Raw genomic sequence first — 133,222 nt, 5'->3', positions numbered from 1 at the left:
GTGGACGGAGCAAGCTCTTGTTCCATCTCCCTGTTCCAAAAATCAATTTAATATTCGGTCCACAGATAGGGGACGTATCAGATATTAAACTGATAAGAACAGAAACTACACTGGATCTGAGCAAAAAGGCCGAGAAGCGATAACTTCCTGAATGGATGTTTCCCATTTCACTGTCTGCGAAAAGTCTCTCAAAGTGGAAATGGCAACTCAAGCCCTCTGCTGGTGCCACTGCTGCTACTGTAGGGAGCCATGTGTTCAGCCTTATGTATATGTTTCCAGGGGATTGATGGTAACTCCCCTGGTGGTCTGGTGGTTAGGATGCAATATTTAAAACTCATTTGTCGTCCTGGGTTTGAACCCAGTCAGGGGATGATTTTCTGGTGCAGATTAATTGGCACCATCACTGACTGTGAAAAGACTGTCAAAGTGGAAATGGCACAGCTTCCAATGTGGCCATTCACAGTGCACTCTCTCCAAACACACACACTGTCGGCTTGCTTTTTTAAAGTCAGCAACGTGAGGATATTTCGCCTCTCACTTGTGGCAGTTTAAACATTGCCAACCTTTAACATTGTGTCTCTCTCGCGCTCTCTGTTTCGGGAAATGTCTGACTTGGAAACAATTAATTCTGGAACTGCCAGTTTAAAACTGCAGTAATTTTTCACACAATAACTGGAGTTAAATGTTTCAGGTGAGGAGACCAAGTCAATGGAGCGCGGAATCAGTCCTGCAGCTGCCAAGTAAAGTCTGGGGTTTCCTAAGGCTGGTTCCCGGCAATAAGTCATAGAAGACAGGCAGGGTGGCATGGGAATAGACTGCAGCAGGCGTGGCGGGCAGGGCGGGGTGCATGTGCCCAACACCACCAACCCCCACCCACCCACCCATCCTTTTCCAATAGAGGCGGCCGTTGCACAGAAATCCAACAGGGGGCAACCTCCAGCTTAGCTGTCGAGCAGGAAACGTGGTCAGGCCTCACCCTGAAATATCGGCCAAGTCCCCATGGACAGATACGGGAAGAAAAACACAATGGTGGCTGCTTACCTTGCTGAGCAGGAGTGAAAGTGGCGTCAGCGGCGTTGGCAACATGGCGCACCGGCCGGGTGAGAAACAACGCGTAGCGAGCAACAACCTACGAAGGAAAGGAGAGCATGGTCAAGCAGCTGTAAAAAGTTTTCCGTCTTTTCCAACAATATTGACTACAGTAATAACATATGGTCCAAAAAAGAAACAAAATCTGCTTTTTGTTTTTTGAATCTCCCCGAAGGGAGCTGCACCGATCCTGGAAGCACTGCAATACCAGGTCGATGCGCGGAGTGGACGGAGCAAGCTCTTGTTCCATCTCCCTGTTCCAAAAAGCAATTTAATATTCGGTCCCCAGATAGGGGACGTATCAGACATTAAACTGATAAGAACAGAAACTACACTTGATCTGAGCCAAAAGGCCGAGAAGCGATAACCGGTAAACTCCCGCTCCTGCTCCATTCTTCCTCGGACTCTCTCTCCTTCTTCAAAATGGTGTTGGGTGACTGAGCTTAGGTGTGAAGAGTGGCCGGCAGACTTTGAGCAAGAGAACATTTTTTGCCAGGACATCTAACCAAGATGAAAAGCCATCTGCGTAACACCCCCCTTCCCTTTGGCTGAGGTAACACGATCACAGCTTTTGCATTTTCGGGTGCTTAATCAACGGGCGCGCAGGATCTCAATGGAGCGCAGAATCGGTCCTGCAGCTGCCAAGTAAAGTCTGGGGTTTCCTAAGGCTGGTTCCCGGCAATAAATCGTAGGAGACAGGCAGGGTGGCATGGGCAATAGACTGCAGCAGGCGTGGCGGGCAGGGCGGGGTGCATGTGCCCAACACAACCAACCCCCACCCACCCACCCATCCTTTTCCAATAGAGGCGCCCGTGCCTGCAGTCGCACGGAAATCCAACAGGGGGCAACCTCCAGCTTAGCTGTCGAGCGGGAAACGTGGTCAGGCCTCACCCTGAAATATAGGCCAAGTCCCCATGGACAGATACGGGAAGAAAAACACAATGGTGGCTGCTTACCTTGCTGAGCAGGAGTGAAAGTGGCGTCAACGGCGTTGGCAACATGGCACACCGGCCGGGCGAGGAACAACGCGTAGCGAGCAACAACCTACGAAGGAAAGGAGAGCATGGTCAAGCAGCTGTAAAAAGTTTTCCTTCTTTTATAACAATATTGACTACAGTAATAACATATGGTCCAAAAAAGAAACAAAATCTGCTTTTTGTTTTTCGAATCTCCCCGAAGGGAGCTGCACCGATCCTGGAAGCACTGCTATACCAGGTCGATGCGCGGAGTGGACGGAGCAAGCTCTCGTTCCATCTCTCTGTTCCAAAAATCAATTTAATATTCGGTCCCCAGATAGGGGACGTATCAGATATTAAACTGATAAGAACAGAAACTACACTGGATCTGAGCAAAAAGGCCGAGAAGCGATAACTTCCTGAATGGATGTTTCCCATTTCACTGTCTGCGAAAAGTCTCTCAAAGTGGAAATGGCAACTCAAGCCCTCTGCTGGTGACACTGCTGCTACTGTAGGGAGCCATGTGTTCAGCCTCATGTATCTGTTTCCAGGGGATTGATGGTAACTCCCCTGGTGGTCTAGTGGTTAGGATGCAATATTTAAAACTCATTTGTCGTCCTGGGTTTGAACCCAGTCAGGGGATGATTTTCTGGTGCAGATTAATTGGCACCGTCAAGAAAATCTCTCATCCTGAGCGCAATGCTCCACCCAAACCAGTGCCTTTTACTCACCTTAACACTCAGTTTGGAGCACAGTTTAATCTCACTGCTTTCAATGTGGCCATTCACAGTGCACTCTCTCCAAACACACACACTGTCTGCTTGCTTTTTTAAAGTCAGCAACGTGAAGTTATTTCGCCTCTCAATTGTGGCAGTTTAAACGTTGCCAACCGTTAACATTGTGTCTCTCGCTCTCTCTGTTTCGGGAAATGTCTGATTTGGAAACAATTAATTCTGGAACTGCCAGTTTAAAACTGCAGTAATTTTTCACACAACAACTGGAGTTAAATGCTGCAGATCAGGAGACCAAGTCTGTGGAAAGTGGCACGTCCCAATACACAGGCTTGCAGCTTCCTGAAAAGTGACCTGAGACTGACGTCTTTCCCTCCAAGGTAAAACTGCAAGAGGGAAAAGGAAGAAAGGGAGTGGCACTCATCCAGACCAGGAGAAAACAAAAAACACCCCAGTTGCAATATATCAGCATTCTGAGTAATAATACAGGCTCCAAAAATCTGTTCAGCATTTTTAATATCTGGGCGCACCGTTCCCAGAGACAGTGCAAGAGCAACACAGGAGGCACGTTCAAATGCACCAGCAGCCCAAACAAATAATCCAGCAACTAATCTGTAACTCCTGCATGATCCCTTTAAATACCGCTGGTGGCGGGGGATGTGGGGGGTCTTTCATGCCCTTTAAGTTATGTTCAGCTGTGCGAGGTTGAGACAGTGCTTTGGATGGAGTGTGGAGTTCCAAAATAGAAGCAGTCCCTTTAAATCAGTGTCGGACAAATAAGTTACTGCCCCCGGGGTGCAATCGGAAAAACCGAGGCCAGTACCAATCAGAGGTGTGACGTGATGCTCGAGGAAGGGAACAGGCTTATCCTAGCTGCTAGAAAAGTGAAAACTATCCATACTGTAAAAAAGTCTGTCACAAAACTTTTGACTTGAAATACAAAATAGTGAGCTTACCTGAGCGTGTGTCACAGCCTTTGCCCTCTGACCCCTTTATCTCTCCCAGCTGGTCTCCTTTTTTTTGCCCTTTCAGTGTTACGTCCTGGTTTCTTGTGCTTACTGTAGCTTCCAGACTCCTCCTGGCAATACGCTTAGCCGGCCTCTACTTGTGAGTGCTCTGTGACAGATCAGCGCTCTGTATTCTTTCTGCCATCAGTCGTGGTTTCTAAAGGAGAAACATTTAACTCGTTCAATCATCTCTTGCCTGCGTAAAATCCAGGTAGAACCTAAAATGCTGCTGTTTCATCCGCTCCCAGCACTGTGTGTCTTGTCTTTTCCTCAGTTTGGGTGTGAGTGGGTATTGTTGTCTCCAGCCCTCCTTGCTGACACAGACAGGTTTCAGGTACAGAGATGGGCCAACACCATGACCCCTCCCCCGACTCCAGCCCATTAAACAAAAGCAGACATCAGGCCCATTAACTGAGCAGAAATAAATGGTCAGAGAACTAAATCTGGCTTCACAATGGGCCACAAAAAAATCTTAAGAAGGCAGACAGATCAGAGCAGGAGGGAGTTTACAAATTATAATTTCTTGGCTTTTGGTTAAGATCAAGTGTAACATTCTTAACAAATTACCATGTGATGTCCCCTATCTGGGGGCCAAATATTAAATTTTGCAACACAGAGATGGAATAAGGACTTGCTCCACCATTGCAGGGGCTGCAGGAAAGTTTCACTCTCCCCCCGCCCTCCTTCAGGGGAAACCTCGAAGTAACAGATCGACTATTGAATTCTTAGACCGAGATGCCTTTGAGTAGCTCACAATTATGGAGTCACTCACACCCTCTCTTCTCTCTCCAGCTCCTTCTTTGCTCGTGATCATTAATTAAGCATTTTTTCAATGTCAATTTATATTTTATTTCATAAAATTTACGGATACACACAGTTCAATGTAAAAAGAGAAATGAAATTTCAAGCAATACAGTTCAAACCAATACAACAATAACAACTTGCATTTATATTGGGCCTTTAATGGAGTGAAACTTCCCAAGGTGCTTCACAGGAGCGATTATCAAACAAAATTTGACACTGGGACACATAAGGAGATATTAGGACAGGTAACTAAAAGCTTGGTCAAAGTGGTAGGTTTTAAGGAGTGTTTTAAAGGAGGCGAGAGAGGTAGAGAGGCAGAGAGGTTTAGGGAGGGAATTCCAGAGCTTAGGGCCGAGGCAACTGAAGGCACGGTCACCAATGATGACATTTGGCCGAACGTCTTGTCGCCAGAACTGACCAACAGGGCCCGGGATGTAGCCTGAATGGCAGTGAGAATGGGAGGGGAGAGATTAAGGGAGGAAATGAGGGCAGTGAACTCAGAGGAGAGAGAGCATGATGAGTTGAGATGGACGTTGAAATCATCAAGGATGAGAAGTCGCTCGGTGCAGAGGCTGAGGGAGGAAATCAGTGAAGATATCTCAGTGAGAAACTTTGTGTGGGACTTGGGTGGGCGGTAGAGAATGAGGATTTTAAAGGAGAGGCAATTAAATGCAGATCGTACACACTACGATCCCGTTATTACAATTGAAGTCACAATCCAAATCTTCTAATACATTCTGTACAATACAAGGTGGGGTGGCCTTCCACGGTGCCTTTCCCCGTAGAGCTTTTGCGTAGGTCGCACCTCGCCTCAGTGCGTCCCGCAGCACGTACTCCTGGATCTTGGAATGTGCCACTCGGCAACACTCAATCCTGGACAGCTCCTTCAGCTGGAAGACCAGCAGGTCTCGGGTGGACCAAAGGGCCTTCTTCACCGACATGATGGTCTTCCAGCAGCAGTTGATATCTGCCTCTGTGTGCGTCCCGGGGATCAGCCCGTAGAGCACAGCGTCCTGTGTTATCGGACTGTTTGGGATGAACCGGGACATAGAGAACAGAGAAACATAGAAAATAGGAGCAAGAGTAGGCCATTCAAAATGATCATGGCTGATCGTCTAACTCAGTACCCTGTTCCCGCTTTTTCCCCATCTCCCTTGATCCCTTTAGCATGAAGAAATATATCTATCTCCTTCTTGAATACATCCAATGACTTGGCCTCCACTGCCTTCTGTGGCAGAGAATTCCACAGGTTCACCACACTCTGAGTGAAGAAATTTCTCCTCCTCTCGGTTCTAAATGGCATACCCCGTATCCTGAGACTGTGACCCCTGGTTCTGGACTCCCCAGCCATCGGGAACATCCTCCCTGCACCTAATATTTGGTCCCCAGAGAGGGGACGTATCAGATATTAAACTGATAAGAACAGAAACTACACTTGATCTGAGCCAAAAGGCCGAGAAGCGATAACCGGTAAACTCCCGCTCCTGCTCCATTCTTCCTCGGACTCTCTCTACTTCTTCAAAATGGTGTTGGGTGACTGAGCTTAGGTGTGAAGAGTGGCCGGCAGACTTTGAGCAAGAGAACATTTTTTGCCAGGACATCTAACCAAGATGAAAAGCCATCTGCGTAACACCCCCCTTCCCTTTGGCTGAGGTAACACGATCACAGCTTTTGCATTTTCGGGTGCTTAATCAACGGGCGCGCAGGATCTCAATGGAGCGCAGAATCGGTCCTGCAGCTGCCAAGTAAAGTCTGGGGTTTGCTAAGGCTGGTTCCCGGCAATAAGTCGTAGGAGACAGGCAGGGTGGCATGGGCAATAGACTGCAGCAGGCGTGGCGGGCAGGGCGGGGTGCATGTGCCCAACACCACCAACCCCCATCCACCCACCCACCCATCCTTTTCCAATGGAGGCGGCCGTGCCTGCAGTCGCACGGAAATCCAACAGGGGGCAACCTCCAGCTTAGCTGTCGAGCGGGAAACGTGGTGAGGCCTCACCCTGAAATATAGGCCAAGTCCCCATGGACAGATACGGGAAGAAAAACACAATGGTGGCTGCTTACCTTGCTGAGCAGGAGTGAAAGTGGCGTCAGCGGCGTTGGCAACATGGCGCACCGGCCGGGCGAGGAACAACGCGTAGCGAGCATCAACCTACGAAGGAAAGGAGAGCATGGTCAAGCAGCTGTAAAAAGTTTTCCGTCTTTTCCAACAATATTGACTACAGTAATAACATATGGTCCAAAAAAGAAACAAAATCTGCTTTTTGTTTTTTGAATCTCCCCGAAGGGAGCTGCACCGATCCTGGAAGCACTGCAATACCAGGTCGATGCGCGGAGTGGACGGAGCAAGCTCTTGTTCCATCTCCCTGTTCCAAAAAGCAATTTAATATTCGGTCCCCAGATAGGGGACGTATCAACATTAACTCCCCTCCCGTCTACCCCCCCCCAACCAATCATCTGAGCCCAAAAGCCGAGAAGCGATACCGGTAAACTCCCGCTCCTGCTCCATTCTTCCTCGGACTCTCTCTCCTTCTTCAAAATGGTGTTGGGTGACTGAGCTTAGGTGTGAAGAGTGGCCGGCAGACTTTGAGCAAGAGAACATTTTTTGCCAGGACATCTAACCAAGATGAAAAGCCATCTGCGTAACACCCCCCTTCCCTTTGGCTGAGGTAACACGATCACAGCTTTTGCATTTTCGGGTGCTTAATCAACGGGCGCGCAGGATCTCAATGGAGCGCAGAATCGGTCCTGCAGCTGCCAAGTAAAGTCTGGGGTTTCCTAAGGCTGGTTCCCGGCAATAAATCGTAGGAGACAGGCAGGGTGGCATGGGCAATAGACTGCAGCAGGCGTGGCGGGCAGGGCGGGGTGCATGTGCCCAACACAACCAACCCCCACCCACCCACCCATCCTTTTCCAATAGAGGCGCCCGTGCCTGCAGTCGCACGGAAATCCAACAGGGGGCAACCTCCAGCTTAGCTGTCGAGCGGGAAACGTGGTCAGGCCTCACCCTGAAATATAGGCCAAGTCCCCATGGACAGATACGGGAAGAAAAACACAATGGTGGCTGCTTACCTTGCTGAGCAGGAGTGAAAGTGGCGTCAGCGGCGTTGGCAACATGGCACACCGGCCGGGCGAGGAACAACGCGTAGCGAGCAACAACCTACGAAGGAAAGGAGAGCATGGTCAAGCAGCTGTAAAAAGTTTTCCTTCTTTTATAACAATATTGACTACAGTAATAACATATGGTCCAAAAAAGAAACAAAATCTGCTTTTTGTTTTTCGAATCTCCCCGAAGGGAGCTGCACCGATCCTGGAAGCACTGCTATACCAGGTCGATGCGCGGAGTGGACGGAGCAAGCTCTCGTTCCATCTCTCTGTTCCAAAAATCAATTTAATATTCGGTCCCCAGATAGGGGACGTATCAGATATTAAACTGATAAGAACAGAAACTACACTGGATCTGAGCAAAAAGGCCGAGAAGCGATAACTTCCTGAATGGATGTTTCCCATTTCACTGTCTGCGAAAAGTCTCTCAAAGTGGAAATGGCAACTCAAGCCCTCTGCTGGTGACACTGCTGCTACTGTAGGGAGCCATGTGTTCAGCCTCATGTATCTGTTTCCAGGGGATTGATGGTAACTCCCCTGGTGGTCTAGTGGTTAGGATGCAATATTTAAAACTCATTTGTCGTCCTGGGTTTGAACCCAGTCAGGGGATGATTTTCTGGTGCAGATTAATTGGCACCGTCAAGAAAATCTCTCATCCTGAGCGCAATGCTCCACCCAAACCAGTGCCTTTTACTCACCTTAACACTCAGTTTGGAGCACAGTTTAATCTCACTGCTTTCAATGTGGCCATTCACAGTGCACTCTCTCCAAACACACACACTGTCTGCTTGCTTTTTTAAAGTCAGCAACGTGAAGTTATTTCGCCTCTCAATTGTGGCAGTTTAAACGTTGCCAACCGTTAACATTGTGTCTCTCGCTCTCTCTGTTTCGGGAAATGTCTGATTTGGAAACAATTAATTCTGGAACTGCCAGTTTAAAACTGCAGTAATTTTTCACACAACAACTGGAGTTAAATGCTGCAGATCAGGAGACCAAGTCTGTGGAAAGTGGCACGTCCCAATACACAGGCTTGCAGCTTCCTGAAAAGTGACCTGAGACTGACGTCTTTCCCTCCAAGGTAAAACTGCAAGAGGGAAAAGGAAGAAAGGGAGTGGCACTCATCCAGACCAGGAGAAAACAAAAAACACCCCAGTTGCAATATATCAGCATTCTGAGTAATAATACAGGCTCCAAAAATCTGTTCAGCATTTTTAATATCTGGGCGCACCGTTCCCAGAGACAGTGCAAGAGCAACACAGGAGGCACGTTCAAATGCACCAGCAGCCCAAACAAATAATCCAGCAACTAATCTGTAACTCCTGCATGATCCCTTTAAATACCGCTGGTGGCGGGGGATGTGGGGGGTCTTTCATGCCCTTTAAGTTATGTTCAGCTGTGCGAGGTTGAGACAGTGCTTTGGATGGAGTGTGGAGTTCCAAAATAGAAGCAGTCCCTTTAAATCAGTGTCGGACAAATAAGTTACTGCCCCCGGGGTGCAATCGGAAAAACCGAGGCCAGTACCAATCAGAGGTGTGACGTGATGCTCGAGGAAGGGAACAGGCTTATCCTAGCTGCTAGAAAAGTGAAAACTATCCATACTGTAAAAAAGTCTGTCACAAAACTTTTGACTTGAAATACAAAATAGTGAGCTTACCTGAGCGTGTGTCACAGCCTTTGCCCTCTGACCCCTTTATCTCTCCCAGCTGGTCTCCTTTTTTTTGCCCTTTCAGTGTTACGTCCTGGTTTCTTGTGCTTACTGTAGCTTCCAGACTCCTCCTGGCAATACGCTTAGCCGGCCTCTACTTGTGAGTGCTCTGTGACAGATCAGCGCTCTGTATTCTTTCTGCCATCAGTCGTGGTTTCTAAAGGAGAAACATTTAACTCGTTCAATCATCTCTTGCCTGCGTAAAATCCAGGTAGAACCTAAAATGCTGCTGTTTCATCCGCTCCCAGCACTGTGTGTCTTGTCTTTTCCTCAGTTTGGGTGTGAGTGGGTATTGTTGTCTCCAGCCCTCCTTGCTGACACAGACAGGTTTCAGGTACAGAGATGGGCCAACACCATGACCCCTCCCCCGACTCCAGCCCATTAAACAAAAGCAGACATCAGGCCCATTAACTGAGCAGAAATAAATGGTCAGAGAACTAAATCTGGCTTCACAATGGGCCACAAAAAAATCTTAAGAAGGGGGGCAGACAGATCAGAGCAGGAGGGAGTTTACAAATTATAATTTCTTGGCTTTTGGTTAAGATCAAGTGTAACATTCTTAACAAATTACCATGTGATGTCCCCTATCTGGGGGCCAAATATTAAATTTTGCAACACAGAGATGGAATAAGGACTTGCTCCACCATTGCAGGGGCTGCAGGAAAGTTTCACTCTCCCCCCGCCCTCCTTCAGGGGAAACCTCGAAGTAACAGATCGACTATTGAATTCTTAGACCGAGATGCCTTTGAGTAGCTCACAATTATGGAGTCACTCACACCCTCTCTTCTCTCTCCAGCTCCTTCTTTGCTCGTGATCATTAATTAAGCATTTTTTCAATGTCAATTTATATTTTATTTCATAAAATTTACGGATACACACAGTTCAATGTAAAAAGAGAAATGAAATTTCAAGCAATACAGTTCAAACCAATACAACAATAACAACTTGCATTTATATTGGGCCTTTAATGGAGTGAAACTTCCCAAGGTGCTTCACAGGAGCGATTATCAAACAAAATTTGACACTGGGACACATAAGGAGATATTAGGACAGGTAACTAAAAGCTTGGTCAAAGTGGTAGGTTTTAAGGAGTGTTTTAAAGGAGGCGAGAGAGGTAGAGAGGCAGAGAGGTTTAGGGAGGGAATTCCAGAGCTTAGGGCCGAGGCAACTGAAGGCACGGTCACCAATGATGACATTTGGCCGAACGTCTTGTCGCCAGAACTGACCAACAGGGCCCGGGATGTAGCCTGAATGGCAGTGAGAATGGGAGGGGAGAGATTAAGGGAGGAAATGAGGGCAGTGAACTCAGAGGAGAGAGAGCATGATGAGTTGAGATGGACGTTGAAATCATCAAGGATGAGAAGTCGCTCGGTGCAGAGGCTGAGGGAGGAAATCAGTGAAGATATCTCAGTGAGAAACTTTGTGTGGGACTTGGGTGGGCGGTAGAGAATGAGGATTTTAAAGGAGAGGCAATTAAATGCAGATCGTACACACTACGATCCCGTTATTACAATTGAAGTCACAATCCAAATCTTCTAATACATTCTGTACAATACAAGGTGGGGTGGCCTTCCACGGTGCCTTTCCCCGTAGAGCTTTTGCGTAGGTCGCACCTCGCCTCAGTGCGTCCCGCAGCACGTACTCCTGGATCTTGGAATGTGCCACTCGGCAACACTCAATCCTGGACAGCTCCTTCAGCTGGAAGACCAGCAGGTCTCGGGTGGACCAAAGGGCCTTCTTCACCGACATGATGGTCTTCCAGCAGCAGTTGATATCTGCCTCTGTGTGCGTCCCGGGGATCAGCCCGTAGAGCACAGCGTCCTGTGTTATCGGACTGTTTGGGATGAACCGGGACATAGAGAACAGAGAAACATAGAAAATAGGAGCAAGAGTAGGCCATTCAAAATGATCATGGCTGATCGTCTAACTCAGTACCCTGTTCCCGCTTTTTCCCCATCTCCCTTGATCCCTTTAGCATGAAGAAATATATCTATCTCCTTCTTGAATACATCCAATGACTTGGCCTCCACTGCCTTCTGTGGCAGAGAATTCCACAGGTTCACCACACTCTGAGTGAAGAAATTTCTCCTCCTCTCGGTTCTAAATGGCATACCCCGTATCCTGAGACTGTGACCCCTGGTTCTGGACTCCCCAGCCATCGGGAACATCCTCCCTGCACCTAATATTTGGTCCCCAGAGAGGGGACGTATCAGATATTAAACTGATAAGAACAGAAACTACACTTGATCTGAGCCAAAAGGCCGAGAAGCGATAACCGGTAAACTCCCGCTCCTGCTCCATTCTTCCTCGGACTCTCTCTACTTCTTCAAAATGGTGTTGGGTGACTGAGCTTAGGTGTGAAGAGTGGCCGGCAGACTTTGAGCAAGAGAACATTTTTTGCCAGGACATCTAACCAAGATGAAAAGCCATCTGCGTAACACCCCCCTTCCCTTTGGCTGAGGTAACACGATCACAGCTTTTGCATTTTCGGGTGCTTAATCAACGGGCGCGCAGGATCTCAATGGAGCGCAGAATCGGTCCTGCAGCTGCCAAGTAAAGTCTGGGGTTTGCTAAGGCTGGTTCCCGGCAATAAGTCGTAGGAGACAGGCAGGGTGGCATGGGCAATAGACTGCAGCAGGCGTGGCGGGCAGGGCGGGGTGCATGTGCCCAACACCACCAACCCCCATCCACCCACCCACCCATCCTTTTCCAATGGAGGCGGCCGTGCCTGCAGTCGCACGGAAATCCAACAGGGGGCAACCTCCAGCTTAGCTGTCGAGCGGGAAACGTGGTGAGGCCTCACCCTGAAATATAGGCCAAGTCCCCATGGACAGATACGGGAAGAAAAACACAATGGTGGCTGCTTACCTTGCTGAGCAGGAGTGAAAGTGGCGTCAGCGGCGTTGGCAACATGGCGCACCGGCCGGGCGAGGAACAACGCGTAGCGAGCATCAACCTACGAAGGAAAGGAGAGCATGGTCAAGCAGCTGTAAAAAGTTTTCCTTCTTTTATAACAATATTGACTACAGTAATAACATATGGTCCAAAAAAGAAACAAAATCTGTTTTTGTTTTTCGAATCTCCCCGAAGGGAGCTGCACCGATCCTGGAAGCACTGCTATACCAGGTCGATGCGCGGAGTGGACGGAGCAAGCTCTTGTTCCATCTCCCTGTTCCAAAAATCAATTTAATATTCGGTCCACAGATAGGGGACGTATCAGATATTAAACTGATAAGAACAGAAACTACACTGGATCTGAGCAAAAAGGCCGAGAAGCGATAACTTCCTGAATGGATGTTTCCCATTTCACTGTCTGCGAAAAGTCTCTCAAAGTGGAAATGGCAACTCAAGCCCTCTGCTGGTGCCACTGCTGCTACTGTAGGGAGCCATGTGTTCAGCCTTATGTATATGTTTCCAGGGGATTGATGGTAACTCCCCTGGTGGTCTGGTGGTTAGGATGCAATATTTAAAACTCATTTGTCGTCCTGGGTTTGAACCCAGTCAGGGGATGATTTTCTGGTGCAGATTAATTGGCACCATCACTGACTGTGAAAAGACTGTCAAAGTGGAAATGGCACAGCTTCCAATGTGGCCATTCACAGTGCACTCTCTCCAAACACACACACTGTCGGCTTGCTTTTTTAAAGTCAGCAACGTGAGGATATTTCGCCTCTCACTTGTGGCAGTTTAAACATTGCCAACCTTTAACATTGTGTCTCTCTCGCGCTCTCTGTTTCGGGAAATGTCTGACTTGGAAACAATTAATTCTGGAACTGCCAGTTTAAAACTGCAGTAATTTTTCACACAATAACTGGAGTTAAATGTTTCAGGTGAGGAGACCAAGTCAATGGAGCGCGGAATCAGTCCTGCAGCTGCCAAGTAAAGTCTGGGGTTTCCTAAGGCTGGTTCCCGGCAATAAGTCATAGAAGACAGGCAGGGTGGCATGGGAATAGACTGCAGCAGGCGTGGCGGGCAGGGCGGGGTGCATGTGCCCAACACCACCAACCCCCACCCACCCACCCATCCTTTTCCAATAGAGGCGGCCGTTGCACAGAAATCCAACAGGGGGCAACCTCCAGCTTAGCTGTCGAGCAGGAAACGTGGTCAGGCCTCACCCTGAAATATCGGCCAAGTCCCCATGGACAGATACGGGAAGAAAAACACAATGGTGGCTGCTTACCTTGCTGAGCAGGAGTGAAAGTGGCGTCAGCGGCGTTGGCAACATGGCGCACCGGCCGGGTGAGAAACAACGCGTAGCGAGCAACAACCTACGAAGGAAAGGAGAGCATGGTCAAGCAGCTGTAAAAAGTTTTCCGTCTTTTCCAACAATATTGACTACAGTAATAACATATGGTCCAAAAAAGAAACAAAATCTGCTTTTTGTTTTTTGAATCTCCCCGAAGGGAGCTGCACCGATCCTGGAAGCACTGCAATACCAGGTCGATGCGCGGAGTGGACGGAGCAAGCTCTTGTTCCATCTCCCTGTTCCAAAAAGCAATTTAATATTCGGTCCCCAGATAGGGGACGTATCAGACATTAAACTGATAAGAACAGAAACTACACTTGATCTGAGCCAAAAGGCCGAGAAGCGATAACCGGTAAACTCCCGCTCCTGCTCCATTCTTCCTCGGACTCTCTCTCCTTCTTCAAAATGGTGTTGGGTGACTGAGCTTAGGTGTGAAGAGTGGCCGGCAGACTTTGAGCAAGAGAACATTTTTTGCCAGGACATCTAACCAAGATGAAAAGCCATCTGCGTAACACCCCCCTTCCCTTTGGCTGAGGTAACACGATCACAGCTTTTGCATTTTCGGGTGCTTAATCAACGGGCGCGCAGGATCTCAATGGAGCGCAGAATCGGTCCTGCAGCTGCCAAGTAAAGTCTGGGGTTTCCTAAGGCTGGTTCCCGGCAATAAATCGTAGGAGACAGGCAGGGTGGCATGGGCAATAGACTGCAGCAGGCGTGGCGGGCAGGGCGGGGTGCATGTGCCCAACACAACCAACCCCCACCCACCCACCCATCCTTTTCCAATAGAGGCGCCCGTGCCTGCAGTCGCACGGAAATCCAACAGGGGGCAACCTCCAGCTTAGCTGTCGAGCGGGAAACGTGGTCAGGCCTCACCCTGAAATATAGGCCAAGTCCCCATGGACAGATACGGGAAGAAAAACACAATGGTGGCTGCTTACCTTGCTGAGCAGGAGTGAAAGTGGCGTCAGCGGCGTTGGCAACATGGCACACCGGCCGGGCGAGGAACAACGCGTAGCGAGCAACAACCTACGAAGGAAAGGAGAGCATGGTCAAGCAGCTGTAAAAAGTTTTCCTTCTTTTATAACAATATTGACTACAGTAATAACATATGGTCCAAAAAAGAAACAAAATCTGCTTTTTGTTTTTCGAATCTCCCCGAAGGGAGCTGCACCGATCCTGGAAGCACTGCTATACCAGGTCGATGCGCGGAGTGGACGGAGCAAGCTCTCGTTCCATCTCTCTGTTCCAAAAATCAATTTAATATTCGGTCCCCAGATAGGGGACGTATCAGATATTAAACTGATAAGAACAGAAACTACACTGGATCTGAGCAAAAAGGCCGAGAAGCGATAACTTCCTGAATGGATGTTTCCCATTTCACTGTCTGCGAAAAGTCTCTCAAAGTGGAAATGGCAACTCAAGCCCTCTGCTGGTGACACTGCTGCTACTGTAGGGAGCCATGTGTTCAGCCTCATGTATCTGTTTCCAGGGGATTGATGGTAACTCCCCTGGTGGTCTAGTGGTTAGGATGCAATATTTAAAACTCATTTGTCGTCCTGGGTTTGAACCCAGTCAGGGGATGATTTTCTGGTGCAGATTAATTGGCACCGTCAAGAAAATCTCTCATCCTGAGCGCAATGCTCCACCCAAACCAGTGCCTTTTACTCACCTTAACACTCAGTTTGGAGCACAGTTTAATCTCACTGCTTTCAATGTGGCCATTCACAGTGCACTCTCTCCAAACACACACACTGTCTGCTTGCTTTTTTAAAGTCAGCAACGTGAAGTTATTTCGCCTCTCAATTGTGGCAGTTTAAACGTTGCCAACCGTTAACATTGTGTCTCTCGCTCTCTCTGTTTCGGGAAATGTCTGATTTGGAAACAATTAATTCTGGAACTGCCAGTTTAAAACTGCAGTAATTTTTCACACAACAACTGGAGTTAAATGCTGCAGATCAGGAGACCAAGTCTGTGGAAAGTGGCACGTCCCAATACACAGGCTTGCAGCTTCCTGAAAAGTGACCTGAGACTGACGTCTTTCCCTCCAAGGTAAAACTGCAAGAGGGAAAAGGAAGAAAGGGAGTGGCACTCATCCAGACCAGGAGAAAACAAAAAACACCCCAGTTGCAATATATCAGCATTCTGAGTAATAATACAGGCTCCAAAAATCTGTTCAGCATTTTTAATATCTGGGCGCACCGTTCCCAGAGACAGTGCAAGAGCAACACAGGAGGCACGTTCAAATGCACCAGCAGCCCAAACAAATAATCCAGCAACTAATCTGTAACTCCTGCATGATCCCTTTAAATACCGCTGGTGGCGGGGGATGTGGGGGGTCTTTCATGCCCTTTAAGTTATGTTCAGCTGTGCGAGGTTGAGACAGTGCTTTGGATGGAGTGTGGAGTTCCAAAATAGAAGCAGTCCCTTTAAATCAGTGTCGGACAAATAAGTTACTGCCCCCGGGGTGCAATCGGAAAAACCGAGGCCAGTACCAATCAGAGGTGTGACGTGATGCTCGAGGAAGGGAACAGGCTTATCCTAGCTGCTAGAAAAGTGAAAACTATCCATACTGTAAAAAAGTCTGTCACAAAACTTTTGACTTGAAATACAAAATAGTGAGCTTACCTGAGCGTGTGTCACAGCCTTTGCCCTCTGACCCCTTTATCTCTCCCAGCTGGTCTCCTTTTTTTTGCCCTTTCAGTGTTACGTCCTGGTTTCTTGTGCTTACTGTAGCTTCCAGACTCCTCCTGGCAATACGCTTAGCCGGCCTCTACTTGTGAGTGCTCTGTGACAGATCAGCGCTCTGTATTCTTTCTGCCATCAGTCGTGGTTTCTAAAGGAGAAACATTTAACTCGTTCAATCATCTCTTGCCTGCGTAAAATCCAGGTAGAACCTAAAATGCTGCTGTTTCATCCGCTCCCAGCACTGTGTGTCTTGTCTTTTCCTCAGTTTGGGTGTGAGTGGGTATTGTTGTCTCCAGCCCTCCTTGCTGACACAGACAGGTTTCAGGTACAGAGATGGGCCAACACCATGACCCCTCCCCCGACTCCAGCCCATTAAACAAAAGCAGACATCAGGCCCATTAACTGAGCAGAAATAAATGGTCAGAGAACTAAATCTGGCTTCACAATGGGCCACAAAAAAATCTTAAGAAGGGGGGCAGACAGATCAGAGCAGGAGGGAGTTTACAAATTATAATTTCTTGGCTTTTGGTTAAGATCAAGTGTAACATTCTTAACAAATTACCATGTGATGTCCCCTATCTGGGGGCCAAATATTAAATTTTGCAACACAGAGATGGAATAAGGACTTGCTCCACCATTGCAGGGGCTGCAGGAAAGTTTCACTCTCCCCCCGCCCTCCTTCAGGGGAAACCTCGAAGTAACAGATCGACTATTGAATTCTTAGACCGAGATGCCTTTGAGTAGCTCACAATTATGGAGTCACTCACACCCTCTCTTCTCTCTCCAGCTCCTTCTTTGCTCGTGATCATTAATTAAGCATTTTTTCAATGTCAATTTATATTTTATTTCATAAAATTTACGGATACACACAGTTCAATGTAAAAAGAGAAATGAAATTTCAAGCAATACAGTTCAAACCAATACAACAATAACAACTTGCATTTATATTGGGCCTTTAATGGAGTGAAACTTCCCAAGGTGCTTCACAGGAGCGATTATCAAACAAAATTTGACACTGGGACACATAAGGAGATATTAGGACAGGTAACTAAAAGCTTGGTCAAAGTGGTAGGTTTTAAGGAGTGTTTTAAAGGAGGCGAGAGAGGTAGAGAGGCAGAGAGGTTTAGGGAGGGAATTCCAGAGCTTAGGGCCGAGGCAACTGAAGGCACGGTCACCAATGATGACATTTGGCCGAACGTCTTGTCGCCAGAACTGACCAACAGGGCCCGGGATGTAGCCTGAATGGCAGTGAGAATGGGAGGGGAGAGATTAAGGGAGGAAATGAGGGCAGTGAACTCAGAGGAGAGAGAGCATGATGAGTTGAGATGGACGTTGAAATCATCAAGGATGAGAAGTCGCTCGGTGCAGAGGCTGAGGGAGGAAATCAGTGAAGATATCTCAGTGAGAAACTTTGTGTGGGACTTGGGTGGGCGGTAGAGAATGAGGATTTTAAAGGAGAGGCAATTAAATGCAGATCGTACACACTACGATCCCGTTATTACAATTGAAGTCACAATCCAAATCTTCTAATACATTCTGTACAATACAAGGTGGGGTGGCCTTCCACGGTGCCTTTCCCCGTAGAGCTTTTGCGTAGGTCGCACCTCGCCTCAGTGCGTCCCGCAGCACGTACTCCTGGATCTTGGAATGTGCCACTCGGCAACACTCAATCCTGGACAGCTCCTTCAGCTGGAAGACCAGCAGGTCTCGGGTGGACCAAAGGGCCTTCTTCACCGACATGATGGTCTTCCAGCAGCAGTTGATATCTGCCTCTGTGTGCGTCCCGGGGATCAGCCCGTAGAGCACAGCGTCCTGTGTTATCGGACTGTTTGGGATGAACCGGGACATAGAGAACAGAGAAACATAGAAAATAGGAGCAAGAGTAGGCCATTCAAAATGATCATGGCTGATCGTCTAACTCAGTACCCTGTTCCCGCTTTTTCCCCATCTCCCTTGATCCCTTTAGCATGAAGAAATATATCTATCTCCTTCTTGAATACATCCAATGACTTGGCCTCCACTGCCTTCTGTGGCAGAGAATTCCACAGGTTCACCACACTCTGAGTGAAGAAATTTCTCCTCCTCTCGGTTCTAAATGGCATACCCCGTATCCTGAGACTGTGACCCCTGGTTCTGGACTCCCCAGCCATCGGGAACATCCTCCCTGCACCTAATATTTGGTCCCCAGAGAGGGGACGTATCAGATATTAAACTGATAAGAACAGAAACTACACTTGATCTGAGCCAAAAGGCCGAGAAGCGATAACCGGTAAACTCCCGCTCCTGCTCCATTCTTCCTCGGACTCTCTCTACTTCTTCAAAATGGTGTTGGGTGACTGAGCTTAGGTGTGAAGAGTGGCCGGCAGACTTTGAGCAAGAGAACATTTTTTGCCAGGACATCTAACCAAGATGAAAAGCCATCTGCGTAACACCCCCCTTCCCTTTGGCTGAGGTAACACGATCACAGCTTTTGCATTTTCGGGTGCTTAATCAACGGGCGCGCAGGATCTCAATGGAGCGCAGAATCGGTCCTGCAGCTGCCAAGTAAAGTCTGGGGTTTGCTAAGGCTGGTTCCCGGCAATAAGTCGTAGGAGACAGGCAGGGTGGCATGGGCAATAGACTGCAGCAGGCGTGGCGGGCAGGGCGGGGTGCATGTGCCCAACACCACCAACCCCCATCCACCCACCCACCCATCCTTTTCCAATGGAGGCGGCCGTGCCTGCAGTCGCACGGAAATCCAACAGGGGGCAACCTCCAGCTTAGCTGTCGAGCGGGAAACGTGGTGAGGCCTCACCCTGAAATATAGGCCAAGTCCCCATGGACAGATACGGGAAGAAAAACACAATGGTGGCTGCTTACCTTGCTGAGCAGGAGTGAAAGTGGCGTCAGCGGCGTTGGCAACATGGCGCACCGGCCGGGCGAGGAACAACGCGTAGCGAGCATCAACCTACGAAGGAAAGGAGAGCATGGTCAAGCAGCTGTAAAAAGTTTTCCTTCTTTTATAACAATATTGACTACAGTAATAACATATGGTCCAAAAAAGAAACAAAATCTGTTTTTGTTTTTCGAATCTCCCCGAAGGGAGCTGCACCGATCCTGGAAGCACTGCTATACCAGGTCGATGCGCGGAGTGGACGGAGCAAGCTCTTGTTCCATCTCCCTGTTCCAAAAATCAATTTAATATTCGGTCCACAGATAGGGGACGTATCAGATATTAAACTGATAAGAACAGAAACTACACTGGATCTGAGCAAAAAGGCCGAGAAGCGATAACTTCCTGAATGGATGTTTCCCATTTCACTGTCTGCGAAAAGTCTCTCAAAGTGGAAATGGCAACTCAAGCCCTCTGCTGGTGCCACTGCTGCTACTGTAGGGAGCCATGTGTTCAGCCTTATGTATATGTTTCCAGGGGATTGATGGTAACTCCCCTGGTGGTCTGGTGGTTAGGATGCAATATTTAAAACTCATTTGTCGTCCTGGGTTTGAACCCAGTCAGGGGATGATTTTCTGGTGCAGATTAATTGGCACCATCACTGACTGTGAAAAGACTGTCAAAGTGGAAATGGCACAGCTTCCAATGTGGCCATTCACAGTGCACTCTCTCCAAACACACACACTGTCGGCTTGCTTTTTTAAAGTCAGCAACGTGAGGATATTTCGCCTCTCACTTGTGGCAGTTTAAACATTGCCAACCTTTAACATTGTGTCTCTCTCGCGCTCTCTGTTTCGGGAAATGTCTGACTTGGAAACAATTAATTCTGGAACTGCCAGTTTAAAACTGCAGTAATTTTTCACACAATAACTGGAGTTAAATGTTTCAGGTGAGGAGACCAAGTCAATGGAGCGCGGAATCAGTCCTGCAGCTGCCAAGTAAAGTCTGGGGTTTCCTAAGGCTGGTTCCCGGCAATAAGTCATAGAAGACAGGCAGGGTGGCATGGGAATAGACTGCAGCAGGCGTGGCGGGCAGGGCGGGGTGCATGTGCCCAACACCACCAACCCCCACCCACCCACCCATCCTTTTCCAATAGAGGCGGCCGTTGCACAGAAATCCAACAGGGGGCAACCTCCAGCTTAGCTGTCGAGCAGGAAACGTGGTCAGGCCTCACCCTGAAATATCGGCCAAGTCCCCATGGACAGATACGGGAAGAAAAACACAATGGTGGCTGCTTACCTTGCTGAGCAGGAGTGAAAGTGGCGTCAGCGGCGTTGGCAACATGGCGCACCGGCCGGGTGAGAAACAACGCGTAGCGAGCAACAACCTACGAAGGAAAGGAGAGCATGGTCAAGCAGCTGTAAAAAGTTTTCCGTCTTTTCCAACAATATTGACTACAGTAATAACATATGGTCCAAAAAAGAAACAAAATCTGCTTTTTGTTTTTTGAATCTCCCCGAAGGGAGCTGCACCGATCCTGGAAGCACTGCAATACCAGGTCGATGCGCGGAGTGGACGGAGCAAGCTCTTGTTCCATCTCCCTGTTCCAAAAAGCAATTTAATATTCGGTCCCCAGATAGGGGACGTATCAGACATTAAACTGATAAGAACAGAAACTACACTTGATCTGAGCCAAAAGGCCGAGAAGCGATAACCGGTAAACTCCCGCTCCTGCTCCATTCTTCCTCGGACTCTCTCTCCTTCTTCAAAATGGTGTTGGGTGACTGAGCTTAGGTGTGAAGAGTGGCCGGCAGACTTTGAGCAAGAGAACATTTTTTGCCAGGACATCTAACCAAGATGAAAAGCCATCTGCGTAACACCCCCCTTCCCTTTGGCTGAGGTAACACGATCACAGCTTTTGCATTTTCGGGTGCTTAATCAACGGGCGCGCAGGATCTCAATGGAGCGCAGAATCGGTCCTGCAGCTGCCAAGTAAAGTCTGGGGTTTCCTAAGGCTGGTTCCCGGCAATAAATCGTAGGAGACAGGCAGGGTGGCATGGGCAATAGACTGCAGCAGGCGTGGCGGGCAGGGCGGGGTGCATGTGCCCAACACAACCAACCCCCACCCACCCACCCATCCTTTTCCAATAGAGGCGCCCGTGCCTGCAGTCGCACGGAAATCCAACAGGGGGCAACCTCCAGCTTAGCTGTCGAGCGGGAAACGTGGTCAGGCCTCACCCTGAAATATAGGCCAAGTCCCCATGGACAGATACGGGAAGAAAAACACAATGGTGGCTGCTTACCTTGCTGAGCAGGAGTGAAAGTGGCGTCAGCGGCGTTGGCAACATGGCACACCGGCCGGGCGAGGAACAACGCGTAGCGAGCAACAACCTACGAAGGAAAGGAGAGCATGGTCAAGCAGCTGTAAAAAGTTTTCCTTCTTTTATAACAATATTGACTACAGTAATAACATATGGTCCAAAAAAGAAACAAAATCTGCTTTTTGTTTTTCGAATCTCCCCGAAGGGAGCTGCACCGATCCTGGAAGCACTGCTATACCAGGTCGATGCGCGGAGTGGACGGAGCTAGCTCTCGTTCCATCTCTCTGTTCCAAAAATCAATTTAATATTCGGTCCCCAGATAGGGGACGTATCAGATATTAAACTGATAAGAACAGAAACTACACTGGATCTGAGCAAAAAGGCCGAGAAGCGATAACTTCCTGAATGGATGTTTCCCATTTCACTGTCTGCGAAAAGTCTCTCAAAGTGGAAATGGCAACTCAAGCCCTCTGCTGGTGACACTGCTGCTACTGTAGGGAGCCATGTGTTCAGCCTCATGTATCTGTTTCCAGGGGATTGATGGTAACTCCCCTGGTGGTCTAGTGGTTAGGATGCAATATTTAAAACTCATTTGTCGTCCTGGGTTTGAACCCAGTCAGGGGATGATTTTCTGGTGCAGATTAATTGGCACCGTCAAGAAAATCTCTCATCCTGAGCGCAATGCTCCACCCAAACCAGTGCCTTTTACTCACCTTAACACTCAGTTTGGAGCACAGTTTAATCTCACTGCTTTCAATGTGGCCATTCACAGTGCACTCTCTCCAAACACACACACTGTCTGCTTGCTTTTTTAAAGTCAGCAACGTGAAGTTATTTCGCCTCTCAATTGTGGCAGTTTAAACGTTGCCAACCGTTAACATTGTGTCTCTCGCTCTCTCTGTTTCGGGAAATGTCTGATTTGGAAACAATTAATTCTGGAACTGCCAGTTTAAAACTGCAGTAATTTTTCACACAACAACTGGAGTTAAATGCTGCAGATCAGGAGACCAAGTCTGTGGAAAGTGGCACGTCCCAATACACAGGCTTGCAGCTTCCTGAAAAGTGACCTGAGACTGACGTCTTTCCCTCCAAGGTAAAACTGCAAGAGGGAAAAGGAAGAAAGGGAGTGGCACTCATCCAGACCAGGAGAAAACAAAAAACACCCCAGTTGCAATATATCAGCATTCTGAGTAATAATACAGGCTCCAAAAATCTGTTCAGCATTTTTAATATCTGGGCGCACCGTTCCCAGAGACAGTGCAAGAGCAACACAGGAGGCACGTTCAAATGCACCAGCAGCCCAAACAAATAATCCAGCAACTAATCTGTAACTCCTGCATGATCCCTTTAAATACCGCTGGTGGCGGGGGATGTGGGGGGTCTTTCATGCCCTTTAAGTTATGTTCAGCTGTGCGAGGTTGAGACAGTGCTTTGGATGGAGTGTGGAGTTCCAAAATAGAAGCAGTCCCTTTAAATCAGTGTCGGACAAATAAGTTACTGCCCCCGGGGTGCAATCGGAAAAACCGAGGCCAGTACCAATCAGAGGTGTGACGTGATGCTCGAGGAAGGGAACAGGCTTATCCTAGCTGCTAGAAAAGTGAAAACTATCCATACTGTAAAAAAGTCTGTCACAAAACTTTTGACTTGAAATACAAAATAGTGAGCTTACCTGAGCGTGTGTCACAGCCTTTGCCCTCTGACCCCTTTATCTCTCCCAGCTGGTCTCCTTTTTTTTGCCCTTTCAGTGTTACGTCCTGGTTTCTTGTGCTTACTGTAGCTTCCAGACTCCTCCTGGCAATACGCTTAGCCGGCCTCTACTTGTGAGTGCTCTGTGACAGATCAGCGCTCTGTATTCTTTCTGCCATCAGTCGTGGTTTCTAAAGGAGAAACATTTAACTCGTTCAATCATCTCTTGCCTGCGTAAAATCCAGGTAGAACCTAAAATGCTGCTGTTTCATCCGCTCCCAGCACTGTGTGTCTTGTCTTTTCCTCAGTTTGGGTGTGAGTGGGTATTGTTGTCTCCAGCCCTCCTTGCTGACACAGACAGGTTTCAGGTACAGAGATGGGCCAACACCATGACCCCTCCCCCGACTCCAGCCCATTAAACAAAAGCAGACATCAGGCCCATTAACTGAGCAGAAATAAATGGTCAGAGAACTAAATCTGGCTTCACAATGGGCCACAAAAAAATCTTAAGAAGGGGGGCAGACAGATCAGAGCAGGAGGGAGTTTACAAATTATAATTTCTTGGCTTTTGGTTAAGATCAAGTGTAACATTCTTAACAAATTACCATGTGATGTCCCCTATCTGGGGGCCAAATATTAAATTTTGCAACACAGAGATGGAATAAGGACTTGCTCCACCATTGCAGGGGCTGCAGGAAAGTTTCACTCTCCCCCCGCCCTCCTTCAGGGGAAACCTCGAAGTAACAGATCGACTATTGAATTCTTAGACCGAGATGCCTTTGAGTAGCTCACAATTATGGAGTCACTCACACCCTCTCTTCTCTCTCCAGCTCCTTCTTTGCTCGTGATCATTAATTAAGCATTTTTTCAATGTCAATTTATATTTTATTTCATAAAATTTACGGATACACACAGTTCAATGTAAAAAGAGAAATGAAATTTCAAGCAATACAGTTCAAACCAATACAACAATAACAACTTGCATTTATATTGGGCCTTTAATGGAGTGAAACTTCCCAAGGTGCTTCACAGGAGCGATTATCAAACAAAATTTGACACTGGGACACATAAGGAGATATTAGGACAGGTAACTAAAAGCTTGGTCAAAGTGGTAGGTTTTAAGGAGTGTTTTAAAGGAGGCGAGAGAGGTAGAGAGGCAGAGAGGTTTAGGGAGGGAATTCCAGAGCTTAGGGCCGAGGCAACTGAAGGCACGGTCACCAATGATGACATTTGGCCGAACGTCTTGTCGCCAGAACTGACCAACAGGGCCCGGGATGTAGCCTGAATGGCAGTGAGAATGGGAGGGGAGAGATTAAGGGAGGAAATGAGGGCAGTGAACTCAGAGGAGAGAGAGCATGATGAGTTGAGATGGACGTTGAAATCATCAAGGATGAGAAGTCGCTCGGTGCAGAGGCTGAGGGAGGAAATCAGTGAAGATATCTCAGTGAGAAACTTTGTGTGGGACTTGGGTGGGCGGTAGAGAATGAGGATTTTAAAGGAGAGGCAATTAAATGCAGATCGTACACACTACGATCCCGTTATTACAATTGAAGTCACAATCCAAATCTTCTAATACATTCTGTACAATACAAGGTGGGGTGGCCTTCCACGGTGCCTTTCCCCGTAGAGCTTTTGCGTAGGTCGCACCTCGCCTCAGTGCGTCCCGCAGCACGTACTCCTGGATCTTGGAATGTGCCACTCGGCAACACTCAATCCTGGACAGCTCCTTCAGCTGGAAGACCAGCAGGTTTCGGGTGGACCAAAGGGCCTTCTTCACCGACATGATGGTCTTCCAGCAGCAGTTGATATCTGCCTCTGTGTGCGTCCCGGGGATCAGCCCGTAGAGCACAGCGTCCTGTGTTATCGGACTGTTTGGGATGAACCGGGACATAGAGAACAGAGAAACATAGAAAATAGGAGCAAGAGTAGGCCATTCAAAATGATCATGGCTGATCGTCTAACTCAGTACCCTGTTCCCGCTTTTTCCCCATCTCCCTTGATCCCTTTAGCATGAAGAAATATATCTATCTCCTTCTTGAATACATCCAATGACTTGGCCTCCACTGCCTTCTGTGGCAGAGAATTCCACAGGTTCACCACACTCTGAGTGAAGAAATTTCTCCTCCTCTCGGTTCTAAATGGCATACCCCGTATCCTGAGACTGTGACCCCTGGTTCTGGACTCCCCAGCCATCGGGAACATCCTCCCTGCACCTAATATTTGGTCCCCAGAGAGGGGACGTATCAGATATTAAACTGATAAGAACAGAAACTACACTTGATCTGAGCCAAAAGGCCGAGAAGCGATAACCGGTAAACTCCCGCTCCTGCTCCATTCTTCCTCGGACTCTCTCTACTTCTTCAAAATGGTGTTGGGTGACTGAGCTTAGGTGTGAAGAGTGGCCGGCAGACTTTGAGCAAGAGAACATTTTTTGCCAGGACATCTAACCAAGATGAAAAGCCATCTGCGTAACACCCCCCTTCCCTTTGGCTGAGGTAACACGATCACAGCTTTTGCATTTTCGGGTGCTTAATCAACGGGCGCGCAGGATCTCAATGGAGCGCAGAATCGGTCCTGCAGCTGCCAAGTAAAGTCTGGGGTTTGCTAAGGCTGGTTCCCGGCAATAAGTCGTAGGAGACAGGCAGGGTGGCATGGGCAATAGACTGCAGCAGGCGTGGCGGGCAGGGCGGGGTGCATGTGCCCAACACCACCAACCCCCATCCACCCACCCACCCATCCTTTTCCAATGGAGGCGGCCGTGCCTGCAGTCGCACGGAAATCCAACAGGGGGCAACCTCCAGCTTAGCTGTCGAGCGGGAAACGTGGTGAGGCCTCACCCTGAAATATAGGCCAAGTCCCCATGGACAGATACGGGAAGAAAAACACAATGGTGGCTGCTTACCTTGCTGAGCAGGAGTGAAAGTGGCGTCAGCGGCGTTGGCAACATGGCGCACCGGCCGGGCGAGGAACAACGCGTAGCGAGCATCAACCTACGAAGGAAAGGAGAGCATGGTCAAGCAGCTGTAAAAAGTTTTCCTTCTTTTATAACAATATTGACTACAGTAATAACATATGGTCCAAAAAAGAAACAAAATCTGTTTTTGTTTTTCGAATCTCCCCGAAGGGAGCTGCACCGATCCTGGAAGCACTGCTATACCAGGTCGATGCGCGGAGTGGACGGAGCAAGCTCTTGTTCCATCTCCCTGTTCCAAAAATCAATTTAATATTCGGTCCACAGATAGGGGACGTATCAGATATTAAACTGATAAGAACAGAAACTACACTGGATCTGAGCAAAAAGGCCGAGAAGCGATAACTTCCTGAATGGATGTTTCCCATTTCACTGTCTGCGAAAAGTCTCTCAAAGTGGAAATGGCAACTCAAGCCCTCTGCTGGTGCCACTGCTGCTACTGTAGGGAGCCATGTGTTCAGCCTTATGTATATGTTTCCAGGGGATTGATGGTAACTCCCCTGGTGGTCTGGTGGTTAGGATGCAATATTTAAAACTCATTTGTCGTCCTGGGTTTGAACCCAGTCAGGGGATGATTTTCTGGTGCAGATTAATTGGCACCATCACTGACTGTGAAAAGACTGTCAAAGTGGAAATGGCACAGCTTCCAATGTGGCCATTCACAGTGCACTCTCTCCAAACACACACACTGTCGGCTTGCTTTTTTAAAGTCAGCAACGTGAGGATATTTCGCCTCTCACTTGTGGCAGTTTAAACATTGCCAACCTTTAACATTGTGTCTCTCTCGCGCTCTCTGTTTCGGGAAATGTCTGACTTGGAAACAATTAATTCTGGAACTGCCAGTTTAAAACTGCAGTAATTTTTCACACAATAACTGGAGTTAAATGTTTCAGGTGAGGAGACCAAGTCAATGGAGCGCGGAATCAGTCCTGCAGCTGCCAAGTAAAGTCTGGGGTTTCCTAAGGCTGGTTCCCGGCAATAAGTCATAGAAGACAGGCAGGGTGGCATGGGAATAGACTGCAGCAGGCGTGGCGGGCAGGGCGGGGTGCATGTGCCCAACACCACCAACCCCCACCCACCCACCCATCCTTTTCCAATAGAGGCGGCCGTTGCACAGAAATCCAACAGGGGGCAACCTCCAGCTTAGCTGTCGAGCAGGAAACGTGGTCAGGCCTCACCCTGAAATATCGGCCAAGTCCCCATGGACAGATACGGGAAGAAAAACACAATGGTGGCTGCTTACCTTGCTGAGCAGGAGTGAAAGTGGCGTCAGCGGCGTTGGCAACATGGCGCACCGGCCGGGTGAGAAACAACGCGTAGCGAGCAACAACCTACGAAGGAAAGGAGAGCATGGTCAAGCAGCTGTAAAAAGTTTTCCGTCTTTTCCAACAATATTGACTACAGTAATAACATATGGTCCAAAAAAGAAACAAAATCTGCTTTTTGTTTTTTGAATCTCCCCGAAGGGAGCTGCACCGATCCTGGAAGCACTGCAATACCAGGTCGATGCGCGGAGTGGACGGAGCAAGCTCTTGTTCCATCTCCCTGTTCCAAAAAGCAATTTAATATTCGGTCCCCAGATAGGGGACGTATCAGACATTAAACTGATAAGAACAGAAACTACACTTGATCTGAGCCAAAAGGCCGAGAAGCGATAACCGGTAAACTCCCGCTCCTGCTCCATTCTTCCTCGGACTCTCTCTCCTTCTTCAAAATGGTGTTGGGTGACTGAGCTTAGGTGTGAAGAGTGGCCGGCAGACTTTGAGCAAGAGAACATTTTTTGCCAGGACATCTAACCAAGATGAAAAGCCATCTGCGTAACACCCCCCTTCCCTTTGGCTGAGGTAACACGATCACAGCTTTTGCATTTTCGGGTGCTTAATCAACGGGCGCGCAGGATCTCAATGGAGCGCAGAATCGGTCCTGCAGCTGCCAAGTAAAGTCTGGGGTTTCCTAAGGCTGGTTCCCGGCAATAAATCGTAGGAGACAGGCAGGGTGGCATGGGCAATAGACTGCAGCAGGCGTGGCGGGCAGGGCGGGGTGCATGTGCCCAACACAACCAACCCCCACCCACCCACCCATCCTTTTCCAATAGAGGCGCCCGTGCCTGCAGTCGCACGGAAATCCAACAGGGGGCAACCTCCAGCTTAGCTGTCGAGCGGGAAACGTGGTCAGGCCTCACCCTGAAATATAGGCCAAGTCCCCATGGACAGATACGGGAAGAAAAACACAATGGTGGCTGCTTACCTTGCTGAGCAGGAGTGAAAGTGGCGTCAGCGGCGTTGGCAACATGGCACACCGGCCGGGCGAGGAACAACGCGTAGCGAGCAACAACCTACGAAGGAAAGGAGAGCATGGTCAAGCAGCTGTAAAAAGTTTTCCTTCTTTTATAACAATATTGACTACAGTAATAACATATGGTCCAAAAAAGAAACAAAATCTGCTTTTTGTTTTTCGAATCTCCCCGAAGGGAGCTGCACCGATCCTGGAAGCACTGCTATACCAGGTCGATGCGCGGAGTGGACGGAGCAAGCTCTCGTTCCATCTCTCTGTTCCAAAAATCAATTTAATATTCGGTCCCCAGATAGGGGACGTATCAGATATTAAACTGATAAGAACAGAAACTACACTGGATCTGAGCAAAAAGGCCGAGAAGCGATAACTTCCTGAATGGATGTTTCCCATTTCACTGTCTGCGAAAAGTCTCTCAAAGTGGAAATGGCAACTCAAGCCCTCTGCTGGTGACACTGCTGCTACTGTAGGGAGCCATGTGTTCAGCCTCATGTATCTGTTTCCAGGGGATTGATGGTAACTCCCCTGGTGGTCTAGTGGTTAGGATGCAATATTTAAAACTCATTTGTCGTCCTGGGTTTGAACCCAGTCAGGGGATGATTTTCTGGTGCAGATTAATTGGCACCGTCAAGAAAATCTCTCATCCTGAGCGCAATGCTCCACCCAAACCAGTGCCTTTTACTCACCTTAACACTCAGTTTGGAGCACAGTTTAATCTCACTGCTTTCAATGTGGCCATTCACAGTGCACTCTCTCCAAACACACACACTGTCTGCTTGCTTTTTTAAAGTCAGCAACGTGAAGTTATTTCGCCTCTCAATTGTGGCAGTTTAAACGTTGCCAACCGTTAACATTGTGTCTCTCGCTCTCTCTGTTTCGGGAAATGTCTGATTTGGAAACAATTAATTCTGGAACTGCCAGTTTAAAACTGCAGTAATTTTTCACACAACAACTGGAGTTAAATGCTGCAGATCAGGAGACCAAGTCTGTGGAAAGTGGCACGTCCCAATACACAGGCTTGCAGCTTCCTGAAAAGTGACCTGAGACTGACGTCTTTCCCTCCAAGGTAAAACTGCAAGAGGGAAAAGGAAGAAAGGGAGTGGCACTCATCCAGACCAGGAGAAAACAAAAAACACCCCAGTTGCAATATATCAGCATTCTGAGTAATAATACAGGCTCCAAAAATCTGTTCAGCATTTTTAATATCTGGGCGCACCGTTCCCAGAGACAGTGCAAGAGCAACACAGGAGGCACGTTCAAATGCACCAGCAGCCCAAACAAATAATCCAGCAACTAATCTGTAACTCCTGCATGATCCCTTTAAATACCGCTGGTGGCGGGGGATGTGGGGGGTCTTTCATGCCCTTTAAGTTATGTTCAGCTGTGCGAGGTTGAGACAGTGCTTTGGATGGAGTGTGGAGTTCCAAAATAGAAGCAGTCCCTTTAAATCAGTGTCGGACAAATAAGTTACTGCCCCCGGGGTGCAATCGGAAAAACCGAGGCCAGTACCAATCAGAGGTGTGACGTGATGCTCGAGGAAGGGAACAGGCTTATCCTAGCTGCTAGAAAAGTGAAAACTATCCATACTGTAAAAAAGTCTGTCACAAAACTTTTGACTTGAAATACAAAATAGTGAGCTTACCTGAGCGTGTGTCACAGCCTTTGCCCTCTGACCCCTTTATCTCTCCCAGCTGGTCTCCTTTTTTTTGCCCTTTCAGTGTTACGTCCTGGTTTCTTGTGCTTACTGTAGCTTCCAGACTCCTCCTGGCAATACGCTTAGCCGGCCTCTACTTGTGAGTGCTCTGTGACAGATCAGCGCTCTGTATTCTTTCTGCCATCAGTCGTGGTTTCTAAAGGAGAAACATTTAACTCGTTCAATCATCTCTTGCCTGCGTAAAATCCAGGTAGAACCTAAAATGCTGCTGTTTCATCCGCTCCCAGCACTGTGTGTCTTGTCTTTTCCTCAGTTTGGGTGTGAGTGGGTATTGTTGTCTCCAGCCCTCCTTGCTGACACAGACAGGTTTCAGGTACAGAGATGGGCCAACACCATGACCCCTCCCCCGACTCCAGCCCATTAAACAAAAGCAGACATCAGGCCCATTAACTGAGCAGAAATAAATGGTCAGAGAACTAAATCTGGCTTCACAATGGGCCACAAAAAAATCTTAAGAAGGGGGGCAGACAGATCAGAGCAGGAGGGAGTTTACAAATTATAATTTCTTGGCTTTTGGTTAAGATCAAGTGTAACATTCTTAACAAATTACCATGTGATGTCCCCTATCTGGGGGCCAAATATTAAATTTTGCAACACAGAGATGGAATAAGGACTTGCTCCACCATTGCAGGGGCTGCAGGAAAGTTTCACTCTCCCCCCGCCCTCCTTCAGGGGAAACCTCGAAGTAACAGATCGACTATTGAATTCTTAGACCGAGATGCCTTTGAGTAGCTCACAATTATGGAGTCACTCACACCCTCTCTTCTCTCTCCAGCTCCTTCTTTGCTCGTGATCATTAATTAAGCATTTTTTCAATGTCAATTTATATTTTATTTCATAAAATTTACGGATACACACAGTTCAATGTAAAAAGAGAAATGAAATTTCAAGCAATACAGTTCAAACCAATACAACAATAACAACTTGCATTTATATTGGGCCTTTAATGGAGTGAAACTTCCCAAGGTGCTTCACAGGAGCGATTATCAAACAAAATTTGACACTGGGACACATAAGGAGATATTAGGACAGGTAACTAAAAGCTTGGTCAAAGTGGTAGGTTTTAAGGAGTGTTTTAAAGGAGGCGAGAGAGGTAGAGAGGCAGAGAGGTTTAGGGAGGGAATTCCAGAGCTTAGGGCCGAGGCAACTGAAGGCACGGTCACCAATGATGACATTTGGCCGAACGTCTTGTCGCCAGAACTGACCAACAGGGCCCGGGATGTAGCCTGAATGGCAGTGAGAATGGGAGGGGAGAGATTAAGGGAGGAAATGAGGGCAGTGAACTCAGAGGAGAGAGAGCATGATGAGTTGAGATGGACGTTGAAATCATCAAGGATGAGAAGTCGCTCGGTGCAGAGGCTGAGGGAGGAAATCAGTGAAGATATCTCAGTGAGAAACTTTGTGTGGGACTTGGGTGGGCGGTAGAGAATGAGGATTTTAAAGGAGAGGCAATTAAATGCAGATCGTACACACTACGACCCCGTTATTACAATTGAAGTCACAATCCAAATCTTCTAATACATTCTGTACAATACAAGGTGGGGTGGCCTTCCACGGTGCCTTTCCCCGTAGAGCTTTTGCGTAGGTCGCACCTCGCCTCAGTGCGTCCCGCAGCACGTACTCCTGGATCTTGGAATGTGCCACTCGGCAACACTCAATCCTGGACAGCTCCTTCAGCTGGAAGACCAGCAGGTCTCGGGTGGACCAAAGGGCCTTCTTCACCGACATGATGGTCTTCCAGCAGCAGTTGATATCTGCCTCTGTGTGCGTCCCGGGGATCAGCCCGTAGAGCACAGCGTCCTGTGTTATCGGACTGTTTGGGATGAACCGGGACATAGAGAACAGAGAAACATAGAAAATAGGAGCAAGAGTAGGCCATTCAAAATGATCATGGCTGATCGTCTAACTCAGTACCCTGTTCCCGCTTTTTCCCCATCTCCCTTGATCCCTTTAGCATGAAGAAATATATCTATCTCCTTCTTGAATACATCCAATGACTTGGCCTCCACTGCCTTCTGTGGCAGAGAATTCCACAGGTTCACCACACTCTGAGTGAAGAAATTTCTCCTCCTCTCGGTTCTAAATGGCATACCCCGTATCCTGAGACTGTGACCCCTGGTTCTGGACTCCCCAGCCATCGGGAACATCCTCCCTGCACCTAATATTTGGTCCCCAGAGAGGGGACGTATCAGATATTAAACTGATAAGAACAGAAACTACACTTGATCTGAGCCAAAAGGCCGAGAAGCGATAACCGGTAAACTCCCGCTCCTGCTCCATTCTTCCTCGGACTCTCTCTACTTCTTCAAAATGGTGTTGGGTGACTGAGCTTAGGTGTGAAGAGTGGCCGGCAGACTTTGAGCAAGAGAACATTTTTTGCCAGGACATCTAACCAAGATGAAAAGCCATCTGCGTAACACCCCCCTTCCCTTTGGCTGAGGTAACACGATCACAGCTTTTGCATTTTCGGGTGCTTAATCAACGGGCGCGCAGGATCTCAATGGAGCGCAGAATCGGTCCTGCAGCTGCCAAGTAAAGTCTGGGGTTTGCTAAGGCTGGTTCCCGGCAATAAGTCGTAGGAGACAGGCAGGGTGGCATGGGCAATAGACTGCAGCAGGCGTGGCGGGCAGGGCGGGGTGCATGTGCCCAACACCACCAACCCCCATCCACCCACCCACCCATCCTTTTCCAATGGAGGCGGCCGTGCCTGCAGTCGCACGGAAATCCAACAGGGGGCAACCTCCAGCTTAGCTGTCGAGCGGGAAACGTGGTGAGGCCTCACCCTGAAATATAGGCCAAGTCCCCATGGACAGATACGGGAAGAAAAACACAATGGTGGCTGCTTACCTTGCTGAGCAGGAGTGAAAGTGGCGTCAGCGGCGTTGGCAACATGGCGCACCGGCCGGGCGAGGAACAACGCGTAGCGAGCATCAACCTACGAAGGAAAGGAGAGCATGGTCAAGCAGCTGTAAAAAGTTTTCCTTCTTTTATAACAATATTGACTACAGTAATAACATATGGTCCAAAAAAGAAACAAAATCTGTTTTTGTTTTTCGAATCTCCCCGAAGGGAGCTGCACCGATCCTGGAAGCACTGCTATACCAGGTCGATGCGCGGAGTGGACGGAGCAAGCTCTTGTTCCATCTCCCTGTTCCAAAAATCAATTTAATATTCGGTCCACAGATAGGGGACGTATCAGATATTAAACTGATAAGAACAGAAACTACACTGGATCTGAGCAAAAAGGCCGAGAAGCGATAACTTCCTGAATGGATGTTTCCCATTTCACTGTCTGCGAAAAGTCTCTCAAAGTGGAAATGGCAACTCAAGCCCTCTGCTGGTGACACTGCTGCTACTGTAGGGAGCCATGTGTTCAGCCTTATGTATATGTTTCCAGGGGATTGATGGTAACTCCCCTGGTGGTCTGGTGGTTAGGATGCAATATTTAAAACTCATTTGTCGTCCTGGGTTTGAACCCAGTCAGGGGATGATTTTCTGGTGCAGATTAATTGGCACCATCACTGACTGTGAAAAGACTGTCAAAGTGGAAATGGCACAGCTTCCAATGTGGCCATTCACAGTGCACTCTCTCCAAACACACACACTGTCGGCTTGCTTTTTTAAAGTCAGCAACGTGAGGATATTTCGCCTCTCACTTGTGGCAGTTTAAACATTGCCAACCTTTAACATTGTGTCTCTCTCGCGCTCTCTGTTTCGGGAAATGTCTGACTTGGAAACAATTAATTCTGGAACTGCCAGTTTAAAACTGCAGTAATTTTTCACACAATAACTGGAGTTAAATGTTTCAGGTGAGGAGACCAAGTCAATGGAGCGCGGAATCAGTCCTGCAGCTGCCAAGTAAAGTCTGGGGTTTCCTAAGGCTGGTTCCCGGCAATAAGTCATAGAAGACAGGCAGGGTGGCATGGGAATAGACTGCAGCAGGCGTGGCGGGCAGGGCGGGGTGCATGTGCCCAACACCACCAACCCCCACCCACCCACCCATCCTTTTCCAATAGAGGCGGCCGTTGCACAGAAATCCAACAGGGGGCAACCTCCAGCTTAGCTGTCGAGCAGGAAACGTGGTCAGGCCTCACCCTGAAATATCGGCCAAGTCCCCATGGACAGATACGGGAAGAAAAACACAATGGTGGCTGCTTACCTTGCTGAGCAGGAGTGAAAGTGGCGTCAGCGGCGTTGGCAACATGGCGCACCGGCCGGGTGAGAAACAACGCGTAGCGAGCAACAACCTACGAAGGAAAGGAGAGCATGGTCAAGCAGCTGTAAAAAGTTTTCCGTCTTTTCCAACAATATTGACTACAGTAATAACATATGGTCCAAAAAAGAAACAAAATCTGCTTTTTGTTTTTTGAATCTCCCCGAAGGGAGCTGCACCGATCCTGGAAGCACTGCAATACCAGGTCGATGCGCGGAGTGGACGGAGCAAGCTCTTGTTCCATCTCCCTGTTCCAAAAAGCAATTTAATATTCGGTCCCCAGATAGGGGACGTATCAGACATTAAACTGATAAGAACAGAAACTACACTTGATCTGAGCCAAAAGGCCGAGAAGCGATAACCGGTAAACTCCCGCTCCTGCTCCATTCTTCCTCGGACTCTCTCTCCTTCTTCAAAATGGTGTTGGGTGACTGAGCTTAGGTGTGAAGAGTGGCCGGCAGACTTTGAGCAAGAGAACATTTTTTGCCAGGACATCTAACCAAGATGAAAAGCCATCTGCGTAACACCCCCCTTCCCTTTGGCTGAGGTAACACGATCACAGCTTTTGCATTTTCGGGTGCTTAATCAACGGGCGCGCAGGATCTCAATGGAGCGCAGAATCGGTCCTGCAGCTGCCAAGTAAAGTCTGGGGTTTCCTAAGGCTGGTTCCCGGCAATAAATCGTAGGAGACAGGCAGGGTGGCATGGGCAATAGACTGCAGCAGGCGTGGCGGGCAGGGCGGGGTGCATGTGCCCAACACAACCAACCCCCACCCACCCACCCATCCTTTTCCAATAGAGGCGCCCGTGCCTGCAGTCGCACGGAAATCCAACAGGGGGCAACCTCCAGCTTAGCTGTCGAGCGGGAAACGTGGTCAGGCCTCACCCTGAAATATAGGCCAAGTCCCCATGGACAGATACGGGAAGAAAAACACAATGGTGGCTGCTTACCTTGCTGAGCAGGAGTGAAAGTGGCGTCAGCGGCGTTGGCAACATGGCACACCGGCCGGGCGAGGAACAACGCGTAGCGAGCAACAACCTACGAAGGAAAGGAGAGCATGGTCAAGCAGCTGTAAAAAGTTTTCCTTCTTTTATAACAATATTGACTACAGTAATAACATATGGTCCAAAAAAGAAACAAAATCTGCTTTTTGTTTTTCGAATCTCCCCGAAGGGAGCTGCACCGATCCTGGAAGCACTGCTATACCAGGTCGATGCGCGGAGTGGACGGAGCAAGCTCTCGTTCCATCTCTCTGTTCCAAAAATCAATTTAATATTCGGTCCCCAGATAGGGGACGTATCAGATATTAAACTGATAAGAACAGAAACTACACTGGATCTGAGCAAAAAGGCCGAGAAGCGATAACTTCCTGAATGGATGTTTCCCATTTCACTGTCTGCGAAAAGTCTCTCAAAGTGGAAATGGCAACTCAAGCCCTCTGCTGGTGACACTGCTGCTACTGTAGGGAGCCATGTGTTCAGCCTCATGTATCTGTTTCCAGGGGATTGATGGTAACTCCCCTGGTGGTCTAGTGGTTAGGATGCAATATTTAAAACTCATTTGTCGTCCTGGGTTTGAACCCAGTCAGGGGATGATTTTCTGGTGCAGATTAATTGGCACCGTCAAGAAAATCTCTCATCCTGAGCGCAATGCTCCACCCAAACCAGTGCCTTTTACTCACCTTAACACTCAGTTTGGAGCACAGTTTAATCTCACTGCTTTCAATGTGGCCATTCACAGTGCACTCTCTCCAAACACACACACTGTCTGCTTGCTTTTTTAAAGTCAGCAACGTGAAGTTATTTCGCCTCTCAATTGTGGCAGTTTAAACGTTGCCAACCGTTAACATTGTGTCTCTCGCTCTCTCTGTTTCGGGAAATGTCTGATTTGGAAACAATTAATTCTGGAACTGCCAGTTTAAAACTGCAGTAATTTTTCACACAACAACTGGAGTTAAATGCTGCAGATCAGGAGACCAAGTCTGTGGAAAGTGGCACGTCCCAATACACAGGCTTGCAGCTTCCTGAAAAGTGACCTGAGACTGACGTCTTTCCCTCCAAGGTAAAACTGCAAGAGGGAAAAGGAAGAAAGGGAGTGGCACTCATCCAGACCAGGAGAAAACAAAAAACACCCCAGTTGCAATATATCAGCATTCTGAGTAATAATACAGGCTCCAAAAATCTGTTCAGCATTTTTAATATCTGGGCGCACCGTTCCCAGAGACAGTGCAAGAGCAACACAGGAGGCACGTTCAAATGCACCAGCAGCCCAAACAAATAATCCAGCAACTAATCTGTAACTCCTGCATGATCCCTTTAAATACCGCTGGTGGCGGGGGATGTGGGGGGTCTTTCATGCCCTTTAAGTTATGTTCAGCTGTGCGAGGTTGAGACAGTGCTTTGGATGGAGTGTGGAGTTCCAAAATAGAAGCAGTCCCTTTAAATCAGTGTCGTACAAATGAGTTACTGCCCCCGGGGTGCAATCGGAAAAACCGAGGCCAGTACCAATCAGAGGTGTGACGTGATGCTCGAGGAAGGGAACAGGCTTATCCTAGCTGCTAGAAAAGTGAAAACTATCCATACTGTAAAAAAGTCTGTCACAAAACTTTTGACTTGAAATACAAAATAGTGAGCTTACCTGAGCGTGTGTCACAGCCTTTGCCCTCTGACCCCTTTATCTCTCCCAGCTGGTCTCCTTTTTTTTGCCCTTTCAGTGTTACGTCCTGGTTTCTTGTGCTTACTGTAGCTTCCAGACTCCTCCTGGCAATACGCTTAGCCGGCCTCTACTTGTGAGTGCTCTGTGACAGATCAGCGCTCTGTATTCTTTCTGCCATCAGTCGTGGTTTCTAAAGGAGAAACATTTAACTCGTTCAATCATCTCTTGCCTGCGTAAAATCCAGGTAGAACCTAAAATGCTGCTGTTTCATCCGCTCCCAGCACTGTGTGTCTTGTCTTTTCCTCAGTTTGGGTGTGAGTGGGTATTGTTGTCTCCAGCCCTCCTTGCTGACACAGACAGGTTTCAGGTACAGAGATGGGCCAACACCATGACCCCTCCCCCGACTCCAGCCCATTAAACAAAAGCAGACATCAGGCCCATTAACTGAGCAGAAATAAATGGTCAGAGAACTAAATCTGGCTTCACAATGGGCCACAAAAAAATCTTAAGAAGGGGGGCAGACAGATCAGAGCAGGAGGGAGTTTACAAATTATAATTTCTTGGCTTTTGGTTAAGATCAAGTGTAACATTCTTAACAAATTACCATGTGATGTCCCCTATCTGGGGGCCAAATATTAAATTTTGCAACACAGAGATGGAATAAGGACTTGCTCCACCATTGCAGGGGCTGCAGGAAAGTTTCACTCTCCCCCCGCCCTCCTTCAGGGGAAACCTCGAAGTAACAGATCGACTATTGAATTCTTAGACCGAGATGCCTTTGAGTAGCTCACAATTATGGAGTCACTCACACCCTCTCTTCTCTCTCCAGCTCCTTCTTTGCTCGTGATCATTAATTAAGCATTTTTTCAATGTCAATTTATATTTTATTTCATAAAATTTACGGATACACACAGTTCAATGTAAAAAGAGAAATGAAATTTCAAGCAATACAGTTCAAACCAATACAACAATAACAACTTGCATTTATATTGGGCCTTTAATGGAGTGAAACTTCCCAAGGTGCTTCACAGGAGCGATTATCAAACAAAATTTGACACTGGGACACATAAGGAGATATTAGGACAGGTAACTAAAAGCTTGGTCAAAGTGGTAGGTTTTAAGGAGTGTTTTAAAGGAGGCGAGAGAGGTAGAGAGGCAGAGAGGTTTAGGGAGGGAATTCCAGAGCTTAGGGCCGAGGCAACTGAAGGCACGGTCACCAATGATGACATTTGGCCGAACGTCTTGTCGCCAGAACTGACCAACAGGGCCCGGGATGTAGCCTGAATGGCAGTGAGAATGGGAGGGGAGAGATTAAGGGAGGAAATGAGGGCAGTGAACTCAGAGGAGAGAGAGCATGATGAGTTGAGATGGACGTTGAAATCATCAAGGATGAGAAGTCGCTCGGTGCAGAGGCTGAGGGAGGAAATCAGTGAAGATATCTCAGTGAGAAACTTTGTGTGGGACTTGGGTGGGCGGTAGAGAATGAGGATTTTAAAGGAGAGGCAATTAAATGCAGATCGTACACACTACGATCCCGTTATTACAATTGAAGTCACAATCCAAATCTTCTAATACATTCTGTACAATACAAGGTGGGGTGGCCTTCCACGGTGCCTTTCCCCGTAGAGCTTTTGCGTAGGTCGCACCTCGCCTCAGTGCGTCCCGCAGCACGTACTCCTGGATCTTGGAATGTGCCACTCGGCAACACTCAATCCTGGACAGCTCCTTCAGCTGGAAGACCAGCAGGTCTCGGGTGGACCAAAGGGCCTTCTTCACCGACATGATGGTCTTCCAGCAGCAGTTGATATCTGCCTCTGTGTGCGTCCCGGGGATCAGCCCGTAGAGCACAGCGTCCTGTGTTATCGGACTGTTTGGGATGAACCGGGACATAGAGAACAGAGAAACATAGAAAATAGGAGCAAGAGTAGGCCATTCAAAATGATCATGGCTGATCGTCTAACTCAGTACCCTGTTCCCGCTTTTTCCCCATCTCCCTTGATCCCTTTAGCATGAAGAAATATATCTATCTCCTTCTTGAATACATCCAATGACTTGGCCTCCACTGCCTTCTGTGGCAGAGAATTCCACAGGTTCACCACACTCTGAGTGAAGAAATTTCTCCTCCTCTCGGTTCTAAATGGCATACCCCGTATCCTGAGACTGTGACCCCTGGTTCTGGACTCCCCAGCCATCGGGAACATCCTCCCTGCACCTAATATTTGGTCCCCAGAGAGGGGACGTATCAGATATTAAACTGATAAGAACAGAAACTACACTTGATCTGAGCCAAAAGGCCGAGAAGCGATAACCGGTAAACTCCCGCTCCTGCTCCATTCTTCCTCGGACTCTCTCTACTTCTTCAAAATGGTGTTGGGTGACTGAGCTTAGGTGTGAAGAGTGGCCGGCAGACTTTGAGCAAGAGAACATTTTTTGCCAGGACATCTAACCAAGATGAAAAGCCATCTGCGTAACACCCCCCTTCCCTTTGGCTGAGGTAACACGATCACAGCTTTTGCATTTTCGGGTGCTTAATCAACGGGCGCGCAGGATCTCAATGGAGCGCAGAATCGGTCCTGCAGCTGCCAAGTAAAGTCTGGGGTTTGCTAAGGCTGGTTCCCGGCAATAAGTCGTAGGAGACAGGCAGGGTGGCATGGGCAATAGACTGCAGCAGGCGTGGCGGGCAGGGCGGGGTGCATGTGCCCAACACCACCAACCCCCATCCACCCACCCACCCATCCTTTTCCAATGGAGGCGGCCGTGCCTGCAGTCGCACGGAAATCCAACAGGGGGCAACCTCCAGCTTAGCTGTCGAGCGGGAAACGTGGTGAGGCCTCACCCTGAAATATAGGCCAAGTCCCCATGGACAGATACGGGAAGAAAAACACAATGGTGGCTGCTTACCTTGCTGAGCAGGAGTGAAAGTGGCGTCAGCGGCGTTGGCAACATGGCGCACCGGCCGGGCGAGGAACAACGCGTAGCGAGCATCAACCTACGAAGGAAAGGAGAGCATGGTCAAGCAGCTGTAAAAAGTTTTCCTTCTTTTATAACAATATTGACTACAGTAATAACATATGGTCCAAAAAAGAAACAAAATCTGTTTTTGTTTTTCGAATCTCCCCGAAGGGAGCTGCACCGATCCTGGAAGCACTGCTATACCAGGTCGATGCGCGGAGTGGACGGAGCAAGCTCTTGTTCCATCTCCCTGTTCCAAAAATCAATTTAATATTCGGTCCACAGATAGGGGACGTATCAGATATTAAACTGATAAGAACAGAAACTACACTGGATCTGAGCAAAAAGGCCGAGAAGCGATAACTTCCTGAATGGATGTTTCCCATTTCACTGTCTGCGAAAAGTCTCTCAAAGTGGAAATGGCAACTCAAGCCCTCTGCTGGTGCCACTGCTGCTACTGTAGGGAGCCATGTGTTCAGCCTTATGTATATGTTTCCAGGGGATTGATGGTAACTCCCCTGGTGGTCTGGTGGTTAGGATGCAATATTTAAAACTCATTTGTCGTCCTGGGTTTGAACCCAGTCAGGGGATGATTTTCTGGTGCAGATTAATTGGCACCATCACTGACTGTGAAAAGACTGTCAAAGTGGAAATGGCACAGCTTCCAATGTGGCCATTCACAGTGCACTCTCTCCAAACACACACACTGTCGGCTTGCTTTTTTAAAGTCAGCAACGTGAGGATATTTCGCCTCTCACTTGTGGCAGTTTAAACATTGCCAACCTTTAACATTGTGTCTCTCTCGCGCTCTCTGTTTCGGGAAATGTCTGACTTGGAAACAATTAATTCTGGAACTGCCAGTTTAAAACTGCAGTAATTTTTCACACAATAACTGGAGTTAAATGTTTCAGGTGAGGAGACCAAGTCAATGGAGCGCGGAATCAGTCCTGCAGCTGCCAAGTAAAGTCTGGGGTTTCCTAAGGCTGGTTCCCGGCAATAAGTCATAGAAGACAGGCAGGGTGGCATGGGAATAGACTGCAGCAGGCGTGGCGGGCAGGGCGGGGTGCATGTGCCCAACACCACCAACCCCCACCCACCCACCCATCCTTTTCCAATAGAGGCGGCCGTTGCACAGAAATCCAACAGGGGGCAACCTCCAGCTTAGCTGTCGAGCAGGAAACGTGGTCAGGCCTCACCCTGAAATATCGGCCAAGTCCCCATGGACAGATACGGGAAGAAAAACACAATGGTGGCTGCTTACCTTGCTGAGCAGGAGTGAAAGTGGCGTCAGCGGCGTTGGCAACATGGCGCACCGGCCGGGTGAGAAACAACGCGTAGCGAGCAACAACCTACGAAGGAAAGGAGAGCATGGTCAAGCAGCTGTAAAAAGTTTTCCGTCTTTTCCAACAATATTGACTACAGTAATAACATATGGTCCAAAAAAGAAACAAAATCTGCTTTTTGTTTTTTGAATCTCCCCGAAGGGAGCTGCACCGATCCTGGAAGCACTGCAATACCAGGTCGATGCGCGGAGTGGACGGAGCAAGCTCTTGTTCCATCTCCCTGTTCCAAAAAGCAATTTAATATTCGGTCCCCAGATAGGGGACGTATCAGACATTAAACTGATAAGAACAGAAACTACACTTGATCTGAGCCAAAAGGCCGAGAAGCGATAACCGGTAAACTCCCGCTCCTGCTCCATTCTTCCTCGGACTCTCTCTCCTTCTTCAAAATGGTGTTGGGTGACTGAGCTTAGGTGTGAAGAGTGGCCGGCAGACTTTGAGCAAGAGAACATTTTTTGCCAGGACATCTAACCAAGATGAAAAGCCATCTGCGTAACACCCCCCTTCCCTTTGGCTGAGGTAACACGATCACAGCTTTTGCATTTTCGGGTGCTTAATCAACGGGCGCGCAGGATCTCAATGGAGCGCAGAATCGGTCCTGCAGCTGCCAAGTAAAGTCTGGGGTTTCCTAAGGCTGGTTCCCGGCAATAAATCGTAGGAGACAGGCAGGGTGGCATGGGCAATAGACTGCAGCAGGCGTGGCGGGCAGGGCGGGGTGCATGTGCCCAACACAACCAACCCCCACCCACCCACCCATCCTTTTCCAATAGAGGCGCCCGTGCCTGCAGTCGCACGGAAATCCAACAGGGGGCAACCTCCAGCTTAGCTGTCGAGCGGGAAACGTGGTCAGGCCTCACCCTGAAATATAGGCCAAGTCCCCATGGACAGATACGGGAAGAAAAACACAATGGTGGCTGCTTACCTTGCTGAGCAGGAGTGAAAGTGGCGTCAGCGGCGTTGGCAACATGGCACACCGGCCGGGCGAGGAACAACGCGTAGCGAGCAACAACCTACGAAGGAAAGGAGAGCATGGTCAAGCAGCTGTAAAAAGTTTTCCTTCTTTTATAACAATATTGACTACAGTAATAACATATGGTCCAAAAAAGAAACAAAATCTGCTTTTTGTTTTTCGAATCTCCCCGAAGGGAGCTGCACCGATCCTGGAAGCACTGCTATACCAGGTCGATGCGCGGAGTGGACGGAGCAAGCTCTCGTTCCATCTCTCTGTTCCAAAAATCAATTTAATATTCGGTCCCCAGATAGGGGACGTATCAGATATTAAACTGATAAGAACAGAAACTACACTGGATCTGAGCAAAAAGGCCGAGAAGCGATAACTTCCTGAATGGATGTTTCCCATTTCACTGTCTGCGAAAAGTCTCTCAAAGTGGAAATGGCAACTCAAGCCCTCTGCTGGTGACACTGCTGCTACTGTAGGGAGCCATGTGTTCAGCCTCATGTATCTGTTTCCAGGGGATTGATGGTAACTCCCCTGGTGGTCTAGTGGTTAGGATGCAATATTTAAAACTCATTTGTCGTCCTGGGTTTGAACCCAGTCAGGGGATGATTTTCTGGTGCAGATTAATTGGCACCATCACTGACTGTGAAAAGACTGTCAAAGTGGAAATGGCACAGCTTCCAATGTGGCCATTCACAGTGCACTCTCTCCAAACACACACACTGTCGGCTTGCTTTTTTAAAGTCAGCAACGTGAGGATATTTCGCCTCTCACTTGTGGCAGTTTAAACATTGCCAACCTTTAACATTGTGTCTCTCTCGCGCTCTCTGTTTCGGGAAATGTCTGACTTGGAAACAATTAATTCTGGAACTGCCAGTTTAAAACTGCAGTAATTTTTCACACAATAACTGGAGTTAAATGTTTCAGGTGAGGAGACCAAGTCAATGGAGCGCGGAATCAGTCCTGCAGCTGCCAAGTAAAGTCTGGGGTTTCCTAAGGCTGGTTCCCGGCAATAAGTCATAGAAGACAGGCAGGGTGGCATGGGAATAGACTGCAGCAGGCGTGGCGGGCAGGGCGGGGTGCATGTGCCCAACACCACCAACCCCCACCCACCCACCCATCCTTTTCCAATAGAGGCGGCCGTTGCACAGAAATCCAACAGGGGGCAACCTCCAGCTTAGCTGTCGAGCAGGAAACGTGGTCAGGCCTCACCCTGAAATATCGGCCAAGTCCCCATGGACAGATACGGGAAGAAAAACACAATGGTGGCTGCTTACCTTGCTGAGCAGGAGTGAAAGTGGCGTCAGCGGCGTTGGCAACATGGCGCACCGGCCGGGTGAGAAACAACGCGTAGCGAGCAACAACCTACGAAGGAAAGGAGAGCATGGTCAAGCAGCTGTAAAAAGTTTTCCGTCTTTTCCAACAATATTGACTACAGTAATAACATATGGTCCAAAAAAGAAACAAAATCTGCTTTTTGTTTTTTGAATCTCCCCGAAGGGAGCTGCACCGATCCTGGAAGCACTGCAATACCAGGTCGATGCGCGGAGTGGACGGAGCAAGCTCTTGTTCCATCTCCCTGTTCCAAAAAGCAATTTAATATTCGGTCCCCAGATAGGGGACGTATCAGACATTAAACTGATAAGAACAGAAACTACACTTGATCTGAGCCAAAAGGCCGAGAAGCGATAACCGGTAAACTCCCGCTCCTGCTCCATTCTTCCTCGGACTCTCTCTCCTTCTTCAAAATGGTGTTGGGTGACTGAGCTTAGGTGTGAAGAGTGGCCGGCAGACTTTGAGCAAGAGAACATTTTTTGCCAGGACATCTAACCAAGATGAAAAGCCATCTGCGTAACACCCCCCTTCCCTTTGGCTGAGGTAACACGATCACAGCTTTTGCATTTTCGGGTGCTTAATCAACGGGCGCGCAGGATCTCAATGGAGCGCAGAATCGGTCCTGCAGCTGCCAAGTAAAGTCTGGGGTTTCCTAAGGCTGGTTCCCGGCAATAAATCGTAGGAGACAGGCAGGGTGGCATGGGCAATAGACTGCAGCAGGCGTGGCGGGCAGGGCGGGGTGCATGTGCCCAACACAACCAACCCCCACCCACCCACCCATCCTTTTCCAATAGAGGCGCCCGTGCCTGCAGTCGCACGGAAATCCAACAGGGGGCAACCTCCAGCTTAGCTGTCGAGCGGGAAACGTGGTCAGGCCTCACCCTGAAATATAGGCCAAGTCCCCATGGACAGATACGGGAAGAAAAACACAATGGTGGCTGCTTACCTTGCTGAGCAGGAGTGAAAGTGGCGTCAGCGGCGTTGGCAACATGGCACACCGGCCGGGCGAGGAACAACGCGTAGCGAGCAACAACCTACGAAGGAAAGGAGAGCATGGTCAAGCAGCTGTAAAAAGTTTTCCTTCTTTTATAACAATATTGACTACAGTAATAACATATGGTCCAAAAAAGAAACAAAATCTGCTTTTTGTTTTTCGAATCTCCCCGAAGGGAGCTGCACCGATCCTGGAAGCACTGCTATACCAGGTCGATGCGCGGAGTGGACGGAGCAAGCTCTCGTTCCATCTCTCTGTTCCAAAAATCAATTTAATATTCGGTCCCCAGATAGGGGACGTATCAGATATTAAACTGATAAGAACAGAAACTACACTGGATCTGAGCAAAAAGGCCGAGAAGCGATAACTTCCTGAATGGATGTTTCCCATTTCACTGTCTGCGAAAAGTCTCTCAAAGTGGAAATGGCAACTCAAGCCCTCTGCTGGTGACACTGCTGCTACTGTAGGGAGCCATGTGTTCAGCCTCATGTATCTGTTTCCAGGGGATTGATGGTAACTCCCCTGGTGGTCTAGTGGTTAGGATGCAATATTTAAAACTCATTTGTCGTCCTGGGTTTGAACCCAGTCAGGGGATGATTTTCTGGTGCAGATTAATTGGCACCGTCAAGAAAATCTCTCATCCTGAGCGCAATGCTCCACCCAAACCAGTGCCTTTTACTCACCTTAACACTCAGTTTGGAGCACAGTTTAATCTCACTGCTTTCAATGTGGCCATTCACAGTGCACTCTCTCCAAACACACACACTGTCTGCTTGCTTTTTTAAAGTCAGCAACGTGAAGTTATTTCGCCTCTCAATTGTGGCAGTTTAAACGTTGCCAACCGTTAACATTGTGTCTCTCGCTCTCTCTGTTTCGGGAAATGTCTGATTTGGAAACAATTAATTCTGGAACTGCCAGTTTAAAACTGCAGTAATTTTTCACACAACAACTGGAGTTAAATGCTGCAGATCAGGAGACCAAGTCTGTGGAAAGTGGCACGTCCCAATACACAGGCTTGCAGCTTCCTGAAAAGTGACCTGAGACTGACGTCTTTCCCTCCAAGGTAAAACTGCAAGAGGGAAAAGGAAGAAAGGGAGTGGCACTCATCCAGACCAGGAGAAAACAAAAAACACCCCAGTTGCAATATATCAGCATTCTGAGTAATAATACAGGCTCCAAAAATCTGTTCAGCATTTTTAATATCTGGGCGCACCGTTCCCAGAGACAGTGCAAGAGCAACACAGGAGGCACGTTCAAATGCACCAGCAGCCCAAACAAATAATCCAGCAACTAATCTGTAACTCCTGCATGATCCCTTTAAATACCGCTGGTGGCGGGGGATGTGGGGGGTCTTTCATGCCCTTTAAGTTATGTTCAGCTGTGCGAGGTTGAGACAGTGCTTTGGATGGAGTGTGGAGTTCCAAAATAGAAGCAGTCCCTTTAAATCAGTGTCGGACAAATAAGTTACTGCCCCCGGGGTGCAATCGGAAAAACCGAGGCCAGTACCAATCAGAGGTGTGACGTGATGCTCGAGGAAGGGAACAGGCTTATCCTAGCTGCTAGAAAAGTGAAAACTATCCATACTGTAAAAAAGTCTGTCACAAAACTTTTGACTTGAAATACAAAATAGTGAGCTTACCTGAGCGTGTGTCACAGCCTTTGCCCTCTGACCCCTTTATCTCTCCCAGCTGGTCTCCTTTTTTTTGCCCTTTCAGTGTTACGTCCTGGTTTCTTGTGCTTACTGTAGCTTCCAGACTCCTCCTGGCAATACGCTTAGCCGGCCTCTACTTGTGAGTGCTCTGTGACAGATCAGCGCTCTGTATTCTTTCTGCCATCAGTCGTGGTTTCTAAAGGAGAAACATTTAACTCGTTCAATCATCTCTTGCCTGCGTAAAATCCAGGTAGAACCTAAAATGCTGCTGTTTCATCCGCTCCCAGCACTGTGTGTCTTGTCTTTTCCTCAGTTTGGGTGTGAGTGGGTATTGTTGTCTCCAGCCCTCCTTGCTGACACAGACAGGTTTCAGGTACAGAGATGGGCCAACACCATGACCCCTCCCCCGACTCCAGCCCATTAAACAAAAGCAGACATCAGGCCCATTAACTGAGCAGAAATAAATGGTCAGAGAACTAAATCTGGCTTCACAATGGGCCACAAAAAAATCTTAAGAAGGGGGGCAGACAGATCAGAGCAGGAGGGAGTTTACAAATTATAATTTCTTGGCTTTTGGTTAAGATCAAGTGTAACATTCTTAACAAATTACCATGTGATGTCCCCTATCTGGGGGCCAAATATTAAATTTTGCAACACAGAGATGGAATAAGGACTTGCTCCACCATTGCAGGGGCTGCAGGAAAGTTTCACTCTCCCCCCGCCCTCCTTCAGGGGAAACCTCGAAGTAACAGATCGACTATTGAATTCTTAGACCGAGATGCCTTTGAGTAGCTCACAATTATGGAGTCACTCACACCCTCTCTTCTCTCTCCAGCTCCTTCTTTGCTCGTGATCATTAATTAAGCATTTTTTCAATGTCAATTTATATTTTATTTCATAAAATTTACGGATACACACAGTTCAATGTAAAAAGAGAAATGAAATTTCAAGCAATACAGTTCAAACCAATACAACAATAACAACTTGCATTTATATTGGGCCTTTAATGGAGTGAAACTTCCCAAGGTGCTTCACAGGAGCGATTATCAAACAAAATTTGACACTGGGACACATAAGGAGATATTAGGACAGGTAACTAAAAGCTTGGTCAAAGTGGTAGGTTTTAAGGAGTGTTTTAAAGGAGGCGAGAGAGGTAGAGAGGCAGAGAGGTTTAGGGAGGGAATTCCAGAGCTTAGGGCCGAGGCAACTGAAGGCACGGTCACCAATGATGACATTTGGCCGAACGTCTTGTCGCCAGAACTGACCAACAGGGCCCGGGATGTAGCCTGAATGGCAGTGAGAATGGGAGGGGAGAGATTAAGGGAGGAAATGAGGGCAGTGAACTCAGAGGAGAGAGAGCATGATGAGTTGAGATGGACGTTGAAATCATCAAGGATGAGAAGTCGCTCGGTGCAGAGGCTGAGGGAGGAAATCAGTGAAGATATCTCAGTGAGAAACTTTGTGTGGGACTTGGGTGGGCGGTAGAGAATGAGGATTTTAAAGGAGAGGCAATTAAATGCAGATCGTACACACTACGATCCCGTTATTACAATTGAAGTCACAATCCAAATCTTCTAATACATTCTGTACAATACAAGGTGGGGTGGCCTTCCACGGTGCCTTTCCCCGTAGAGCTTTTGCGTAGGTCGCACCTCGCCTCAGTGCGTCCCGCAGCACGTACTCCTGGATCTTGGAATGTGCCACTCGGCAACACTCAATCCTGGACAGCTCCTTCAGCTGGAAGACCAGCAGGTTTCGGGTGGACCAAAGGGCCTTCTTCACCGACATGATGGTCTTCCAGCAGCAGTTGATATCTGCCTCTGTGTGCGTCCCGGGGAACAGCCCGTAGAGCACAGCGTCCTGTGTTATCGGACTGTTTGGGATGAACCGGGACATAGAGAACAGAGAAACATAGAAAATAGGAGCAAGAGTAGGCCATTCAAAATGATCATGGCTGATCGTCTAACTCAGTACCCTGTTCCCGCTTTTTCCCCATATCCCTTGATCCCTTTAGCATGAAAAAAATTATCTATCTCCTTCTTGAATACATCCAATGACTTGGCCTCCACTGCCTTCTGTGGCAGAGAATTCCACAGGTTCACCACCCTCTGAGTGAAGAAATTTCTCCTCCTCTCGGTTCTAAATGGCATACCCCGTATCCTGAGACTGTGACCCCTGGTTCTGGACTCCCCAGCCATCGGGAACATCCTCCCTGCACCTAATATTTGGTCCCCAGAGAGGGGACGTATCAGATATTAAACTGATAAGAACAGAAACTACACTTGATCTGAGCCAAAAGGCCGAGAAGCGATAACCGGTAAACTCCCGCTCCTGCTCCATTCTTCCTCGGACTCTCTCTACTTCTTCAAAATGGTGTTGGGTGACTGAGCTTAGGTGTGAAGAGTGGCCGGCAGACTTTGAGCAAGAGAACATTTTTTGCCAGGACATCTAACCAAGATGAAAAGCCATCTCCGTAACACCCCCCTTCCCTTTGGCTGAGGTAACACGATCACAGCTTTTGCATTTTCGGGTGCTTAATCAACGGGCGCGCAGGATCTCAATGGAGCGCAGAATCGGTCCTGCAGCTGCCAAGTAAAGTCTGGGGTTTGCTAAGGCTGGTTCCCGGCAATAAGTCGTAGGAGACAGGCAGGGTGGCATGGGCAATAGACTGCAGCAGGCGTGGCGGGCAGGGCGGGGTGCATGTGCCCAACACCACCAACCCCCATCCACCCACCCACCCATCCTTTTCCAATAGAGGCGCCCGTGCCTGCAGTCGCACGGAAATCCAACAGGGGGCAACCTCCAGCTTAGCTGTCGAGCGGGAAACGTGGTGAGGCCTCACCCTGAAATATAGGCCAAGCCCCCATGGACAGATACGGGAAGAAAAACACAATGGTGGCTGCTTACCTTGCTGAGCAGGAGTGAAAGTGGCGTCAGCGGCGTTGGCAACATGGCGCACCGGCCGGGCGAGGAACAACGCGTAGCGAGCATCAACCTACGAAGGAAAGGAGAGCATGGTCAAGCAGCTGTAAAAAGTTTTCCTTCTTTTATAACAATATTGACCACAGTAATAACATATGGTCCAAAAAAGAAACAAAATCTGTTTTTGTTTTTCGAATCTCCCCGAAGGGAGCTGCACCGATCCTGGAAGCACTGCTATACCAGGTCGATGCGCGGAGTGGACGGAGCAAGCTCTCGGTCCATCTCTCTGTTCCAAAAATCAATTTATCATTCGGTCCCGAAGCCGAGAAGCGATAACCTCCTGAATAGACGTTTGCCATTTGATTGACTGTGAAAAGACTGACTGTCAAAGTGGAAATGGCAACTCAAGCCCTCTGCTGGTGACACTGCTGCTACTGTAGGGAGCCATGTGTTCAGCCTCATGTATCTGTTTCCAGGGGATTGATTGCAATGCCCCTGGTGGTCCAGTGGTTAGGATGTTACATTTATAAATTCTTGTTGAGACCCGGGTTCAAATCCCGGTCAGGGGATGATTTTCTGGTGCAGATGAATTGGCACCATCAAGAAAATCTCTCATCCTGAGCGCAATGCTCCACCCAAACCAGTGCCTTTTACTCACCTTAACACTCAGTTGGGAGCACAGTTTAATGTCACAGCTTTCAATGTGGCCATTCACAGTGCACTCTCTCCAAACACACACACTGTCTGCTTGCTTTTTTAAAGTCAGCAACGTGAAGTTATTTTGCCTCTCACTTGTGGCAGTTTAAACGTTGCCAACCGTTAACATTGTGTCTCTCGCACTCTCTGTTTCAGGAAATGTCTGATTTGGAAACAATTAATTCTGGAACTGCAATTTTAAAACTGCAGTAATTTTTCACACAACAACTGGAGTTAAATGCTTCAGGTCAGGAGACCAAGTCTGTGGAAAGTGGCATGTCCCAATACACAGGCTTGCAGCTTCCTGAAAAGTGACCTGAGACTGACGTCTTTCCCTCCAAGGTAAAACTGCAAGAGGGAAAAGGAAGAAAGGGAGTGGCACTCATCCAGACCAGGAGAAAACAAACAACACCCCAGTTGCAATATATCAGCATTCTGAGTAATAATCCAGGCTCCAAAAATCTGTTCAGCATTTTTAATATCTGGGCGCACCGTTCCCAGAGACAGTGCAAGAGCAACACAGGAGGCACGTTCAAATGCACCAGCAGCCCAAACAAATAATCCAGCAACTAATCTGTAACTCCTGCATGATCCCTTTAAATACCGCTGGTGGCGGGGGATGTGGGGGGTCTTTCATGCCCTTTAAGTTATGTTCAGCTGTGCGAGGTTGAGACAGTGCTTTGGATGGAGTGTGGAGTTCCAAAATAGAAGCAGTCCCTTTAAATCAGTGTCGGACAAATGAGTTACTGCCCCCGGGGTGCAATCGGAAAAACCGAGGCCAGTACCAATCAGAGGTGTGACGTGATGCTCGAGGAAGGGAACAGGCTTATCCTAGCTGCTAGAAAAGTGAAAACTATCCATACTGTAAAAAAGTCTGTCACAAAACTTTTGACTTGAAATACAAAATAGTGAGCTTACCTGAGCGTGTGTCACAGCCTTTGCCCTCTGACCCCTTTATCTCTCCCAGCTGGTCTCCTTTTTTTTGCCCTTTCAGTGTTACGTCCTGGTTTCTTGTGCTTACTGTAGCTTCCAGACTCCTCCTGGCAATACGCTTGGCCGGCCTCTACTTGTGAGTGCTCTGTGACAGATCAGTGCTCTGTATTCTTTCTGCCATCAGTCGTGGTTTCTCAAGGAGAACCATTTAACTCGTTCAATCATCTCTTGCCTGCGTAAAATCCAGGTAGAACCTAAAATGCTGCTGTTTCATCCGCTCCCAGCACTGTGTGTCTTGTCTTTTCCTCAGTTTGGGTGTGAGTGGGTATTGTCTCCAGCCCTCCTTGCTGACACAGACAGGTTTCAGGTACAGAGATGGGCCAACACCATGACCCCTCCCCCGACTCCAGCCCATTAAACAAAAGCAGACATCAGGCCCATTAACTGAGCAGAAATAAATGGTCAGAGAACTAAATCTGGCTTCACAATGGGCCACAAAAAAATCTTAAGAAGGGGGGCAGACAGATCAGAGCAGGAGGGAGTTTACAAATTATAATTTCTTGGCTTTTGGTTAAGATCAAGTGTAACATTCTTAACAAATTACCATGTGATGTCCCCTATCTGGGGGCCAAATATTAAATTTTGCAACACAGAGATGGAATAAGGACTTGCTCCACCATTGCAGGGGCTGCAGGAAAGTTTCACTCTCCCCCCGCCCTCCTTCAGGGGAAACCTCGAAGTAACAGATCGACTATTGAATTCTTAGACCGAGATGCCTTTGAGTAGCTCACAATTATGGAGTCACTCACACCCTCTCTTCTCTCTCCAGCTCCTTCTTTGCTCGTGATCATTAATTAAGCATTTTTTCAATGTCAATTTATATTTTATTTCATAAAATTTACGGATACACACAGTTCAATGTAAAAAGAGAAATGAAATTTCAAGCAATACAGTTCAAACCAATACAACAATAACAACTTGCATTTATATTGGGCCTTTAATGGAGTGAAACTTCCCAAGGTGCTTCACAGGAGCGATTATCAAACAAAATTTGACACTGGGACACATAAGGAGATATTAGGACAGGTGACCAAAAGCTTGGTCAAAGTGGTAGGTTTTAAGGAGTGTTTTAAAGGAGGCGAGAGAGGTAGAGAGGCAGAGAGGTTTAGGGAGGGAATTCCAGAGCTTAGGGCCGAGGCAACTGAAGGCACGGTCACCAATGATGACATTTGGCCGAACGTCTTGTCGCCAGAACTGACCAACAGGGCCCGGGATGTAGCCTGAATGGCAGTGAGAATGGGAGGGGAGAGATTAAGGGAGGAAATGAGGGCAGTGAACTCAGAGGAGAGAGAGCATGATGAGTTGAGATGGACGTTGAAATCATCAAGGATGAGAAGTCGCTCGGTGCAGAGGCTGAGGGAGGAAATCAGTGAAGATATCTCAGTGAGAAACTTTGTGTGGGACTTGGGTGGGCGGTAGAGAATGAGGATTTTAAAGGAGAGGCAATTAAATGCAGATCGTACACACTACGATCCCGTTATTACAATTGAAGTCACAATCCAAATCTTCTAATACATTCTGTACAATACAAGGTGGGGTGGCCTTCCACGGTGCCTTTCCCCGTAGAGCTTTTGCGTAGGTCGCACCTCGCCTCAGTGCGTCCCGCAGCACGTACTCCTGGATCTTGGAATGTGCCACTCGGCAACACTCAATCCTGGACAGCTCCTTCAGCTGGAAGACCAGCAGGTCTCGGGTGGACCAAAGGGCCTTCTTCACCGACATGATGGTCTTCCAGCAGCAGTTGATATCTGCCTCTGTGTGCGTCCCGGGGAACAGCCCGTAGAGCACAGCGTCCTTTGTTATCGGACTGTTTGGGATGAACCGGGACATAGAGAACAGAGAAACATAGAAAATAGGAGCAAGAGTAGGCCATTCAAAATGATCATGGCTGATCGTCTAACTCAGTACCCTGTTCCCGCTTTTTCCCCATCTCCCTTGATCCCTTTAGCATGAAGAAATATATCTATCTCCTTCTTGAATACATCCAATGACTTGGCCTCCACTGCCTTCTGTGGCAGAGAATTCCACAGGTTCACCACCCTCTGAGTGAAGAAATTTCTCCTCCTCTCGGTTCTAAATGGCATACCCCGTATCCTGAGACTGTGACCCCTGGTTCTGGACTCCCCAGCCATCGGGAACATCCTCCCTGCACCTAATATTTGGTCCCCAGAGAGGGGACGTATCAGATATTAAACTGATAAGAACAGAAACTACACTTGATCTGAGCCAAAAGGCCGAGAAGCGATAACCGGTAAACTCCCGCTCCTGCTCCATTCTTCCTCGGACTCTCTCTACTTCTTCAAAATGGTGTTGGGTGACTGAGCTTAGGTGTGAAGAGTGGCCGGCAGACTTTGAGCAAGAGAACATTTTTTGCCAGGACATCTAACCAAGATGAAAAGCCATCTCCGTAACACCCCCCTTCCCTTTGGCTGAGGTAACACGATCACAGCTTTTGCATTTTCGGGTGCTTAATCAACGGGCGCGCAGGATCTCAATGGAGCGCAGAATCGGTCCTGCAGCTGCCAAGTAAAGTCTGGGGTTTGCTAAGGCTGGTTCCCGGCAATAAGTCGTAGGAGACAGGCAGGGTGGCATGGGCAATAGACTGCAGCAGGCGTGGTGGGCAGGGCGGGGTGCATGTGCCCAACACCACCAACCCCCATCCACCCACCCACCCATCCTTTTCCAATGGAGGCGCCCGTGCCTGCAGTCGCACGGAAATCCAACAGGGGGCAACCTCCAGCTTAGCTGTCGAGCGGGAAACGTGGTGAGGCCTCACCCTGAAATATAGGCCAAGTCCCCATGGACAGATACGGGAAGAAAAACACAATGGTGGCTGCTTACCTTGCTGAGCAGGAGTGAAAGTGGCGTCAGTGGCGTTGGCAACATGGCACACTGGCCGGGCGAGGAACAACGCGTAGCGAGCAACAACCTACGAAGGAAAGGAGAGCATGGTCAAGCAGCTGTAAAAAGTTTTCCTTCTTTTATAACAATATTGACTACAGTAATAACATATGGTCCAAAAAAGAAACAAAATCTGCTTTTTGTTTTTCGAATCTCCCCGAGGGGAGCTGCACCGATCCTGGAAGCACTGCGATACCAGGTGGATGCGCGGAGTGGACAGAGCAAGCTCTCGTTCCATCTCCCTGTTCCAAAAATCAATTTAATATTTGGTCCCCAGATAGGGGACGTATCAGATATTAAACTGATAAGAACAGAAACTACACTGGATCTTAGCCAAAAGGCCGAGAAGCGATAACCGGTAAACTCCCGCTCCTGCTCCATTCTTCCTCGGACTCTCTCTTCTTCTTCAAAATGGTGTTGGGTGACTGAGCTTAGGTGTGAAGAGTGGCCGGCAAACTTTGAGCAACACAATATTTTTTACCAGAACATCTAACCAAGATGAAAAGCCATCTCCGTAACACCCCCCTTCCCTTTGGCTGAGGTAACACGATCACAGCTTTTGCATTTTCGGGTGCTTAATCAACGGGCGCGCAGGATCTCAATGGAGCGCAGAATCGGTCCTGCAGCTGCCAAGTAAAGTCTGGGGTTTGCTAAGGCTGGTTCCCGGCAATAAGTCGTAGGAGACAGGCAGGGTGGCATGGGAATAGACTGCAGCAGGCGTGGCGGGCAGGGCGGGGTGCATGTGCCCAACACCACCAACCCCCATCCACCCACCCATCCTTTTCCAATGGAGGCGCCCGTGCCTGCAGTCGCACGGAAATCCAACAGGGGGCAACCTCCAGCTTAGCTGTCGAGCGGGAAACGTGGTGAGGCCTCACCCTGAAATATAGGCCAAGTCCCCATGGACAGATACGGGAAGAAAAACACAATGGTGGCTGCTTACCTTCCTGGGCAGGAGTGAAAGTGGCGTCAGCGGCGTTGGCAACATGGCGCAACGGCCGGGCGAGGAACAACGCGGAGCGAGCAACAACCTACGAAGGAAAGGAGAGCATGGTCAAGCAGCTGTAAAAAGTTTTCCTTCTTTTATAACAATATTGACTACAGTAATAACATATGGTCCAAAAAAGAAACAAAATCTGTTTTTTGTTTTTCGAATCTCCCCGAGGGGAGCTGCACCGATCCTGGAAGCACTGCGATACCAGGTCGATGCGCGGAGTGGACGGAGCAAGCTCTCGTTCCATCTCCCTGTTCCAAAAATCAATTTAATATTTGGTCCCCAGATAGGGGACGTATCAGATATTAAACTGATAAGAACAGAAACTACACTGGATCTTAGCCAAAAGGCCGAGAAGCGATAACCGGTAAACTCCCGCTCCTGCTCCATTCTTCCTCGGACTCTCTCTTCTTCTTCAAAATGGTGTTGGGTGACTGAGCTTAGGTGTGAAGAGTGGCCGGCAAACTTTGAGCAACACAATATTTTTTACCAGAACATCTAACCAAGATGAAAAGCCATCTCCGTAACACCCCCCTTCCCTTTGGCTGAGGTAACACGATCACAGCTTTTGCATTTTCGGGTGCTTAATCAACGGGCGCGCAGGATCTCAATGGAGCGCAGAATCGGTCCTGCAGCTGCCAAGTAAAGTCTGGGGTTTGCTAAGGCTGGTTCCCGGCAATAAGTCGTAGGAGACAGGCAGGGTGGCATGGGAATAGACTGCAGCAGGCGTGGCGGGCAGGGCGGGGTGCATGTGCCCAACACCACCAACCCCCATCCACCCACCCATCCTTTTCCAATGGAGGCGCCCGTGCCTGCAGTCGCACGGAAATCCAACAGGGGGCAACCTCCAGCTTAGCTGTCGAGCGGGAAACGTGGTGAGGCCTCACCCTGAAATATAGGCCAAGTCCCCATGGACAGATACGGGAAGAAAAACACAATGGTGGCTGCTTACCTTGCTGGGCAGGAGTGAAAGTGGCGTCAGCGGAGTTGGCAACATGGCGCAACGGCCGGGCGAGGAACAACGCGGAGCGAGCAACAACCTACGAAGGAAAGGAGAGCATGGTCAAGCAGCTGTAAAAAGTTTTCCTTCTTTTATAACAATATTGACTACAGTAATAACATATGGTCCAAAAAAGGAACAAAATCTGTTTTTTGTTTTTCGAATCTCCCCGAGGGGAGCTGCACCGATCCTGGAAGCACTGCGATACCAGGTCGATGCGCGGAGCGGACGGAGCAAGCTCTCGTTCCATCTCCCTGTTCCAAAAATCAATTTAATATTTGGTCCCCAGATAGGGGACGTATCAGATATTAAACTGATAAGAACAGAAACTACACTGGATCTTAGCCAAAAGGCCGAGAAGCGATAACCGGTAAACTCCCGCTCCTGCTCCATTCTTCCTCGGACTCTCTCTTCTTCTTCAAAATGGTGTTGGGTGACTGAGCTTAGGTGTGAAGAGTGGCCGGCAAACTTTGAGCAACACAATATTTTTTACCAGAACATCTAACCAAGATGAAAAGCCATCTCCGTAACACCCCCCTTCCCTTTGGCTGAGGTAACACGATCACAGCTTTTGCATTTTCGGGTGCTTAATCAACGGGCGCGCAGGATCTCAATGGAGCGCAGAATCGGTCCTGCAGCTGCCAAGTAAAGTCTGGGGTTTGCTAAGGCTGGTTCCCGGCAATAAGTCGTAGGAGACAGGCAGGGTGGCATGGGAATAGACTGCAGCAGGCGTGGCGGGCAGGGCGGGGTGCATGTGACCAACACCACCAACCCCCATCCACCCACCCATCCTTTTCCAATGGAGGCGCCCGTGCCTGCAGTCGCACGGAAATCCAACAGGGGGCAACCTCCAGCTTAGCTGTCGAGCGGGAAACGTGGTGAGGCCTCACCCTGAAATATAGGCCAAGTCCCCATGGACAGATACGGGAAGAAAAACACAATGGTGGCTGCTTACCTTCCTGGGCAGGAGTGAAAGTGGCGTCAGCGGCGTTGGCAACATGGCGCAACGGCCGGGCGAGGAACAACGCGGAGCGAGCAACAACCTACGAAGGAAAGGAGAGCATGGTCAAGCAGCTGTAAAAAGTTTTCCTTCTTTTATAACAATATTGACTACAGTAATAACATATGGTCCAAAAAAGAAACAAAATCTGTTTTTTGTTTTTCGAATCTCCCCGAGGGGAGCTGCACCGATCCTGGAAGCACTGCGATACCAGGTCGATGCGCGGAGTGGACGGAGCAAGCTCTCGTTCCATCTCCCTGTTCCAAAAATCAATTTAATATTTGGTCCCCAGATAGGGGACGTATCAGATATTAAACTGATAAGAACAGAAACTACACTGGATCTTAGCCAAAAGGCCGAGAAGCGATAACCGGTAAACTCCCGCTCCTGCTCCATTCTTCCTCGGACTCTCTCTTCTTCTTCAAAATGGTGTTGGGTGACTGAGCTTAGGTGTGAAGAGTGGCCGGCAAACTTTGAGCAACACAATATTTTTTACCAGAACATCTAACCAAGATGAAAAGCCATCTCCGTAACACCCCCCTTCCCTTTGGCTGAGGTAACACGATCACAGCTTTTGCATTTTCGGGTGCTTAATCAACGGGCGCGCAGGATCTCAATGGAGCGCAGAATCGGTCCTGCAGCTGCCAAGTAAAGTCTGGGGTTTGCTAAGGCTGGTTCCCGGCAATAAGTCGTAGGAGACAGGCAGGGTGGCATGGGAATAGACTGCAGCAGGCGTGGCGGGCAGGGCGGGGTGCATGTGCCCAACACCACCAACCCCCATCCACCCACCCATCCTTTTCCAATGGAGGCGCCCGTGCCTGCAGTCGCACGGAAATCCAACAGGGGGCAACCTCCAGCTTAGCTGTCGAGCGGGAAACGTGGTGAGGCCTCACCCTGAAATATAGGCCAAGTCCCCATGGACAGATACGGGAAGAAAAACACAATGGTGGCTGCTTACCTTGCTGGGCAGGAGTGAAAGTGGCGTCAGCGGAGTTGGCAACATGGCGCAACGGCCGGGCGAGGAACAACGCGGAGCGAGCAACAACCTACGAAGGAAAGGAGAGCATGGTCAAGCAGCTGTAAAAAGTTTTCCTTCTTTTATAACAATATTGACTACAGTAATAACATATGGTCCAAAAAAGGAACAAAATCTGTTTTTTGTTTTTCGAATCTCCCCGAGGGGAGCTGCACCGATCCTGGAAGCACTGCGATACCAGGTCGATGCGCGGAGCGGACGGAGCAAGCTCTCGTTCCATCTCCCTGTTCCAAAAATCAATTTAATATTTGGTCCCCAGATAGGGGACGTATCAGATATTAAACTGATAAGAACAGAAACTACACTGGATCTTAGCCAAAAGGCCGAGAAGCGATAACCGGTAAACTCCCGCTCCTGCTCCATTCTTCCTCGGACTCTCTCTTCTTCTTCAAAATGGTGTTGGGTGACTGAGCTTAGGTGTGAAGAGTGGCCGGCAAACTTTGAGCAACACAATATTTTTTACCAGAACATCTAACCAAGATGAAAAGCCATCTCCGTAACACCCCCCTTCCCTTTGGCTGAGGTAACACGATCACAGCTTTTGCATTTTCGGGTGCTTAATCAACGGGCGCGCAGGATCTCAATGGAGCGCAGAATCGGTCCTGCAGCTGCCAAGTAAAGTCTGGGGTTTGCTAAGGCTGGTTCCCGGCAATAAGTCGTAGGAGACAGGCAGGGTGGCATGGGAATAGACTGCAGCAGGCGTGGCGGGCAGGGCGGGGTGCATGTGCCCAACACCACCAACCCCCATCCACCCACCCATCCTTTTCCAATGGAGGCGCCCGTGCCTGCAGTCGCACGGAAATCCAACAGGGGGCAACCTCCAGCTTAGCTGTCGAGCGGGAAACGTGGTGAGGCCTCACCCTGAAATATAGGCCAAGTCCCCATGGACAGATACGGGAAGAAAAACACAATGGTGGCTGCTAACCTTCCTGGGCAGGAGTGAAAGTGGCGTCAGCGGCGTTGGCAACATGGCGCAACGGCCGGGCGAGGAACAACGCGGAGCGAGCAACAACCTCCGAAGGAAAGGAGAGCATGGTCAAGCAGCTGTAAAAAGTTTTCCTTCTTTTATAACAATATTGACTACAGTAATAACATATGGTCCAAAAAAGGAACAAAATCTGTTTTTTGTTTTTCGAATCTCCCCGAGGGGAGCTGCACCGATCCTGGAAGCACTGCGATACCAGGTCGATGCGCGGAGCGGACGGAGCAAGCTCTCGTTCCATCTCCCTGTTCCAAAAATCAATTTAATATTTGGTCCCCAGATAGGGGACGTATCAGATATTAAACTGATAAGAACAGAAACTACACTGGATCTTAGCCAAAAGGCCGAGAAGCGATAACCGGTAAACTCCCGCTCCTGCTCCATTCTTCCTCGGACTCTCTCTTCTTCTTCAAAATGGTGTTGGGTGACTGAGCTTAGGTGTGAAGAGTGGCCGGCAAACTTTGAGCAACACAATATTTTTTACCAGAACATCTAACCAAGATGAAAAGCCATCTCCGTAACACCCCCCTTCCCTTTGGCTGAGGTAACACGATCACAGCTTTTGCATTTTCGGGTGCTTAATCAACGGGCGCGCAGGATCTCAATGGAGCGCAGAATCGGTCCTGCAGCTGCCAAGTAAAGTCTGGGGTTTGCTAAGGCTGGTTCCCGGCAATAAGTCGTAGGAGACAGGCAGGGTGGCATGGGAATAGACTGCAGCAGGCGTGGCGGGCAGGGCGGGGTGCATGTGCCCAACACCACCAACCCCCATCCACCCACCCATCCTTTTCCAATGGAGGCGCCCGTGCCTGCAGTCGCACGGAAATCCAACAGGGGGCAACCTCCAGCTTAGCTGTCGAGCGGGAAACGTGGTGAGGCCTCACCCTGAAATATAGGCCAAGTCCCCATGGACAGATACGGGAAGAAAAACACAATGGTGGCTGCTTACCTTGCTGGGCAGGAGTGAAAGTGGCGTCAGCGGAGTTGGCAACATGGCGCAACGGCCGGGCGAGGAACAACGCGGAGCGAGCAACAACCTACGAAGGAAAGGAGAGCATGGTCAAGCAGCTGTAAAAAGTTTTCCTTCTTTTATAACAATATTGACTACAGTAATAACATATGGTCCAAAAAAGGAACAAAATCTGTTTTTTGTTTTTCGAATCTCCCCGAGGGGAGCTGCACCGATCCTGGAAGCACTGCGATACCAGGTCGATGCGCGGAGCGGACGGAGCAAGCTCTCGTTCCATCTCCCTGTTCCAAAAATCAATTTAATATTTGGTCCCCAGATAGGGGACGTATCAGATATTAAACTGATAAGAACAGAAACTACACTGGATCTTAGCCAAAAGGCCGAGAAGCGATAACCGGTAAACTCCCGCTCCTGCTCCATTCTTCCTCGGACTCTCTCTTCTTCTTCAAAATGGTGTTGGGTGACTGAGCTTAGGTGTGAAGAGTGGCCGGCAAACTTTGAGCAACACAATATTTTTTACCAGAACATCTAACCAAGATGAAAAGCCATCTCCGTAACACCCCCCTTCCCTTTGGCTGAGGTAACACGATCACAGCTTTTGCATTTTCGGGTGCTTAATCAACGGGCGCGCAGGATCTCAATGGAGCGCAGAATCGGTCCTGCAGCTGCCAAGTAAAGTCTGGGGTTTGCTAAGGCTGGTTCCCGGCAATAAGTCGTAGGAGACAGGCAGGGTGGCATGGGAATAGACTGCAGCAGGCGTGGCGGGCAGGGCGGGGTGCATGTGCCCAACACCACCAACCCCCATCCACCCACCCATCCTTTTCCAATGGAGGCGCCCGTGCCTGCAGTCGCACGGAAATCCAACAGGGGGCAACCTCCAGCTTAGCTGTCGAGCGGGAAACGTGGTGAGGCCTCACCCTGAAATATAGGCCAAGTCCCCATGGACAGATACGGGAAGAAAAACACAATGGTGGCTGCTAACCTTCCTGGGCAGGAGTGAAAGTGGCGTCAGCGGCGTTGGCAACATGGCGCAACGGCCGGGCGAGGAACAACGCGGAGCGAGCAACAACCTCCGAAGGAAAGGAGAGCATGGTCAAGCAGCTGTAAAAAGTTTTCCTTCTTTTATAACAATATTGACTACAGTAATAACATATGGTCCAAAAAAGGAACAAAATCTGTTTTTTGTTTTTCGAATCTCCCCGAGGGGAGCTGCACCGATCCTGGAAGCACTGCGATACCAGGTCGATGCGCGGAGCGGACGGAGCAAGCTCTCGTTCCATCTCCCTGTTCCAAAAATCAATTTAATATTTGGTCCCCAGATAGGGGACGTATCAGATATTAAACTGATAAGAACAGAAACTACACTGGATCTTAGCCAAAAGGCCGAGAAGCGATAACCGGTAAACTCCCGCTCCTGCTCCATTCTTCCTCGGACTCTCTCTTCTTCTTCAAAATGGTGTTGGGTGACTGAGCTTAGGTGTGAAGAGTGGCCGGCAAACTTTGAGCAACACAATATTTTTTACCAGAACATCTAACCAAGATGAAAAGCCATCTCCGTAACACCCCCCTTCCCTTTGGCTGAGGTAACACGATCACAGCTTTTGCATTTTCGGGTGCTTAATCAACGGGCGCGCAGGATCTCAATGGAGCGCAGAATCGGTCCTGCAGCTGCCAAGTAAAGTCTGGGGTTTGCTAAGGCTGGTTCCCGGCAATAAGTCGTAGGAGACAGGCAGGGTGGCATGGGAATAGACTGCAGCAGGCGTGGCGGGCAGGGCGGGGTGCATGTGCCCAACACCACCAACCCCCATCCACCCACCCATCCTTTTCCAATGGAGGCGCCCGTGCCTGCAGTCGCACGGAAATCCAACAGGGGGCAACCTCCAGCTTAGCTGTCGAGCGGGAAACGTGGTGAGGCCTCACCCTGAAATATAGGCCAAGTCCCCATGGACAGATACGGGAAGAAAAACACAATGGTGGCTGCTTACCTTGCTGGGCAGGAGTGAAAGTGGCGTCAGCGGAGTTGGCAACATGGCGCAACGGCCGGGCGAGGAACAACGCGGAGCGAGCAACAACCTACGAAGGAAAGGAGAGCATGGTCAAGCAGCTGTAAAAAGTTTTCCTTCTTTTATAACAATATTGACTACAGTAATAACATATGGTCCAAAAAAGGAACAAAATCTGTTTTTTGTTTTTCGAATCTCCCCGAGGGGAGCTGCACCGATCCTGGAAGCACTGCGATACCAGGTCGATGCGCGGAGCGGACGGAGCAAGCTCTCGTTCCATCTCCCTGTTCCAAAAATCAATTTAATATTTGGTCCCCAGATAGGGGACGTATCAGATATTAAACTGATAAGAACAGAAACTACACTGGATCTTAGCCAAAAGGCCGAGAAGCGATAACCGGTAAACTCCCGCTCCTGCTCCATTCTTCCTCGGACTCTCTCTTCTTCTTCAAAATGGTGTTGGGTGACTGAGCTTAGGTGTGAAGAGTGGCCGGCAAACTTTGAGCAACACAATATTTTTTACCAGAACATCTAACCAAGATGAAAAGCCATCTCCGTAACACCCCCCTTCCCTTTGGCTGAGGTAACACGATCACAGCTTTTGCATTTTCGGGTGCTTAATCAACGGGCGCGCAGGATCTCAATGGAGCGCAGAATCGGTCCTGCAGCTGCCAAGTAAAGTCTGGGGTTTGCTAAGGCTGGTTCCCGGCAATAAGTCGTAGGAGACAGGCAGGGTGGCATGGGAATAGACTGCAGCAGGCGTGGCGGGCAGGGCGGGGTGCATGTGACCAACACCACCAACCCCCATCCACCCACCCATCCTTTTCCAATGGAGGCGCCCGTGCCTGCAGTCGCACGGAAATCCAACAGGGGGCAACCTCCAGCTTAGCTGTCGAGCGGGAAACGTGGTGAGGCCTCACCCTGAAATATAGGCCAAGTCCCCATGGACAGATACGGGAAGAAAAACACAATGGTGGCTGCTTACCTTGCTGGGCAGGAGTGAAAGTGGCGTCAGCGGAGTTGGCAACATGGCGCAACGGCCGGGCGAGGAACAACGCGGAGCGAGCAACAACCTACGAAGGAAAGGAGAGCATGGTCAAGCAGCTGTAAAAAGTTTTCCTTCTTTTATAACAATATTGACTACAGTAATAACATATGGTCCAAAAAAGGAACAAAATCTGTTTTTTGTTTTTCGAATCTCCCCGAGGGGAGCTGCACCGATCCTGGAAGCACTGCGATACCAGGTCGATGCGCGGAGCGGACGGAGCAAGCTCTCGTTCCATCTCCCTGTTCCAAAAATCAATTTAATATTTGGTCCCCAGATAGGGGACGTATCAGATATTAAACTGATAAGAACAGAAACTACACTGGATCTTAGCCAAAAGGCCGAGAAGCGATAACCGGTAAACTCCCGCTCCTGCTCCATTCTTCCTCGGACTCTCTCTTCTTCTTCAAAATGGTGTTGGGTGACTGAGCTTAGGTGTGAAGAGTGGCCGGCAAACTTTGAGCAACACAATATTTTTTACCAGAACATCTAACCAAGATGAAAAGCCATCTCCGTAACACCCCCCTTCCCTTTGGCTGAGGTAACACGATCACAGCTTTTGCATTTTCGGGTGCTTAATCAACGGGCGCGCAGGATCTCAATGGAGCGCAGAATCGGTCCTGCAGCTGCCAAGTAAAGTCTGGGGTTTGCTAAGGCTGGTTCCCGGCAATAAGTCGTAGGAGACAGGCAGGGTGGCATGGGAATAGACTGCAGCAGGCGTGGCGGGCAGGGCGGGGTGCATGTGCCCAACACCACCAACCCCCATCCACCCACCCATCCTTTTCCAATGGAGGCGCCCGTGCCTGCAGTCGCACGGAAATCCAACAGGGGGCAACCTCCAGCTTAGCTGTCGAGCGGGAAACGTGGTGAGGCCTCACCCTGAAATATAGGCCAAGTCCCCATGGACAGATACGGGAAGAAAAACACAATGGTGGCTGCTAACCTTCCTGGGCAGGAGTGAAAGTGGCGTCAGCGGCGTTGGCAACATGGCGCAACGGCCGGGCGAGGAACAACGCGGAGCGAGCAACAACCTCCGAAGGAAAGGAGAGCATGGTCAAGCAGCTGTAAAAAGTTTTCCTTCTTTTATAACAATATTGACTACAGTAATAACATATGGTCCAAAAAAGGAACAAAATCTGTTTTTTGTTTTTCGAATCTCCCCGAGGGGAGCTGCACCGATCCTGGAAGCACTGCGATACCAGGTCGATGCGCGGAGCGGACGGAGCAAGCTCTCGTTCCATCTCCCTGTTCCAAAAATCAATTTAATATTTGGTCCCCAGATAGGGGACGTATCAGATATTAAACTGATAAGAACAGAAACTACACTGGATCTTAGCCAAAAGGCCGAGAAGCGATAACCGGTAAACTCCCGCTCCTGCTCCATTCTTCCTCGGACTCTCTCTTCTTCTTCAAAATGGTGTTGGGTGACTGAGCTTAGGTGTGAAGAGTGGCCGGCAAACTTTGAGCAACACAATATTTTTTACCAGAACATCTAACCAAGATGAAAAGCCATCTCCGTAACACCCCCCTTCCCTTTGGCTGAGGTAACACGATCACAGCTTTTGCATTTTCGGGTGCTTAATCAACGGGCGCGCAGGATCTCAATGGAGCGCAGAATCGGTCCTGCAGCTGCCAAGTAAAGTCTGGGGTTTGCTAAGGCTGGTTCCCGGCAATAAGTCGTAGGAGACAGGCAGGGTGGCATGGGAATAGACTGCAGCAGGCGTGGCGGGCAGGGCGGGGTGCATGTGCCCAACACCACCAACCCCCATCCACCCACCCATCCTTTTCCAATGGAGGCGCCCGTGCCTGCAGTCGCACGGAAATCCAACAGGGGGCAACCTCCAGCTTAGCTGTCGAGCGGGAAACGTGGTGAGGCCTCACCCTGAAATATAGGCCAAGTCCCCATGGACAGATACGGGAAGAAAAACACAATGGTGGCTGCTTACCTTGCTGGGCAGGAGTGAAAGTGGCGTCAGCGGAGTTGGCAACATGGCGCAACGGCCGGGCGAGGAACAACGCGGAGCGAGCAACAACCTACGAAGGAAAGGAGAGCATGGTCAAGCAGCTGTAAAAAGTTTTCCTTCTTTTATAACAATATTGACTACAGTAATAACATATGGTCCAAAAAAGGAACAAAATCTGTTTTTTGTTTTTCGAATCTCCCCGAGGGGAGCTGCACCGATCCTGGAAGCACTGCGATACCAGGTCGATGCGCGGAGCGGACGGAGCAAGCTCTCGTTCCATCTCCCTGTTCCAAAAATCAATTTAATATTTGGTCCCCAGATAGGGGACGTATCAGATATTAAACTGATAAGAACAGAAACTACACTGGATCTTAGCCAAAAGGCCGAGAAGCGATAACCGGTAAACTCCCGCTCCTGCTCCATTCTTCCTCGGACTCTCTCTTCTTCTTCAAAATGGTGTTGGGTGACTGAGCTTAGGTGTGAAGAGTGGCCGGCAAACTTTGAGCAACACAATATTTTTTACCAGAACATCTAACCAAGATGAAAAGCCATCTCCGTAACACCCCCCTTCCCTTTGGCTGAGGTAACACGATCACAGCTTTTGCATTTTCGGGTGCTTAATCAACGGGCGCGCAGGATCTCAATGGAGCGCAGAATCGGTCCTGCAGCTGCCAAGTAAAGTCTGGGGTTTGCTAAGGCTGGTTCCCGGCAATAAGTCGTAGGAGACAGGCAGGGTGGCATGGGAATAGACTGCAGCAGGCGTGGCGGGCAGGGCGGGGTGCATGTGCCCAACACCACCAACCCCCATCCACCCACCCATCCTTTTCCAATGGAGGCGCCCGTGCCTGCAGTCGCACGGAAATCCAACAGGGGGCAACCTCCAGCTTAGCTGTCGAGCGGGAAACGTGGTGAGGCCTCACCCTGAAATATAGGCCAAGTCCCCATGGACAGATACGGGAAGAAAAACACAATGGTGGCTGCTAACCTTCCTGGGCAGGAGTGAAAGTGGCGTCAGCGGCGTTGGCAACATGGCGCAACGGCCGGGCGAGGAACAACGCGGAGCGAGCAACAACCTCCGAAGGAAAGGAGAGCATGGTCAAGCAGCTGTAAAAAGTTTTCCTTCTTTTATAACAATATTGACTACAGTAATAACATATGGTCCAAAAAAGGAACAAAATCTGTTTTTTGTTTTTCGAATCTCCCCGAGGGGAGCTGCACCGATCCTGGAAGCACTGCGATACCAGGTCGATGCGCGGAGCGGACGGAGCAAGCTCTCGTTCCATCTCCCTGTTCCAAAAATCAATTTAATATTTGGTCCCCAGATAGGGGACGTATCAGATATTAAACTGATAAGAACAGAAACTACACTGGATCTTAGCCAAAAGGCCGAGAAGCGATAACCGGTAAACTCCCGCTCCTGCTCCATTCTTCCTCGGACTCTCTCTTCTTCTTCAAAATGGTGTTGGGTGACTGAGCTTAGGTGTGAAGAGTGGCCGGCAAACTTTGAGCAACACAATATTTTTTACCAGAACATCTAACCAAGATGAAAAGCCATCTCCGTAACACCCCCCTTCCCTTTGGCTGAGGTAACACGATCACAGCTTTTGCATTTTCGGGTGCTTAATCAACGGGCGCGCAGGATCTCAATGGAGCGCAGAATCGGTCCTGCAGCTGCCAAGTAAAGTCTGGGGTTTGCTAAGGCTGGTTCCCGGCAATAAGTCGTAGGAGACAGGCAGGGTGGCATGGGAATAGACTGCAGCAGGCGTGGCGGGCAGGGCGGGGTGCATGTGCCCAACACCACCAACCCCCATCCACCCACCCATCCTTTTCCAATGGAGGCGCCCGTGCCTGCAGTCGCACGGAAATCCAACAGGGGGCAACCTCCAGCTTAGCTGTCGAGCGGGAAACGTGGTGAGGCCTCACCCTGAAATATAGGCCAAGTCCCCATGGACAGATACGGGAAGAAAAACACAATGGTGGCTGCTTACCTTGCTGGGCAGGAGTGAAAGTGGCGTCAGCGGAGTTGGCAACATGGCGCAACGGCCGGGCGAGGAACAACGCGGAGCGAGCAACAACCTACGAAGGAAAGGAGAGCATGGTCAAGCAGCTGTAAAAAGTTTTCCTTCTTTTATAACAATATTGACTACAGTAATAACATATGGTCCAAAAAAGGAACAAAATCTGTTTTTTGTTTTTCGAATCTCCCCGAGGGGAGCTGCACCGATCCTGGAAGCACTGCGATACCAGGTCGATGCGCGGAGCGGACGGAGCAAGCTCTCGTTCCATCTCCCTGTTCCAAAAATCAATTTAATATTTGGTCCCCAGATAGGGGACGTATCAGATATTAAACTGATAAGAACAGAAACTACACTGGATCTTAGCCAAAAGGCCGAGAAGCGATAACCGGTAAACTCCCGCTCCTGCTCCATTCTTCCTCGGACTCTCTCTTCTTCTTCAAAATGGTGTTGGGTGACTGAGCTTAGGTGTGAAGAGTGGCCGGCAAACTTTGAGCAACACAATATTTTTTACCAGAACATCTAACCAAGATGAAAAGCCATCTCCGTAACACCCCCCTTCCCTTTGGCTGAGGTAACACGATCACAGCTTTTGCATTTTCGGGTGCTTAATCAACGGGCGCGCAGGATCTCAATGGAGCGCAGAATCGGTCCTGCAGCTGCCAAGTAAAGTCTGGGGTTTGCTAAGGCTGGTTCCCGGCAATAAGTCGTAGGAGACAGGCAGGGTGGCATGGGAATAGACTGCAGCAGGCGTGGCGGGCAGGGCGGGGTGCATGTGACCAACACCACCAACCCCCATCCACCCACCCATCCTTTTCCAATGGAGGCGCCCGTGCCTGCAGTCGCACGGAAATCCAACAGGGGGCAACCTCCAGCTTAGCTGTCGAGCGGGAAACGTGGTGAGGCCTCACCCTGAAATATAGGCCAAGTCCCCATGGACAGATACGGGAAGAAAAACACAATGGTGGCTGCTTACCTTGCTGGGCAGGAGTGAAAGTGGCGTCAGCGGAGTTGGCAACATGGCGCAACGGCCGGGCGAGGAACAACGCGGAGCGAGCAACAACCTACGAAGGAAAGGAGAGCATGGTCAAGCAGCTGTAAAAAGTTTTCCTTCTTTTATAACAATATTGACTACAGTAATAACATATGGTCCAAAAAAGGAACAAAATCTGTTTTTTGTTTTTCGAATCTCCCCGAGGGGAGCTGCACCGATCCTGGAAGCACTGCGATACCAGGTCGATGCGCGGAGCGGACGGAGCAAGCTCTCGTTCCATCTCCCTGTTCCAAAAATCAATTTAATATTTGGTCCCCAGATAGGGGACGTATCAGATATTAAACTGATAAGAACAGAAACTACACTGGATCTTAGCCAAAAGGCCGAGAAGCGATAACCGGTAAACTCCCGCTCCTGCTCCATTCTTCCTCGGACTCTCTCTTCTTCTTCAAAATGGTGTTGGGTGACTGAGCTTAGGTGTGAAGAGTGGCCGGCAAACTTTGAGCAACACAATATTTTTTACCAGAACATCTAACCAAGATGAAAAGCCATCTCCGTAACACCCCCCTTCCCTTTGGCTGAGGTAACACGATCACAGCTTTTGCATTTTCGGGTGCTTAATCAACGGGCGCGCAGGATCTCAATGGAGCGCAGAATCGGTCCTGCAGCTGCCAAGTAAAGTCTGGGGTTTGCTAAGGCTGGTTCCCGGCAATAAGTCGTAGGAGACAGGCAGGGTGGCATGGGAATAGACTGCAGCAGGCGTGGCGGGCAGGGCGGGGTGCATGTGCCCAACACCACCAACCCCCATCCACCCACCCATCCTTTTCCAATGGAGGCGCCCGTGCCTGCAGTCGCACGGAAATCCAACAGGGGGCAACCTCCAGCTTAGCTGTCGAGCGGGAAACGTGGTGAGGCCTCACCCTGAAATATAGGCCAAGTCCCCATGGACAGATACGGGAAGAAAAACACAATGGTGGCTGCTAACCTTCCTGGGCAGGAGTGAAAGTGGCGTCAGCGGCGTTGGCAACATGGCGCAACGGCCGGGCGAGGAACAACGCGGAGCGAGCAACAACCTCCGAAGGAAAGGAGAGCATGGTCAAGCAGCTGTAAAAAGTTTTCCTTCTTTTATAACAATATTGACTACAGTAATAACATATGGTCCAAAAAAGGAACAAAATCTGTTTTTTGTTTTTCGAATCTCCCCGAGGGGAGCTGCACCGATCCTGGAAGCACTGCGATACCAGGTCGATGCGCGGAGCGGACGGAGCAAGCTCTCGTTCCATCTCCCTGTTCCAAAAATCAATTTAATATTTGGTCCCCAGATAGGGGACGTATCAGATATTAAACTGATAAGAACAGAAACTACACTGGATCTTAGCCAAAAGGCCGAGAAGCGATAACCGGTAAACTCCCGCTCCTGCTCCATTCTTCCTCGGACTCTCTCTTCTTCTTCAAAATGGTGTTGGGTGACTGAGCTTAGGTGTGAAGAGTGGCCGGCAAACTTTGAGCAACACAATATTTTTTACCAGAACATCTAACCAAGATGAAAAGCCATCTCCGTAACACCCCCCTTCCCTTTGGCTGAGGTAACACGATCACAGCTTTTGCATTTTCGGGTGCTTAATCAACGGGCGCGCAGGATCTCAATGGAGCGCAGAATCGGTCCTGCAGCTGCCAAGTAAAGTCTGGGGTTTGCTAAGGCTGGTTCCCGGCAATAAGTCGTAGGAGACAGGCAGGGTGGCATGGGAATAGACTGCAGCAGGCGTGGCGGGCAGGGCGGGGTGCATGTGCCCAACACCACCAACCCCCATCCACCCACCCATCCTTTTCCAATGGAGGCGCCCGTGCCTGCAGTCGCACGGAAATCCAACAGGGGGCAACCTCCAGCTTAGCTGTCGAGCGGGAAACGTGGTGAGGCCTCACCCTGAAATATAGGCCAAGTCCCCATGGACAGATACGGGAAGAAAAACACAATGGTGGCTGCTTACCTTGCTGGGCAGGAGTGAAAGTGGCGTCAGCGGAGTTGGCAACATGGCGCAACGGCCGGGCGAGGAACAACGCGGAGCGAGCAACAACCTACGAAGGAAAGGAGAGCATGGTCAAGCAGCTGTAAAAAGTTTTCCTTCTTTTATAACAATATTGACTACAGTAATAACATATGGTCCAAAAAAGGAACAAAATCTGTTTTTTGTTTTTCGAATCTCCCCGAGGGGAGCTGCACCGATCCTGGAAGCACTGCGATACCAGGTCGATGCGCGGAGCGGACGGAGCAAGCTCTCGTTCCATCTCCCTGTTCCAAAAATCAATTTAATATTTGGTCCCCAGATAGGGGACGTATCAGATATTAAACTGATAAGAACAGAAACTACACTGGATCTTAGCCAAAAGGCCGAGAAGCGATAACCGGTAAACTCCCGCTCCTGCTCCATTCTTCCTCGGACTCTCTCTTCTTCTTCAAAATGGTGTTGGGTGACTGAGCTTAGGTGTGAAGAGTGGCCGGCAAACTTTGAGCAACACAATATTTTTTACCAGAACATCTAACCAAGATGAAAAGCCATCTCCGTAACACCCCCCTTCCCTTTGGCTGAGGTAACACGATCACAGCTTTTGCATTTTCGGGTGCTTAATCAACGGGCGCGCAGGATCTCAATGGAGCGCAGAATCGGTCCTGCAGCTGCCAAGTAAAGTCTGGGGTTTGCTAAGGCTGGTTCCCGGCAATAAGTCGTAGGAGACAGGCAGGGTGGCATGGGAATAGACTGCAGCAGGCGTGGCGGGCAGGGCGGGGTGCATGTGCCCAACACCACCAACCCCCATCCACCCACCCATCCTTTTCCAATGGAGGCGCCCGTGCCTGCAGTCGCACGGAAATCCAACAGGGGGCAACCTCCAGCTTAGCTGTCGAGCGGGAAACGTGGTGAGGCCTCACCCTGAAATATAGGCCAAGTCCCCATGGACAGATACGGGAAGAAAAACACAATGGTGGCTGCTAACCTTCCTGGGCAGGAGTGAAAGTGGCGTCAGCGGCGTTGGCAACATGGCGCAACGGCCGGGCGAGGAACAACGCGGAGCGAGCAACAACCTCCGAAGGAAAGGAGAGCATGGTCAAGCAGCTGTAAAAAGTTTTCCTTCTTTTATAACAATATTGACTACAGTAATAACATATGGTCCAAAAAAGGAACAAAATCTGTTTTTTGTTTTTCGAATCTCCCCGAGGGGAGCTGCACCGATCCTGGAAGCACTGCGATACCAGGTCGATGCGCGGAGCGGACGGAGCAAGCTCTCGTTCCATCTCCCTGTTCCAAAAATCAATTTAATATTTGGTCCCCAGATAGGGGACGTATCAGATATTAAACTGATAAGAACAGAAACTACACTGGATCTTAGCCAAAAGGCCGAGAAGCGATAACCGGTAAACTCCCGCTCCTGCTCCATTCTTCCTCGGACTCTCTCTTCTTCTTCAAAATGGTGTTGGGTGACTGAGCTTAGGTGTGAAGAGTGGCCGGCAAACTTTGAGCAACACAATATTTTTTACCAGAACATCTAACCAAGATGAAAAGCCATCTCCGTAACACCCCCCTTCCCTTTGGCTGAGGTAACACGATCACAGCTTTTGCATTTTCGGGTGCTTAATCAACGGGCGCGCAGGATCTCAATGGAGCGCAGAATCGGTCCTGCAGCTGCCAAGTAAAGTCTGGGGTTTGCTAAGGCTGGTTCCCGGCAATAAGTCGTAGGAGACAGGCAGGGTGGCATGGGAATAGACTGCAGCAGGCGTGGCGGGCAGGGCGGGGTGCATGTGCCCAACACCACCAACCCCCATCCACCCACCCATCCTTTTCCAATGGAGGCGCCCGTGCCTGCAGTCGCACGGAAATCCAACAGGGGGCAACCTCCAGCTTAGCTGTCGAGCGGGAAACGTGGTGAGGCCTCACCCTGAAATATAGGCCAAGTCCCCATGGACAGATACGGGAAGAAAAACACAATGGTGGCTGCTTACCTTGCTGGGCAGGAGTGAAAGTGGCGTCAGCGGAGTTGGCAACATGGCGCAACGGCCGGGCGAGGAACAACGCGGAGCGAGCAACAACCTACGAAGGAAAGGAGAGCATGGTCAAGCAGCTGTAAAAAGTTTTCCTTCTTTTATAACAATATTGACTACAGTAATAACATATGGTCCAAAAAAGGAACAAAATCTGTTTTTTGTTTTTCGAATCTCCCCGAGGGGAGCTGCACCGATCCTGGAAGCACTGCGATACCAGGTCGATGCGCGGAGCGGACGGAGCAAGCTCTCGTTCCATCTCCCTGTTCCAAAAATCAATTTAATATTTGGTCCCCAGATAGGGGACGTATCAGATATTAAACTGATAAGAACAGAAACTACACTGGATCTTAGCCAAAAGGCCGAGAAGCGATAACCGGTAAACTCCCGCTCCTGCTCCATTCTTCCTCGGACTCTCTCTTCTTCTTCAAAATGGTGTTGGGTGACTGAGCTTAGGTGTGAAGAGTGGCCGGCAAACTTTGAGCAACACAATATTTTTTACCAGAACATCTAACCAAGATGAAAAGCCATCTCCGTAACACCCCCCTTCCCTTTGGCTGAGGTAACACGATCACAGCTTTTGCATTTTCGGGTGCTTAATCAACGGGCGCGCAGGATCTCAATGGAGCGCAGAATCGGTCCTGCAGCTGCCAAGTAAAGTCTGGGGTTTGCTAAGGCTGGTTCCCGGCAATAAGTCGTAGGAGACAGGCAGGGTGGCATGGGAATAGACTGCAGCAGGCGTGGCGGGCAGGGCGGGGTGCATGTGCCCAACACCACCAACCCCCATCCACCCACCCATCCTTTTCCAATGGAGGCGCCCGTGCCTGCAGTCGCACGGAAATCCAACAGGGGGCAACCTCCAGCTTAGCTGTCGAGCGGGAAACGTGGTGAGGCCTCACCCTGAAATATAGGCCAAGTCCCCATGGACAGATACGGGAAGAAAAACACAATGGTGGCTGCTTACCTTCCTGGGCAGGAGTGAAAGTGGCGTCAGCGGCGTTGGCAACATGGCGCAACGGCCGGGCGAGGAACAACGCGGAGCGAGCAACAACCTACGAAGGAAAGGAGAGCATGGTCAAGCAGCTGTAAAAAGTTTTCCTTCTTTTATAACAATATTGACTACAGTAATAACATATGGTCCAAAAAAGAAACAAAATCTGTTTTTTGTTTTTCGAATCTCCCCGAGGGGAGCTGCACCGATCCTGGAAGCACTGCGATACCAGGTCGATGCGCGGAGTGGACGGAGCAAGCTCTCGTTCCATCTCCCTGTTCCAAAAATCAATTTAATATTTGGTCCCCAGATAGGGGACGTATCAGATATTAAACTGATAAGAACAGAAACTACACTGGATCTTAGCCAAAAGGCCGAGAAGCGATAACCGGTAAACTCCCGCTCCTGCTCCATTCTTCCTCGGACTCTCTCTTCTTCTTCAAAATGGTGTTGGGTGACTGAGCTTAGGTGTGAAGAGTGGCCGGCAAACTTTGAGCAACACAATATTTTTTACCAGAACATCTAACCAAGATGAAAAGCCATCTCCGTAACACCCCCCTTCCCTTTGGCTGAGGTAACACGATCACAGCTTTTGCATTTTCGGGTGCTTAATCAACGGGCGCGCAGGATCTCAATGGAGCGCAGAATCGGTCCTGCAGCTGCCAAGTAAAGTCTGGGGTTTGCTAAGGCTGGTTCCCGGCAATAAGTCGTAGGAGACAGGCAGGGTGGCATGGGAATAGACTGCAGCAGGCGTGGCGGGCAGGGCGGGGTGCATGTGCCCAACACCACCAACCCCCATCCACCCACCCATCCTTTTCCAATGGAGGCGCCCGTGCCTGCAGTCGCACGGAAATCCAACAGGGGGCAACCTCCAGCTTAGCTGTCGAGCGGGAAACGTGGTGAGGCCTCACCCTGAAATATAGGCCAAGTCCCCATGGACAGATACGGGAAGAAAAACACAATGGTGGCTGCTTACCTTGCTGGGCAGGAGTGAAAGTGGCGTCAGCGGAGTTGGCAACATGGCGCAACGGCCGGGCGAGGAACAACGCGGAGCGAGCAACAACCTACGAAGGAAAGGAGAGCATGGTCAAGCAGCTGTAAAAAGTTTTCCTTCTTTTATAACAATATTGACTACAGTAATAACATATGGTCCAAAAAAGGAACAAAATCTGTTTTTTGTTTTTCGAATCTCCCCGAGGGGAGCTGCACCGATCCTGGAAGCACTGCGATACCAGGTCGATGCGCGGAGCGGACGGAGCAAGCTCTCGTTCCATCTCCCTGTTCCAAAAATCAATTTAATATTTGGTCCCCAGATAGGGGACGTATCAGATATTAAACTGATAAGAACAGAAACTACACTGGATCTTAGCCAAAAGGCCGAGAAGCGATAACCGGTAAACTCCCGCTCCTGCTCCATTCTTCCTCGGACTCTCTCTTCTTCTTCAAAATGGTGTTGGGTGACTGAGCTTAGGTGTGAAGAGTGGCCGGCAAACTTTGAGCAACACAATATTTTTTACCAGAACATCTAACCAAGATGAAAAGCCATCTCCGTAACACCCCCCTTCCCTTTGGCTGAGGTAACACGATCACAGCTTTTGCATTTTCGGGTGCTTAATCAACGGGCGCGCAGGATCTCAATGGAGCGCAGAATCGGTCCTGCAGCTGCCAAGTAAAGTCTGGGGTTTGCTAAGGCTGGTTCCCGGCAATAAGTCGTAGGAGACAGGCAGGGTGGCATGGGAATAGACTGCAGCAGGCGTGGCGGGCAGGGCGGGGTGCATGTGCCCAACACCACCAACCCCCATCCACCCACCCATCCTTTTCCAATGGAGGCGCCCGTGCCTGCAGTCGCACGGAAATCCAACAGGGGGCAACCTCCAGCTTAGCTGTCGAGCGGGAAACGTGGTGAGGCCTCACCCTGAAATATAGGCCAAGTCCCCATGGACAGATACGGGAAGAAAAACACAATGGTGGCTGCTAACCTTCCTGGGCAGGAGTGAAAGTGGCGTCAGCGGCGTTGGCAACATGGCGCAACGGCCGGGCGAGGAACAACGCGGAGCGAGCAACAACCTCCGAAGGAAAGGAGAGCATGGTCAAGCAGCTGTAAAAAGTTTTCCTTCTTTTATAACAATATTGACTACAGTAATAACATATGGTCCAAAAAAGGAACAAAATCTGTTTTTTGTTTTTCGAATCTCCCCGAGGGGAGCTGCACCGATCCTGGAAGCACTGCGATACCAGGTCGATGCGCGGAGCGGACGGAGCAAGCTCTCGTTCCATCTCCCTGTTCCAAAAATCAATTTAATATTTGGTCCCCAGATAGGGGACGTATCAGATATTAAACTGATAAGAACAGAAACTACACTGGATCTTAGCCAAAAGGCCGAGAAGCGATAACCGGTAAACTCCCGCTCCTGCTCCATTCTTCCTCGGACTCTCTCTTCTTCTTCAAAATGGTGTTGGGTGACTGAGCTTAGGTGTGAAGAGTGGCCGGCAAACTTTGAGCAACACAATATTTTTTACCAGAACATCTAACCAAGATGAAAAGCCATCTCCGTAACACCCCCCTTCCCTTTGGCTGAGGTAACACGATCACAGCTTTTGCATTTTCGGGTGCTTAATCAACGGGCGCGCAGGATCTCAATGGAGCGCAGAATCGGTCCTGCAGCTGCCAAGTAAAGTCTGGGGTTTGCTAAGGCTGGTTCCCGGCAATAAGTCGTAGGAGACAGGCAGGGTGGCATGGGAATAGACTGCAGCAGGCGTGGCGGGCAGGGCGGGGTGCATGTGCCCAACACCACCAACCCCCATCCACCCACCCATCCTTTTCCAATGGAGGCGCCCGTGCCTGCAGTCGCACGGAAATCCAACAGGGGGCAACCTCCAGCTTAGCTGTCGAGCGGGAAACGTGGTGAGGCCTCACCCTGAAATATAGGCCAAGTCCCCATGGACAGATACGGGAAGAAAAACACAATGGTGGCTGCTTACCTTGCTGGGCAGGAGTGAAAGTGGCGTCAGCGGAGTTGGCAACATGGCGCAACGGCCGGGCGAGGAACAACGCGGAGCGAGCAACAACCTACGAAGGAAAGGAGAGCATGGTCAAGCAGCTGTAAAAAGTTTTCCTTCTTTTATAACAATATTGACTACAGTAATAACATATGGTCCAAAAAAGGAACAAAATCTGTTTTTTGTTTTTCGAATCTCCCCGAGGGGAGCTGCACCGATCCTGGAAGCACTGCGATACCAGGTCGATGCGCGGAGCGGACGGAGCAAGCTCTCGTTCCATCTCCCTGTTCCAAAAATCAATTTAATATTTGGTCCCCAGATAGGGGACGTATCAGATATTAAACTGATAAGAACAGAAACTACACTGGATCTTAGCCAAAAGGCCGAGAAGCGATAACCGGTAAACTCCCGCTCCTGCTCCATTCTTCCTCGGACTCTCTCTTCTTCTTCAAAATGGTGTTGGGTGACTGAGCTTAGGTGTGAAGAGTGGCCGGCAAACTTTGAGCAACACAATATTTTTTACCAGAACATCTAACCAAGATGAAAAGCCATCTCCGTAACACCCCCCTTCCCTTTGGCTGAGGTAACACGATCACAGCTTTTGCATTTTCGGGTGCTTAATCAACGGGCGCGCAGGATCTCAATGGAGCGCAGAATCGGTCCTGCAGCTGCCAAGTAAAGTCTGGGGTTTGCTAAGGCTGGTTCCCGGCAATAAGTCGTAGGAGACAGGCAGGGTGGCATGGGAATAGACTGCAGCAGGCGTGGCGGGCAGGGCGGGGTGCATGTGCCCAACACCACCAACCCCCATCCACCCACCCATCCTTTTCCAATGGAGGCGCCCGTGCCTGCAGTCGCACGGAAATCCAACAGGGGGCAACCTCCAGCTTAGCTGTCGAGCGGGAAACGTGGTGAGGCCTCACCCTGAAATATAGGCCAAGTCCCCATGGACAGATACGGGAAGAAAAACACAATGGTGGCTGCTAACCTTCCTGGGCAGGAGTGAAAGTGGCGTCAGCGGCGTTGGCAACATGGCGCAACGGCCGGGCGAGGAACAACGCGGAGCGAGCAACAACCTCCGAAGGAAAGGAGAGCATGGTCAAGCAGCTGTAAAAAGTTTTCCTTCTTTTATAACAATATTGACTACAGTAATAACATATGGTCCAAAAAAGGAACAAAATCTGTTTTTTGTTTTTCGAATCTCCCCGAGGGGAGCTGCACCGATCCTGGAAGCACTGCGATACCAGGTCGATGCGCGGAGCAGACGGAGCAAGCTCTCGTTCCATCTCCCTGTTCCAAAAATCAATTTAATATTTGGTCCCCAGATAGGGGACGTATCAGATATTAAACTGATAAGAACAGAAACTACACTGGATCTTAGCCAAAAGGCCGAGAAGCGATAACCGGTAAACTCCCGCTCCTGCTCCATTCTTCCTCGGACTCTCTCTTCTTCTTCAAAATGGTGTTGGGTGACTGAGCTTAGGTGTGAAGAGTGGCCGGCAAACTTTGAGCAACACAATATTTTTTACCAGAACATCTAACCAAGATGAAAAGCCATCTCCGTAACACCCCCCTTCCCTTTGGCTGAGGTAACACGATCACAGCTTTTGCATTTTCGGGTGCTTAATCAACGGGCGCGCAGGATCTCAATGGAGCGCAGAATCGGTCCTGCAGCTGCCAAGTAAAGTCTGGGGTTTGCTAAGGCTGGTTCCCGGCAATAAGTCGTAGGAGACAGGCAGGGTGGCATGGGAATAGACTGCAGCAGGCGTGGCGGGCAGGGCGGGGTGCATGTGCCCAACACCACCAACCCCCATCCACCCACCCATCCTTTTCCAATGGAGGCGCCCGTGCCTGCAGTCGCACGGAAATCCAACAGGGGGCAACCTCCAGCTTAGCTGTCGAGCGGGAAACGTGGTGAGGCCTCACCCTGAAATATAGGCCAAGTCCCCATGGACAGATACGGGAAGAAAAACACAATGGTGGCTGCTTACCTTGCTGGGCAGGAGTGAAAGTGGCGTCAGCGGAGTTGGCAACATGGCGCAACGGCCGGGCGAGGAACAACGCGGAGCGAGCAACAACCTACGAAGGAAAGGAGAGCATGGTCAAGCAGCTGTAAAAAGTTTTCCTTCTTTTATAACAATATTGACTACAGTAATAACATATGGTCCAAAAAAGGAACAAAATCTGTTTTTTGTTTTTCGAATCTCCCCGAGGGGAGCTGCACCGATCCTGGAAGCACTGCGATACCAGGTCGATGCGCGGAGCGGACGGAGCAAGCTCTCGTTCCATCTCCCTGTTCCAAAAATCAATTTAATATTTGGTCCCCAGATAGGGGACGTATCAGATATTAAACTGATAAGAACAGAAACTACACTGGATCTTAGCCAAAAGGCCGAGAAGCGATAACCGGTAAACTCCCGCTCCTGCTCCATTCTTCCTCGGACTCTCTCTTCTTCTTCAAAATGGTGTTGGGTGACTGAGCTTAGGTGTGAAGAGTGGCCGGCAAACTTTGAGCAACACAATATTTTTTACCAGAACATCTAACCAAGATGAAAAGCCATCTCCGTAACACCCCCCTTCCCTTTGGCTGAGGTAACACGATCACAGCTTTTGCATTTTCGGGTGCTTAATCAACGGGCGCGCAGGATCTCAATGGAGCGCAGAATCGGTCCTGCAGCTGCCAAGTAAAGTCTGGGGTTTGCTAAGGCTGGTTCCCGGCAATAAGTCGTAGGAGACAGGCAGGGTGGCATGGGAATAGACTGCAGCAGGCGTGGCGGGCAGGGCGGGGTGCATGTGACCAACACCACCAACCCCCATCCACCCACCCATCCTTTTCCAATGGAGGCGCCCGTGCCTGCAGTCGCACGGAAATCCAACAGGGGGCAACCTCCAGCTTAGCTGTCGAGCGGGAAACGTGGTGAGGCCTCACCCTGAAATATAGGCCAAGTCCCCATGGACAGATACGGGAAGAAAAACACAATGGTGGCTGCTTACCTTCCTGGGCAGGAGTGAAAGTGGCGTCAGCGGCGTTGGCAACATGGCGCAACGGCCGGGCGAGGAACAACGCGGAGCGAGCAACAACCTACGAAGGAAAGGAGAGCATGGTCAAGCAGCTGTAAAAAGTTTTCCTTCTTTTATAACAATATTGACTACAGTAATAACATATGGTCCAAAAAAGAAACAAAATCTGTTTTTTGTTTTTCGAATCTCCCCGAGGGGAGCTGCACCGATCCTGGAAGCACTGCGATACCAGGTCGATGCGCGGAGCGGACGGAGCAAGCTCTCGTTCCATCTCCCTGTTCCAAAAATCAATTTAATATTTGGTCCCCAGATAGGGGACGTATCAGATATTAAACTGATAAGAACAGAAACTACACTGGATCTTAGCCAAAAGGCCGAGAAGCGATAACCGGTAAACTCCCGCTCCTGCTCCATTCTTCCTCGGACTCTCTCTTCTTCTTCAAAATGGTGTTGGGTGACTGAGCTTAGGTGTGAAGAGTGGCCGGCAAACTTTGAGCAACACAATATTTTTTACCAGAACATCTAACCAAGATGAAAAGCCATCTCCGTAACACCCCCCTTCCCTTTGGCTGAGGTAACACGATCACAGCTTTTGCATTTTCGGGTGCTTAATCAACGGGCGCGCAGGATCTCAATGGAGCGCAGAATCGGTCCTGCAGCTGCCAAGTAAAGTCTGGGGTTTGCTAAGGCTGGTTCCCGGCAATAAGTCGTAGGAGACAGGCAGGGTGGCATGGGAATAGACTGCAGCAGGCGTGGCGGGCAGGGCGGGGTGCATGTGCCCAACACCACCAACCCCCATCCACCCACCCATCCTTTTCCAATGGAGGCGCCCGTGCCTGCAGTCGCACGGAAATCCAACAGGGGGCAACCTCCAGCTTAGCTGTCGAGCGGGAAACGTGGTGAGGCCTCACCCTGAAATATAGGCCAAGTCCCCATGGACAGATACGGGAAGAAAAACACAATGGTGGCTGCTAACCTTCCTGGGCAGGAGTGAAAGTGGCGTCAGCGGCGTTGGCAACATGGCGCAACGGCCGGGCGAGGAACAACGCGGAGCGAGCAACAACCTCCGAAGGAAAGGAGAGCATGGTCAAGCAGCTGTAAAAAGTTTTCCTTCTTTTATAACAATATTGACTACAGTAATAACATATGGTCCAAAAAAGGAACAAAATCTGTTTTTTGTTTTTCGAATCTCCCCGAGGGGAGCTGCACCGATCCTGGAAGCACTGCGATACCAGGTCGATGCGCGGAGCGGACGGAGCAAGCTCTCGTTCCATCTCCCTGTTCCAAAAATCAATTTAATATTTGGTCCCCAGATAGGGGACGTATCAGATATTAAACTGATAAGAACAGAAACTACACTGGATCTTAGCCAAAAGGCCGAGAAGCGATAACCGGTAAACTCCCGCTCCTGCTCCATTCTTCCTCGGACTCTCTCTTCTTCTTCAAAATGGTGTTGGGTGACTGAGCTTAGGTGTGAAGAGTGGCCGGCAAACTTTGAGCAACACAATATTTTTTACCAGAACATCTAACCAAGATGAAAAGCCATCTCCGTAACACCCCCCTTCCCTTTGGCTGAGGTAACACGATCACAGCTTTTGCATTTTCGGGTGCTTAATCAACGGGCGCGCAGGATCTCAATGGAGCGCAGAATCGGTCCTGCAGCTGCCAAGTAAAGTCTGGGGTTTGCTAAGGCTGGTTCCCGGCAATAAGTCGTAGGAGACAGGCAGGGTGGCATGGGAATAGACTGCAGCAGGCGTGGCGGGCAGGGCGGGGTGCATGTGCCCAACACCACCAACCCCCATCCACCCACCCATCCTTTTCCAATGGAGGCGCCCGTGCCTGCAGTCGCACGGAAATCCAACAGGGGGCAACCTCCAGCTTAGCTGTCGAGCGGGAAACGTGGTGAGGCCTCACCCTGAAATATAGGCCAAGTCCCCATGGACAGATACGGGAAGAAAAACACAATGGTGGCTGCTTACCTTGCTGGGCAGGAGTGAAAGTGGCGTCAGCGGAGTTGGCAACATGGCGCAACGGCCGGGCGAGGAACAACGCGGAGCGAGCAACAACCTCCGAAGGAAAGGAGAGCATGGTCAAGCAGCTGTAAAAAGTTTTCCTTCTTTTATAACAATATTGACTACAGTAATAACATATGGTCCAAAAAAGGAACAAAATCTGTTTTTTGTTTTTCGAATCTCCCCGAGGGGAGCTGCACCGATCCTGGAAGCACTGCGATACCAGGTCGATGCGCGGAGCGGACGGAGCAAGCTCTCGTTCCATCTCCCTGTTCCAAAAATCAATTTAATATTTGGTCCCCAGATAGGGGACGTATCAGATATTAAACTGATAAGAACAGAAACTACACTGGATCTTAGCCAAAAGGCCGAGAAGCGATAACCGGTAAACTCCCGCTCCTGCTCCATTCTTCCTCGGACTCTCTCTTCTTCTTCAAAATGGTGTTGGGTGACTGAGCTTAGGTGTGAAGAGTGGCCGGCAAACTTTGAGCAACACAATATTTTTTACCAGAACATCTAACCAAGATGAAAAGCCATCTCCGTAACACCCCCCTTCCCTTTGGCTGAGGTAACACGATCACAGCTTTTGCATTTTCGGGTGCTTAATCAACGGGCGCGCAGGATCTCAATGGAGCGCAGAATCGGTCCTGCAGCTGCCAAGTAAAGTCTGGGGTTTGCTAAGGCTGGTTCCCGGCAATAAGTCGTAGGAGACAGGCAGGGTGGCATGGGAATAGACTGCAGCAGGCGTGGCGGGCAGGGCGGGGTGCATGTGCCCAACACCACCAACCCCCATCCACCCACCCATCCTTTTCCAATGGAGGCGCCCGTGCCTGCAGTCGCACGGAAATCCAACAGGGGGCAACCTCCAGCTTAGCTGTCGAGCGGGAAACGTGGTGAGGCCTCACCCTGAAATATAGGCCAAGTCCCCATGGACAGATACGGGAAGAAAAACACAATGGTGGCTGCTTACCTTGCTGGGCAGGAGTGAAAGTGGCGTCAGCGGAGTTGGCAACATGGCGCAACGGCCGGGCGAGGAACAACGCGGAGCGAGCAACAACCTACGAAGGAAAGGAGAGCATGGTCAAGCAGCTGTAAAAAGTTTTCCTTCTTTTATAACAATATTGACTACAGTAATAACATATGGTCCAAAAAAGGAACAAAATCTGTTTTTTGTTTTTCGAATCTCCCCGAGGGGAGCTGCACCGATCCTGGAAGCACTGCGATACCAGGTCGATGCGCGGAGCGGACGGAGCAAGCTCTCGTTCCATCTCCCTGTTCCAAAAATCAATTTAATATTTGGTCCCCAGATAGGGGACGTATCAGATATTAAACTGATAAGAACAGAAACTACACTGGATCTTAGCCAAAAGGCCGAGAAGCGATAACCGGTAAACTCCCGCTCCTGCTCCATTCTTCCTCGGACTCTCTCTTCTTCTTCAAAATGGTGTTGGGTGACTGAGCTTAGGTGTGAAGAGTGGCCGGCAAACTTTGAGCAACACAATATTTTTTACCAGAACATCTAACCAAGATGAAAAGCCATCTCCGTAACACCCCCCTTCCCTTTGGCTGAGGTAACACGATCACAGCTTTTGCATTTTCGGGTGCTTAATCAACGGGCGCGCAGGATCTCAATGGAGCGCAGAATCGGTCCTGCAGCTGCCAAGTAAAGTCTGGGGTTTGCTAAGGCTGGTTCCCGGCAATAAGTCGTAGGAGACAGGCAGGGTGGCATGGGAATAGACTGCAGCAGGCGTGGCGGGCAGGGCGGGGTGCATGTGCCCAACACCACCAACCCCCATCCACCCACCCATCCTTTTCCAATGGAGGCGCCCGTGCCTGCAGTCGCACGGAAATCCAACAGGGGGCAACCTCCAGCTTAGCTGTCGAGCGGGAAACGTGGTGAGGCCTCACCCTGAAATATAGGCCAAGTCCCCATGGACAGATACGGGAAGAAAAACACAATGGTGGCTGCTAACCTTCCTGGGCAGGAGTGAAAGTGGCGTCAGCGGCGTTGGCAACATGGCGCAACGGCCGGGCGAGGAACAACGCGGAGCGAGCAACAACCTCCGAAGGAAAGGAGAGCATGGTCAAGCAGCTGTAAAAAGTTTTCCTTCTTTTATAACAATATTGACTACAGTAATAACATATGGTCCAAAAAAGGAACAAAATCTGTTTTTTGTTTTTCGAATCTCCCCGAGGGGAGCTGCACCGATCCTGGAAGCACTGCGATACCAGGTCGATGCGCGGAGCGGACGGAGCAAGCTCTCGTTCCATCTCCCTGTTCCAAAAATCAATTTAATATTTGGTCCCCAGATAGGGGACGTATCAGATATTAAACTGATAAGAACAGAAACTACACTGGATCTTAGCCAAAAGGCCGAGAAGCGATAACCGGTAAACTCCCGCTCCTGCTCCATTCTTCCTCGGACTCTCTCTTCTTCTTCAAAATGGTGTTGGGTGACTGAGCTTAGGTGTGAAGAGTGGCCGGCAAACTTTGAGCAACACAATATTTTTTACCAGAACATCTAACCAAGATGAAAAGCCATCTCCGTAACACCCCCCTTCCCTTTGGCTGAGGTAACACGATCACAGCTTTTGCATTTTCGGGTGCTTAATCAACGGGCGCGCAGGATCTCAATGGAGCGCAGAATCGGTCCTGCAGCTGCCAAGTAAAGTCTGGGGTTTGCTAAGGCTGGTTCCCGGCAATAAGTCGTAGGAGACAGGCAGGGTGGCATGGGAATAGACTGCAGCAGGCGTGGCGGGCAGGGCGGGGTGCATGTGCCCAACACCACCAACCCCCATCCACCCACCCATCCTTTTCCAATGGAGGCGCCCGTGCCTGCAGTCGCACGGAAATCCAACAGGGGGCAACCTCCAGCTTAGCTGTCGAGCGGGAAACGTGGTGAGGCCTCACCCTGAAATATAGGCCAAGTCCCCATGGACAGATACGGGAAGAAAAACACAATGGTGGCTGCTTACCTTGCTGGGCAGGAGTGAAAGTGGCGTCAGCGGAGTTGGCAACATGGCGCAACGGCCGGGCGAGGAACAACGCGGAGCGAGCAACAACCTACGAAGGAAAGGAGAGCATGGTCAAGCAGCTGTAAAAAGTTTTCCTTCTTTTATAACAATATTGACTACAGTAATAACATATGGTCCAAAAAAGGAACAAAATCTGTTTTTTGTTTTTCGAATCTCCCCGAGGGGAGCTGCACCGATCCTGGAAGCACTGCGATACCAGGTCGATGCGCGGAGCGGACGGAGCAAGCTCTCGTTCCATCTCCCTGTTCCAAAAATCAATTTAATATTTGGTCCCCAGATAGGGGACGTATCAGATATTAAACTGATAAGAACAGAAACTACACTGGATCTTAGCCAAAAGGCCGAGAAGCGATAACCGGTAAACTCCCGCTCCTGCTCCATTCTTCCTCGGACTCTCTCTTCTTCTTCAAAATGGTGTTGGGTGACTGAGCTTAGGTGTGAAGAGTGGCCGGCAAACTTTGAGCAACACAATATTTTTTACCAGAACATCTAACCAAGATGAAAAGCCATCTCCGTAACACCCCCCTTCCCTTTGGCTGAGGTAACACGATCACAGCTTTTGCATTTTCGGGTGCTTAATCAACGGGCGCGCAGGATCTCAATGGAGCGCAGAATCGGTCCTGCAGCTGCCAAGTAAAGTCTGGGGTTTGCTAAGGCTGGTTCCCGGCAATAAGTCGTAGGAGACAGGCAGGGTGGCATGGGAATAGACTGCAGCAGGCGTGGCGGGCAGGGCGGGGTGCATGTGCCCAACACCACCAACCCCCATCCACCCACCCATCCTTTTCCAATGGAGGCGCCCGTGCCTGCAGTCGCACGGAAATCCAACAGGGGGCAACCTCCAGCTTAGCTGTCGAGCGGGAAACGTGGTGAGGCCTCACCCTGAAATATAGGCCAAGTCCCCATGGACAGATACGGGAAGAAAAACACAATGGTGGCTGCTAACCTTCCTGGGCAGGAGTGAAAGTGGCGTCAGCGGCGTTGGCAACATGGCGCAACGGCCGGGCGAGGAACAACGCGGAGCGAGCAACAACCTCCGAAGGAAAGGAGAGCATGGTCAAGCAGCTGTAAAAAGTTTTCCTTCTTTTATAACAATATTGACTACAGTAATAACATATGGTCCAAAAAAGGAACAAAATCTGTTTTTTGTTTTTCGAATCTCCCCGAGGGGAGCTGCACCGATCCTGGAAGCACTGCGATACCAGGTCGATGCGCGGAGCGGACGGAGCAAGCTCTCGTTCCATCTCCCTGTTCCAAAAATCAATTTAATATTTGGTCCCCAGATAGGGGACGTATCAGATATTAAACTGATAAGAACAGAAACTACACTGGATCTTAGCCAAAAGGCCGAGAAGCGATAACCGGTAAACTCCCGCTCCTGCTCCATTCTTCCTCGGACTCTCTCTTCTTCTTCAAAATGGTGTTGGGTGACTGAGCTTAGGTGTGAAGAGTGGCCGGCAAACTTTGAGCAACACAATATTTTTTACCAGAACATCTAACCAAGATGAAAAGCCATCTCCGTAACACCCCCCTTCCCTTTGGCTGAGGTAACACGATCACAGCTTTTGCATTTTCGGGTGCTTAATCAACGGGCGCGCAGGATCTCAATGGAGCGCAGAATCGGTCCTGCAGCTGCCAAGTAAAGTCTGGGGTTTGCTAAGGCTGGTTCCCGGCAATAAGTCGTAGGAGACAGGCAGGGTGGCATGGGAATAGACTGCAGCAGGCGTGGCGGGCAGGGCGGGGTGCATGTGCCCAACACCACCAACCCCCATCCACCCACCCATCCTTTTCCAATGGAGGCGCCCGTGCCTGCAGTCGCACGGAAATCCAACAGGGGGCAACCTCCAGCTTAGCTGTCGAGCGGGAAACGTGGTGAGGCCTCACCCTGAAATATAGGCCAAGTCCCCATGGACAGATACGGGAAGAAAAACACAATGGTGGCTGCTTACCTTCCTGGGCAGGAGTGAAAGTGGCGTCAGCGGCGTTGGCAACATGGCGCAACGGCCGGGCGAGGAACAACGCGGAGCGAGCAACAACCTCCGAAGGAAAGGAGAGCATGGTCAAGCAGCTGTAAAAAGTTTTCCTTCTTTTATAACAATATTGACTACAGTAATAACATATGGTCCAAAAAAGAAACAAAATCTGTTTTTTGTTTTTCGAATCTCCCCGAGGGGAGCTGCACCGATCCTGGAAGCACTGCGATACCAGGTCGATGCGCGGAGTGGACGGAGCAAGCTCTCGTTCCATCTCCCTGTTCCAAAAATCAATTTAATACTTGGTCCCCAGATAGGGGACGTATCAGATATTAAACTGATAAGAACAGAAACTACACTGGATCTTAGCCAAAAGGCCGAGAAGCGATAACCGGTAAACTCCCGCTCCTGCTCCATTCTTCCTCGGACTCTCTCTTCTTCCTCAAAATGGTGTTGGGTGACTGAGCTTAGGTGTGAAGAGTGGCCGGCAAACTTTGAGCAACACAATATTTTTTACCAGAACATCTAACCAAGATGAAAAGCCATCTCCGTAACACCCCCCTTCCCTTTGGCTGAGGTAACACGATCACAGCTTTTGCATTTTCGGGTGCTTAATCAACGGGCGCGCAGGATCTCAATGGAGCGCAGAATCGGTCCTGCAGCTGCCAAGTAAAGTCTGGGGTTTGCTAAGGCTGGTTCCCGGCAATAAGTCGTAGGAGACAGGCAGGGTGGCATGGGAATAGACTGCAGCAGGCGTGGCGGGCAGGGCGGGGTGCATGTGCCCAACACCACCAACCCCCATCCACCCACCCACCCATCCTTTTCCAATGGAGGCGCCCGTGCCTGCAGTCGCACGGAAATCCAACAGGGGGCAACCTCCAGCTTAGCTGTCGAGCGGGAAACGTGGTGAGGCCTCACCCTGAAATATAGGCCAAGTCCCCATGGACAGATACGGGAAGAAAAACACAATGGTGGCTGCTTACCTTGTTGAGCAGGAGTGAAAGTGGCGTCAGCGGCGTTGGCAACATGGCGCAACGGCCGGGCGAGGAACAACGCGGAGCGAGCAACAACCTACGAAGGAAAGGAGAGCATGGTCAAGCAGCTGTAAAAAGTTTTCCTTCTTTTATAACAATATTGACTACAGTAATAACATATGGTCCAAAAAAGGAACAAAATCTGTTTTTTGTTTTTCGAATCTCCCCGAGGGGAGCTGCACCGATCCTGGAAGCACTGCGATACCAGGTCGATGCGCGGAGTGGACGGAGCAAGCTCTCGTTCCATCTCCCTGTTCCAAAAATCAATTTAATATTTGGTCCCCAGATAGGGGACGTATCAGATATTAAACTGATAAGAACAGAAACTACACTGGATCTGAGCCAAAAGGCCGAGAAGCGATAACCGGTAAACTCCCGCTCCTGCTCCATTCTTCCTCGGACTCTCTCTTCTTCTTCAAAATGGTGTTGGGTGACTGAGCTTAGGTGTGAAGAGTGGCCGGCAAACTTTGAGCAACACAATATTTTTTACCAGAACATCCAACCAAGATGAAAAGCCATCTCCGTAACACCCCCCTTCCCTTTGGCTGAGGTAACACGATCACAGCTTTTGCATTTTCGGGTGCTTAATCAACGGGCGCGCAGGATCTCAATGGAGCGCAGAATCGGTCCTGCAGCTGCCAAGTAAAGTCTGGGGTTTGCTAAGGCTGGTTCCCGGCAATAAATCGTAGGAGACAGGCAGGGTGGCATGGGAATAGACTGCAGCAGGCGTGGCGGGCAGGGCGGGGTGCATGTGCCCAACACCACCAACCCCCATCCACCCACCCATCCTTTTCCAATGGAGGCGCCCGTGCCTGCAGTCGCACGGAAATCCAACAGGGGGCAACCTCCAGCTTAGCTGTCGAGCGGGAAACGTGGTGAGGCCTCACCCTGAAATATAGGCCAAGTCCCCATGGACAGATACGGGAAGAAAAACACAATGGTGGCTGCTTACCTTGCTGAGCAGGAGTGAAAGTGGCGTCAGCGGCATTGGCAACATGGCGCAACGGCCGGGCGAGGAACAACGCGGAGCGAGCAACAACCTACGAAGGAAAGGAGAGCATGGTCAAGCAGCTGTAAAAAGTTTTCCTTCTTTTATAACAATATTGACTACAGTAATAACATATGGTCCAAAAAAGAAACAAAATCTGTTTTTTGTTTTTCGAATCTCCCCGAGGGGAGCTGCACCGATCCTGGAAGCACTGCGATACCAGGTCGATGCGCGGAGTGGACGGAGCAAGCTCTCGTTCCATCTCCCTGTTCCAAAAATCAATTTAATATTTGGTCCCCAGATAGGGGATGTATCAGATATTAAACTGATAAGAACAGAAACTACACTGGATCTTAGCCAAAAGGCCGAGAAGCGATAACCGGTAAACTCCCGCTCCTGCTCCATTCTTCCTCGGACTCTCTCTTCTTCTTCAAAATGGTGTTGGGTGACTGAGCTTAGGTGTGAAGAGTGGCCGGCAAACTTTGAGCAACACAATATTTTTTACCAGAACATCTAACCAAGATGAAAAGCCATCTCCGTAACACCCCCCTTCCCTTTGGCTGAGGTAACACGATCACAGCTTTTGCATTTTCGGGTGCTTAATCAACGGGCGCGCAGGATCTCAATGGAGCGCAGAATCGGTCCTGCAGCTGCCAAGTAAAGTCTGGGGTTTGCTAAGGCTGGTTCCCGGCAATAAGTCGTAGGAGACAGGCAGGGTGGCATGGGAATAGACTGCAGCAGGCGTGGCGGGCAGGGCGGGGTGCATGTGCCCAACACCACCAACCCCCATCCACCCACCCATCCTTTTCCAATGGAGGCGCCCGTGCCTGCAGTCGCACGGAAATCCAACAGGGGGCAACCTCCAGCTTAGCTGTCGAGCGGGAAACGTGGTGAGGCCTCACCCTGAAATATAGGCCAAGTCCCCATGGACAGATACGGGAAGAAAAACACAATGGTGGCTGCTTACCTTGCTGGGCAGGAGTGAAAGTGGCGTCAGCGGCGTTGGCAACATGGCGCAACGGCCGGGCGAGGAACAACGCGGAGCGAGCAACAACCTACGAAGGAAAGGAGAGCATGGTCAAGCAGCTGTAAAAAGTTTTCCTTCTTTTATAACAATATTGACTACAGTAATAACATATGGTCCAAAAAAGAAACAAAATCTGTTTTTTGTTTTGCGAATCTCCCCGAGGGGAGCTGCACCGATCCTGGAAGCACTGCGATACCAGGTCGATGCGCGGAGTGGACGGAGCAAGCTCTCGTTCCATCTCCCTGTTCCAAAAATCAATTTAATATTTGGTCCCCAGATAGGGGACGTATCAGATATTAAACTGATAAGAACAGAAACTACACTGGATCTTAGCCAAAAGGCCGAGAAGCGATAACCGGTAAACTCCCGCTCCTGCTCCATTCTTCCTCGGACTCTCTCTTCTTCAAAATGGTGTTGGGTGACTGAGCTTAGGTGTGAAGAGTGGCCGGCAAACTTTGAGCAACACAATATTTTTTACCAGAACATCTAACCAAGATGAAAAGCCATCTCCGTAACACCCCCCTTCCCTTTGGCTGAGGTAACACGATCACAGCTTTTGCATTTTCGGGTGCTTAATCAACGGGCGCGCAGGATCTCAATGGAGCGCAGAATCGGTCCTGCAGCTGCCAAGTAAAGTCTGGGGTTTGCTAAGGCTGGTTCCCGGCAATAAGTCGTAGGAGACAGGCAGGGTGGCATGGGAATAGACTGCAGCAGGCGTGGCGGGCAGGGCGGGGTGCATGTGCCCAACACCACCAACCCCCATCCACCCACCCATCCTTTTCCAATGGAGGCGCCCGTGCCTGCAGTCGCACGGAAATCCAACAGGGGGCAACCTCCAGCTTAGCTGTCGAGCGGGAAACGTGGTGAGGCCTCACCCTGAAATATAGGCCAAGTCCCCATGGACAGATACGGGAAGAAAAACACAATGGTGGCTGCTTACCTTGCTGAGCAGGAGTGAAAGTGGCGTCAGCGGCATTGGCAACATGGCGCAACGGCCGGGCGAGGAACAACGCGGAGCGAGCAACAACCTACGAAGGAAAGGAGAGCATGGTCAAGCAGCTGTAAAAAGTTTTCCTTCTTTTATAACAATATTGACTACAGTAATAACATATGGTCCAAAAAAGAAACAAAATCTGTTTTTTGTTTTTCGAATCTCCCCGAGGGGAGCTGCACCGATCCTGGAAGCACTGCGATACCAGGTCGATGCGCGGAGTGGACGGAGCAAGCTCTCGTTCCATCTCCCTGTTCCAAAAATCAATTTAATATTTGGTCCCCAGATAGGGGACGTATCAGATATTAAACTGATAAGAACAGAAACTACACCGGATCTTAGCCAAAAGGCCAAAAAGCGATAACCGGTAAACTCCCGCTCCTGCTCCATTCTTCCTCGGACTCTCTCTTCTTCTTCAAAATGGTGTTGGGTGACTGAGCTTAGGTGTGAAGAGTGGCCGGCAAACTTTGAGCAACACAATATTTTTTACCAGAACATCTAACCAAGATGAAAAGCCATCTCCGTAACACCCCCCTTCCCTTTGGCTGAGGTAACACGATCACAGCTTTTGCATTTTCGGGTGCTTAATCAACGGGCGCGCAGGATCTCAATGGAGCGCAGAATTGGTCCTGCAGCTGCCAAGTAAAGTCTGGGGTTTGCTAAGGCTGGTTCCCGGCAATAAGTCGTAGGAGACAGGCAGGGTGGCATGGGAATAGACTGCAGCAGGCGTGGCGGGCAGGGCGGGGTGCATGTGCCCAACACCACCAACCCCCATCCACCCACCCATCCTTTTCCAATGGAGGCGCCCGTGCCTGCAGTCGCACGGAAATCCAACAGGGGGCAACCTCCAGCTTAGCTGTCGAGCGGGAAACGTGGTGAGGCCTCACCCTGAAATATAGGCCAAGTCCCCATGGACAGATACGGGAAGAAAAACACAATGGTGGCTGCTTACCTTGCTGGGCAGGAGTGAAAGTGGCGTCAGCGGCGTTGGCAACATGGCGCAACGGCCGGGCGAGGAACAACGCGGAGCGAGCAACAACCTACGAAGGAAAGGAGAGCATGGTCAAGCAGCTGTAAAAAGTTTTCCTTCTTTTATAACAATATTGACTACAGTAATAACATATGGTCCAAAAAAGAAACAAAATCTGTTTTTTGTTTTGCGAATCTCCCCGAGGGGAGCTGCACCGATCCTGGAAGCACTGCGATACCAGGTGGATGCGCGGAGTGGACGGAGCAAGCTCTCGTTCCATCTCCCTGTTCCAAAAATCAATTTAATATTTGGTCCCCAGATAGGGGACGTATCAGATATTAAACTGATAAGAACAGAAACTACACTGGATCTTAGCCAAAAGGCCGAGAAGCGATAACCGGTAAACTCCCGCTCCTGCTCCATTCTTCCTCGGACTCTCTCTTCTTCTTCAAAATGGTGTTGGGTGACTGAGCTTAGGTGTGAAGAGTGGCCGGCAAACTTTGAGCAACACAATATTTTTTACCAGAACATCTAACCAAGATGAAAAGCCATCTCCGTAACACCCCCCTTCCCTTTGGCTGAGGTAACACGATCACAGCTTTTGCATTTTCGGGTGCTTAATCAACGGGCGCGCAGGATCTCAATGGAGCGCAGAATCGGTCCTGCAGCTGCCAAGTAAAGTCTGGGGTTTGCTAAGGCTGGTTCCCGGCAATAAGTCGTAGGAGACAGGCAGGGTGGCATGGGAATAGACTGCAGCAGGCGTGGCGGGCAGGGCGGGGTGCATGTGCCCAACACCACCAACCCCCATCCACCCACCCATCCTTTTCCAATGGAGGCGCCCGTGCCTGCAGTCGCACGGAAATCCAACAGGGGGCAACCTCCAGCTTAGCTGTCGAGCGGGAAACGTGGTGAGGCCTCACCCTGAAATATAGGCCAAGTCCCCATGGACAGATACGGGAAGAAAAACACAATGGTGGCTGCTTACCTTGCTGAGCAGGAGTGAAAGTGGCGTAAGCGGCGTTGGCAACATGGCACAACGGCCGGGCGAGGAACAACGCGGAGCGAGCAACAACCTACGAAGGAAAGGAGAGCATGGTCAAGCAGCTGTAAAAAGTTTTCCTTCTTTTATAACAATATTGACTATAGCAATAACATATGGTCCAAAAAAGAAACAAAATCTGTTTTTTGTTTTTCGAATCTCCCCGAGGGGAGCTGCACCGATCCTGGAAGCACTGCGATACCAGGTGGATGCGCGGAGTGGACGGAGCAAGCTCTCGTTCCATCTCCCTGTTCCAAAAATCAATTTAATATTTGGTCCCCAGATAGGGGACGTATCAGATATTAAACTGATAAGAACAGAAACTACACTGGATCTTAGCCAAAAGGCCGAGAAGCGATAACCGGTAAACTCCCGCTCCTGCTCCATTCTTCCTCGGACTCTCTCTTCTTCTTCAAAATGGTGTTGGGTGACTGAGCTTAGGTGTGAAGAGTGGCCGGCAAACTTTGAGCAACACAATATTTTTTACCAGAACATCTAACCAAGATGAAAAGCCATCTCCGTAACACCCCCCTTCCCTTTGGCTGAGGTAACACGATCACAGCTTTTGCATTTTCGGGTGCTTAATCAACGGGCGCGCAGGATCTCAATGGAGCGCAGAATCGGTCCTGCAGCTGCCAAGTAACGTCTGGGGTTTGCTAAGGCTGGTTCCCGGCAATAAGTCGTAGGAGACAGGCAGGGTGGCATGGGAATAGACTGCAGCAGGCGTGGCGGGCAGGGCGGGGTGCATGTGCCCAACACCACCAACCCCCATCCACCCACCCATCCTTTTCCAATGGAGGCGCCCGTGCCTGCAGTCGCACGGAAATCCAACAGGGGGCAACCTCCAGCTTAGCTGTCGAGCGGGAAACGTGGTGAGGCCTCACCCTGAAATATAGGCCAAGTCCCCATGGACAGATACGGGAAGAAAAACACAATGGTGGCTGCTTACCTTGCTGGGCAGGAGTGAAAGTGGCGTCAGCGGCGTTGGCAACATGGCGCAACGGCCGGGCGAGGAACAACGCGGAGCGAGCAACAACCTACGAAGGAAAGGAGAGCATGGTCAAGCAGCTGTAAAAAGTTTTCCTTCTTTTATAACAATATTGACTACAGTAATAACATATGGTCCAAAAAAGAAACAAAATCTGTTTTTTGTTTTTCGAATCTCCCCGAGGGGAGCTGCACCGATCCTGGAAGCACTGCGATACCAGGTGGATGCGCGGAGTGGACGGAGCAAGCTCTCGTTCCATCTCCCTGTTCCAAAAATCAATTTAATATTTGGTCCCCAGATAGGGGACGTATCAGATATTAAACTGATAAGAACAGAAACTACACTGGATCTTAGCCAAAAGGCCGAGAAGCGATAACCGGTAAACTCCCGCTCCTGCTCCATTCTTCCTCGGACTCTCTCTTCTTCTTCAAAATGGTGTTGGGTGACTGAGCTTAGGTGTGAAGAGTGGCCGGCAAACTTTGAGCAACACAATATTTTTTACCAGAACATCTAACCAAGATGAAAAGCCATCTCCGTAACACCCCCCTTCCCTTTGGCTGAGGTAACACGATCACAGCTTTTGCATTTTCGGGTGCTTAATCAACGGGCGCGCAGGATCTCAATGGAGCGCAGAATCGGTCCTGCAGCTGCCAAGTAAAGTCTGGGGTTTGCTAAGGCTGGTTCCCGGCAATAAGTCGTAGGAGACAGGCAGGGTGGCATGGGAATAGACTGCAGCAGGCGTGGCGGGCAGGGCGGGGTGCATGTGCCCAACACCACCAACCCCCATCCACCCACCCACCCATCCTTTTCCAATGGAGGCGCCCGTGCCTGCAGTCGCACGGAAATCCAACAGGGGGCAACCTCCAGCTTAGCTGTCGAGCGGGAAACGTGGTGAGGCCTCACCCTGAAATATAGGCCAAGTCCCCATGGACAGATACGGGAAGAAAAACACAATGGTGGCTGCTTACCTTGCTGAGCAGGAGTGAAAGTGGCGTAAGCGGCGTTGGCAACATGGCACAACGGCCGGGCGAGGAACAACGCGGAGCGAGCAACAACCTACGAAGGAAAGGAGAGCATGGTCAAGCAGCTGTAAAAAGTTTTCCTTCTTTTATAACAATATTGACTATAGCAATAACATATGGTCCAAAAAAGAAACAAAATCTGTTTTTTGTTTTTCGAATCTCCCCGAGGGGAGCTGCACCGATCCTGGAAGCACTGCGATACCAGGTGGATGCGCGGAGTGGACGGAGCAAGCTCTCGTTCCATCTCCCTGTTCCAAAAATCAATTTAATATTTGGTCCCCAGATAGGGGACGTATCAGATATTAAACTGATAAGAACAGAAACTACACTGGATCTTAGCCAAAAGGCCGAGAAGCGATAACCGGTAAACTCCCGCTCCTGCTCCATTCTTCCTCGGACTCTCTCTTCTTCTTCAAAATGGTGTTGGGTGACTGAGCTTAGGTGTGAAGAGTGGCCGGCAAACTTTGAGCAACACAATATTTTTTACCAGAACATCTAACCAAGATGAAAAGCCATCTCCGTAACACCCCCCTTCCCTTTGGCTGAGGTAACACGATCACAGCTTTTGCATTTTCGGGTGCTTAATCAACGGGCGCGCAGGATCTCAATGGAGCGCAGAATCGGTCCTGCAGCTGCCAAGTAACGTCTGGGGTTTGCTAAGGCTGGTTCCCGGCAATAAGTCGTAGGAGACAGGCAGGGTGGCATGGGAATAGACTGCAGCAGGCGTGGCGGGCAGGGCGGGGTGCATGTGCCCAACACCACCAACCCCCATCCACCCACCCATCCTTTTCCAATGGAGGCGCCCGTGCCTGCAGTCGCACGGAAATCCAACAGGGGGCAACCTCCAGCTTAGCTGTCGAGCGGGAAACGTGGTGAGGCCTCACCCTGAAATATAGGCCAAGTCCCCATGGACAGATACGGGAAGAAAAACACAATGGTGGCTGCTTACCTTGCTGGGCAGGAGTGAAAGTGGCGTCAGCGGCGTTGGCAACATGGCGCAACGGCCGGGCGAGGAACAATGGGGAGCGAGCAACAACCTACGAAGGAAAGGAGAGCATGGTCAAGCAGCTGTAAAAAGTTTTCCTTCTTTTATAACAATATTGACTACAGTAATAACATATGGTCCAAAAAAGAAACAAAATCTGTTTTTTGTTTTTCGAATCTCCCCGAGGGGAGCTGCACCGATCCTGGAAGCACTGCGATACCAGGTGGATGCGCGGAGTGGACGGAGCAAGCTCTCGTTCCATCTCCCTGTTCCAAAAATCAATTTAATATTTGGTCCCCAGATAGGGGACGTATCAGATATTAAACTGATAAGAACAGAAACTACACTGGATCTTAGCCAAAAGGCCGAGAAGCGATAACCGGTAAACTCCCGCTCCTGCTCCATTCTTCCTCGGACTCTCTCTTCTTCTTCAAAATGGTGTTGGGTGACTGAGCTTAGGTGTGAAGAGTGGCCGGCAAACTTTGAGCAACACAATATTTTTTACCAGAACATCTAACCAAGATGAAAAGCCATCTCCGTAACACCCCCCTTCCCTTTGGCTGAGGTAACACGATCACAGCTTTTGCATTTTCGGGTGCTTAATCAACGGGCGCGCAGGATCTCCATGGAGCGCAGAATCGGTCCTGCAGCTGCCAAGTAAAGTCTGGGGTTTGCTAAGGCTGGTTCCCGGCAATAATTCGTAGGAGACAGGCAGGGTGGCATGGGAATAGACTGCAGCAGGCGTGGCGGGCAGGGCGGGGTGCATGTGCCCAACACCACCAACCCCCACCCACCCACCCACCCATCCTTTTCCAATGGAGGCGCCCGTGCCTGCAGTCGCACGGAAATCCAACAGGGGGCAACCTCCAGCTTAGCTGTTGAGCGGGAAACGTGGTGAGGCCTCACCCTGAAATATAGGCCAAGTCCCCATGGACAGATACGGGAAGAAAAACACAATGGTGGCTGCTTACCTTGCTGAGCAGGAGTGAAAGTGGCGTCAGCGGCGTTGGCAACATGGCGCAACGGCCGGGCGAGGAACAACGCGGAGCGAGCAACAACCTACGAAGGAAAGGAGAGCATGGTCAAGCAGCTGTAAAAAGTTTTCCTTCTTTTATAACAATATTGACTACAGTAATAACATATGGTCCAAAAAAGAAACAAAATCTGTTTTTTGTTTTTCGAATCTCCCCGAGGGGAGCTGCACCGATCCTGGAAGCACTGCAATACCAGGTCGATGCGCGGAGTGGACGGAGCAAGCTCTCGTTCCATCTCCCTGTTCCAAAAATCAATTTAATATTTGGTCCCCAGATAGGGGACGTATCAGATATTAAACTGATAAGAACAGAAACTACACTTGATCTGAGCCAAAAGGCCGAGAAGCGATAACCGGTAAACTCCCGCTCCTGCTCCATTCTTCCTCGGACTCTCTCTTCTTCTTCAAAATGGTGTTGGGTGACTGAGCTTAGGTGTGAAGAGTGGCCGGCAAACTTTGAGCAACACAATATTTTTTACCAGAACATCTAACCAAGATGAAAAGCCATCTCCGTAACACCCCCCTTCCCTTTGGCTGAGGTAACACGATCACAGCTTTTGCATTTTCGGGTGCTTAATCAACGGGCGCGCAGGATCTCAATGGAGCGCAGAATCGGTCCTGCAGCTGCCAAGTAAAGTCTGGGGTTTGCTAAGGCTGGTTCCCGGCAATAAGTCGTAGGAGACAGGCAGGGTGGCATGGGCAATAGACTGCAGCAGGCGTGGCGGGCAGGGCGGGGTGCATGTGCCCAACACCACCAACCCCCATCCACCCACCCATCCTTTTCCAATGGAGGCGCCCGTGCCTGCAGTCGCACGGAAATCCAACAGGGGGCAACCTCCAGCTTAGCTGTCGAGCGGGAAACGTGGTGAGGCCTCACCCTGAAATATAGGCCAAGTCCCCATGGACAGATACGGGAAGAAAAACACAATGGTGGCTGCTTACCTTGCTGGGCAGGAGTGAAAGTGGCGTCAGCGGCGTTGGCAACATGGCGCAACGGCCGGGCGAGGAACAACGCGGAGCGAGCAACAACCTACGAAGGAAAGGAGAGCATGGTCAAGCAGCTGTAAAAAGTTTTCCTTCATTTCGGGTGCTTAACCAACGGGCGCGCAGGATCTCAATGGAGCGCAGAATCAGTCCTGCAGCTGCCAAGTAAAGTCTGCGGTTTGCTGAGGCTGGTTCCTGGCAATAAGTCGTAGGAGACAGGCAGGGTGGCATGGGCAATAGACTACAGCAGGCGTGGCGGGCAGGGCGGGGTGCATGTGCCCAACATGTTTAAAACTCGTTGAGACCCGGGTTCGAATCCCGGTCAGGGGATGATTTTCTTGTGCAGATTAATTGGCACCGTCAAGAAAATCCCCCATCCTGAGTGCAATGCTCCACCCAAACCAGTGCCTTTTACTCACCTTAACACTCAGTTAGGAGCACAGTTTAATATCACAGCTTCCAATGTGGCCATTCACAGTGCACTCTCTCCAAACACACACACACTGTCTGCTTGTTTTTTAAAGTCAGCAACGTTAAGTTATTTCGCCTCTCACTTGTGGCAGTTTAAACGTTGCCAACCGTTAACATTGTGTCTCTCGCGCTCTCTGTTTCGGGAAATGTCTGATTTGGAAATAATTAATTCTGGAACTGCCAGTTTAAAACTGCAGTAATTTTTCCCACAACTACTGGAGTTAAATGTTTCAAGTCAGGAGACCAAGTCTGTGGAAGGTGGCACGTCCCAATACACAGGCTTGCAGCTTCCTGAAAAGTGACCTGAGACTGACGTCTTTCCCTCCAAGGTAAAACTGCAAGAGGGAAAAGGAAGAAAGGGAATGGCACTCATCCATCCCAGGAGTAAACAAAACAACCACAGTTGCAATATCTCAGCATTCTGAGTAATAATACAGGCTTCAAAAATCTGTTCAGCATTTTTAATATCTCCCCACAGGGAGGCGCACCGTTCCCAGAGACAGTGCAAGAGCAACACAGGAGGCACGTCAAATGCACCAGAAGCCCAAACAAATAATCCAGCAACTCATCTGTAACTCCTGCATGATCCCTTTAAATACCGCTGGTGGCAGGGGAGGGGAGGGGGTCTTTCATGCCATTTAAGTTATGTTCAGCTGTGCGAGTGTGGAAAACCATAAAGAAATGCCTCACCATATTAACTTTCCAATACACCTAAACCATAAATGTGGACTTGACCATATTAATTTTCTAATAACCTTAAACCATAAAAAGAAGAAATGCATGATGGATAAGTTGACCATGTTAACTGACCAGCTGAATATAATAGAAAGCTCATGTTTTAGTTTCTCACCAAAGACACACAGAAGCACAATTGTCGAATTACTTCAAGTTCTCTCATGCTGATAACTGTCTGACTAAAAGAAATGAATGACCATATAGCCTTGAGACTGAGTACAGAACTGACAATAAAGACAGTTTCTTAGGGGAAAGGCACTTTCCCAGGCCTGTGTTCAAAAATCATGAGGCAGTCATGAGGAACCAGAGGGTGGGTTCCCTATTTTGATTGACTAACCACTTGAACCAATAAAGAATGTACATGTACGCCCACATTCTACACAGGTAGGCGTTAGTGATTAAACTGTATAAATGTGAACTGTTTCCTTTGTTCAGTGAAGAGGTTGTTCTGACCATTGTTCAGAACACAGCTTCCCTTGTATACAAGTTTCTTTTAATAAACTCTTCCTTGTCTGAAAATAAGTGTTTGGAGTTAATGCATTGTATAGAATAGGTAATTAAGTTTTCGACAATTCTTGGAGGTCCCACCGAGATCGCTTGTGATCCCCGGTAAGTACGGACACAAGTTGTCTGTCCGAACCCAGACATGCAGCGATTGATAAGTGTATGCATTAAGTGACGTGACAAATTCTTCTGCTTGCCTTTAGGAATTGGAAGGCGATCATAGGAAATGTGTTTTGTATAGACAAGGAGAAAAAAAAGGGGAAAAAAAAGTGAGAGACGCGCGACAGATTACTCGATATTGTCAGCTACGGTTTTGTAGTAACGGGCTGAGAGAGCAATAACGGAGTAGATCTGTGATACCAGTGATTACTAGAGTGACGTTGAGGTTGCTGTAAGGACCGACAGACGGTCAGCTGCTAGTAAAAAAAAGAGGCGCCAGGAAAAGAGAAAAGGTAACCAGGTTACAGACTTGTTTCAAAATTTTTTAAGTGTGAAGTTGTAATTTGGACAAGCGCAGACTAGATGTTGCGTAATTCGGAAAAGTGTGAAATTACAAGTCTGTAGTGGCGACAAACGCAGACTGGTGTGGATGTCGCTGATTCGGAAAAGTGTGAAATTCTGGTTTACCTAAATTAAGTGTTTAGATAGAAACACTAATAGTGTTCCCCCTTCTCAAAAGGAGAAGCACTTTTCAGAAGCAGTGTTCCCCCTTCTCAAAAGGACAAGCACTTATAGGAAACAGTGTTCCCCCTGCTCAAGGGGAGAAGCACTTTTGGAAAAAATCATTGTGTAAGTCAGCTGATTCAACTGAGTGCAGACGTTTCTCTCACGCACCTGGTCTGAGCTGGTTATTAAGGCCAGGGCTCTAAAGTAGGTGCAGAGAACACATGACGTCTTGTCCGATCAGCTGAATTATCAAGTGCGGATAGGAGACCGTTATATCGTTGTGTAGTATATTGTAGCGATTGTAAATCGAATCCCTCCAAAGGGAACACCTGCTGCTTATATGTACAGAAACTTTGGGAAAGAAACAACTGACGAGTTGATAGTTTGGTCCAAATGGACCAGGACTAAAAAATGTCCTTTTCCCGAAGACGGCACATTTAATATGGATAGAATTAAGTGATTAGAAAAATGTTTGAAAGACAGAGACCCGAAAAAGAAAGGTTCTTTTGTTTTCAGTGTACTGTCTCTTTAAAAAGCCTGTCCTTATTGTGAGTGTTTTCTGTCGGTGTTGTGGGCCAAGCCCCCTTCTGACTGCGTCTTACGTGTTTTCTTCTTTTGTGTGATGTATCTGTTTTGTCTTGTGTTTAATTCTGATATTGCTGAATTAAAATTGGAGTTATTGAGGTTAAGTGACCTATTAAATTCTGGTTCTTATAAAATGTGAGCATGTTAAATTCCAGACATGGGATCTTCAAAAAAAAAAATTGGCATTTTGAATTTTTATCTTGTGATTGGCTGTGATTAGAAAAAAGGTTCAAAAAAAAATAATGGGACAGATATAAAACAAAAGCGATCTGGTATCACCGTGATAGGAAAAGTCGGAAAGCTGGAACAGCTCGGAGAGTTGGTTATAATCATACCCACTAAAAGTATGTGAAAAAAAAATGAATTGGAAAGCTATAGTTGTGTATGATGAGCAAATTATAAAACTTACGAAGACTAACTATAAACTAAAATGGACGATGGGAGATGTTATTTCCTGGTATGAATTTTTTTTAAAAAAAGAATTTATGTGAAAATTACGTTGACGTATGCTGAGAACTCTGCGTGAATCTGATATCTGGCTCCGTCGTTTTGTTTCTGAAAAAAAAGTTAACCCCTTCCAAGGACACTGATATCTGTTTTCAATTCACCGAGCAACAACCTTTGCATTTATATAAAATAATTGACAAAATGAGGTTTAATTGTAAAAGAAAAGATAAAGTGCAGCTTTAAGGAATTACAAGTTACAGTTGTAGGATGATCTCTGGTTATAAATTAATTTGATCTTTGAAGCATTTTGTGCTATTGTGATTGATTCTTTCCTCTACCCCTTAAGGTTTTTACAAGCAAGAAATAACTAATCCTTATTTCCGTATTGCTGAAGTTAAGAGTTTGGACTGCACTAGTTTTTATTTAAGATGTTGGTCTGATACCTTTGGAGTCACAGCATTCTGAAAGTGGAAAGAGCAGGTACTGTTTAAACAGTTTTAAACAGTTTTATTGTCTCTTGATAAAAACAATGATTTTTGTGAATTTTGAAGGGAGACACCCTCTTTCTTCAGGGTGCATGGTGAGGATCCTTGAATCCTCCTCCCCTGAGGGAATAAAAAATAACAAAATAAAAGAGACGGCGATAATGATCATATTGGATTTTAATTGGCGTCTGAAGGATAAGATTAGGGAAAAGGCTGTTTGCAAAGTTAAAGCAGAGTCTGAAAAGAAAGTAAAGAAGCTGTAAGCAAACAAGTTGGTTAATTAGAAACATTGGAGAAAACACGATGATTAAAATAAATCTCAAAAATAGTGTGCAAAATATACAGTGTAAAGCAATCCACAAATGTGAGAAGTGAAAAAAATCAGTCAAACCTGTGTGAGGAGAAAATTTGAAGCCAAAATCAATTTGCTGGGTGTCTGGTGGGAACTTAATCTCAGAGGGAGAAGTATCACATTACTGCGACCACGAGAGCCAGTTAATGTTAACCCCTTCCATCCCAAGAAGCCAGACTGTCATGCCAAGAGCAGTTCAAACAGATAGAAATGACCCAGTCGGTTGAGAACTGTCTGAGGCTTGGCCAGAACACAGGTGAGCATGAGGTGACAATTGGTATAGGTTATGCTATTAAAATTGACCCAATTACTCGGAAATGCCAAAGGCTACAATTGACTGAGATATAAGTTTCCACACAGACAATGCTGCAGTGAAAAAAAAAATTGATAAGAAAGGAATGTAAAACAAATCGTATGAAGAGAAAGCATAGGTTAGACAATTGGAAGTCCATTACTTGAGCTATGTACTGACACAGGGTACTAAACGCCTCTCAGTTTTACCCCGCCACAGTATGATAAGGAAGTGCGACAAGTTCTGGGGCTATTCAATTTTATTTGAAACTATTCACGAATAGTAGCTCCAATTCAAGATCTGACCAAAGAGGGGGAGACCTTCCCTGACAAATTATCTAACTCGCATTGAGAATGCTAAGAAAACTCAACAATTACATCAATACCTCCTGACTCAAGTGTTAAAACAAAGCGCGACATGGAATGGAGGTGGACATCGTAAAAGAGATAGACAAATGTGGAGACACAAAAGATCTGTGATAAGTGATATAGCAACTGCCTTTAATACGGGTGCCTCAGTTTGTTAACACCATTGATTTGGCAAAATTAGATCAAAAGGTCAGAGATTTAGGGTCTCGCATTAAAGATATATTTTTAAAAAATGAATGAAAATACAGATAAGGAATTGTCTGAGGATCAAATGCTGACCATACATTTGCAAAGGATAGCTACAGTGCTAGAAACACATGCCCAAACCATTAATAAATTAATAAAAGAGGAATATAACGTATCTTAGCAGGCGGCTGCTAATGACATCTGCAGTACATATGGTAACTGGATTGTGGAACAGACACGAGAGAACCTAGCCCAGATACAGGCAGGGGAAGTACCCTTATGAATAACGAATCAACAAACTGAGGGTGAGCCTGACCTGTGGGCATGATGGAGGTGGTACCTCCAACCGGCTGTTACCAAACAAGAACATCACCCCTTGCCAATTCAGGGCAATGGTGCGGGTGTACCCCACTCAAGTGGAGTGTAAACCTGACGGAGGAGGGCTCCTAGGGTTGGTACTAGTAATACTGGTGATGGCACCCGAAACCCAGGGACGAGAGGTGTAACAAGTACAGAATATTGGGGTAATGAAGGACGGAATGCACATATCCCATCACAATATGTTACCATATGCTGAAAAAAAAAATTAAAGGGAATTTGGCTGGAACAAAATTAAAGGGATGTGTTACTAGACATGCTGTCACTGTATGTCCACATAGTGTTGGACACAGCCCAGAAGCACAGTGTGGGTTTAACAATACCGGTACCAATCAGGATATTAACTGTACCATGGAGGCCCTAGAGGCGGATCTAAAACCCACTCAAGTGGCATATGCCGGAGAGGGCGAATACTGTGTTGCAACTAATTTGAAAACATTTAAATATGCCAATCTAACCCCTTGTGATATTTAAAGTCCAGAATTCTACTCCATTCCTGAAGTCCTGGTTCGGATTGGACCCGAGAAACTGGTAGAGATACATCGGCATAACCTCACCACCTTACAAGTTTCTGAGGATGTCAAAAAGGACTTAAAAGAATATCAGGACACATTTGGGTATCTGACACCCCTGTTGCCTAAATACTTGAAAGCATTGCGAATGGAGATACACCTCTCCCAGAAGGTTTATTATAACCTACAACAGGACAATAAAAATATTAAGCATGACATTGACCAAATTAAAGTCACCACTTGGTGAGATGACCTCTGGAATTGGGGACTGAATATATAGATCCATCCTCAGATTAGATTAATTTCACATGTATTAGTCGTAGTGCAGTTTGTTGCAATATGATTCTTGGTTTTCATGGCATGTAATAAATGTAAGCAGAGGATGAAGGGTTTGGCAAAGATAGTAAAACAGAGCCTGGGTGAGAATGTCCCCATTTTCTCTGTGATTTCAACTGAGAAAACATCTTAATGGTACCGGGAGTAGCACCCGCTGGGGTAAGGTGCATGTAAAAGGGGAGACAATCATAGTTTGATAGGATTATCAGATGCTCTGCCTCTCTTCCACCCGGACTGGTGGCCAACACGAAGGGAACCTGGTTAAGATGAGGTACAGCATCCAACAGGATATTGTAGGGATAAAAATTTGGATTAAGGGATATAAAGGGGTGGGTCCCAATCTCGAGTTCAAAGGTCAGGCGTAGTGGTTGATTAATGAACCCATAAATCCCCATACAAGGACCCCGGCTGTGGCGTACCAGAAAAAAAAACTGACTGATTAATTAAACTGTTATAAGAGACTGTTGCAGCATGGCATGTCCTAAACTTTTAAATCATATGAGAATAATTGGCTCGGCATGCCTGATCGTGTGGGTGGAAACTGGCATAAAACCCGCTACAACCCCGACTGCAAGCAAACTCAATCGTGTTTCAAGGGAACTGCATGTCAATACTTTTTTATACATGTCATATATGTATGCAAAGCGTCAAGGTATCTCTAGTTGCTGGGTGTGCTCACATATCCCAATTCAATCCAAGGGAGGCATTCCACTCAGACCAGTCCCCCGAACTTCCCAAGAAATAGCGGAGTGGGTAATAAATCAAATTGAAATTAATGGGAACAGAATGCGAGATAGTGGCTGGATGAGTGCGAGAACCAGTAAGACAATGTTTGTGAGAAAGCAATGGAAGGAGTACACAATCACAACAAAATGTGAAACCAGATTTCGGGGGTGGTACCAACCTAATTACGATCAGACCCATAAACCTCCTTTTCTAATCCTTACAAATACACCAAGAACTAATGGAGCAATATGTTTGAGTAAGAATTCAGTAGGGGGTGATGTAATGGGATGGAGTAATTGCACTCAGTATATAAATATGACAGAAACCAGCAATAGTAGTACCATCAGATGGAAGCCTTGCACAGGTGGCCAAATTTACATAGATGGAATAAACGTAAAGAATTCCCCTGCAATTACTGCGTATAATGAAACCTACTCTATTTGTGGCCACAAGGCATACCCATGGTTGCCTCAAAGATGGACCGGATCATGTTACTTGGGATATGTGATCCCATATATCTGACACTCATCATCCCTGCCTCAATATCCTGCTGGGCAACGAGTAAAGAGGGTAATTACTGAGGCTGACCGATTCTGGGCCATTGCTTTCCCTAGGTGGGGAGTGAGCATGGACACCAGAGAAATTATTAAATTAGCCAAAATCTGGGAAATAGTTGCTAATGATACGGCAGAAGCCTTAAAGGAAATAAGTGCAGAAATGATAGCCATTCGTACGGTCACCTTACAAAACCGTATGGCCCTTGATTACCTATTGGCAGAGAAAGGAGGAACATGCGCACTAATTGGATCTGAATGTTGTACCTACATGCCTGATAGTTCAGAGAATATTACTGATTTGACCGATCACATTCAAAGGGAAGTTGAGAAATTCAAGCAGCCCCCTTCATTTACTATTTGGGGCTGGGCAACAGGATGGCTGGGTTCTATTGGGACTTCTCTAGTTCAGTGACTAGTCATATTTGTTGTTATAATTCTTATAGCCTATTGCTTTGTCAAATGCTGCTGTGTTATGATGTCCAATCTGGGTACACATAAAGCGCCCACAAATTTGATGGTGCAAGTAGGGGTGACACAGGATGAGGTGCAGGAGGAGTTTGAACGTCTGGGTGGAATAATGCTCCATTAGAGTATTGTCCTTTTATATATATATATATATATATATATATATATAGGACAAAAGGAGGGAATGTGGAAAACTATAAAGAAATGCCTGACCAAATTAACTTTCTAATACTCCTAAACCATAAAGCTGACCATATTAATTTCCGAATACCCTTAAAACAAAAAAAAAGAAGAAAAGCATGATGGATAAGTTGACCATGTCAGCTGACCAGCTGAATATAATAGAAAGCTTACGTTTCAGTTCTCACCAAAGACACACAGAAGAGCTATTGTCTGCTTATGAGATAACTGTCTGACTAACAGAAATGAATGACCATATAGCCTTGAGACTAGGTACAGACCCACTGATAAGAAAAACTGTTACTAAGGAAACATGCTTTCCCAGACAATGTTAAAAGAATCACGAGGCAGTCATGAGGAACCAGAGGGTGGGTTCCCTATTTTGATTGACTAACCACTTGAACTAATAAAGAATGTACATGTACGCCCATATTCTATGATAGACAGACATTACGAATTAAACTGTATAAATGTGAACTGTTTTCCTATGTACAGTGAAGAGGTTGTTCTAACCATTGTTTTGGAGCACTCTTCCCTTGAGCTCAAGTTTCTTTTAATTAAAATTCTTACTTGTCTGAAAATAAGTGTTTGGAGTTAATGCATTGTATATAATAGGTAATTAAGTCTTCGACAGAGGGAAACCAAGGAATTATAGACCAGTTAGCCTAACATCTGTTGTGGGGAAAATGCTGGAGTCTATAATTAAGGATAGTGTGACTGAACACCTCGAGAATTTTCAGTTAATCAGAGAGAGCCAGCATGGATTTGTGAAAGGTAGGTCGTGCCTGACAAGCCTGATTGAGTTTTTTTGAAGAGTTGACTAAAGTAGTGGACAGGGGAATGTCAATGGATGTTATTTATATGGACTTCCAGAAGGCATTTATAAGGTCCCACATAAGAGACTGTCAGCTGAGATGGAAGCCCATGGAATGGAGGGAAAAATACGGACTTGGTTAGGAAGTTGGCTGAGCGAAAGGTGACAGAGAGTGGGGATAATGGGTAGGTACTCACATTGGCAGGATGTGACTAGTGGAGTCCCACAGGGATCTGTGTTGGGGCCTCAATTATTCACAATATTTATGAACGACTTAGATAAAAGCATAGAAAGTCTCAGATCTAAGTTTGCCGATGACACAAAGATTGGTGGCATTGTAAGCAGTGCAGATGAAAACATAAAATTACAAAGCGATATTGATAGATTAGGTGAATGGGCAAAACTGTGGCAAATGGAATTCAATGTAGACAAATGTGAGGTCATTCAACTTGGATCAAAAAAGGATAGAACAGGGTACTTTCTAAATGGTAAAAAGTGAAAAACAGTGGATGTCCAAAGGGACCGAGGGGTTCAGGTACATAGATCATTGAAGTGTCATGAACAGGTGCAGAAAATAATCAAGAAGGCGAATGGAATTCTGGCCTAAAAATCTAGAGGACTGGAGTACAAGGGGGCAGAAGTAATGCTGCAGCTATACAAAACCCTGGTTAGACCGCACCTGGAGTACTGTGAGCAGTTCTGGGCACCGCACCTTCGGAAGGACATATTGGCCTTGGAGGGAGTGCAGCGTAGGTTTACTAGAATGATACCCGGACTTCAAGCGTTAAGTTATGAGGAGAGATTACACAAATTGGGGTTGTATTCTCTGGAGTTTCGAAGGTTAAGGGGTGATCTGATGGAAGTTTATAAGATATTAAGCGGAACGGATAGGGTGGATAGAGAGAAACTATTTCCGCTGGTTGGGGATTCTAGGAGTAGGGGGCACAGTCTAAAAATTAGAGCCAGACCTTTCAGGAGCGAGATTAGAAACCATTTCTCCACACAAAGGGTGGTAGAAGTTTGGAACTCTCTTCCGCAAACGGCAATTGATACTGGCTCAATTGCTAAATTTAAATCTGAGATAGTTACTGGAACTGTGGGGATCACATGGCAGAATTCCATCCACTTATAATTCCATCCACTCGAACTTTCAAAAGGGAATTGGATTTAGACTTGAAAAGGAAAAATTTGCAGGACGATGGGGAAAGAGCAGGGGGAGTGGGACTAATTGGAAAGCTCTTTCAAAAGGCCGGCACAGGCACAATGGGCCGAATGGCGGCCTCCTGTGCTGTATGATTCAATGACTTGTCAGAGTCATCACCCTCTGGAGCAAACATACACAACATGTGGGGAGTGTGGGGGCACTACAGTCCTTTTAAAGGGGAACTTGACAAGTTCCTGAGAGGACATTGCCAGTTACAGGGAGTTAGTGGTTAGTTCAGATTGTGATGTGTCAGGAGCAACATTGCTCTCCTGGAGCCTCAGGGAGTGGGAGAGCAATTGGCCAGAGGCTTTTTCCTGGATTGTCCACATTTCTTTGTCTGTTCCAGGAGACAGCGTTACTAAGAGGTGGGACGACAGCGTGTGAAGTTATACTGTCAACTGGATGGGGCGAGCTTGATGGGCCTGATAACTATCAGTAGATAAAGACTTTTTGTATGTTTGTTTGTGCAAATTGAGGATTGTCTCTGGGCCCTACCTGGTGTGTGGCTCAGAGAGTTCACCCAGTCAGTAACTGAGCCCAGGGACAATCCCCAGTCTGCAATCCCCCATTGGAGAACTCATCTCTTCCCCTTTCTGTTCCTTGCCATGACCCGACCACAAATCACAAAACACAGTAAGTTGGTTAATTTTCCTTCCATGTTTATTTCCAGATGTTAAACTTCTCAGATTTAATTTGTGGAAATAACATGGGTCTTAAAACATACAAGAAATGACAGACAGGTCCAAGACGATTGCTTTTCCACTTCTACTCTGGGGACACCATCTGAACACAGTTGCCTCGGAGCCTGGTCTCCAACGACCTCCAGTCCAGCTCTAAACCAGCAGCCACTCCCCGAACATTCCACGATGATTTAAATCCGGTCGGTGCCTTGTCCAGAGTTCCCACTTCTGTCTCGTTACAGCTCGATTGAAAACTGTCCCAATCTATTCTTTAAATGCTAACTGTGAACGGGTCGAATGGGGGGAATGTGGACCTAATTCTCGGGAAGCACCGGCACAATTTCCTGGGGAAAATCTCTGAAGGCATGACCTCCGTTTGAAGACATTTTTCAGATGTCCTAACTTTGGAGAACGTGCCCACATGTTTCCCCTCCCTCCCCGGCTCCCGTGCAGTGTTCACTTTTAGCACACTCCAGAACTCAGTTTGTTGACACCCAAAGGCAACCCAGAACGAGGAAAAGACACAAACCAAACACTCCCCACAAGACCCAAGAGACAACCAGGTGGGTGGAAAATGCCATGTGACTTGGAGAATGAAGAGGACCTGACAAGGGAGCAGCTTACAAAGGGTCAGCTTACAAGGGAGCTGATGGTCATTCAGGCATTCTTCACACACTGCTGGGGACTAACCAAGTAGCACTGAGGACAAGGAGGATGGAGGTACTTGTAGGGGAACGGAGACTTAAGTGACCAGGACAGACCTGATAAAGTGAGTATTACCCATGAGTGCCACGCTGCTGGTGTACCCTAATCTGATAGGCATTCCATCTCAACAGCCAGGCCATCAATCAGCAGCTGGCCGGATCCAGATCCAAATCCTGACACCTCAGGTCACTGTTTGGATCGAGCGCCCATGAATCACACTCACTTTGACCTATTTGTCCTGGGAGCCGGATTCTGTTCCCTTGCAGGGTCCATCCTTCTCACCCTGAGTCCCAGTTGGACAGTGTCCAGCAGTGTGTGGAGGATGTCGGAATGAAGCATAAAGATTCCCCCAAAAAGTAGGGACGTCTTTAATCTCCAAATGACGTGGCGTTCTCCGGTGGGCTCCTGAAGTCAGATTGGCAGCATTCAACACCAGGGTTCAGAGAAGCACGGTTTGTGAGGTCAGTAAAGGGTTAACCAGAACCACCATCTGCTGCAATTTTCTGTAGCATCCTGGAGATCAGGCAACCCTGAGCAACAGAATCTAGAAACAAAAGATCAAAAGACTGTCCCAGCCTCCACCTTGACTGTCTGAGGACCTCGAGCAGATTGGTGATTGTCTGGTGATCCGAGCAAGTCGATCGATCTGGTCCCCCCCCAAGTCCTGAAGATATTCTGGACTACCTCAGTGTGGATCATCCACTCGTCAGGGTGGACTACAGAGCAGCTGAGTGTGCCGACTGTAGTGTTGTCCACGCCGGCCAAATGTGGCACCAAGAGTGTCACCCCGTCGTTCAAGCACCAATGGGAAGCAACGTGTCATCTTGACAGAAGGACCCAGGAGGGAGTCCCACCCTGTTTGTAGACAAACCGGACGACTGTCATATTGTCTGTCTGGAGACACACTGACTTACCCCGCACCGAGTCTGAAAGTGGATAATGTCCTATTGCACCGTTCACACCTCGAGCCTGTTGAAATGCCAAGTGAACCCATCCATGTCCACTGGCCTAGAAGCCCATTGACCCTGAATGTGACCTCCACCCATATGTCAGAGCATTAGCTGAAGAGCCTGATGGCTGTAGCACCAACCCCTGGAGAACACTGTGCTCCCAGGACCACCAGCTCTAGTTCAGATGCTGTGACAAAGGAGATCTGTGGAAACATTACTGGCAGAGCAAGGCTCAACTGGAGAAATATCCCCAACAGTTGAGCCTTCTGGATGACTATCACTCCCTCACTCTCAGTGTGGATGGTAGAAGACCACGATGTCACCTGCCAGTATGCCCACTAGTAGATGGTCCCTCTGATGGTCAAACCAAACCACGTTGTGAAAAACATGGAGGCTCATGCTGCTAACGCCGAGGACACTCACTACTCCTGGTCTCCTGGAGCTGGACAGGGTCTCGAAGGTTACTTGTTGCAAGCTCCCTCAATTCCAGGTCCTAATCTGGAATGACGGGCTTGCCTGATACAAAGGACATTGCGGTCCGGCTAAAGCCTTGAAAAGGCTGCTGTCCCTGAAGGGGCCTGGAGATGGGGTGTGGGCTAAACCACAAAATAAAACAATGATCCCCCCACCCCCCCACCCCCGGCCCTTGGGTGGCAATCTGGGAATGCCTGGAGGTTCTGCTGGAGATGCTTGTAGCCCTGCAGCAGCTCCTCCACTTGCTCGCCAAAGAAGCCCTCAGCATCAAACGGCAGCTGCAGTAGTTGCTGCTGCAGTTCCTGAAGGAACCCCAAGGTGCGCAGACAAGCTAATTGGAGATACAAGATCCACTGGGCGATGGACGCTGCTCCTACATTGAGGGCACCCACACAGCCTGCTGCTGCAGTGGATGCTCTCTGAAGGTGGTCCTCACTCTGCGGCAGGAACTGCTCCCTCAACTCACCTGCGAAACATTTGCCTGCCGATAAGTAAAGCCGTCCCCAGTGGATTTGGTGGGTGGGAACACGGGATATGCGCCAAACCCTGCAGGAAGGTCCACCAGACCCACACGTCCCACCATTTGGATTGTGGTGGGTGAAACAGGACCAGTTTCCAGGGCAGTGACCTTCCTTCTGAAACGTTCACAACTAAAGTTCACCAGCTGGATCAGTGAACTGCAAGGTGTGAAGCAGGGTGGTGGAGGCACTATGGACACTGTCTACCTTGGCCATAACCAACTGAAGGACAGGGACTTCCGGAACCGACACTTTCAGACTCTGGGTCACCCTTGTGTTGAATACATGAAAAAGCCTCAGTGACTGGAGGTCGTGACCTGACTCAGGCTCCCAACTGGGCTTCCGAAGGTGAGAAGCCTCCGGGCAGCTTCCTCGGGCTAAACCGACAGGGAAGGTTGATAGTTAGCCCCTGGGAACAGGGATGAGGGCGGCTGTACCAGCAACGGGCTCATGAATACAAGCGCCGATCGAGATAAACACTCGAGACATGAGCCCCTGCCACTCGGGGGAGGTGCCACTGAGGCACACGTAACCTCCCTGGGAGTGAGAGCCCTTGGAACCTGGATGCCCCTCAAGAATTGTAGGGAGCGGCTGAAGGTGGCTCCACAGTGATGGGGGGAAAGCACAGATCTATAAAAAGTGAACGGAGACCTGTGACTGCCCTCGCCAAAGTGGAACTCACCCGCAGCATCGGTGACCCCGAGCGGGGTCGAGTCCTCCGAGGGTGGTGCCCCCAAATGATCTGGCGCCAACTGGAGACCAATGTCCCGGGGCTGGGTTGGTGTCACCAGAGGGCACGACGGATGCCTCTGGTGAAGGACTCACCAACAGTAGCTGGCGGCGCTTGGGGGAACCAGCCTGATTCGGGCACCAGTCGGCACGGACACCTCAGAGTCAGCTGGTGCCAGAGGAGGACTCTTCCTCTTTATCCCGGGAGGCCTCGGTACAAGTTGGTACCGGGGCTTCGCCCGATGGTGTGGACTGGGATGGCAGGGACTGGTTGGCGAGTGGCCTTAACCAGCCCGTCCCACTCTACACCATCGAGGCAACAACCGGAGCGTCCCCCCCTCGAGACTTTCCTGTTCAGTCCCAAGGTGGAGCTCCAGCCGACACCGGTCGGAGATGACTGTATGGACTGGGCCCTCTCCAGTGCCAGTACAGTTAACCCCGAGCAGTGCCGAACTGAGCCTGGAGTTGGAGCAGGGTTGGTGCTTGGTGCCGATGCAGGGACAAGATGGCTGAACTTGGAGGTCCAGCCCAGGGGAGTGGGGAGGAGGGGAGCAAATTAACAATACAAATAGATGTCAGAATAAGTCAAGGCAGAGATGGTCGGGATAACAGACCCGGTGATCTCAGTATCCAAACTACAGACCCACAGACTTCACACTCTTAGTGATCAGTGTAAATTGTACTCTTGACATCTATTTGTCTTGTTAATCCGGGGAGGTGAACAAAATGAATCTGGTGGGTCGACACTTAAATTTTGCTAAAACTGTGAGTCTGGGATGGGAAAGAAATGTGAGAGAACGGAGAGAGTGGGTTTAACACCATCTCCAGTCATTGGCTGCGTGTTTAGATGGATCTTTGGGGGGTTGGTTTTCTCATTAAAAAACAAATGAAAAGACGTCAAGTTAGCACGGAGAAATGGATGGGACACAGAGGGATGGCGTGAGGGGAATTTCAGTCGCACTGCTCCCCTCTTCGCGGTATCTCTACTGACATTGATTCGATTCCGGTCGGGATGCGCTCTCACTTGTATTAGATCCACTTGTTCTTTGTGGTTCTGTGGTAGTTTGACAAAATGCCCATTTCCTCTCACTCATCCTGATACCAACCGTGTACCTGTGGCAGGAGAATAAATTACACATAAAAATCATTGGATTGTAACAGGGAGAACGACAGGCATTGTCCAGCTCCCCACGTATAGTAAACCATTTAGCCTGGAAATGCTTAATGCAGATGTTGGGTGCAGAACTTATCAACTTATTTCTTTTCTTGTAACGTTTCTGGCCACAGATTCTGATGCCACCTGAGTATTAAAGGCAGAAGATCCCACCGGTTCTGGAGTTGAACAATTGACACCTTCTTCAGAATCAGAGAGAAGGCCCAGAATGGCTGCCTTGCCTTCAGGTGAACCAGGATCACTGGCACAAGAGGAGCTTGTCTGACACTCTCGGAGTGCTTTAGATGGCAGGACCTGAACCAGCTGACCTGGGAGGTCCTTGGCAAGGACCCAGGGATTGACAAGTCCAGACGACACCAGTAACACCTGGGTCAAGAGTTTCTCCCCGACTCCTCCAGTCTCATTGTCTGAGGCCAAGCCCAAGGCCCAGATCTTCTTATATTTCTAATTAACAGAGTGTCAATGCACTGAGTTCAATTAAATAATAAACTGTTCCACATCAAAAACATTTCAGGAGCAGTATTTCCATTTTCTGTTTAAAACAGCCACTATCTCCCCCCTCCACCCCCAGAATGCAGTATTTTCTGTGTTTCGGATATTGCCCACAGCTCAAAGAATGGAAGGAATTGGAACAGTACCTATTTGCTGCAAGAGTTGCCTCTGAGAGTCTCTTGTGAGAGTTTTCCCATCTCACTCTCTGGGCTCTCTTCATAATCTCTGTGTCTTTCTCTCTTTTCTCTTTCTCTGTATCCACTCCCTGTCTCCAACTCTTCCTCCCTCAATGTCTTCTCTCCCTCTCCAAGACTTCTATTCTCTCCCACTCTGCTGGCTCACTCTATTCGATTCAGAATGAGGAAAATTAATTTTGATTTTTGTAGCTCAGGAACATCGGTTGAGATTACTGTCCCTGGAATCATAGAATGATGCAGCACAGAAGGAGACCATTCGGCCCCTCTTGTCTCTGCCGGCTCTTTGAAAGAGCTCCCCAATTAGTCCCACTCTGGTGCTCTTTCCTCATAGCCCCGCAAATCTCTCCTTTACAAGTTTGCATCCATTTCCATTCCCTTGGGCCGGTGTCAGGAGCGGAGGGGCAGCAATGGGATTGTTTGCCTTCTACCAATGATGTGAAGTAGTTGTAAACATTTACAGCAACTGGAGTGGGGTCCAGTAAACATTGGGAACTGGTCCCCACCTTCCAGACCACCTATGAGCAATGCCATGGGAAATCTACCAATGGTCAGTATTTGTCTGTGGATCCATGTTGCTTCTTGGATACAGAACAGGGAGTGAGCACCAAACTCAGGGACTGGGAGCAGCCGGTCAGTGAGGGACAACGGGGAGGTGCCTGAGAGTGGGGCTCGGTCACCAGGGCTCAGTAACCAGCAGTAACCAGGCTCCAGGCCCCAGACTACCTATGAGCAACACCATGGAAGATCTTTTAGTGACATTACATTGAACTATTCCACCCGACTGTGCATCAATATTACTGGGTCTGTTAAACTGTTCATATTACTCGTTATGAATTTCACAAATGACGATACAAGATAAACACGTCGAGACAAACCTTTCAATGTCCACAACCTTCCGTCTAATCTGCTGGTCGATGATGTTTCCATGTGTTCTCTTCACACAGTAAACCTGTTCAGATCTTCTCGCCGACCGTATTCACTCCTAGATAGATCAGCCAGTTAGTCCCAGTCAGTGCAGCTCCCTTCCCTTCACTTAAACTGGTTGTCCAGCCTCCTGCCTCAAACTGACCCAGTTTATAAACCTCTTGTGATGTCTGATCTCACTGTGATGCGCAGTGTGAGGGTGAGGCTCGCTCTGTGACCTCACGGTGTGACCCCGCCCATTTAAAGGGGCCTCACCTTTGATGAAACAGAGTTTGGCAAAAACCCTCGGGCTTCATTTAGATTACAATGATTTGATTCGCTCGAATGCAATAACAGGTTTCCGCGTGGTTACGACCCAGAGAACAGGGTGCGCGGGTGATGGGCAGTGATGGAGGATACAGGAGGAGGCCATTCAGTCCCTCAAGCCTGTTCCGCCATTCAATTACATCATGTCTGATCTCGATCAAAACTCCACTTTCCTGCCCTCATTCTCCAGGACTTAATTAATACCCTCACCTAAAAAAAAATCTATCAATGTAATTTTTGACATTTTCAACTGACCCCAAGCCCACCAACTTTTTGGGGGAGAGAGTTCCAGATTTCCACTCCCCTTTGTTTGAAGAAGTGCTTCTTGACATCACTCCTGAACGGCCCAGCTCTAATTTAATTTCCAGAGGAAATAGTTTCTCACTATCTACCCTATCAAATCCTTTACTCATCTTAAACACCTTAATTAGATCACCCCTTTATCTTCTATACTCGAGGTGCAACCTGTCCTCATAATTTAACCCTCTAAACCCCGGTATCATTCTGGTCAATCTGCGCTGCACGCCCTCCAAGGCCAATATATCCTTCTTGAGGTGCGGTGCCCAGAACTGAACGCAGTCTCCAGATACGGTCTGACCAGAGATCGAGACAACTAGATCATAATTTTAACCCATTTGTATTCCAGCCTTCTTGAGATAAAGATTAACATTCCATTAGCTTTTTAAATTCTTTTTTGTCCCTGCCCACTAGTTTATCGTGATTTCTGTACGTGGCCCCCTAAATCCCTCTGATCCTCTACAGTTCCCAGCTTCTCACCATTTAGGAAATATTCTGATCTTTCTTGGGTCCAAAGTGGATCACTTCGCACTTCCCCACATTGAACTCCATCTGCCCCAGTTTTGCCCACTCACTCAATCTCTCAATGTCACTTTGCAACTTTCTGCTCCCATCTCCACTATTTACTGTGTCACGTAACTTAATGTCGTCAGCAAACTTGGAAATACGGCTCTCGATTCCTTCATCTAAGTCATTGATAAATCCAGTGAAAAGCTGAGGCCCCAGTACAGATCCCTGGGGAAAACCACTCGTCACATCCCACCAATCAGAGAACATTCCCTTTATCCCTACTCTCTGTCTCCTATCTCCCAATCAATTAATATCCATGTCACAAGGTTACCTCCAGTTCCATGAACACTTATAGAATCATAGAATCATAGAAGTTACAACACGGAAACAGGCCCTTCGGCCCAACATGTCCATGTCGCCCAGTTTATACCACTAAGCTAGTCCCAATTGCCTGCACTTGGCCCATATCCCTCTATACCCATCTTACCCATGTAACTGTCCAAATGCTTTTTAAAAGACAAAATTGTACCCGCCTCTACTACTGCCTCTGGCAGCTCGTTCCAGACACTCACCACCCTTTGAGTGAAAAATTTGCCCCTCTGGACCCTTTTGTATCTCTCCCCTCTCACCTTAAATCTATGCCCCCTCGTTATAGACTCCCCTACCTTTGGGAAAAGATTTTGACTATCGACCTTATCTATGCCCCTCATTATTTTATAGACTTCTATAAGATCACCCCTTAACCTCCTACTCTCCAGGGAAAAAAGTCCCAGTCTGTCTAACCTCTCCCTATAAGTCAAACCATCAAGTCCCGGTAGCAGCCTAGTAAATCTTTTCTGCACTCTTTCTAGTTTAATAATATCCTTTCTATAATAGGGTGACCAGAACTGTACACAGTACTCCAAGTGTGGCCTCACCAATGCCCTGTACAACTTCAACAAGACATCCCAACTCCTGCATTCAATGTTCTGACCAATGAAACCAAGCATGCCGAATGCCTTCTTCACCACCCTATCCACCTGTGACTCCACTTTCAAGGAGCTATGAATCTGTACTCCTAGATCTCTTTGTTCTATAACTCTCCCCAACGCCCTACCATTAACTTGTTTATACTAACAGTCTCCTGTGCGGAACCTTATCAAATGCCTCTGGAAGTCCATATGGACAATATCGATAGACGCTCCCTCACCACCATGTTAGTGGTCTCCTCAAAAATATTATTAGTTTCGTCAGACATGGACTACCCTTCAGACATCCATGCTGACTCTCTTTGACTACCAATGAGAAATGCCATGGGAGATCTGCCAATGGTAAGAGTTGTCTACATTTACAGAACAGGGAGTGAGAACCAAACTCAAGGACTGGGAGCAGCCCGTCAGTGAGGGTCAACAGGTAGGGACCTGAGAGTGGGGCTCGGTAACCAGCAGTAACCAGGCTCCAGGCCCCAGACTACCTATGAGTAACGCCATGGAAGATCTACCAATCACAAAATGAACTCTTCCACCCAACTGTGCATCAATATTACTGGGTCCATTAAACTTCATATTGCTCGTTATGAATTTCACAAATGATGATACAAGATAAACACGTTGAGACAAACCTTTCAATGACCATAACCTTCTGTCCAATCTGCTGGTTGATGATGTTTCCATGTGTTCTCTTCACAAAGTCAACCTGTTCAGATCTTCTCGCTGACCGTATTCACTCCTTGATAGATCAGCCAGTTAGTCCCAGTCAGTGCAGCTCCCTTCCCTTCACTTAAACTGGTTGTCCAGCCTCCTGCCTCAAACTGACCCAGTTTATAAACCTCTTGTGATGTCTGATCTCACTGTGATGCGCAGTGTGAGGGTGAGGCTCGCTCTGTGACCTCACGGTGTGACCCGTCCAGTTAAAGGGGCCTCACCTTTGATGAAACAGAGATGAAACACTCTTTCAGGCAGTGCATTCCAGATCATAATAACTTACTGCATAAAAATGATTCTCCTCATCTCCCCTCTGGTTCTTTTTCCAGTTATCTTGAATCTGTGTCCTCTGGTCACCGGCCCTCCTGCCAGTGGAAACAGTTTCTCCCTATCTACTCTATCAAAACCCCTCATAATTTTGAACACCTCTATTAAATCTCCCCTTAACCTTCTCTGCTGTAAAGAGAACAATCCCAGCTTCTCTAGTCTCTCCACATAACTGATGGCTCTTAGCCCTGGTGGTGGGAGAGTCCAGAACATTGGGGCATAGTCTTAATATTCGTGCTCGGCCATTCAGGGGTGATGTCAGAAAGCACTTCTTCACACAAATGGTAGTGGAAATCTGGAACTCTCTCCCCCAAAAAGCTTTTGAGGCTGGGGGTCAATTGAAAATTTCAAATAATGAGATTGATAGATTATCGTTAGCCAATGGTATGGAACCAAGATTCTAAATGGAGTTACGGTACAGATCAGCCATGGTCTAATTGAATGTCGGAACAGGCTCGAGGGGCTGAATGGCCTACTCCTGTTCCTATGGTACCATTCCAGTAAATCTCCCCTGTGTCTTCTCCAAGGCCTTTGTTGTTCCAAATGTAAACTTTATCTCGGTAGATGTAGGATTCCAAGTGCTTGTATTTTGCTGAGGGACAGATAACTACGGACTAATCGATCGGTGAAGATTGTTGGTGCCATTGATGGTCGTGGATTAATGGCACCTGGAGGATCAACTGCCAGGATTAACCGTTAGGAGTGCTGATCATCTCAAAGTAGCCTTTACAAGGCGGTCCCTTAGCCTCGGTGAGAAGATCTGAACAGGTTTACTTTGTGAAGAGAACACGTGGAAACATCATCAACCAGCAGATTACAATATTAACAGCTGAGAGGAGCCGAGCCGAGCGGAGGGAGCGTCCGATAAAAGGCGGGATTTCAGAGCGCTGAGAACAGCTGAGAGGAGCCGAGCCGAGCGGAGGGAGCGTCCGATAAAAGGCGGGATTTCAGAGCGCTGAGAACAGCTGAGAGGAGCCGAGCCGAGCGGAGGGAGCGTCCGATAAAAGGCGGGATTTCAGAGCGCTGAGAACAGCTGAGAGGAGCCGAGCCGAGCGGAGGGAGCGTCCGATAAAAGGCGGGATTTCAGAGCGCTGAGAACAGCTGAGAGGAGCCGAGCCGAGCGGAGGGAGCGTCCGATAAAAGGCGGGATTTCAGAGCGCTGAGAACAGCTGAGAGGAGCCGAGCCGAGCGGAGGGAGCGTCCGATAAAAGGCGGGATTTCAGAGCGCTGAGAACAGCTGAGAGGAGCCGAGCCGAGCGGAGGGAGCGTCCGATAAAAGGCGGGATTTCAGAGCGCTGAGAACAGCTGAGAGGAGCCGAGCCGAGCGGAGGGAGCGTCCGATAAAAGGCGGGATTTCAGAGCGCTGAGAACAGCTGAGAGGAGCGGAGCCGAGCGGAGGGAGCGTCCGATAAAAGGCGGGATTTCAGAGCGCTGAGAGGAGCGGAGGGAGCGTCCGATAAAAGGCGGGATTTCAGAGCGCTGAGAACAGCTGAGAGGAGCCGAGCCGAGCCGAGCGGAGGGAGCGTCCGATAAAAGGCGGGATTTCAGAGCGCTGAGAGGAGCCGAGCCGAGCGGAGGGAGCGTCCGATAAAAGGCGGGATTTCAGAGCGCTGAGTGCAGCTGAGAGGAGCCGAGCGGAGGGAGCGTCCGATAAAAGGCGGGATTTCAGAGCGCTGAGTGCAGCTGAGAGGAGCCGAGCCGAGCGGAGGGAGCGTCCGATAAAAGGCGGGATTTCAGAGCGCTGAGAGGAGCCGAGCGGAGCTGCGACCGAGTTCGAAGTGACGTCAGGAATCAGATCGGGACGCGACACAGGGGAGGCACCTGATTGGTGAGTAGGTTCAGGTGAGTATTTCTCCTTATCTACAGCAACTGAAGTAAAAGGAAAGGGAAGGTCTGCAGGTCTTATAGGAAGTAGCGTTTATTTTTTAGTGAATCAAGGTCCCTAGTGTAGTTAACATTCTCTAAATTGAGAACAATTTAAAGGAGTAAACTCCTTAAAGGGAGTGGTAAGTAGTTTTTCTTTCCTTTTTTTTTCTCTTGACATTGTAGTTGTTCTTAAGCTAATTTAAGGGTTAAGTCATGGCAGGAGATCCCAGCGCCATGTCATGTTCCTCTTGTGGGATGTGGGAATTCAGGGCTCCTTCCTGTATCCCTGATTCCTTCACCTGCGGGAAGTGTGTCCAGCTGCAGCTATTGTTTGACCGCTTGACGGCTCTGGAGCTGCGGATGGACTCACTTTGGAGCATCCGCGATGCTGAGAAAGTCGTGGATAGCACGTTCAGTGAGTTGGTCACACCGCAGATAAAAATTACTGAGGGAGATAGTGAATGGGTGACCAACAGACAGAGGAAGAGTAGGAAGGCAGTGCAGGGGTCCCCTGCGGTCATCTCCCTCCAAAACAGGTATACCGTTTTGGATACTGTTGGCGGAGATGGCTCACCAGGGGAAGGTGGCAGTGGCCAGGTTCATGGCACCGTGGCTGGCTCTGCTGCACAGGAGGGCAGGAAAAAGAGTGGCAGAGCTATAGTGATAGGGGACTCGATTGTAAGGGGAATAGACAGGCGTTTCTGCGGACGCAACCGAGACTCCAGGATGGTATGTTGCCTCCCTGGTGCAAGGGTCAAGGATGTCTCGGAGCGGCTGCAGGACATTCTGGAGGGGGAGGGTGAACAGCCAGTTGTCGTGGTGCATATAGGCACCAACGATATAGGTAAAAAACAGGATGAGGTCCTACAAGCTGAATTTAGGGAGTTAGGAGTTAAACTAAAGAGTAGGACCTCAAAGGTAGTAATCTCAGGATTGCTACCAGTGCCACGGGCTAGTCAGAGTAGGAATGACAGGATAGCTAAGATGAATACGTGGCTTGAGAGATGGTGCAAGAGGGAGGGATTCAAATTCCTGGGCCATTGGAACCGGTTCTGGGGGAGGTGGGACCAGTACAAATTGGACGGTCTGCATCTGGGCAGGACTGGAACCAATGTCCTAGGGGGAGTGTTTGCTAGTGCTGTTGGGGAGGGTTTAAACTAATGTGGCAGGGGGATGGGAACCGATGCAGGAAGTCAGTGGGAAATAAAGTGGTGACAGAAACAAAAGGCAGTAAGGGAGAGTGTACAGAACATGACCGGACAGATGGTCTGAGAAAGCAGGGCAAAAACCAAGGGAAGACTAGATTAAACTGCATTTATTTCAATGCAAGAAGTCTGATGGGCAAGGCAGATGAACTCAGGGCATGGATGGGTACATGGGACTGGGATGTTATAGCTATTACTGAAACATGGCTAAGGGAGGGGCAGGACTGGCAGCTCAATGTTCCAGGGTACAGATGCTATAGGAAAGATAGAGCAGGAGGTAAGAGAGGAGGGGGAGTTGCGTTCTTGATTAGGGAGAACATCACGGCAGTAGTGAGAGGGGATATATCCGAGGGTTCGCCCACTGAGTCCATATGGGTAGAACTGAAAAATAAGAAGGGAGAGATCACTTTGATAGGATTGTACTACAGACCCCCAAATAGTCAACGGGAAATTGAGGAGCAAATATGTAAGGAGATTACAGACAGCTGCAAGAAAAATAGGGTGGTAATAGTAGGGGACTTTAACTTTCCCAACATTGACTGGGACAGCCATAGCATTAGGGGCTTGGATGGAGAGAAATTTGTTGAGTGTATTCAGGAGGAATTTCTCATTCAGTATGTGGATGGCCCGACTAGAGAGGGGGCAAAACTTGACCTCCTCTTGGGAAATAAGGAAGGGCAGGTGACAGAAGTGTTAGTGAGGGATCACTTTGGGACCAGTGATCATAATTCCATTAGTTTTAAGATAGCGATGGAGAAGGATAGGTCTGGCCCAAAAGTTAAAATTCTAAATTGGGGAAAGGCCAATTTTGATGGTATTAGACAGGAACTTTCAGAAGTTGATTGGGAGAGTCTGTTGGCAGGCAAAGGGACGTCTGGTAAGTGGGAGGCTTTCAAAAGTGTGTTAACCAGGGTTCAGTGTAAGCACATTCCTTATAAAGTGAAGGGCAAGGCTGGTAGAAGTAGGGAACCTTGGATGACTCGGGAGATTGAGGCACTAGTCAAAAATAAGAAGGAGGCATATGACATGCATAGGCAGCTGGGATCAAGTGGATCCCTTGAAGAGTATAGAGATTGCCGGAGTAGAGTTAAGAGAGAAATCAGGAGGGCAAAAAGGGGATATGAGATTGCTTTGGCAGATCAGGCAAAGGTGAATCCAAAGAGCTTCTACAAATACATAAAGGGCAAAAGGGTAACAAGGGAGAGAGTAGGGCCTCTTAAGGATCAACAAGGTCATCTATGTGCGGAACCACAAGAGATGGGTGAGATCCTGAATGAATATTTCACATCGGTATTTACGGTTGAGAAAGGCATGGATGTTAGGGAACTTGGGGAAATAAATAGTGATGTCTTGAGGAGTGTACATATTACAGAGAGGGAGGTGCTGGAAGTCTTAACGCGCATCAAGGTAGATAAATCTCCGGGACCTGATGAAATGTATCCCAGGACGTTATGGGAGGTGAGGGAGGAAATTGCGGGTCCCCTAGCAGAGATATTTGAATCATCCACCGCTACAGGTGAGGTGCCTGAAGATTGGAGGGTAGCAAATGTTGTGCCTTTGTTTAAGAAGGGCGGCAGGGAAAAGCCTGGGAACTACAGACCAGTGAGCCTGACATCTGTAGTGGGTAAGTTGTTAGAGGGTATTCTGAGGGACAGAATCTACAGGCATTTGGAGAGGCAGGGACTAATTAGGAACAGTCAGCATGGTTTTGTGAGAGGAAAATCATGTCTCACGAATTTGATTGAGTTTTTTGAAGGGGTAACCAAGAAGATAGATGAGGGCTGTGCAGTAGACGTGGTCTACATGGACTTCAGCAAAGCATTTGACAAGGTACCGCATGGTAGGTTGTTACATAAGGTTAAATCTCATGGGATCCAAGGTGAGGTAGCCAATTGGATACAAAATTGGCTTGACGACAGAAGACAGAGGGTGGTTGTCGAGGGTTGTTTTTCAAACTGGATGCCTGTGTCCAGCGGTGTGCCTCAGGGATCGGTGCTGGGTCCGCTGTTATTTGTTATTTATATTAATGATTTGGATGAGAATTTAGGAGGCATGGTTAGTAAGTTTGCAGATGACACCAAGATTGGTGGCATTGTGGACAGTGAAGAAGGTTATCTAGGATTGCAACGGGATCTTGATAAATTGGGCCAGTGGGCCGATGAATGGCAGATGGAGTTTAATTTAGATAAATGTGAGGTGATGCATTTTGGTAGATCGAATCGGGCCAGGACCTACTCCGTTAATTGTAGGGCGTTGGGGAGAGTTATAGAACAAAGAGATCTAGGAGTACAGATTCATAGCTCCTTGAAAGTGGAGTCACAGGTGGATAGGGTGGTGAAGAAGGCATTCAGCATGCTTGGTTTCATTGGTCAGAACATTGAATGCAGGAGTTGGGATGTCTTGTTGAAGTTGTACAGGGCATTGGTGAGGCCACACTTGGAGTACTGTGTACAGTTCTGGTCACCCTATTATAGAAAGGATATTATTAAACTAGAAAGAGTGCAGAAAAGATTTACTAGGATGCTACCGGGACTTGATGGTTTGACTTACAGGGAGAGGTTAGACAGACTGGGACTTTATTCCCTGGAGAGTAGGAGGTTAAGGGGTGATCTTATAGAAGTCTATAAAATAATGAGGGGCATAGATAAGGTCGATAGTCAAAATCTTTTCCCAAAGGTAGGGGAGTCTATAACGAGGGGGCACAGATTTAAGGTGAGAGGGGAGAGATACAAAAGGATCCAGAGGGGCAATTTTTTTCACTCAAAGGGTGGTGAGTGTCTGGAACGAGCTGCCAGAGGCAGTAGTAGAGGCGGGTACAATTTTGTCTTTTAAAAAGCATTTGGACAGTTACATGGGGAAGATGGGTATCGAGGGATATGGGCCAAGTGCAGGCAATTGGGACTAGCTTCGTGGTATAAACTGGGCGACATGGACATGTTGGGCCGAAGGGCCTGTTTCCATGTTGTAACTTCTATGATTCTATGATTCTATGATTCTATGAACGTTCATGGTGTTTGTGTGACACTGTTCAATCTATATTTTTATAAAGAGTAATTGCTTAACACCTCCATTAAAATACCAGACACAGGAAAAGTAAGGTGTAGGCAATGAATCTGTGTCTAATGTTGCCAACACTAATTTGGGTTAATAAGGGAAAGCCAGCATGGATTTGTTGAAGGCAAATTGTGTCTGATTGACCTGATTGAGTTCTTTGATGAAGTAACAGAGAGGGTCGATGCGGGTAGTGTAGTAGATGTTGTATATCGGCACTTTCAAAAGGCATTTGATATAGTGCCATGTAATAGACTAATTCGGAAAATAGAAGCACATGGTAATAAAGGGACGGTGATAACTTGGGGACGTAATTGGCTCAGGGATAGGAGGCAGAGAGTAGTGGTGAAGGGATGTTTTTCTGACTAGAGAGAAGTATGCAGTGGGGTCCCCCAGGGGTCGGTATTAGGACCATTGCTTTTCTTGTTATATATATAAATGACCTGGACTTGGGTATAGGGAGTGCAATTTCAAAGTTTGCGGATGATACAAAACTTGCAATGTAGTAAATAGTGAGGAGGATAGTAGCAGACTTCAGGAGGATGTAGACAGACGAGTGAAATGTGCTGACTCATGGCAGATGCAATTTAATGCGGATAAGTGTGAGGTGATGCACTTTGGGAGGAACAACGTGGAGAGGCAGTATAATCGAAATGGTGCTATTTTGATGGAGGTGCAAGAGCAGTGGGACCTGGGGGTAAATATTCACAAATCTTTGAAGATGACAGGGCAAGTTGATAAATCGGTCAAGAAAGCTTTATAAATAGGGGAATTGAATACAAAAGCAAGGAAGTCATGCTAAACTTTTACAAATCACTGATTAGGACTCAGCTGGAGTATTGTGTTCAATTCTGGGCACCACACTTGAGGAAAGATGTCAAGGCCTTGGAGAGGGTACAGAGGAGGTTTACCAGGATGATACCAGGGATGAGGGACTTCAGTTATGTGGAGAGATTGTAGAAGCAGGGATTGTTCTTTATAAAGCAGAGAAGGGAAACCTAATAGAGATATTCAAACTTGAGGGGCTGAGACCATAAGACCATAAGAGATAGGAGCAGGAGTGGGCCATTCGGCCCCTCGAGCCTGCTCCGCCATTTAATGAGATCATGGCTGATCTGATTTTTACCTCAACTCCACTTTCCCGCCCTTTCCCCATAATCCTTTGACTCCCTTGCTGATCAAAAATTTGTCTAACTCAGCCTTGAATTTATTCAATGACTCGGCCTCCACAGCTTTTTGGGGTAAAGAATTCCAAAGATTCACGACCCTCTGGGAGAAGAAATTCCTCCTAATTTCTGTCTTAAACAGGTGACCCCTTATTCTGAGACTATGTCCCCTAGTTTTAGATTCCCCCATGAGGGGTAACATCCTCTCAGCATTTACCCTATCCAGTCCCATCAGAATCTTGTATATTTCAATAAGGTCTCCTCTCATTCTTCTAAACTCCAATGAGTATAGTCCCAACCTGTTCAATCTTTCCTCATAAGACAACCCTTCCATAACCGGAATCAACCTAGTGAACCTTCTCTGAACTGCCTCCAATGCAAGTATGTCCTTCCTTAAATAAGTGCACCAGAACTGTACGCAGTACTCCAGGTGTGGTCTCACCAGCACCCTGTACAGTTGTAGCATGACTTCCCTGCTTTTATACTCCATCCCCCTAGAAATAAAGGCCAATATTCCGTTTGCCTTCCAGATTACGTGCTGCACCTGTATGTTGCCTTTTTGTGTTTCATGTACGAGGACACCCAGATCCCTCTGTACCGCAGCATTTTGTAGTATTTCTCTATTCGAATAATATTTTGCTTTTTTATTTTTCCTCCCAAAGTGGATGACTTCACATTTTCCCACATTATATTCCATCTGCCAAATTTTTGCCCATTTGCTTAACCTGTCAATATCCCTTTGCGGACACTTTGGGCCCGATATTAGGAGGGCGGTGGGTTGGCAGCCGGGGGTCAACTGGGTGCGTGGGTAACGCGCCCAGTGAAATCGGGGTGCTCCGCACGCAATCGCAGCTTGATTGAAGGTACTTACCTTTGCTTCAGGGTTTCGCGCTGGAAAGCTGCGCAGCGTGCGGACTGCGCAGGCGCATCATAGGCTGTAAGCTGGAGGAGCCCTATTTAAAGGGGCAGTCCTCCACTGACTGATGCTGCAGAAAATAGGCAAAATTACAGCATGGAGCAGCCGAGGGGGAAGGCTGCTCCCAGGTTTAATGCTGCCTCACTCCAGGTCTTATTGGATGGGGTGAGGAGGAGGGGGAGGACAGAGATCTTCCCCCCGGCGGGCGGGAGGAAGCGGCCTGCCTCTGCCACCAAGAAGGCCTGGCTCGAGGTGGCAGAGGAGGTCACCTGCACCACCAACATATCGCCCACCTGCATACAGTGCAGGAGGCGCTTCAATGACCTAAGTAGGTCAGCCGAAGTGAGTACACTTACTCATTCCCTGACACTCCGTCTGCCACATCACTGCCTCCACCCCACACCTCCTTCTGCACTGCCAACACTACTCTATCACATCACTCCTCACACCCACTCAAAGCTCATCCTCATCTTACCTGCACTTACTCACCTCGCCAGTACTCACCCCACCACTACCACTCAACCCAATCCTCATACAATCTCATGGCTCTATCTCATACTCACCCTCTGATGCATCTCTTTCACGGTCAGCCTCACTCAACCTGCCACTACCTGTGCTGCAGCCACAGGGCATGCATCACATATGTGCAGTAGGAAGCGTAAGGCAAACGTGTCGTGAGCATGAAGGGGATGCACAAGGGTGTTTGAGGGTTTGTCATGGTTTTTACTTATATTTAATTTCTGATCAACTCAAATAACATATTATATTGTCACCACTACTGCCATGTCTTCGCGAATCTTGTCTGGTTTGTGCAATAATGCCCTTTCCTGAGGATCACTATAAAGACCCACAACTGATGCCACCCATTGTGTCACCGCAGAGTGGGTGTAGGTGTATTTGCAGGGCTGTTTTGTGCAGACGACTGAGAGACGTCGGCGATGTCCCCGGTGGCACCCTGGAAGGATGTGAAGGAGAAGTTGTTGAGGGCAGTGGTGACTTTGACAGCGACAGGTAAGAAGATGGTGCTCGGGCCAGCCGGGAGAAGCTCGGCATGAAGGAGGCTGCAGATGTCCACGACTACAAGTCGAGTGACTCAGCCTCCGTGTGCACTGCTGCTCAGAGAGGTCCAGGGAGCTGAGCCTCTGTCTGTAGACCCTGTGGCGAGGGTAGTGCCCTCTGCGATGCATCTCTCTCTGCGGTTGCCCTCCCTCCTGCTGTGCAGGTGGATGTGTCACAGCACTGTGTTGTGGAGCTCCACGTGTCAGAGGTGGACGGCATGGCCGGCGAGGCTGGTGATGCTGTTTGTCCTCCGAGGAGGTCATGACTGCAGCTACGGCGGCCCCCATCCGGAAGATGTACATTTGAGGGGGTTCGCAAGGTAGGTACATGTGTCTGGACCCTGGGGTGAGTGTTCAAGTTGGTGAATTTTATTGTTAGGAGGACGTTGGTGGAGGCCAAACTTTGTCCAAAGTGACAGAGTGGCCTCCTGCAATGAGTGAGGGTCTTCCCCCCCCTCCAACCTTTGCAAATGGACTTTTGCAGCTGTCACAGGCTGATGGCTGCAACACGTCCATTTCAACTGGGAGTGTTTCCCCCAGTACGGGAAACAGTCCCAGTTAATTTCAAAATCCATCCCCTCCTAAAATATCAGGTCAATCAGGTCTGCAAACGACCTGAAGTACCTACTTAATTACTTTAAGTGGCACCCCGACGGCTTTAATTGCCGGCGGGAACCCGGAAGTGAGCGGGTTGGAGCCGGGCTCTGGACCCGCCCCGGGAATGCCCGATTTTCGAGCCCCCCACCAAAAACACACCCAATAGCGGGTGCAAAAATCGAGCCCAAAGTGTCACTACGTGCTGAGGTTCTACCTGTCCCCGGTGTTGAGAAGGATGGGCCTGGCCACGCTGCCAAGGAACGTTCCATCCAGTTGGACCGTTCCGCCCCACCTGTCCTTCGTGGAAAGGTTTGTGCAGGAAAACACCTTTGACCACAAGGCGATCAGCAAGTGGTCCGCACGTAACGTCCTCGAGACCCTGCGGGAAAAGGAGATGGTGGATCCTGTCGGTTGGTTCCCCGAGCAGACTGTCAAAGTCATTTGGCAGAACGCCTCATTGCCAGAGCTTTCAAACAAGCACCAAGACCTAGCTTGGCTGGTGGTGAGAAGGGCCCTTCCCGTCAGATCCTTCATGCACTCCCGGACTCTCAGCGCCACCGCGCGCTGTCCCAGAGGAGGCTGCGGTGGAGACGAGACCGTCACCCATCTCCTTCTGGAATGTGCCTTGGCAAAGAAGGTCTGGAGAGAGATGCAGTGGTATCTGTCCAGGTTCATCCCGAGCAGTTCTGTAACACAGGATTCTGTGCTCTACGGGCTGTTCCCGGGGTTGCACACTGAGACGGACAAAGGTCCCGGCAGATTGGAAAACTGCTAATGTAACACCCTTATTTAAAAAGGGTAGTAGGCAGAAGGCTGGAAATTATAGACCAGTTCGCCTAATATCTGTGGTGGGTAAAATTTTGGAGTCTATTATTAAGGAGACAGTAGCAGAACATTTGGATAAACATAATTTAATAGGACAAAGTCAGCATGGCTTTTCGAAGGGGAAGTCATGTCTGACAAATTTGCTTGAGTTCTTTGAGGACATCACGTACAGGGTGGATAAAGGGGAACCAGTGGACGTAGTGTATTTAGACTTCCAGAAGGCATTCGACAAGGTGCCACACAAAAGATTATTGCTCAAGATGAAGAATCACTGGATTGGGGGTAATATTCTGGCATGGGTGGAGGATTGGTTATCTAACAGGAAGCAGAGAGTTGGGATAAATGGTTCATTCTCGGACTGGCAACCAGTGGCCAGTGGTGTTCCGCAGGGGTCGGTGCTGGGTCCCCAACTCTTTACAATCTATATTAACGATTTGGAGGAGGGGACCGAGTGTAACATATCAAAGTTTGCAGATGATACAAAGATGGGAGGGAAAGTAGAGAGTGAGGAGGACATAAATAACTTGCAGGGGGATATAGACAGGCTGGGTGAGTGGGCGGAGATTTGGCAGATGCAATATAATGTTGGAAAATGTGAGGTTATGCACTTTGGCAGGAAAAACCAGAGAGCAAGTTATTATCTTGATGGCAAGAGACTGGAAAGTCCTGCAGTACAAAGGGATCTGGGGGTCCTAGTGCAAGAAAATCAAAAATTTAGTATGCAGGTGCAGCAGGTGATCAAGAAGGCCAACGGAATGTTGGCTTTTATTGCTAGGGGGATAGAATATAAAAACAGGGAGGTATTGCTGCAGTTATATAAGGTATTGGTGAGACCGCACCTGGAATACTGCATACAGTTTTGGTGTCCATACTTAAGAAAAGACATACTTGCTCTCGAGGCAGTACAAAGAAGGTTCACTCGGTTAATCCCGGGGATGAGGGGGTGGACATATGAGGAGAGGTTGAGTAGATTGGGACTCCACTCATTGGAGTTCAGAAGAATGAGAGGCGATCTTATTGAAACATATAAGATTGTGAGGGGGCTTGATCGGGTGGATGCGGTGAGGATGTTCCCAAGGATGGGTGAAAGTAGAACTAGGGGGCATAATCTTAGAATAAGGGGCTGCTCCTTCAAAACTGAGATGAGGGGAAACTTCTTCACTCAGAGGGTGGTAGGTCTGTGGAATTTGCTGCCCCAGGAAGCTGTGGAAGCTACATCATTGAATAAATTCAAAGTAGAAATCGGCAGTTTCCTAGAAGTAAAGGGAATTAGGGGTTACGGGGAGCGGGCAGGAAATTGGACATGAATTTAGATTTGAGGTTAGGATCAGATCAGCCATGATCTTATTGAATGGCGGAGCAGGCTCGAGGGGCCGATTGGCCTACTCCTGCTCCAATTTCTTATGTTCTTATGTTCTTATGGAACTGCTGCTGGAAGACCATCAACTCGGTGAAAGACGCCCTTTGGTCTGCCCGAAACTTGCTGGTCTTCCAGCACAAGGAGCTGTCCTCGACCGAGTGTTGCAGACTGGCACATTCCAAGGTCCAGGACTACGTGCTGAGGGACGCACTGAGGATGGGTGCGGCCGCCGCAAAGGATCAGTGGGGAAAGGCAACCGTTTAAAGCCTTCCCGCCATTGTATACCGAGGGGCTAGAACCTGAGTAAAACCCCCTCGGGCTGAATGTGTAACAACAAATATTGAATAATGTAATATAAATGTAATCTGTACCAAAGACTGCACACTTGTAAGTGCTTTGAGGCATCCTAGAGTGCCATGGACTGTATTTATCATGAATGATCAGTATTGTATTGTTTGAATTGTGATATTTGGATTGCACTGTATGTACCTTGCAGATTCTATGAATAAAGTATATTTTTGAAATTTAATAAAGTGTTGCATCTGTTCTTATCAGTTTAATATCTGATACGTCCCCTATCTGGGGACCATATATTAAATTGATTTTTGGAACAGGGAGATGGAACAGGGGCTTGCTCCGTCCACTCCACGCATCGACCTGGCATTGCAGTGCTTCCAGGATCGGTGCACCTCCCTGTGGGGAGATATTAAAATTGAGAAACAGGTTCTTGAAGTGTGCATTATTACTAAGAATGCTGATGCTTTCTCAGTAGTATTTTTTTTCTCCTGGCTCGCTGAGGACCACTCCCTTTCTTCCTTTTCCCTCTTGCAGTTCTACTTTGGACCACAAGATGTCAGTCTCGGGTCACCTGACAGCAAGCTGCGGACAAAGTCCGAACTCCCAGCACTGTAATACTGTGTTGAGTGGACAAGAATCTTCTTCTGCCAGAATTTCTCCAAACGATAGGTGCCCACTCCTGCCTCTGCATTTCACAGGGACAATTATTGGAGTCTGAATTTGTGTTGCTCCTGATTTTGTGGAGCTGTTGGACATTGGCTGCACCGATGCTGATGCTGGGACACATCTTGTGTGATTGCTTTCATTGCTCCTTGTCTTCGAGACCCCATTGGCTTTTTGCAGTTGGCTAGCCCTAATCTCGGGGGTAGTGAAGGTGATTGATAGATATGTCCGTGTCCTTTGAGGAAAGGGGCAGGTCCTTAATTCCCTGGGCAGAGACGTCATCTCACAGATTGAAGATGGTAATTCTGAGGGGGTTAGTGAGAAAGTAGACAGTGTGTTTGTAACACGCAGTCACTAGCCGTAATGTTGCTACGTACTCAGGATGAGGAAAGGCCATCAGGCAAATATACGCTCGCCCCACTTCTTACTGGACTCACCTCCACAGCCAATCCAGGAAACATCTGTCCAAATTTCCTCTCCGAATGCTCAAAGACAAACGTCAGGGGGCCATAAGCGCACGGTTATTACCCAAAATCTTCATTCCTTCCGACGTGATCTTGCAGTTTTCCAAAAATGCATCCAGCGCCTTCTTGAAGGGCCGCATGGAGTCAGTCCCCGCGCCACCTCTCCATCACCATGAAGGAACTCCCAACACCAAATTATAGACCAAACGTCACCAATTTATTCATGGCAAAATATGTGCTTCATGTGTGGGCTAGTGTTTCTTGCTCTGGTGCTTCCCTTTGATCATAGAATCATAGAAAATTACAGTACAGAAGGAGGCCATTCAGCCCATCGTGTCCGTGCCGGCCGAAAAAGAGCTATCCAGCTTAATCCCACTTTCCAGCACTTGGTCCATAGCTCTGTAGGTTATGGCACTTCAAGTGCACATCCAAGTACTTTCTAAATGAGTTAAGGGTTTCTGCCTCGCCCACCCTTTCAGCCAGGGAGTTCCAGACCCCCACCACCCTCTGGGTGAAGAAATTTCTCTCAGTTCCCGTCTAATCCTTTTTCCAATTACTTTAAATCTCTGCCCCCGGTCATTGACCCCTTTGATAAGGGAAATAGGTCCCCGCTATCCATTCTATCTAGTCCCGTCAGAATTTTATACACCTCAATTAAATCTCCCCTCAGCCTCCTTTGTTCCAAAGAAAACAACCCCAGCCTATCCAATCTTTTCTCATTGCTAAAATTCTCCAGCCCTGGCAACATGCTCGTAAATCTCCTCTGAACCCTCTCGAGTGCAATCACATCCTTCCTGTAATGTGATGACCAGAACTGTGTGCAGTACTCAAGCTGTGGCCTAACCAATGTTTTATACAGTTCGAGCATGACCTTCCTGCTCTTATATTCTATGTCTCAGCTAATAAAGGAAAGTATCCCGTATGCCTTTTTAACCACCTTACATACCTGTCCTGCTTACCTTCAGGGATCTGTGGACATGCATTCCAAGGTCCCTTTGTTCCTCTGCACTTCTCATTATCCTCCCATTTATTGTGTGCTCCCTTGCCTTGTTTGCCCTCCCCAAATGCATTACCTCACACTTCTCTGGATTGAATTCCATTTGCCACTTTTCTGCCCACCTGACCAGTCCATTGATATCTTCCTGCGGTCTACAGCTTTCCTCCTCACTGTCAACCACGCAGCCAATTTTTGTATCATCTGCAAACTTCTTGATCAAGCCCCCCACATTCAAGTCCAAATCATTAATATATTCTACAAAAAGCAAGGGACCTGGTACAGAGCCTTGCAGAACCCCACTGGAAACAGCCTTCCAGTCCCAAAAACACCTGTCAACCATTACCTTTTGCTTCCTACCACTGAGCCAATTTTGGATCCAACTAGCCACTTTCCCTTGGATCCCATGGGCTTTTACTTTTTTGACCAGTCTGCCATGTGGGACCTTGTCAAAAGCCTTGCTAGAATCCATGTAGACTACATCAAACACATTACCCTCATCGGTCCTCCTTGTTACCTGCTCAAAAAATTCAATCAAGTTAGTCAGACACAACCTTCCCTTAACAAATCCAAGCTGACTGTCCTTGATTAACCCATGCCTTTCTAAATGACGATTTATGCTGTCCCTCAGAATCGATTCCAATAATTTGCCCACCACCGAGGTTCGACTGACTGGCCTATAATTCTCCCTTTTTAAACAACGATACAACGTTAGCAATCCTCCAATCCTCCGGCACCACGCCTGTAGCCAGGGAGGATTGGAAAATGATGGTCAGAGCCTCCGCTATTTCCTCCCTTGCTTCTCTTAGCAGCCTGGGATACATTTCATACGGGCCTGGCGATTTATCTACTTTCATGTGGTGAGAGTCCATTAATCATTATCCAAGTGTTGCTTCTTAAATGAGGTGGCTGGCTGGTGGTTCTCTCTGAGGACATAACTGGCTCATTACCTGCTCCTGGAAGGTCAGAAGATGTCCCTGCAACTGCAGGTGCCACTTGTGCTACTCCGCACGAGTCCTTTGAGTGGGGTGAGTGAGAGGACAGCAGATGCATCTCATGGAACCAAGGCCACTCTCCTTGGACTGCACCTCAGCATCTCTCCAGCTCTGCGTGGGAGCAGAGTGCAGGAGTGATGTGATGCTCTGGAGGTCCCCAAAGCCAAGATGGCAGTGGTCTGAGCTTCCATGACAGCTGTCAGCAGAGGCTCCATCATGGTGGGCGCCACTGTTGCGTTAATGGAGCTGACCGATAGGTCCATGCCCGCGTGCAGCTTTGACACAAGTTGGAGCTGCATTCCTCCATGTCCTGCGACATTGTGCACAAGCTCGCTGGCAGGCTGCACATAGTCTCAGCAGGTGCAAGGGCCCCCAAATTGTCTGATGCATCTCTGGAGGCACTGCTGGCTAAAGTCAGGGCCAGAAGAAAGTAGACTTTTGGGCAGGAAGCCAGATAAGATGATACAGGCTGTCTGGAGGGAGGTGGCAGTCAGTCAGCAACCTGCACCACCCCAGGAGCAGACACACAGAGTCTGAAGAGGTTCAATGACTTTACAAAAGTGGCCATGGTGAGTCAAGTCACAGTTACCAACACACATGTTCGACGAATCATACGGCCTCCA

General features: G+C 48.9%; 66 non-coding genes and 18 pseudogenes across 66 annotated transcripts in view; 10 read left to right on the top strand and 74 right to left on the bottom strand.

Moving 5' to 3' along the window:
• LOC137328236 (U2 spliceosomal RNA) overlaps positions 1 to 141 on the bottom strand; it is a 191-nt gene extending 50 nt beyond the window's left edge. The window contains exon 1 of the small nuclear RNA XR_010964719.1: positions 1 to 141. This exon is cut by the window's left edge and continues 50 nt beyond it. This is a non-coding gene — a small nuclear RNA (U2 spliceosomal RNA).
• A 1,122-nt stretch (positions 142 to 1,263) lies between these two features.
• On the bottom strand, positions 1,264 to 1,454 carry LOC137330905 (U2 spliceosomal RNA). Its single transcript, XR_010965325.1, has one exon. It is a non-coding gene; the product is annotated as a U2 spliceosomal RNA (small nuclear RNA).
• Positions 1,455 to 2,267: 813 nt separating this feature from the next.
• Positions 2,268 to 2,458, bottom strand: LOC137328262 (U2 spliceosomal RNA). The gene has a single exon (XR_010964744.1). It is a non-coding gene; the product is annotated as a U2 spliceosomal RNA (small nuclear RNA).
• Positions 2,459 to 4,298: 1,840 nt separating this feature from the next.
• Positions 4,299 to 4,471, top strand: LOC137330590 (U2 spliceosomal RNA; annotated as a pseudogene).
• A 1,469-nt stretch (positions 4,472 to 5,940) lies between these two features.
• LOC137328943 (U2 spliceosomal RNA) lies at positions 5,941 to 6,052 on the bottom strand (annotated as a pseudogene).
• An 817-nt stretch (positions 6,053 to 6,869) lies between these two features.
• Positions 6,870 to 7,065, bottom strand: LOC137328982 (U2 spliceosomal RNA). The gene has a single exon (XR_010964880.1). It is a non-coding gene; the product is annotated as a U2 spliceosomal RNA (small nuclear RNA).
• Positions 7,066 to 7,877: 812 nt separating this feature from the next.
• Positions 7,878 to 8,068, bottom strand: LOC137328261 (U2 spliceosomal RNA). Its single transcript, XR_010964743.1, has one exon. It is a non-coding gene; the product is annotated as a U2 spliceosomal RNA (small nuclear RNA).
• A 1,844-nt stretch (positions 8,069 to 9,912) lies between these two features.
• LOC137330589 (U2 spliceosomal RNA) lies at positions 9,913 to 10,085 on the top strand (annotated as a pseudogene).
• Positions 10,086 to 11,554: 1,469 nt separating this feature from the next.
• Positions 11,555 to 11,666, bottom strand: LOC137328942 (U2 spliceosomal RNA; annotated as a pseudogene).
• Positions 11,667 to 12,482: 816 nt separating this feature from the next.
• Positions 12,483 to 12,673, bottom strand: LOC137328235 (U2 spliceosomal RNA). The gene has a single exon (XR_010964718.1). It is a non-coding gene; the product is annotated as a U2 spliceosomal RNA (small nuclear RNA).
• Positions 12,674 to 13,795: 1,122 nt separating this feature from the next.
• LOC137330904 (U2 spliceosomal RNA) lies at positions 13,796 to 13,986 on the bottom strand. Its single transcript, XR_010965324.1, has one exon. It is a non-coding gene; the product is annotated as a U2 spliceosomal RNA (small nuclear RNA).
• An 813-nt stretch (positions 13,987 to 14,799) lies between these two features.
• LOC137328260 (U2 spliceosomal RNA) lies at positions 14,800 to 14,990 on the bottom strand. The gene has a single exon (XR_010964742.1). It is a non-coding gene; the product is annotated as a U2 spliceosomal RNA (small nuclear RNA).
• Positions 14,991 to 16,834: 1,844 nt separating this feature from the next.
• On the top strand, positions 16,835 to 17,007 carry LOC137330588 (U2 spliceosomal RNA; annotated as a pseudogene).
• A 1,469-nt stretch (positions 17,008 to 18,476) lies between these two features.
• On the bottom strand, positions 18,477 to 18,588 carry LOC137328941 (U2 spliceosomal RNA; annotated as a pseudogene).
• Positions 18,589 to 19,404: 816 nt separating this feature from the next.
• Positions 19,405 to 19,595, bottom strand: LOC137328233 (U2 spliceosomal RNA). The gene has a single exon (XR_010964716.1). It is a non-coding gene; the product is annotated as a U2 spliceosomal RNA (small nuclear RNA).
• A 1,122-nt stretch (positions 19,596 to 20,717) lies between these two features.
• LOC137330902 (U2 spliceosomal RNA) lies at positions 20,718 to 20,908 on the bottom strand. The gene has a single exon (XR_010965322.1). It is a non-coding gene; the product is annotated as a U2 spliceosomal RNA (small nuclear RNA).
• An 813-nt stretch (positions 20,909 to 21,721) lies between these two features.
• Positions 21,722 to 21,912, bottom strand: LOC137328281 (U2 spliceosomal RNA). Its single transcript, XR_010964762.1, has one exon. It is a non-coding gene; the product is annotated as a U2 spliceosomal RNA (small nuclear RNA).
• A 1,844-nt stretch (positions 21,913 to 23,756) lies between these two features.
• On the top strand, positions 23,757 to 23,929 carry LOC137330587 (U2 spliceosomal RNA; annotated as a pseudogene).
• Positions 23,930 to 25,398: 1,469 nt separating this feature from the next.
• Positions 25,399 to 25,510, bottom strand: LOC137328940 (U2 spliceosomal RNA; annotated as a pseudogene).
• An 816-nt stretch (positions 25,511 to 26,326) lies between these two features.
• On the bottom strand, positions 26,327 to 26,517 carry LOC137328232 (U2 spliceosomal RNA). The gene has a single exon (XR_010964715.1). It is a non-coding gene; the product is annotated as a U2 spliceosomal RNA (small nuclear RNA).
• A 1,122-nt stretch (positions 26,518 to 27,639) lies between these two features.
• On the bottom strand, positions 27,640 to 27,830 carry LOC137330901 (U2 spliceosomal RNA). The gene has a single exon (XR_010965321.1). It is a non-coding gene; the product is annotated as a U2 spliceosomal RNA (small nuclear RNA).
• An 813-nt stretch (positions 27,831 to 28,643) lies between these two features.
• LOC137328259 (U2 spliceosomal RNA) lies at positions 28,644 to 28,834 on the bottom strand. Its single transcript, XR_010964741.1, has one exon. It is a non-coding gene; the product is annotated as a U2 spliceosomal RNA (small nuclear RNA).
• Positions 28,835 to 30,678: 1,844 nt separating this feature from the next.
• Positions 30,679 to 30,851, top strand: LOC137330586 (U2 spliceosomal RNA; annotated as a pseudogene).
• A 1,469-nt stretch (positions 30,852 to 32,320) lies between these two features.
• On the bottom strand, positions 32,321 to 32,432 carry LOC137328939 (U2 spliceosomal RNA; annotated as a pseudogene).
• An 816-nt stretch (positions 32,433 to 33,248) lies between these two features.
• Positions 33,249 to 33,439, bottom strand: LOC137328231 (U2 spliceosomal RNA). Its single transcript, XR_010964714.1, has one exon. It is a non-coding gene; the product is annotated as a U2 spliceosomal RNA (small nuclear RNA).
• Positions 33,440 to 34,561: 1,122 nt separating this feature from the next.
• Positions 34,562 to 34,752, bottom strand: LOC137330900 (U2 spliceosomal RNA). The gene has a single exon (XR_010965320.1). It is a non-coding gene; the product is annotated as a U2 spliceosomal RNA (small nuclear RNA).
• An 813-nt stretch (positions 34,753 to 35,565) lies between these two features.
• LOC137328258 (U2 spliceosomal RNA) lies at positions 35,566 to 35,756 on the bottom strand. The gene has a single exon (XR_010964740.1). It is a non-coding gene; the product is annotated as a U2 spliceosomal RNA (small nuclear RNA).
• Positions 35,757 to 37,600: 1,844 nt separating this feature from the next.
• LOC137330585 (U2 spliceosomal RNA) lies at positions 37,601 to 37,773 on the top strand (annotated as a pseudogene).
• A 1,469-nt stretch (positions 37,774 to 39,242) lies between these two features.
• On the bottom strand, positions 39,243 to 39,354 carry LOC137328938 (U2 spliceosomal RNA; annotated as a pseudogene).
• An 816-nt stretch (positions 39,355 to 40,170) lies between these two features.
• Positions 40,171 to 40,361, bottom strand: LOC137328230 (U2 spliceosomal RNA). Its single transcript, XR_010964713.1, has one exon. It is a non-coding gene; the product is annotated as a U2 spliceosomal RNA (small nuclear RNA).
• Positions 40,362 to 41,483: 1,122 nt separating this feature from the next.
• On the bottom strand, positions 41,484 to 41,674 carry LOC137330899 (U2 spliceosomal RNA). Its single transcript, XR_010965319.1, has one exon. It is a non-coding gene; the product is annotated as a U2 spliceosomal RNA (small nuclear RNA).
• An 813-nt stretch (positions 41,675 to 42,487) lies between these two features.
• On the bottom strand, positions 42,488 to 42,678 carry LOC137328256 (U2 spliceosomal RNA). The gene has a single exon (XR_010964738.1). It is a non-coding gene; the product is annotated as a U2 spliceosomal RNA (small nuclear RNA).
• A 1,122-nt stretch (positions 42,679 to 43,800) lies between these two features.
• On the bottom strand, positions 43,801 to 43,991 carry LOC137330898 (U2 spliceosomal RNA). Its single transcript, XR_010965318.1, has one exon. It is a non-coding gene; the product is annotated as a U2 spliceosomal RNA (small nuclear RNA).
• An 813-nt stretch (positions 43,992 to 44,804) lies between these two features.
• LOC137328255 (U2 spliceosomal RNA) lies at positions 44,805 to 44,995 on the bottom strand. The gene has a single exon (XR_010964737.1). It is a non-coding gene; the product is annotated as a U2 spliceosomal RNA (small nuclear RNA).
• A 1,844-nt stretch (positions 44,996 to 46,839) lies between these two features.
• On the top strand, positions 46,840 to 47,012 carry LOC137330583 (U2 spliceosomal RNA; annotated as a pseudogene).
• Positions 47,013 to 48,481: 1,469 nt separating this feature from the next.
• Positions 48,482 to 48,593, bottom strand: LOC137328937 (U2 spliceosomal RNA; annotated as a pseudogene).
• Positions 48,594 to 49,409: 816 nt separating this feature from the next.
• LOC137330558 (U2 spliceosomal RNA) lies at positions 49,410 to 49,537 on the bottom strand (annotated as a pseudogene).
• A 158-nt stretch (positions 49,538 to 49,695) lies between these two features.
• On the top strand, positions 49,696 to 49,772 carry trnai-uau (transfer RNA isoleucine (anticodon UAU)). Its single transcript is given in 2 exon segments — positions 49,696 to 49,732; positions 49,738 to 49,772. It is a non-coding gene; the product is annotated as a tRNA-Ile (tRNA).
• Positions 49,773 to 51,384: 1,612 nt separating this feature from the next.
• Positions 51,385 to 51,557, top strand: LOC137330582 (U2 spliceosomal RNA; annotated as a pseudogene).
• A 1,469-nt stretch (positions 51,558 to 53,026) lies between these two features.
• Positions 53,027 to 53,138, bottom strand: LOC137328936 (U2 spliceosomal RNA; annotated as a pseudogene).
• Positions 53,139 to 53,955: 817 nt separating this feature from the next.
• Positions 53,956 to 54,146, bottom strand: LOC137330878 (U2 spliceosomal RNA). Its single transcript, XR_010965299.1, has one exon. It is a non-coding gene; the product is annotated as a U2 spliceosomal RNA (small nuclear RNA).
• Positions 54,147 to 54,958: 812 nt separating this feature from the next.
• LOC137330751 (U2 spliceosomal RNA) lies at positions 54,959 to 55,149 on the bottom strand. The gene has a single exon (XR_010965175.1). It is a non-coding gene; the product is annotated as a U2 spliceosomal RNA (small nuclear RNA).
• An 812-nt stretch (positions 55,150 to 55,961) lies between these two features.
• On the bottom strand, positions 55,962 to 56,152 carry LOC137330876 (U2 spliceosomal RNA). Its single transcript, XR_010965297.1, has one exon. It is a non-coding gene; the product is annotated as a U2 spliceosomal RNA (small nuclear RNA).
• Positions 56,153 to 56,964: 812 nt separating this feature from the next.
• Positions 56,965 to 57,155, bottom strand: LOC137330750 (U2 spliceosomal RNA). The gene has a single exon (XR_010965174.1). It is a non-coding gene; the product is annotated as a U2 spliceosomal RNA (small nuclear RNA).
• An 812-nt stretch (positions 57,156 to 57,967) lies between these two features.
• LOC137330875 (U2 spliceosomal RNA) lies at positions 57,968 to 58,158 on the bottom strand. The gene has a single exon (XR_010965296.1). It is a non-coding gene; the product is annotated as a U2 spliceosomal RNA (small nuclear RNA).
• Positions 58,159 to 58,970: 812 nt separating this feature from the next.
• On the bottom strand, positions 58,971 to 59,161 carry LOC137330874 (U2 spliceosomal RNA). Its single transcript, XR_010965295.1, has one exon. It is a non-coding gene; the product is annotated as a U2 spliceosomal RNA (small nuclear RNA).
• Positions 59,162 to 59,973: 812 nt separating this feature from the next.
• LOC137330873 (U2 spliceosomal RNA) lies at positions 59,974 to 60,164 on the bottom strand. Its single transcript, XR_010965294.1, has one exon. It is a non-coding gene; the product is annotated as a U2 spliceosomal RNA (small nuclear RNA).
• An 812-nt stretch (positions 60,165 to 60,976) lies between these two features.
• Positions 60,977 to 61,167, bottom strand: LOC137330872 (U2 spliceosomal RNA). Its single transcript, XR_010965293.1, has one exon. It is a non-coding gene; the product is annotated as a U2 spliceosomal RNA (small nuclear RNA).
• An 812-nt stretch (positions 61,168 to 61,979) lies between these two features.
• LOC137330871 (U2 spliceosomal RNA) lies at positions 61,980 to 62,170 on the bottom strand. Its single transcript, XR_010965292.1, has one exon. It is a non-coding gene; the product is annotated as a U2 spliceosomal RNA (small nuclear RNA).
• An 812-nt stretch (positions 62,171 to 62,982) lies between these two features.
• Positions 62,983 to 63,173, bottom strand: LOC137330870 (U2 spliceosomal RNA). Its single transcript, XR_010965291.1, has one exon. It is a non-coding gene; the product is annotated as a U2 spliceosomal RNA (small nuclear RNA).
• Positions 63,174 to 63,985: 812 nt separating this feature from the next.
• LOC137330868 (U2 spliceosomal RNA) lies at positions 63,986 to 64,176 on the bottom strand. Its single transcript, XR_010965289.1, has one exon. It is a non-coding gene; the product is annotated as a U2 spliceosomal RNA (small nuclear RNA).
• An 812-nt stretch (positions 64,177 to 64,988) lies between these two features.
• LOC137330867 (U2 spliceosomal RNA) lies at positions 64,989 to 65,179 on the bottom strand. Its single transcript, XR_010965288.1, has one exon. It is a non-coding gene; the product is annotated as a U2 spliceosomal RNA (small nuclear RNA).
• Positions 65,180 to 65,991: 812 nt separating this feature from the next.
• LOC137330866 (U2 spliceosomal RNA) lies at positions 65,992 to 66,182 on the bottom strand. The gene has a single exon (XR_010965287.1). It is a non-coding gene; the product is annotated as a U2 spliceosomal RNA (small nuclear RNA).
• An 812-nt stretch (positions 66,183 to 66,994) lies between these two features.
• LOC137330865 (U2 spliceosomal RNA) lies at positions 66,995 to 67,185 on the bottom strand. Its single transcript, XR_010965286.1, has one exon. It is a non-coding gene; the product is annotated as a U2 spliceosomal RNA (small nuclear RNA).
• Positions 67,186 to 67,997: 812 nt separating this feature from the next.
• LOC137330864 (U2 spliceosomal RNA) lies at positions 67,998 to 68,188 on the bottom strand. The gene has a single exon (XR_010965285.1). It is a non-coding gene; the product is annotated as a U2 spliceosomal RNA (small nuclear RNA).
• An 812-nt stretch (positions 68,189 to 69,000) lies between these two features.
• Positions 69,001 to 69,191, bottom strand: LOC137330862 (U2 spliceosomal RNA). Its single transcript, XR_010965283.1, has one exon. It is a non-coding gene; the product is annotated as a U2 spliceosomal RNA (small nuclear RNA).
• Positions 69,192 to 70,003: 812 nt separating this feature from the next.
• On the bottom strand, positions 70,004 to 70,194 carry LOC137330861 (U2 spliceosomal RNA). Its single transcript, XR_010965282.1, has one exon. It is a non-coding gene; the product is annotated as a U2 spliceosomal RNA (small nuclear RNA).
• Positions 70,195 to 71,006: 812 nt separating this feature from the next.
• On the bottom strand, positions 71,007 to 71,197 carry LOC137330860 (U2 spliceosomal RNA). Its single transcript, XR_010965281.1, has one exon. It is a non-coding gene; the product is annotated as a U2 spliceosomal RNA (small nuclear RNA).
• An 812-nt stretch (positions 71,198 to 72,009) lies between these two features.
• On the bottom strand, positions 72,010 to 72,200 carry LOC137330859 (U2 spliceosomal RNA). The gene has a single exon (XR_010965280.1). It is a non-coding gene; the product is annotated as a U2 spliceosomal RNA (small nuclear RNA).
• Positions 72,201 to 73,012: 812 nt separating this feature from the next.
• On the bottom strand, positions 73,013 to 73,203 carry LOC137330748 (U2 spliceosomal RNA). The gene has a single exon (XR_010965172.1). It is a non-coding gene; the product is annotated as a U2 spliceosomal RNA (small nuclear RNA).
• An 812-nt stretch (positions 73,204 to 74,015) lies between these two features.
• On the bottom strand, positions 74,016 to 74,206 carry LOC137330858 (U2 spliceosomal RNA). Its single transcript, XR_010965279.1, has one exon. It is a non-coding gene; the product is annotated as a U2 spliceosomal RNA (small nuclear RNA).
• An 812-nt stretch (positions 74,207 to 75,018) lies between these two features.
• LOC137330856 (U2 spliceosomal RNA) lies at positions 75,019 to 75,209 on the bottom strand. Its single transcript, XR_010965277.1, has one exon. It is a non-coding gene; the product is annotated as a U2 spliceosomal RNA (small nuclear RNA).
• An 812-nt stretch (positions 75,210 to 76,021) lies between these two features.
• On the bottom strand, positions 76,022 to 76,212 carry LOC137330855 (U2 spliceosomal RNA). Its single transcript, XR_010965276.1, has one exon. It is a non-coding gene; the product is annotated as a U2 spliceosomal RNA (small nuclear RNA).
• An 812-nt stretch (positions 76,213 to 77,024) lies between these two features.
• LOC137330845 (U2 spliceosomal RNA) lies at positions 77,025 to 77,215 on the bottom strand. The gene has a single exon (XR_010965266.1). It is a non-coding gene; the product is annotated as a U2 spliceosomal RNA (small nuclear RNA).
• Positions 77,216 to 78,027: 812 nt separating this feature from the next.
• LOC137330854 (U2 spliceosomal RNA) lies at positions 78,028 to 78,218 on the bottom strand. Its single transcript, XR_010965275.1, has one exon. It is a non-coding gene; the product is annotated as a U2 spliceosomal RNA (small nuclear RNA).
• An 812-nt stretch (positions 78,219 to 79,030) lies between these two features.
• LOC137330853 (U2 spliceosomal RNA) lies at positions 79,031 to 79,221 on the bottom strand. Its single transcript, XR_010965274.1, has one exon. It is a non-coding gene; the product is annotated as a U2 spliceosomal RNA (small nuclear RNA).
• An 812-nt stretch (positions 79,222 to 80,033) lies between these two features.
• On the bottom strand, positions 80,034 to 80,224 carry LOC137330852 (U2 spliceosomal RNA). Its single transcript, XR_010965273.1, has one exon. It is a non-coding gene; the product is annotated as a U2 spliceosomal RNA (small nuclear RNA).
• Positions 80,225 to 81,036: 812 nt separating this feature from the next.
• On the bottom strand, positions 81,037 to 81,227 carry LOC137330851 (U2 spliceosomal RNA). The gene has a single exon (XR_010965272.1). It is a non-coding gene; the product is annotated as a U2 spliceosomal RNA (small nuclear RNA).
• An 812-nt stretch (positions 81,228 to 82,039) lies between these two features.
• On the bottom strand, positions 82,040 to 82,230 carry LOC137330850 (U2 spliceosomal RNA). The gene has a single exon (XR_010965271.1). It is a non-coding gene; the product is annotated as a U2 spliceosomal RNA (small nuclear RNA).
• An 812-nt stretch (positions 82,231 to 83,042) lies between these two features.
• Positions 83,043 to 83,233, bottom strand: LOC137330849 (U2 spliceosomal RNA). The gene has a single exon (XR_010965270.1). It is a non-coding gene; the product is annotated as a U2 spliceosomal RNA (small nuclear RNA).
• An 812-nt stretch (positions 83,234 to 84,045) lies between these two features.
• LOC137330848 (U2 spliceosomal RNA) lies at positions 84,046 to 84,236 on the bottom strand. The gene has a single exon (XR_010965269.1). It is a non-coding gene; the product is annotated as a U2 spliceosomal RNA (small nuclear RNA).
• An 812-nt stretch (positions 84,237 to 85,048) lies between these two features.
• LOC137330847 (U2 spliceosomal RNA) lies at positions 85,049 to 85,239 on the bottom strand. The gene has a single exon (XR_010965268.1). It is a non-coding gene; the product is annotated as a U2 spliceosomal RNA (small nuclear RNA).
• An 812-nt stretch (positions 85,240 to 86,051) lies between these two features.
• Positions 86,052 to 86,242, bottom strand: LOC137330883 (U2 spliceosomal RNA). The gene has a single exon (XR_010965303.1). It is a non-coding gene; the product is annotated as a U2 spliceosomal RNA (small nuclear RNA).
• An 816-nt stretch (positions 86,243 to 87,058) lies between these two features.
• LOC137330882 (U2 spliceosomal RNA) lies at positions 87,059 to 87,249 on the bottom strand. The gene has a single exon (XR_010965302.1). It is a non-coding gene; the product is annotated as a U2 spliceosomal RNA (small nuclear RNA).
• Positions 87,250 to 88,061: 812 nt separating this feature from the next.
• On the bottom strand, positions 88,062 to 88,252 carry LOC137328153 (U2 spliceosomal RNA). The gene has a single exon (XR_010964640.1). It is a non-coding gene; the product is annotated as a U2 spliceosomal RNA (small nuclear RNA).
• Positions 88,253 to 89,064: 812 nt separating this feature from the next.
• Positions 89,065 to 89,255, bottom strand: LOC137330747 (U2 spliceosomal RNA). The gene has a single exon (XR_010965171.1). It is a non-coding gene; the product is annotated as a U2 spliceosomal RNA (small nuclear RNA).
• An 809-nt stretch (positions 89,256 to 90,064) lies between these two features.
• On the bottom strand, positions 90,065 to 90,255 carry LOC137328221 (U2 spliceosomal RNA). The gene has a single exon (XR_010964705.1). It is a non-coding gene; the product is annotated as a U2 spliceosomal RNA (small nuclear RNA).
• Positions 90,256 to 91,067: 812 nt separating this feature from the next.
• LOC137328182 (U2 spliceosomal RNA) lies at positions 91,068 to 91,258 on the bottom strand. Its single transcript, XR_010964670.1, has one exon. It is a non-coding gene; the product is annotated as a U2 spliceosomal RNA (small nuclear RNA).
• Positions 91,259 to 92,070: 812 nt separating this feature from the next.
• Positions 92,071 to 92,261, bottom strand: LOC137328181 (U2 spliceosomal RNA). Its single transcript, XR_010964669.1, has one exon. It is a non-coding gene; the product is annotated as a U2 spliceosomal RNA (small nuclear RNA).
• Positions 92,262 to 93,073: 812 nt separating this feature from the next.
• On the bottom strand, positions 93,074 to 93,264 carry LOC137328180 (U2 spliceosomal RNA). Its single transcript, XR_010964668.1, has one exon. It is a non-coding gene; the product is annotated as a U2 spliceosomal RNA (small nuclear RNA).
• An 816-nt stretch (positions 93,265 to 94,080) lies between these two features.
• Positions 94,081 to 94,271, bottom strand: LOC137328179 (U2 spliceosomal RNA). Its single transcript, XR_010964667.1, has one exon. It is a non-coding gene; the product is annotated as a U2 spliceosomal RNA (small nuclear RNA).
• An 812-nt stretch (positions 94,272 to 95,083) lies between these two features.
• On the bottom strand, positions 95,084 to 95,274 carry LOC137328178 (U2 spliceosomal RNA). The gene has a single exon (XR_010964666.1). It is a non-coding gene; the product is annotated as a U2 spliceosomal RNA (small nuclear RNA).
• An 816-nt stretch (positions 95,275 to 96,090) lies between these two features.
• On the bottom strand, positions 96,091 to 96,281 carry LOC137330724 (U2 spliceosomal RNA). The gene has a single exon (XR_010965150.1). It is a non-coding gene; the product is annotated as a U2 spliceosomal RNA (small nuclear RNA).
• Positions 96,282 to 129,698: 33,417 nt separating this feature from the next.
• On the top strand, positions 129,699 to 129,880 carry LOC137328286 (U2 spliceosomal RNA; annotated as a pseudogene).
• Positions 129,881 to 133,222: the final 3,342 nt, after the last annotated feature.

This window comes from Heptranchias perlo, chromosome 12 (genome assembly GCF_035084215.1).
Source record: "Heptranchias perlo isolate sHepPer1 chromosome 12, sHepPer1.hap1, whole genome shotgun sequence".
NCBI classification, from domain to species: Eukaryota; Metazoa; Chordata; class Chondrichthyes; order Hexanchiformes; family Hexanchidae; genus Heptranchias; species Heptranchias perlo.
This window is presented reverse-complemented; position numbering and strand designations above follow the sequence as displayed.